This window comes from Phocoena phocoena, chromosome 1 (assembly GCF_963924675.1).
Source record: "Phocoena phocoena chromosome 1, mPhoPho1.1, whole genome shotgun sequence".
NCBI classification, from domain to species: Eukaryota; Metazoa; Chordata; class Mammalia; order Artiodactyla; family Phocoenidae; genus Phocoena; species Phocoena phocoena.
In genome coordinates this window covers 180525306-180669484 of record NC_089219.1, presented here as the reverse complement: position 1 = coordinate 180669484, position 144179 = coordinate 180525306, and the positions used below count along the sequence as shown (strand labels likewise).

Here is a 144179-nt window from a genome sequence, read left to right as displayed (position 1 = left end):
GTCAAGTATCAGGCACCATTCTAGCCACCTGTGGACACAGCAGCAAACAAACACAAAAATTCGTGCCCACGTGGAGCTTAAGTTCTGGTTAAAAAGACAGACAATGGACAACATAATTAGGGAAAATACATAACATGGTAATAAAGATAGATGGAAAGGCGGAAATAAAGTCAGAGAAAAGGAGTGTGGGAGGTGGTACAGTTTTAGGTAGGTGGTCAGAAAAGGGTTCAGTGACAAATTGACATTGAATAAAGCAAGGCAGGATAGATCTCTTATCTCTCTATATCTATCATCTATCATTTATTATCTATTATCTATCATCTATATCACCTATCATTTATTATCTATCATCTATCTATATCATCTATCATTTATTATCTATCTAATATCTATCTATATCTATCATTTATCATCTATGTATTATCTATCTCTATCATTTATCATCTATCACTTATCTATTTATCTATTATCTATCATCTATCATTTATTATCTATGTATTTATTATCTATCATCTATCATTTATCTATTATCTAACTCTCATCTATCATTTACCATCTATCTATGTATGTATTATCTGTCTGTCACCTATCTCTATCATCTAAAATTTATTATCTATCTATTTATCTCCCTATGTATCTATCTACATATAGTGCAGGGAGAAGAGCTCTGTGAGCAGACACAACCGCAAGGCAAGGTCTGAGCAGAAATGAGCCTGCCCTCCTGAGGAGATACTAACAGCACAGTTAGCAGATTGAGGGAGGGGCAGATGTAGGAAATGAGGCCAAACAATTAAGAGTGTATGGACAGACTACTTGCTGCAGGACTGTTCAAAAAATAATCCATGAATTAGTGCCAAGATAAATACAGACATTGAGAGAAAGTGTTTACACACTTTTATAGCTATTTGACATTACTGTGACATCCATGTATGTCATCACTGTTTGAATCCACATGCCTTTTTAAAAAAAGTTTCTATTAATTTTTATTTATTTTTACAACAGCGTTGCTTCATGCAAACATGGGGGATGGCTCTACAGATAGTTGAAGAAGAACTAATTTGGAGACTGTGTCTCTTTCTCTGAATAAGATGAAGAGGAATTGGTGTTTAAGGAGAGGAGAGACAGGATATGGCCTACTTATTAGAAGATCACTCTGGCTTCTGTGTTAGGAAATGAGAGAAAAAGGACAGGGGCCTAAAGTTGGACATGAGTTAGGTGGCTCTTGAAAGGACAGGTGATGGAAGAGGGTGACCCAGGCCAGAGTGAACGCAGGGGATATAGTAAGATGTGCACAGGTCCTGGATCTATTTTTGAAGAAAGAGAAAAGAAAAGAAAATTAGAAGATTACATATGAAATGTGAGATAAAGAAGAATCAAGGGTGACTCAAAGTTCTGGTCTGAGCAATTAGAAGAAATTGCCATTTACTCAGGTAATGTAGCTTGGGAAAAGAGCAGTCTTGGCTGGTGGAGGAGAAATAGAATGCCAGTCAGGAGGTCTGCTTGGGGCATATTCATTTTGAGAGACCTATTATACAGCCAAGAAAAGAATGTCATAAAGGAATTAACTTTTTTTTTTTTTTTTTTTACAATAGGTCCTTGTTAGTTATCTATTTAAAATATAGCAGTATGTACATGTCAATCCCAATCTCCCAATCTATCCCTCCTACCACCCTTCCCTCACTGGTAACCATAAGTTGATTCTCTAAGTCTGTGAGTCTGTTTCTGTTTTATAAATAAGTTCATTGGAATCGTTTTTGTTTTTTAGATTCCACATATAAACTATATCATATGGTATTTGTCTTTCTCTGTCTGACTTCACTTAGTATGATCATGTCTAGGTCCATCCATGTTGCTGCAAATGGCATTATTTCATTCTTTTTTAATGGCTGAGTAATATTCCATTGTATATATGTACCACATCTTCTTTATCCATTCATCTGTCAATGGGAATTTAGGTTGCTTCCATGTCCTGGCTATTGTAAATAGTGCTGCAGTGAATATTGGGGAGCATGTATCCTTTCACACCATGTTTTTCTCCAGATATATGCCCAGGAGTGGGATTGCTGGATCATGTGGTAGCTCTATTTTTAGTTTTTTAAGGAACCTCCATACTGTTTTCCATAGTGGCTGTACCAATTTACATTCCCACCACAGTGTAGGAGGGTTCCCTTTTCTCCACACCCTCTGCAGCATTTATTGTTTGTAGATTTTTTGATGATGGCCATTCTGTCTGGTGTGAGGTGATATCTCTTTGTAGATTTGACGTGCATTTCTCTAATAATTAGTGATGTTGAACATCTTTTCATGGGCTTTTTAGTCATCTGTGTGTCTTTTTTGGAGAATTGTCTGTTTAGGTCTTCTGCCCTCTTTCGATTGGGTTGGTTTTTTGGATATTGAGCCGCATGAGCTGTTTGTAAATTTTGGAGACTAATCCCTTGTCAGGAATTGAGTTTAAGAAAGAAGGAAAGTGAAGAAAGTGCTGACATTTATGTTTAGTGATGAAAGCATTCAAAAGATGAAAACAAGTTAAAAGACTGGAATTTCAAACAAATAAAGTCACCCTGGATTGTTTATGTTCCAGACCCTGGACCAGTGTTAAGTGCTGTAACATGCATTTTCAGATTTGATTTGTACAGTAGTTCTTCCAAAGTGAGCATTACTTTCCTTTTTTTTTTTTTTTTTGGATAGGGGAGACTGGTACTCAGAAGACTAAGCATTTTGCCAAAGAGAGAATATAAGATTAATAAATGAAATGCAAAATACAACAGATAACTATATTAACTCCTTATTAAATAACCATTAAAAGCTACTATTATTATTTTATTTCAGAGGATAAAAATTAGAACCAATATGTTAAGTATCTTGCTTGAGCTCTCACAGTCTGTAATTGGTGGAAACACAATTTCAATACTGTTGGATAGACACACAGAGACCAAGATATTAAATAATTATAGTCAACTGCTTCCTCTAGGAGAGCAAGTATTCACAATTTGGTACTTCCATTCTAGAACTCAGGTATTTCCCGCTATCCCAGCTGTTTTCTTTTAAATTTAGTTCTCAAAACTTGAGCGTGAATCAGAATCACCTGGAGAATTTATTACATACAGATTCTTGGGTCCTCTCTCCCAAAGTTCTGATTCAGTTTGTCTGGGGTGTGGTTTAATGATTTATGTTTCTAACAAGCTCCCTGGAGATACTGAGGATGACAGCTCTGATTTGGAAAATGTATTTCGAGAACCATTGCTCTATTGTATTACAATATTGTGAACTCCCAATATAGTATACTAATATGTATAGTTTTTTAAAAGGAACTATGTTTTAATATAATTATGCCAGGTCTCCCGTATTCAAAGAGAGGCCACAAATCTTTGTGTTATCAAAATGATTTTCTGGCTTGGCTCTCTTTAAGATAGGGCATCTTTCCTGAAAGAGACAGGCAAAACCACAATGACAATTTTATAAGGAGAGGACTCATGCTGACAGCAGGCAGTTTCTTCCAAGCAGAAAAGGGGTGTCCCACTCAATTACCTCTGTGGAACTATGGTGAAAAGGAGCCAGGTGAATAGCTGCATTATGAACAGAGTTTTTTTTTTTTTCCTTGTAGTTCAAAAGATATAGGATTGGAGAGACTACACCAATGATACCAATAAGAAAGCGGAATGCAAAGAATATGCAGGACTAGAGTGATAATGACAAAGGTGGGGAAAATTTAGATTCACCATACAAATATTTCTCAATGCAATTTGCCCTTATAGGTCATAATTTGACCATCTGACATACTAATTTTACAGTTATATGGTTCTCTGTAAATGGTACTTATTATTCACCTTTTATTGTTTTCTTTTTCAACTTTACTGATAAAAAGTTATAGTCAAATTTATAAGTCACTTCACAACACCTGTAGTTAGTAATTCATGGAAAGCTCTTAATGCACTTTCAGGTTCCATCATTTGACATTCGGCTAAATAGCCCACGTAATGATTACAGCGGAATATTTTTGCAAACAAAAACATTCTTGAAGATGCTCATTTAAAGGAATATCTTTGAATTTCTTTTAATAGCTATAAGCCCTACATTTTTTATTCTTTCTTCCTTTTTTAGACTTCTAGGAAGTAAGTGTATAGAATGAATTTTCCAAATACCTTAGTATACTATATGCTCTAGTGCCCATTAGAAAGCAAAATGTAAGTGACATGTCTGAAATCAAAGACACCAAAATGTGTTTTTAAAACCTCGGTTTAAAAGGCTAGTGTAAAATGTTCAAATAATTAACAGCTCTGCAGATTATAATACACTGTGATGGCATTAAATGATCCAGGCTGCCAGCCATGTTTAAGGAATAAATTCTCATTTCCACCCCTTCTTTCCCTCATTTCATTTCTTTTTGACACTTTTTCTCACTGAAGTATTAGGTGATAATAACACATAAATTCTCAAAATTTAATTAGGATCAAAGACTTTTTTCTCTCATTAATAAGTAATCTAAATAGTTACTATTCTTTTTCCCTTTAAAAATGAAAAATTATACTAATTTTTACAATTTTTAATGTGAAAAATTGTTCTTTATGAGCCACATCCTTAATCTCTTTTGCACTGAACAGAATTATTTATGACATGGACCTGTACTTTAATGGACCTATAAATACATATTTTATGTTAAAAACCTTAAGAAAGGTGGTTTTAAAAATATGAAAATCATGCTTATTTAATAGTTGAGCATTATATACATTGGGTACTTTATATGCAAACCCTGCATATTGTATTTTGTAGTTTAAAATATTTATGCAGTTTTTCATTTATAATGCTCATGTACAAAATTCACAAGTACTAAAATATATTGTTCTTGAATTTGGTCCCTAAATCCTCAGTTTCCTCCCCAGAGACAGCCGCTAACATCACTTTCTTTTTATCCTTTGAACTCTATTCCATGCATCACACAATGCCTATTCATAATTATATCTTTGTTCTTATCTTGAGCAAGTTATATCAAATTATACATATTATTCTACATTTGCTATTTATACTTAATACTCTCCCTTGCAGATTTTTTTACACTAGGACATATGTAGTTTCCTTATCTTCTTAAAGATTATGGAAATATTTTATGGATGTGTTTGATTCATGGAGCTCTAATCATTATAATGCTTACAATATTTTAGAAGAAAAAATTGCCTATGAACCATATTATATATACATTATTTTGTAAACTTTCAATTATATCTTTAGGAAATTAGCTAAATATGGAATTTCTAGATCAAAAGATAATCTTTAGTTTTGATAGGAATTCTTTTTTTATTTTTATTGAAGTATAGTTGATGTACAATATTATATAAGCTACAAGTGTACTCAATTTTAAAGGTTATACTCTATTTATAATTATAAAATATTGCCTGTATTCCCTGTGTTGTACAATATATCCTTGTAGCTTATTTTATACATAATAGTTTGTACCTCTTAATCCCCTACCCCTATACTGCCCCTCCTGCCTTCCCTCTCCCCACTGGTAACCACTGCTTTGTTCTCTATATCTTTGAGACTGCTTCTTTTTTGTTATATTCACTAGTTTGTTATACTTTTTTGGATTCCACATATAAGTGATATCATACAGTATTTGTCTTTCTCTGTCTGACTTATTTCACTCAGCATAATACCCTCCAAATCCATCCATGTTGCTGCAAATGGCAAAATTTCATTCTTTTTTATGATTGAATAGTATTCCAGTGTGTGTGTGTGTGTGTGTGTGTGTGTGTGTGTGTGTGTGTATGTATGTATACCACATCCTCTTTATCTATTGATCTGTTGATGGACACTTAGGTTGCTTCCATATCTTGGCAACTGTAAATAATGCCACTATGAACATTAGGGTACATTTGTCTTTTTGAATTAGTGTTTTTGCTTTTTTCAGATATATACCTAGGAGTGGAATCGCTGGGTCATATGGTAATTCTATTTTTAGTTTTTTGAGAAACTTCCATATTGTTTTCCACTGTGGCTGCACAAATTTACATTCCCATCACCAGTGTGCAAGGTTCCCTTTTCTCTACATCCTTGCCAACTTCTGTTATTTGTGTTCTTTTTGATGATAGCCATTCTGACAAGTGCAAGATGATATCTCATTGTGGTTTTGATTTGCATTTCCCTGACAGTTAGTGATGTTGAGCATCTTTTCACATGCCTGTAAGTCATCTGCATTTCCTCTTTGGAAAGAAAATGTCTATTCAATTATTCTGCCCATTTATTAATTCACTTGTTTGTCTTTTTGATGTTGAGTTGTATGAGCTGTTTATATATGTTGGATATTAAACCCTTATCTGTCATATCATCAGCAAATATTTTCTCCCATTCAGAAGGTTGTCTTTTTGTTTTGTCAATGGTTTCCTTTGCTCTGCCAAAGCTTTTAAGTTTAATTAGGTCCCATTTGCTTATTTTTGCTTTCAGTTTTGATAGAAATTCTTAATGACTGCCCAATTAGTTTGAAATTTCATTCCAACTAAAATATGAAAAAATACTCAACAAAAGATTGAGTTATCAAAATTGTTCAGTACAATAAAATAAAAATTGTATCTTTAATTTAGCATTTCTGTCATTGTGATTGACGTTGAACATCTTTTTTGTATTAAGAATGATTTATGCTTGATTTTTCTGTAAAAGCATGTTAAGAATCCTTTCCTTTTATTTCCCTAATTGCATTGCTGATCTTGATAATAAGAACTTTCAGGATTATATATTCTTTATACATAAATATTATAATATTATGTTTATTATATACATGTATAATAAAAATTATCAATATCTGATTCCTTGGCAATAAGAGAGATTTCATATGGATCACCCTAATAGTATTAAAATGGACACTTTGCTTGTGGACTGAGTTGAATTTTCTTTTTTTTTTTGAGTCTAGTTTGTTGTTTTGTCTTTTGAAAACCACGATTATAGTTTATTTGTGATTTTGCTTTGACATGTAAACAGGTCAAAATCTTGTAATCAATTTTTTAATTTTTAACTCTTTTTGGCTCTTCAGTTTTAAGTATTTCCCAAGACTATAATTAAGTATTTCCCAAGTTAATAATTATTAAATTATTAACTTAATTAAACTATCAAATTATTAAAACAACCACAGAAAACAACAGGACCTCTCACAGTATTTTTTAAAGTTATTAAAATTTAATTTTCTACTAGTGAATCTTTGACACATCTATAAATGAATTTAATAAAATACTTGGTAAGAGTCAAATTTTGTTATTTCCCCAAGTTACTAGCTAGAGGTATCAATAAAATATGTTGAAAAATTCATATTCCTTCTTCTCATATGAAATGTCAAATTTCCTGTGTTTTTGAACTTGCCTTTCTCCTGCCACTGATTTTTCTCTTCATGCACCAGGATCACTATGATCTAAATATTGTGACTTTTATATGTTTAAATATTTAGAAAAACTGGCAGCCTATCCTTATACTACCTTTCTGACCTATTCTTATCCTTTTATACATGCTTACTTTTACATAACTTTAGACTGAACTTGGTTAGTTTGTGTTAGTATGTATATGTGTTTGTGTATACACACATATATTTTTTAAAGTTTTTAGTTATATATTACCACATAGAAAAATTATGTGAACCTTGGCAGTGTAAAACAACAAAACATTTTTTAACCCACTTGTCATTTTTGAGTGCCTGGGATTCTTGAATGGATTAACTGGGCTCTCACTAGGTTGCAGTTATGCTGAAGGGCAGGGTCGCAGATGTCTGAAGGCTCAACTGAGGCTCAAGAGTTTGATTCTGAGCTCACTCATGTGGCTGTTGGAGGAGCTCATGTTCCTTGCTGGCTGTTGGCCTGAGGTTTCAGTTCCCTGGCAGTTGGGCCTCCCCATAGGTTGCTCAAAACATAGCAACTTGTTTCCCCAGAGTGACCTAAGGAAGAGAGAGAGAGAAAAAAGAAAAATAAGACAGAAGTCACAGATTTAATAACAATTTTGGAAGTGATACAACATCAATTTTGCCATATGTTGTTTAGATAGAGCAACTCCAGTACAATGTAAGCAAGGCCTACACAAGTGTGTGAAAACCAAGAAGAAGAGATCACAGGGGTCCGTGTGGAGGTTGGTTACCACTGTCTGTCCTCTGGCCCACAATGCTTCATGTCCTTCCCACATGCAAAATGCACTCAACTATTCCTAAGTTACACAAATACCTTGTTCCATAACTGTATCATCTCCAAGTCCAGAATCTTGTGTCTAAATCAAGTCCAGGTATGGTTGAGTGTTTCATTCCCTCAGTTAGTCAATCAACCAGCTGGAGGACTAATCTTAATCTATGTCAGATCCTGGGACCTAGCCATGGACCAGAAAGAAAGAACTCAGTGCTTTTATTTTAAGGCACCACCAAATATTTTTGTTTGCGAAATAGAAAATGTGTTTGGACTTGAGAACTAGAGGAACATCATTTAAACTCTCTAAACCATAGATTTCTCTTCTGAGAATTTCATTTATTAAGGCCTAACCAGCTATATAATTCTGATACAGTGAAGATTAGGTTAAAATAATGGATCCCAAACTTTTTTCCTGTTTTCTGCCTCCATAATCTCTACCTGTAACTCCCTCACATTAGTAACAATTCTTATTCATATAGTAATTGTTCAGATAGGAAGGCAAAAGGCTAGACATTGAGTAGATTAGAAAATCTCTTGATGGGGTAACTAATTTAACTGAATGATATTTGTAAATCTCAAAGGGTAAATGCTATCATTTTTTTTCTTCTTTGTTACAAATGTATCTCTATTTTATTCATATTTTCAAAACCATATTTCAGGTCCTATTCAATTCACTGTATTTACTACAAAGTATTCTATCTTTTCTTTTTATTTTCCCCAGTGTCACTTCCCTATAATTAGTACTATACTTGGTCACCAGATTAAAATGTTACTTTTCTTAAGTTACTGATTGTATTAAACTAACACATGCCTCCTCCTGCAAAGATACATATATATACACATATATGTATATATATATCCCTGTCCTCATACACTGGAACATGTGAACGTACTGAATTTGGCAAAGCATTGCAGATATGATTAAGTTAAGGATCTCAAAATGGGGAGATTATCCTGGATTATCCATGTGAGCCCTAACGTCTGTCACTTGCACGTATCCTTATAAGAGACAGGCAGAGAGAGATTTCACATGCACACACATGCACATGCACATGAAAATGTGATGTAAAGATGTAGCAGAGAGATATTTGAAGATGCTGGCCTTGAAGACTGGAGTGATGTGGCCTAGCTCAAGGAATGCTGACAGCCACCAGAAGCTGAAAGGGCAAGAAATAACATCTTTTTTATAGCCTCTGGAGGGAGTGCAGCCTTGCTAAAACCTTCATTTTGGGCCATTGATACATTGATTTTGGACTCCTGACCTACACAACTATGAGAAAATAAATTTCTGTTGCTTTAAGCCACCAGGTTTGTGGTAATTTATTATAGTAGCTACAGGGAACCAATGTACTGATCAAAAGCTTTCAGTGATCTACTTATCCAATGACTGAAATGAATATTCCTTGGACTGCCCTAAAGCACTCATAATTTTGGCCTGCTATAAACTGTTTATATTTTATTCCAAGGGTGAGCAAACTGTCTGGAATAGAGCAGACCAAAAATATTCTGGGCTTTGTCAGCCATATGGCCTTTGTCAAAATTACTCAACGCTGCCGTGGTAGCAAGCAAGCAGCCATAGACAGCATGTAAATGAATGAGTGTAGCCATGTGCCAATAAAACTTTATGTATAAAAACAGGCAGTGGCTGGATCTGACCCACTGGGAATATTTTTTGACCCCATTCTATATCATATACTTCCTTTTTTCCAATAATTCCCCTTCCCTTGTTTCATACTATACAGTGACTAGGTAGTATTCATTCTGATACCACCCACAGATTATATACTGTGAATTTACTGTATTAACCATAAATATTTGTTGAATGAATAAGTGAATAAAATTCGAATCTCCGATCTTACTAGTGTGCACATTTCCTTCAATACATGGTGAATGCATTTAATTTGTATCCCTTTGCTTTAACCATGGCAGAATATTTCCCTTTTTCCTTCACCTATGGGAATACTCATCACTCATTAGGGTTAATTGTAATAAGATCCTCTTCTTGAAAACTACCTCAAATACTGTAACTGTTACTAATCTGCTACCATGTATCATGTATATTATCAGCATCTCTTGTTTGACATAAGCATGCTAACTTGTATTGCAAACATTGTAAATATCAGTACTTAACCTGGGTGTTTCCATAATTTCCTTCAGAGCCAATATTTTGGCACCGTACAACCGTTACAGATTTCTGATAACATGACTTAATCTTAAGGATATATTTAGTGGGTTTTTTTGCCTTTCAAATGCAATTTCTTTACATATTGAGAAGCACGGATTCTATCTCTGCATAGAAAAACAGAAGCCTCTATTTTCAGCTCATAAGTGTAGAACTTCTGTTTCTCTTTTCCAAATAAGTATTCATATTGATTTTCAGAACAATTTTTAAGAAATTTTAATACTTAATATTGATACTCATCTTGATCATAGCTGATGTTAAATTCTGCTGTTACAAACTTGCAGCAAAATATGTAAAAAAAACCCAACAGACAACTGCTCACATCGTTGTTTGTACCATATACTACCCACAAAGTATTGTGTGCCAAGCACTATTGCATGTAAAGCATAGTAAGATGTGGTCCATTTTGTTAAAGATCCTGTGGCAGACAAATGAATTCACATATTCATAATGAACAGAACAGAATCCAGTTTCCTATATTAAATCAGAGAAGCACCATTTGAACTCGAGTGCTGAAAAGACATGAGAGTGTATACAGAATATTGAATCTTTGCCCATATGTTCTCCTCAAATTAAAATGAATTCTATTGTAATCCCGGTATATAAATTACCTTGATTAAAATTATGATTTTAACCTTACTGAAGCCACCAGCAGCATAACATTGCTGACCTCTGAAAAGCCATGATATATTTCAGTTGAATTTAGGAAAGCTCAGCTTATGTAGGAAAAATCTTTGCCAAGAAAGCACTGCTTTTTATGTTGTTATTTTTTCTTACATCTTTAACAATTCATTGCTCTTTTGTGCTCTGAACTCCCCCAAAAGATCACTTAAGAATTTTAAAAACATATTTCCCCCATTCCTATCTGTTCCCACAAAGTCCCCTAGAGAAAGTTTTGGAAAATATGGTAATCAGATATGCAGACAAAAAGAGGAGAGTATTAAATTATAGTATTTTGAATTTTTTCTCTAAAAATAATGTATATACCGAATCCTCACTAAATAATATAGTATAACTCATTTTTCTACAGAGCTTGTTTTCTCATTCAAGTTAAATTAAAAATGACTCCATACTTGGGATAGTATAAATTAATCAAAATCATCATTGGCTCATTCGTTTATTCAGGAAGCATTTGTTGCAGGCCTACTATGGAATAATATTTTGATACACTTCAGTTTATTTTATTACATTCTTTATAGAAGAACAAACAAAAATTCTACTTTTAATTTGTATAATTAGCCTAACTGAATGCCTTTGATATTATAAGAGAAAGCAGAATTTTCTCCTCAGCTAATTCTTCACTCTAATAATGCCTTTTACATGGGAGCTAGGTATCTGTCTTTTCTTTATGTTGAGACAAATTTTAACTTTAAAGTTCACTTAAACAGTATTTGGCTTAAACTTCTAAAAAAAGTTATTCATTAAAATCTTCAGACTGACTTCTTATTTATGTTTTGTTTTACTCTTTTACTTATACTCTTTGTTAACTTACAGATACAGTGTAAATGGCAAAATTAATGGTGTAATCACACTGTGTTGCATTTCTGAATCAAATATATATTAGTGTAATTTTAAAATTTTATTATGAAACATACAAAATTAAAAGCACCATAATTAGCAAATACAAATTTAGATAAAGTCTGAATTTGTTATAAAATTGTTTTATAAAATACAACTTCCTTGAATTTCAGTAATATTTATTTTTTCTTCCTTCAGTTGAATTATGTTGGTTTATACTTCATTAGAAAGAAAACACAAATCAAGGCATAGAGTATAGTCTATATTTTCTCTACCCAGGGTTTATTCAACTTCTTTCCCTTTTCTAGTGCCTAGGATCTCTTTACAAAACATGTTCCCTTTACTTTATTTTTTAAATTTTAAAAATTTTTATTTTATATTGGAGTATAGTTGATTTACAATGTTGTGTTAGTTTGTGTACAACAAAGTGATTTAGTTATGCGTATATGTATATCTATTCTTTTTCAGATTCATTTCCCATATAGGTTATTACAGAGTATTGAGTAGAGTTCCTTGTGCTATACAGTAGGTCCTTGTTGATAATCTATTTTATATAATAGTGTGTATATGTTAATCCCAACCTCCTAATTTATCTCTCCCTCCCACCTTTCCCCTTTGGTAACCATAAGTTTGTTTTCTAAGTCTGTGAGCCTGTTTCTGCTTTATAAATAAGTTCATTTGTATCATTCATTTGTATCATTCCACATATAAGTGATATCATATGATATTTGTCTTTCTCTGTCTGACTTACTTCACTTAGTATGATCATCTCCAGGTACATCCATGATGCTGCAAATAACATTATTTCATTCATTTTATGGCTAATATCCCATTGTGTATATATATATATATATATATAATATATATTGTATATATACAATGTGTATATATAGTATATACACATTGTATATATACATATATATACATTGTGTGTATATCTATATCTATACCAATATGTATATATATATATATATATATATATATATATATATATATATATATACCATATCTTCTTTATCCATTTCTCTGTCGATGGACACTTAGGTTGCTTCCATGTCTTGGCTATTGTAAATAGTGCTGCTATGAACATTGGGGTGCATGTATCTTTTCAAAATATGGTTTTGTTTGGATATATGCCCAGGAGTGGGATTACTGGATCATATGGTAGCTCTACTTTTAGTTTTTTAATGAACTTCCATACTGTTCTCCATAGTGGCTGCACCAATTTACATTCCCACCTCTAGTTTATATTGCCATTGCAGTTGATTGGTTAAAAGAACAAAAAAAATAAGAAGTCTAATGTGTACTGGATATTTCTTAAAGCCACGGGTAATAATTGGAGAAAGAGATCAACTGAAGTAATTGGTTTGAAAGTAGAAAGGAAAGAAATTGTACATTGTCGAAGAAAGCCCTTTTCTCTTTGCAGACTGAAGTCCAAAATGGGCCAGTCCTAATCCGGAGATTGAGAAATTTAGAAAAATTAAATGATCTGCCCCATGCCAAGTTTTACAATACAGAGACAGGTCCTGTCTCAAAATTTTACAATATTGAGACAGGACTGAGTCAGACAAAAGATTTCTCAAACTGAATAAACCGATATTCCCAGACCTTTCTCAGATACAACTAGTTAGGCACTTAATGGGAGTAATGTGTGGGCAGCAGTGAGGGAGTGCCAGTTAGAGAAAGAAGAGATGAGAAAAAGGTTATTTTGAAATTGAAGCTGATTTAGAGCTAGATATAGAACACAAATTTGGGGTGACTGCCCTAAGGTGTTGGTTTTGCATTGCTTGTCCGGAAACGAAGGTGGGGAATATGGAGATGGGATTAGGATTTGTGCAGAGAGAAGGACAGTTTACAGGTAGGACACAGAAGTACCAAAATGCAAGTAAAATACTTAGACACGATTTCTAAATCTCTAGAACTCTAGCTAACAAAGTCAACCAAAAGCAAATAAGCCCTGAATCCTCCCACAGGTTTGAGGGACATGTGAAATGCCAGGGAAAATTCAGGCCTGGATAACAGCTTGGGATTGCCCATCAGTTTAGGAAATCCACAGGCATCCAACAGGAGTGAATAACAAAGGCACCCTCAAAATGCCTACCGCAAGGTACAGGAGTGGGAAGTAGCAGCCAGGAGAGCTCTTCTAGATATTAGAGCCTAAAGAATGGTTGGGATTTCTTATTCTTTTGTACAGCAGAATATGATAGGTACTATCAATGGGTGACCACTTTTTTGTTATTTTCCAACTTTTCCTTTTCCAAATGGAAAATGCACTTACCTCTAAGCAGGGAGCCAGGTATGGAGTAGACTGCAATTCTTTTGGAAAAAATTATAAGGGACTCAATGGAAATAACAATGGGAAAAGAAAGCAGGAAAAGGCTTTGAGAGATTCAGGGGTACAATCTGGATTTTGTAAACTAAGATGCAGGCAGAAAGGAAAGAGAAAATTTGACTTGTAGATATTGGACTTAGTTGAGCATATATGAATTTTATCATGCAGGGATAATAAATGAGAAAAAACATGTTTTGGGGGAAGATGCTGAATTTGTATTTTGATTTATTGATCACCCTATGCCATCTGTGTGAGGCTTCCCAATAAACTGATGGAAGTCAAGGAAAGAAAGCCTGAGAAACAAAGATGTATTCAACTGTGTTAGAGGCTACAGAGAAAGATCACTAAGATGAGAAGTATATCAGTTCAAAGAGGTATTACCCCCAGGTAATACTCTGTGACTCTGTATCTCAATACGAGGCTGCCCCCATGATATTTGCAAAAGGGATCCGAGACTGGAGAATTCTGGAGACTTCTTCACTGCCTCAGCTCCAAAATGTTACACATCTCTTACACTAAGATTATATTGGGGGCCAGTCACCACCTTACACAGAGACCCAGGAAGTAAAGAAGAACTGGATATTGGTGAGAAGTGGATAGTGACCTACCTCAAAGAGTGAGGGGGAAACTCTGATATGTCAGCTGTTGAGATATAAGCCTAGGAAGAATACTTTTCAAATAAATGCAAAAACAACCTAATGGATTGAGTCCCGGGAAAACTACAGATTCTTTTTTGTAAATATTTTTTGTTGTCACATTTCAAAATCCCCTATATTTTATTGTAAACCACATATTGTAAATACATAGCTTATATTGTGAGGCATATAGTAAATATTACTGAAAGATAGTTTGTGCATACATTACCTCTAGGAAAAATTGCAGTGAAGGGAAAGAGACAGCTAAAGAGAAACACAAACTGGATGGGGAAGTGAAGTAAGAGGCCTGGTAATTTCCAGAGAGAGGGAGAAAAAGATTGTGAGCGAACGACAGAAAGATAAAAGTGTGGTCAAGATTAACGTTGGTACCAGTATTTTTTTTTTTTCAATGAAACACCATAGAAGATATGAGATGAAATTGACCAAGGCATTTGAAAGGGTTCCAAAGGAAGAGAACAATCCCTAGACTGAAGACCATAAATTTGAACAGTAGTTATTGTGGTTATGCAGTATTTTCAAAAATAACCAGCAGTCCCCAAAAGGACTAGAAAAAAAGAATCATAAGGTTAACAAAAGTTTAAGTACCATATAATATTACAGAATATAGCCAAAGTTTAAAGGAATAAGGTAGTTGAAAGTGCAAGTAAAATTATGGTTGGAAGGAAAAATCATTTTGGTATGAAAGTGACAGGGGCTGAGAGTATAAAGGTGGCATATGAAAAAGTGCAGGTGTTTGAAAGCTTAAGAAAGAGGAAGAGGAAGAGAGATAGGAATAATGGAGTGAAGGAACTAGAAGGGTAGAAACGGTGATGAAGGTTTGATAAGTTGTCATTTGTTTAATTTGTTTGAAGAGTTCCAGGTTGTAATAAGATCAAAAGTGCTGTTTAAAGAGTAATGTGCTGAGAAGGTGTGGAAAGCAAGCCAGAGAAATTAAAATGGTATTGATATTAAAATCTAATGTGTTCTCTTGGACATCTTTGTAGACACAGAAGCCATCTAGGATTACGGCAGGAAAGGAAATTGTGATCCAGGGTGCAAATTCTCAATTGATTTGCACTAGAGTCTATAGGCTTAGGAAATTACTCTGGTGAAGATGAACTGAAGATGTAAATGGTAGCAAACAGGTATCAGTGACAGCACCAGATCACCCTGAACATTAGGGTCATGGGCTACAAGAAAATTAGCAGCCTTTCATACATGGCATAAGAGAAACAGTGCCCTCAGAGAAGATCCATATTTTAGCTCAGGCAAGGAGGAGACAGAGTCTTAGTAAAGATGCTGTATATGACGAGGGTGGGGGAATTTCTTTAAAACGGAACTAAATTAAGGCAGAACGATGGGAATTGTTGGTTAGAAAGTTAGCATTGGAAGATACGGTTTGGAGAGAGAACGCACAGATCACTTGGAGTGTGGGGTTCTATGACAAACGGTTGATGAATGAGAATTGAATTTGGGAACACAGCAAAGAGTAGCAGAAGTGAGAGGTTCCAGACAGACTCAAACTGAAGAAACACACATGAAACTGTTAAAAATGCATGGTTTGGTCTTTGAAGTGTTGAAACTTGCTGACAGTTCAGATATGCTCAGCGCTTTTAATCAGCATGGTCCACTAGCTAGCTATGTGGTCCTAGAGACATCTTTTAAGATCTGGGGATGGATTTTTTTACACAGTACTTCAAATAACGTCAACCTCCTGCACTCAGACAGCAGAGCTGCTAATGCCTGATGGTCCACCCTACCTGGCTGTGTAGAACTTCTAACCATGGATCTGGGGAGCCACGGAGGAAGCAGTTTCTGGTTAAGATGCCATACACCTACTGCTCTTCCTGAGATTCAACAGAGATTCATGAATATCTGTTTCTCAATTGTTACATGCTTTTTCACCACTTTCCTGGGTCTTTAAATGATTGGTTTTGACAACTTTGCCCAGGTTGCTGTTGTTGTGGCTTGTTTGGAAGAGCTCTTTGCTCTGTTGTGCCAGAGGTGCCCCACCCCGACCCTGTAACATGTCCCTCTGTTGCATCTTTATCAGGCAACTCCTCTGGTTAGGAATTCATCCTGGAGCACTTTCAAGATGGGGGTGTTTCTTTACACTAGAACCAAATATAAAGGGGGAAAATGGAAATGACATGCTGTTATATGTTTAACAATTCGCTCTTTGGCTGTGGGAATTGTACAAAAGCCCAGATTTATAGCATATGCTAGTCTTTTTTTTCCCCATTTATTTATTTATTTTTGGCTGCATTGTGCCTTCACTGCTATGCGCGGGGTTTCCCTAGTTGCAGTGTGCGGGCTTCTGTTTGCGGTGGCTTCTCTTCTGGAGCACATGCTCTAGGCGCGCGGGCTTCAGTAGTTGTGGCGCACTGGCTTAGTTACTCCGCAGTGTGTGGGATCTTCCCAGACCAGGGATTGAACCTGTGTCCCCTTCATTGGCAGGCAGATTCTTCTTTTTTTTTTTTTGGCGGTACGCGGGCCTCTCACTGTTGTGGCCTCTCCTGCTGCGGAGCACAGGCTCTGGACGTGCAGGCTCAGCAGCCATGGCTCACGGGCCCAGCTGCTCCGCGGCATGTGGGATCTTCCCGGACCGGGGCACAAACCCACGTCCCCTGCATCAGCAAGTGGACTCTCAACCACTGTGCCAGCAGGGAAGCCCTTTTTTGTTTGTTTGTTTTTATTTTTTTAACATCTTTATTGGAGTATAATTGCTTTACAATGGTGTGTTAGCTTCTGCTTTATAACAAAAGTGAATCAGTTATACATATGTTCCCATATCTCTTCCCTCTTGCATCTCCCTCCCTCCCACCCTCCCTATCCCACCCCTCTAGGTGGTCACAAAGCACCGAGCTGATCTCCCTGTGCCATGCGGCTGCTTCTCACTAGCTATCTATTTTACGTTTAGTAGTGTATATATGTCCATGCCACTCTCTTTGTCACAGCTTACCCTTCCCCCTCCCCATATCCTCAAGTCCATTCTCTAGTAGGTCTGTGTATTTATTCCCATCTTACCCCTAGGTTTTTCACGACTTTTATTTTTCCTTAGATTCCATATATATGTGTTAGCATATGGTATTTGTTTTTCTCTTTCTGACTTACTTCACTCTGTATGACAGACTCTAGGTCCATCCACCTCACTACAAATAACTCAATTATGTTTCTTTTTATGGCTGAGTAATATTCCATTGTATATATGTGCCACATCTTCTTTATCCATTCATCCGAAAGAATATACAGTGGAGAAAAGAGAGCCTCTTGAATAAGCGGTGCTGGGAAAACTGGGCAGGTACATGTAAAAGTATGAGATTAGATCACTCCATAACACCATACACAAAAATAAGCTCAAAATGGGTTAAAGATCTAAATGTAAGGCCAGAAACTATCAAACTCTTAGAGGAAAACATAGGCAGAACAATCTATGGCATAAATCACAGCGAGATCCTTTTTGACCCGCCTCCTAGAGAAATGGAAATAAAAACAAAAATAAACAAATGGGACCTAATGAAACCTCAAAGCTTTTGCACAGCAAAGGAGACCATAAGCAAGACCAAAAGACAACCCTCAGAATGGGAGAAAATATTTGCAAATGAAGCAACTGACAAACGATTAATCTCCAAAATTTACAAGCAGCTCATGCAGCTCAATAACAAAAACCAAACAACCCAATCCAAAAATGGGCAGAAGACCTAAATAGACATTTCTCCAAAGAAGATATACAGATTGCCAATAAACACATGAAAGAATGCTCAACATCATTAATCATTAGAGAAATGCAAATCAAAACTACAATGAGATATCATCTCACACCGGTCAGAACGGCCATCATCAAAAAATCTAGAAACTATAAATGCTGGAGAGGGTGTGGAAAAAATGGAACCCTCTTGCACTGCTGCTGGGAATGTAAATTGATACAGCCACTATGGAGAACAGTATGGAGGGTCCTTAAAAAACTACAAATAGAATTACCATATGGCCCACTACTGGGCGTATGCCCTGAGAAAACCATAATTCAAAAAGAGTCATGTACCACAATGTTCATTGCAGCTCTATTTACAATAGCCAGGAGATTGAGGCAGGCAGATTCTTATCTGCTGTGCCACCAGGGAAGCCCGCATATGCTAGTCTTTGTGATGTAAATACATTGTGGGTGATTTTAAGCCTACAATGTGGTGTCACTGGATTTAGAGTAGGAAAGGGATGTATACAATTGGTGCTCAAAAACCTGTTTGAGCCAACTCTAGCAGACTACTGGCCATGCCACATAAATACAAAAATTCCAGGTTTGTTTATCATAAGAAGCCCAGGCAGACCAGGAGCATCATGCTAAAAGCATTCCATAGATTAAGACTCTCCTTATCTTTCTCTATTAGAACCTATTCAGCACGGTTGATTAGCATGTTTGCAAATAATTTTGACAAAACAATTTTTTCATTTTCCTTTCTCCTTGGCATTATCAAGGTAAGGAGGATGAGATATGCTCTAGCTGACAGCACCTCTTCCTCCCACTTGTAAATTTGCCTTTTCCTTTTAATTTTAGAGCTAGATAAATGTACATATACACATTTTATACAGAATTTACGTATATATTTTTAATCCTCAGTAAAGACATGCTTAAAGGGAGTGTTCTCTTTAAAATGGAGATGCCTATATTTCTGTGTATATTGTTTGTATTGTTACATTATATTTTATTTTATTTTAATCCCACAATTTTCTTATGAAGTTCAATAGCTACTAGGAAACCAGAACTGTCAGTTTTTGACACTCTCTTTTTAGTTGTGTTTCTTTAAATTGAATATAGTATCTTGATATATTCAAGTGTATTTGACAGAAAAGGAAATACAAATTTAGTTTAAAAGGTAAAGCATACAATTTATGTTCCAAAGGGAAGTGCTAATGGACATGTGGGAATTATGTCTGCAATATAGTTTTGTGATTTTTCAAAAAGGAGACACAAAGAGGAAGCTGTTGTCAATTACTTTCAGAGCAGAAAAAAGTAGTAATAGGCATGCCTTCAACTTCCCAAAAATGTCATTCAAATACTGACGATATGTGTGAAATGTATGAAGTGATAATAAAAACATAATTTGTTATAATTTGTATGTTTCAAGTCATGTCATTAAGATCATGAGCTTTTTTGAGAGCCATATTCTATAATTATTTTTATTGAAATTATTTCAAAGAAAATAAGTGAGCATTCCACTGGCATATCAAAAATAATTGTATTACAATAAAAAGAGAAAACATACTTTTCTCTTGCTGTTAATATATTAGGTATTAATCTCTTTGCTCTTGTGAAAGAAAAGTGCCATTTCTATATTCTATATCTCAGCTGATTACTGTTCTAAAAAACCTTTTTTATCAGAGTGGCTGAAGATAGGTTTTATCCCATTTATAATTCTCTCAATTTCCTCAGGTTTTCCTAAGTTTCCAGGTACTTATAAACCATAAATTTTCTTGTTAGTCTTGGTTTGGATGGAGCATATTGTAATTTTAACACAGGAATTTTCACCAATGTCCAAAATATTGTGGATACATTGGTTTAAAAACAATGTACAATTAAAATGAATTTTAGCTGTTTCTTCATAGTGTGTGTATGTGTGTCTATTACACTGTTTTTTTAAGTATGGTTGTATTATATTTCTATTGGGTAACACTTGGCTAGAGTCTGACCATGAGCGTGGGAAGCTAAAAAAGATGGAGGAGAAGATTATTTGATCTGTGGAGTTTAGAAATGCCTGGAAAATTACTGTGTGGAAAACGTGTTTCTTCAATAAAATCACAATATCTATGGTGGGCAAAAAGATAGTAAATCAGATACTCAAGTTATGACAGTTGTTACTAGGCTAAGCTAAAAAGTGAGCAAATAGAGTGGAAAAAAATGAGAAAATGTTCTTCAAAGGATTTGAGGATTTGTAAAAATGGAATAAAAATACTGTGGAAATGGGGATGGTAACTTCATGTATACTCATATCACTAATATAATGTTCCTATTTTTGTGTGTTTCACAGCTAAGGAAGGGCTGGTTTTTCTAAACAATAGGTCTCCATAAAAGAATCATATAACAAGTTAGCTTCAAATAAAGAATACTCCACACGTATTTTACATAATAAAAGAATCAAGCACTGACCAATGCTGTACCTATCTAGTATCTTAGATTAAATATTACTGCCACCGGTATGGACACCATTTTAAAAGTTCCATCTCATGTGTAAGTATCCATCATATCAATATGAAAAGTTTTAGTGATTATAATGAAAAATAAGTAATTGGAAAAATATCAAGGCTGTGGAATGTGGCCATGTAAGTTAAATTCTACATGATTGGTGCCTACTGGATTTGGAGAGTGTACAAAACTAGTATGTTTCATTTTGCAAACTAAGAAGGGAGTTATGCTAAATGGATTGTAAGTATAATGTAGCAGATGGTATAAAGGCAAAAGTGCTTTTCATTCTTTTTCATCTCGTTTCATTTTGAGAGGATTTTTAAATTGCGTATGTGTGTGTGTCTGTGTATGTAAGAGAGTATCGTTTAGAATCAGCCAAATGCAGTCTTTATATGCAGGGTTTATTGGTACTGAGCCCATCATTTAAAACCATTCCCATGATGAGTTTATGGAAAAAGAAACTTTAATATTTTTATTAAATGACAAGTGTGCACAAATATTGCTCCCATTCACTTATGACAGAGTTGTATGAGTTTTAGGGTAATGTGTGGATATTTTAAGCAGTTTAATAAAAGAAAATATGAACTTAGAAATCTATTAATCTTCTTGTTACACAGGGTATATCATAGAAGGGATATTTTCCATTCTTTATAACTTTTCACTGGTTGCCTACATGTATTCTATCAAGCAGTTCAGATGGGCATTACTACACTTTTCTGTCTTTCCTGCTTTATGAAGCTAAAGTTCTGAATGAGAAGGGTATGTGTTTTAATGGAATTCTCCTCTGGGGCACATCAAGTCATTTTATACAATGACACACTAAGAAAGGCAATTTATGATGTGTGACTGACTCTAATGTGACTTTTTCAACATTTCATTTGTTTTCCATTAGTCAGAAAGAAAGACATATGAACTACATAGAAATCTTTTTATTGTAGTCCACAGGGGGTTTGTAGTATATTAGAATTCTGGTGGAGCACAGTATTTTATAAAGCTTATGAAAAAATGGATGTTTAAAAACATTTTTATCTTCAAATCTCTAGCAAGAATTTCTAAAACTTTCTCAAAGGGCATTTATGGTTTTTAAAAATGGCAAATGCCTTACAAAATAGATTTTAAAAGATAACTGTTTGCTTAGAACTTTAATCAGTACTTTTAAATTATTTACAATTATTATAATTCAGGTTTCTGAAACTTTTGTTACTCAAGTGTAAATTAAATAAAATCATAGCTGATGGCTCTGGTTGTATAACTTAAATCAATAAAACCCTAATTTTTAGTTAACTGTTTTCAACCATAATTTTTGGTTCCTCTGTTTGGGTTTCTAATAAATTATCAGCTAAAAGCATAACAATATATCTGTGAATAAAATATTATTTATCATTATATATAAAATATTTAGACCATTTACATAACATTATCAGGCTAGCTAAGTTTTTTTTGCTTAAGGTATATCCATCATTATTTTCTGTTTCTACCCTCTGATTTCATACCATGTGTTTAAATGTTATTTTCATTAGATTTTTACTTTTATTTCCACTAGTTCTACCACCTTCTCTTGTCCTCCATTTGTCCTCTTTGTATGTCTACCTTCTTTGCATCATTTCAGATAAGCTGTAAATCTCAGCTCTTTCACTGAATGTAGTGGCTCATTCAGAGTCTCAGAATTCAGCCTGAATGTGCAGGAAGGAATGAATAACCCTCCCATATAATGTAGTATATGGGCAAAACTAAAATATAAAATACTGATCTATTAAAAATAAAAATGTGCTTCGGAGTTTATACTATTGATATATCTGGCACTGAAAGTCAGATAACAGCAAAATAATGTAGGAGAAGGGGTAAATGGCTTTAAGCTATTGTAAATTCCCTGCTATGTTGGGAAGTGGTAAAGCACCTTTACATGGTATATTTTAAAAGCCAATTATGCATGTTGTTATCTCTAGTATAACTATTGAAAGATGATATAATGAAGTAGAGAGGGGAAAGTGACTCTAAAATATTTAATTTATCCTATAGAAGGCATGGAAGTGCAGTGGAAAGAACAAGAAAAAATTGAATGAATAGAATAAATACTATTATGGTAACATTATTTTCAGATATGTTAGAAAACTAAATATAGGACTAAATATTTTCATAATAAATAAGAATTATCAAACAGGATATTTATAAAGAAGTAACAAGAGTAGAAAAGACATGACATGAATAAAGTGTAATCACTGAATAAATGAAAAGTGGTGCAAATCAGACATCCTGCATTACCAGACTGAATCCTAAGAATCTGAAACTGGGATTATTTTAGTTGTTTCTGAAGATCTCTCTCTAATATACATTTTCCTGCAGGTTTTTGGTAATAATTTTCTGTATTTTTTTCTGAAAAGTTTTATATCTGACCATTATTTTTTCCCACAGTACAGGTTAAATTTTGTCCCTAATCATCTTTAATTAAATTTTTATTTGAGGTCATTGTACACTTAAATGTAGTTGTAAGAAATAACATAGATTCCCATGTACCTTGTACTAGTTTTCTCCAATGGAAATGTCTTGCAAAACTATCATACAATATCACAGCCCGATGTTGACATTGATACATTGATGATATAGAACATTGTCACCATGAAAAAGATCATTATATTTCCCTTTTATAGCCACACCATTTCCTTTTCAACTGTTCTTCGTTCCTATAGTTTTATCATTTCAAGAATGCTTTTTGGATAAGTATTTTTCTTTTGCAATCAGTGTAAATCTCTGGAGATCATCAGAGTTGTTATGTGTACATATATTTCATTTTGCTTTATTCCCAAGTACTATTCCATAGTATGGATGTACCACAGATGGTTTTACCTATCGCCTGTTGAAGGGCATCAGGGTTATTTCCAGTTTAGGGATATTATTTTTTAAAAAGCTGTTATAAACAGTCATGTATAAATTTTGTGTGAAAATAGGTGATAATAAGTTTTTATTTCTTTAGTATAGATGCCTAGGAGTCCGACTGCTGAGTCCTATGGTAATTGAATGTTTAGTTTTTTGAAGAAACTGAAAAACTGTTTGTTTTCTTTTAACAATCCACTAGCAATGTATAAGTAATGCAGTTCCTCTGCATTCTCTTTAGCATTTGGTGTCACTATATATTTTTTTCAAAATTATAGACATTCTGGTAAGTGTAGTGATAACTCATTGTTTTGTTCTGTTTTATTGTCATTATAGTGTTAATTCATATTTCCCAAGTGGTTATTTTTATGTTCTTATTGTTTGTATATCCTCCTGAGCTAAGTGTTTCTTCCTGTCCCTTGCAATTTTCTCATTGTATTATACGGCAAGAAGTCCCAAGATCTGCGGTCGGCAAACTGGAGATACAGGAGAGCCAATGTCTAGTCTCGGTCTGAGTCCAAAGGCCTGACAAGTTGGAGAGTCAATGCTGTTAACTCCAATCAGGAAGTTTGCAGGCTCAAGTCCCAAGAAAGGCCAGTATTTCAATTTGAGTTCAAAGGAAGGAAAAGATTGATGTTCCAGCTTAACAGTCAAGCAGAAGTTTCCTCTTACTCAGCCTTTTTGCTCTATGAAGATCTTCAGCTGATTGGATAGGCCCACCCAGACTAAGGAGAGCAATCTGCGCTACTCCATCTCCCCATTCAAATCTTGATCTCAGCCAGAAACACCCAGAATAATGTTGTGCCAAACCCATGCCCACTCCAGATGATATAATATTAACCATTCCAGTTATGTGGCATATCTTTTCATTCTTTTAACAGGGTCTTTTATAGAGCATAACTTTTAATTTTGTGAATTTCTTTTTATCATTTTTTTCATGGACCAAGTTTTTGGTGTCAAGTATAACAATGTTTTGTTTAAAGCTGGCTTGTTTTTCTTCTTACTTTATTGCATTGGCTAGAACTTTCAGTACTATGTTGAACAGATTGATGAAAGTAGTGAAAAGTCTCGTCTTATTACTGAACTTAGGTGGAAAATATTCAGTGAGTTTTTAAAAATTATTATTATGAAGACTTTATTTTTTAAAGCAGTTTTAAATTCACAGAAAAATTGAGGTGAAGGTGCCAGGAATTCCCATATAACCCCTTCCCCCTCAAATGTATACCCTCCCAGAGGGTACATTTGTTAACAACTGATGAACCTACAGTGACACATCATAATAACCCAAAGTCCATAATTTATATTATGGTTCACTCTTACTATTGTACATTCTATAGGTCTGAACAAATGTATAATGACATGTATCCATTATTATATTATACAGGGTATTTTACTGCCCTTAAAATCCTGTGTGTTCCACCTATTTATCCACTCCTGCCCCCAGAATCCCCAGGCAACCACTGAACTTTTTACTGTTTCTGTAGTTTTGCCTTTTCCAGAATGTCATATACTTTGAATCTTAACATATATAGCTTTTTCAGATTGACTTCTTACACTTAGTAATATGCATTTAAGTTTCCTCTATGTTTTTTCATGGCTCAGTAGCTCTTTTCATTTTATTATTGAAATTTTCTCCCAAGGCTTGGCAATTATGAGTAAAGTTTCTGTAAATATTCATGTAAAGATTTTTATGTGGACATAAGTCCACTACTCCTTTGGGTAAATACCAAGGAGTGCAGTTACTGGATTGTTTAGTAACAGTATACAAAGCCAAACTGCTTTCCAGAGTGGCTGTGCCATTTACATCCACACAAGCAATGAATAGAATTACCTGTTATTCCAAATCCTTGTCAGCATTTGGTGTTGTCAGTGCTTTGCATTTTGGCCATTTTAATAAGTATGTAGTGGTATTTCATTGCTGTTTTAATTTGCAGTTACCTGATAACATTTGATGAGGAGTATCTTTCCATTTGCTTCTTTGTGATTTATTTATCTTCTTTGGTGAGGTGTCTGTTAAGGACTTTGGCTCATTTCTTAATGGTGTTTCTTTTTTTTTAAATTAAAGTACAGTTGATTTACAATAACATGTTAGTTTCAGGTGTACAGCAAAGTGATTCAGTCATATATATATATATATATATATATATATATATATATATATATATATGACTCAGATTCTCTTCCCTAATAGTTTATTATAAAGTATTGAGTATATTTCCCTGAGCTATACAGTAGGCTCTTGTTGGTTATCTATTTTATATACAGCAGTGTGTATATGTTAATCCCAATCTCCTAGTTTATCCCTCCCCCCAACCGCCTTTCCCATTTGGTAACCATAGGTGTGTTTTCTGTGTCTGTGAGTCTCTTTCTATTGTGTAAATAAGTTCATTTGTATCATTTTTTAGATTCCACATATAAGTGATATCATACGATATTTATCTTTCTCTGGCTTACTTCACTTAGTATGATAATCTCTAGGTCCATCCATATCGCTGCAAATGGCATTATTTCATTCTTTTCTGTGGCTACTATCCCATTGTGTATATATACCACATCTTCTTCATCTGTTCATCTGTTGATGGACATTTAGGTTGCTTTCATGTCTTGGCTATTGTAAATAGTGCTGCAATGAACATTACATGTATCTTTTCAAATTATGTTTTTTTCTGGATATATGCCCAAGAGTAGGATTGTAGGCTCATATGGTAATTCTATTTCTACTTTTGTAAGGAAATTCCATACTCTTCACCATAGTGGCTGCACCAATTTACATTCCCACCAAGAGTGTAAAAGGGTTCCTTTTTCTCCACACCCTCTTCAGCATTTATTATTTGTAGACTTTTTGATGACAGCCATTCTGACTGGTGGGAAGTAATACCTCATTGTAGTTTTGATTTGCATTTCTCTAATAATTAGTGATGCTGAGCATCTTTTCATGTGCCTTTTCATGTGCCTTTTATCCATCTGTATGTCTTCTTTGGAGAAATGTCTATTTAGGTCTTCTGCCCATTTTTTGATTGGGTTGTTTGTTTGTTTTTTGATATTGAGCTGTATGAGCTGTTCCTTTATCTTGGGGATTAATCCCTATCGGTCACATCATTTCCAACTATTTTCTCCCATTCTATGGGTTGTCTTTTCGCCTATTTTATGGTTTCCTTTGCTGTGAAAATGGTTTTAAGTTTAATTTGGTCACATGTCTTTATTTTTGTTTTTATTTCCATTACTCTAGGAGAGTGATCCAAAAAGATATTGCTGCAATTTATGTCACAGAGTGTTCTGCCTATGTTTTCCTCTAAGAGTTTTATAGTCTGAGTTACATTTACATTTTTAATCCATTTTAAGCTTATTTTTGTGTGTGGTGTTAGAGAATGTTCTAATTTCATTCTTTTCCATGTATCTGTCTAGTTTCCCCAGCACCACTTGTTGAAGGGACTGTTTTTTCTCCATTGTATATTCTTGCTTCCACTGTGGTAGATTAATTGACCATAGGTGTGTAGGTTGATTTGGGGGCTTTCTATCCTGTTGCATTGATCCATATGTCTGTTGTGCCAATACTGTTTGTGCCAGTACCATACTGTTTTGATTACTGTAGCTTTGTAGTATAGTCTGAAGTCAGGGAGTCTGATTCCTCCAGCTCCATTTTTCTTTCTCAATATTGCTGTGGCTATTCAGGGTCTTTTGTGTTTCCATAGAAATTTTAACATTTTTTGTTCTAGTTCTGTGAAAAATGCTATTGGTAATTTGATACAGATTGCATTGAATCTGTAGATTGCCTTGGGTAGTATAGTCATTTTGACAATATTGATTCTTCCAACCTGAGAGCATGGTATGTCTTTCCATCCGTTTGTGTCATCTTCAGTTTCTTTCAACAGTGCCTTATAGTTTTCTGAGTGCAGGTTTTTGCCTCCTTATGTAGGTTTATTCTTTTTGATGTGATGGTAAGTGGGATTATTTCCCTACGCCATGATAAATGGGATTTATCCAGGGACACACGGATTTTTCAATATCTGCAAATCAATCAGTGTGATACCTCACATAAACAAATTGAAAAATAAAAAAAAGACATATGATCATTTCAGTAGATGAAGAAAAGGATTTTGATAAAATTCAGCATCCTTTATGATAAAAACTCTTCAGAAAGTGGGCACAGAGGGAACATACCTCAACACAATAAAGGCCATATATGACAAACCCATAGCAAACATCATTCTCAATGGTGAAAAACTGAAAGCATTTTCTCTAAGATCAGGAACAAGACAAGAATATCCATTCTTGCCACTGTTATTCAGCATAGTTTTGGAAGTCCTAGCCATGGCAATCAGAAAAGAAAAAGAAATAACAGTAATCCAAACTGGAAAAGAAGTAAAACTGTCACTGCTTGCAGATGACATGATACTATGCATAGAAAATCCTAAAGATGCTACCAGAAAACTACTACAACTTATCAATGAACTCAGTACAGTCGCAGAATACAAAAATAATACACAGAAATCTGTTGCATTTCTATATACTAACAACAAAAAATCAGAAACAGAAATTAAGGAAACAATCCCATTTACCATTGAATCAAAAAGAATAAAATACTGGGAATAAACCTACCTAAAGAGGCAAAAGACCTGTTTGTTTTCTTACTGTTGAGTTTTAAGAATTCTTTATATATTTTTTTATAATAATCCTTTACCAGATGTATCTGTTGCTCATGTTTTCTTCCAGTCTGTGGCTTGCCTTCTCATTCTCTTGATATTGTCTTTTGCAGAGCCGAAGATTTTAATTTTAATGAAGCCCAACTTATTCATCATTTCTTTCATAGATAGTAACCTTAGTGTTGTATCTAAAAGTCATTGCTATACCCAAGGTCATGTAGGTTTTTTCTGTGCTATATTCCAGTATTTTTATAGTTTTTTGTTTCACATTTAGGCCATGATGCACTTTGTGTTAATTTTTGTGAAGGGTTTAGGTCTGTCTAGATTCCGTCTTTTTTTTTTTTTCACATGTATGTCTAATTGTTCCTGCACAATTTGTTGAAATTATTATATTTGCTTCATTATATTGCATTTGCACCTTTGTCAAAAATAAGTTGACTATATTTATGTGGGTCTGTTTCTGGGATCTCTGTTCTGTTCCATTGATCTGTTTATTCTTTTACCAATACCACAGATTTTAATCACTAGCTTTATGGTAAGTCTTAAATTTGGGTAATGTCAGTCCTCCAACTTTGTTTTCCTTTTTCAATATTGTGCTGGTCCAAGGGTCCCCATGTAAACTTTAGAATTATTATGTCAGTGAAATAACTTGCTGGCATTTTGATAGGGTTTAAACTGAATCTATAGATCAAGTAGGGAAAAACTGACATCTTCACAATGTTGAATCTTTCTATCAAACATGGAATATCTTTTCATTTGTTTAGTTATTTTAAATTATTGATCAGAGTTTTATAGTTTTCCTCATATGGAATTGTAAATATTTTATTAGATTTATACTTAAGTATTTCTTTTATCTGGGTGATAATATTAATAGTATTGTGTTTTTAATTTCAAATTCTACTTGTTCATTCCTGGTATATAGGAAAGCAATTGACTTTTATATATTAACCTTGTATTTTGCAACCTTGCTATTATTATTTATTACTTCTAGAATTTTTGTCAATTCTTTCAATTGTTTTATATAGATGATGATGTCATCTGTGAACAAAGACAGTTTTATTTCTTCCTTCCCAATATATATAATTTTAACACCGACCTTTTCATGTCTCTTTGCATTAGCTAAAACTTCTGGTAAGAAGTTGAAAAAGAGTGGTGAAAGGGAATATTTATGTCTTGTACGTGATCTTACTGGGGAAGGTTTGGGTTTCTCACTATTAAGTACGATGTTAGCTGCATTTTTGTTTTTTAAAGATTATTCTTTATCAAGGAATTGAGGGAGTTTCCCTCTATGTCTAGTTTACTGAGAGTTTTTTTTTTTTTTATCATGAATGGGTGTTGAATTTTGTCAAATGCTTTTCCTGCATCTGTTGATATGATTATGTGTTGTATTTTTTTTCTTTTTTAACCTGTTGAAGGTGATGAATTACATTTAGTTGATTTTCAAATTTTGAATCAGCCTTGCATACCTAGGATAAATCCTACCTGGTCACAGAGAATAATTCTTTTGGTACACTCTTGGATTCCATTTGCAGATATTTTGTTGAGGAATTTTTCATGTATGTTCATGAAAGATATTTGTCTGTAGTTTTTTTTTTTTTTTTTTTTGTAATGTTGCTGTTTAGTTTTAGTGTAAGTGTAATGCTGGCTTCATAGAATGAGTTTGAAAATATGCTCTCTGCTTCTATCCTCTGAAAAGATTGTAAAGACTTAGTATAATTTTTTCCATAAATGTTTGGTGGAATACACCAATCAACACAATTAATCCTGCTGCTTTCTGATTTGGAATGTTCTTAATTATTGATTCAATTTCTTTAATACACATAGAACTATTTATATTGTCTATTTCTTCTTGTATGAATTTTGGCAAATTGTATCTTCCAAATAATTGGTCCATTTCATCTAGTTTATCAAATTTGGGGGCATAGAATTATTCATAATATTTTTAATCTTTTTAATGTCTATAGGATCTGTAGTGATTTCCCAAAACATTCAGTTTTTCACCATTAAGTATGATGTTATCATAGATTTTTAAGATACTGTTTATCAAGTTAAAGTTCCTCTGTATTATCTCTTCTTCTGCTTTCTAGAAAAATTGTGTAGAATTAGTGTTAATTCTTTTTAAAAGTTTTGATAGAATTTTCAAGTGAAACAATCTGGGCCTGGGGATTTTATTTTGGGAATTTTAAAATAACAGATGCAATTTTCTTAATAGTTGTAGGACCAAACAGATGATCTCTTTCATATAGGTGAGTTGTGGTGAAATTGTGGTGAAATTTTCTTAATAGTTGTAGGACCAAACAGATGATCTCTTTCATATAGGTGAGTTGTGGTGAAATTGAACCATTTTACCTAAGTTGTTAAATTTATGTGTGTAGAGGTGTTTGTTGTATTTCCTTATCATCCTTTAGATTTCTGCAGTGTCTGTAAAGATATCCCGTTTCCTTCCTAACATTGGTAATTAGTGTCTTCTTTTTTTAACGTCTTTATTGGAGTATAATTGCTTTACAATGGTGTGTTAATTTCTGTTTTATAACAAAGTGAATCAGTTATACATATACATACGTTCCCATATCTCTTCCCTCTTGTATCTCCCGCCCTCCCACCCTCCCTATCCCACCCCTCTAGGTGGTCACAAAGCACTGAGCTGATCTCCCTGTGCTAGGCGGCTGCTTCCCACTAGCTATCTATTTTACGTTTGGTAGTGTATATATGTCCATGCCACTCTTTCACTTCGTCCCAGCTTACCCTTCCCCCTCCCCGTATCCTCAAGTCCATTCTCTAGTAGGTCTGTATCTTTATTCCTGTAATACCCCTCGGTTCTTCATGACCTTTTTTTTTTTTTTTTTTTTACATTCCATATATATGGGTCAGCATATGGTATTTGTTTTTCTCTTTCTGACTTACTTCATTCTGTATGACAGACTTTAGGTCCACTTACAAATATCTCAATTTCATTTATTTTTATGGCTGAGTAATATTCCATTGTATATATGTGCCACATCTTCTTTATCCATTCATCTGTCAATGGACACTTAGGTTGCTTCCATGTCCTGGCTATTGTAAATAGAGCTGCAATGAACATTTTCGTACATGACTCTTTTTGAATTATGGTTTTATCAGGGTATATGACCAGTAGTGGGAATTTTAAGGAACCTCCATACTGTTCTCCATAGTGGCTGTATCAATTTACATTCCCACCAACAGTGCAAGAGGGATCCCTTTCTCCACACCCTTTCCAGCATTTATTGTTTGCAGATTTTCTGATGATGGCCATTCTGACCAGTGTGAGGTGACGCCTCAATGTAGTTTTGACTTGCATTTCTCTAATGATTAATGATGTTGAGCATTCTTTCATGTGTTTGTTGGCAATCTGTATATCTTCTATGGAGAAATGTCTATTTAGGTCTTCTGCCCATTTTTGGTTTGGGTTTGTTTTTTTTTTTTGTTATTGAGCTGATTGAGCTCCTTGTAAATCTTGGATATTAATTTTTTGTCAGTTGTTTCATTTGCAAATATTTTCTCCCATTATGAGGGTTGTCTTTTGGTCTTGTTTATGGTTTCCTTTGCTGTGCAAAAGCTTTGAAATTTCATTAGGTCCCATTTTTTTATTTTTGTTTTTATTTCCATTTCTCTAGGAGGTGGGTCAAAAAGGATCTTGCTGCGATTTATGTCATAGAGTGTTCTGCCTAGGTTTTTCTCTTACAGTTTGATAGTGTCTGGCCTTACATTTAGGTTTCTAATCCATTTTGAGTTTACTTTTGTGTATGGTGTTAGGGAGTGTGCTAATTTCATACTTTTACATATACCTGTTCAGTTTTCCCAGCACCACTTATTGAAGAGGCTGTCTTTCCTCCACGGTATATTCTTGCCTCCTTTGTCAACAATAAGGTGACCATATGTGCGTGGGTTTATCTCTGGGCTTTCTATCCTGTTCCGTTGATCTGTATTTCTGTTTTTGTGCCAGTACTATACTGTCTTGGTTACTGTAGCTTTGTAGTATAGTCTGAAGTCAGGGAGCCTGATTCCTCCAACTCTATTTTTTCTTCTCAAGATTGCTTTGGCTATTCGGGGCCTTTTGTGTTTCCATACAAATTGTGAAATTTTTTGTTCTAGTTCTCTGAAAATTGGCAGTGGTAGTTTGATAGGGATTGCATTGAATCTGTAGATTGCTTTGGGTAGTAGAGTCATTTTCAAAATATTGATTCTTCCAATCCAAAAACATGGTATATCTCTCTATTTATATCATCTTTAGTTTGTTTCATCAGTGTCTTATAATTTTCTGCATACAGGTCTTTTGTCTCCTTAGGTAGGTTTATTCCTAGATATTTTATTCTTTTTGTTGCAATAGTAAATGGGAGTGTTTTCTTAATTTCACTTTCAGATTTTTCATCATTAGTGTATAGGAATGCCAGAGATTTCTGTGCATTAATTTTGTATCTTGCTACTTTACCAAATTCATTGATTAGCTCTAGTAGTTTTCTGGTAGCATCTTTAGAATTCTCTATGTATAGTATCATGTCATCTGCAAACAGTGACAGCTTTACTTCTCCTTTTCCAGTTTGGATTCCCTTTATTTCCTTTTCTTCTCTGATTGCTGTGGCTAAAACTTCCAAAACTATGTTGAATAACAGTGGTGAGAGTGGGCAACCTTGTCTTGTTCCTGGTCTTAGTAGAAATGGTTTCAGTTTTTCACCATTGAGGACGATGTTGTCTGTGGGTTTGTCATATATGGTCTTTATTATGTTGAGGAAAGTTCCCTCTATGCCTACTTTGTGCAGGGTTTTTATCATAAATGGGTGTTGAATTTTGTCGAAAGCTTTTCTGCCTCTATTGAGATGATCATATGGTTTTTCTCCTTCAATTTGTTAATATGGTGTATCACGTTGATTGATTTGTGTATATTGAAGAATCCTTGCATCCATGGAATAAACCCAACTTGATCATGGTTTATGATCCTTTTAATGTGCTGTTGGATTCTGTTTGCTAGTATTTTGTTGAGGATTTTTGCATCTATGTTCATCAGTGATATTGGCCTGTAGTTTTCTTTCTTTGTGACATCCTTGTCTGGTTTTGGTATCAAGGTGATGGTGGCCTCGTAGAAGGAATTTGGGAGTGTTCCTCCCTCTGCTATATTTTGGAAGAGTTCGAGAAGGATAGGTGTCAGCTCTTCTCTAAACGTTTGATAGAATTCACCTGTGAAGCCATCTGGTCCTGGGCTTTTGTTTGTTGGAAGGTTTTAAATCACAGTTTCAATTTCAGTGCTTGTGATTGGTCTGTTCATATTTTCTATTTCTTCCTGATTCAGTCTTGGCAGGTTGTGCATTTCTAAGAATTTGTCCATTTCTTCCATGTTGTCCATTTTTTTGGCATAGAGTTGCTTGTAGTAAACTCTCATGATCCTTTGTATTTCTGCAGTATCAGTTGTTACTTCTCCTTTTTCATCTCTAATTCTATTGAGTTGATTCTTCTCCCTTTTTTTCCTGATGAGTCTGGCTAATGGTTTATCAATTTTTTTTATCTTCTAAAGGAACCAGCTTTTAGTTTTATTGATCTTTGCTATTGTTTTCTTCATTTCTTTTTCATTTACTTCTAATCTGATCTTTATGATTTCTTTCCTTCTGCTAACTTTGGGGGTTTTTTGTTCTTCTTTCTCTAATTGCTTTAGGTGCAAGGTTAGGTTGTTCATTTGAGCTGTTTCCTGTTTCTTAATGTAGGATTGTATTGCTATAGACTTCCCTCTTAGAACTGCTTTTGCTGCATCCCATAGGTTTTGGGTCGTCATGTCTCCATTGTCATTTGTTTCTAGGTATTTTTTGGTTTCCTCTTTGATTTCTTCACTGATATCTTGGTTATTAAGTAGTGTGTTGTATAGCCTCCATGTGTTTGTATTTTTTACAGATCTTTTCCTGTAATTGATATCTAGTCTCATAGCTTTGTGGTCGGAAAAGATAGTTGATACGATTTCCATATTCTTAAATTTCCAAGGCTTGATTTGTGACGCAAGGTATGATCTATCCTGGAAAATGTTCCATGAGCACTTGAGATAAATGTGTATTCTGTTGTTTTTGGATGGAATGTCCTAGGAATATCAGTTAAGTCCATCTTGTTTAATGTATCATTTAAAGCTTGTGTTTCCTTATTTTCATTTTGGATGATCTGTCCATTGGTGAGAGTGGGATGTTAAAGTCCCCTCCTATGATTGTGTTACTGTTGATTTCCCCTTTTATGGCTGTTAGTATTTGCCTTATGTATTGAGGTGCTCCTGTGTTGGATGCATAAATATTTACAATTGTTATATCTTCTTGGCTCTATCCCTTGATCATTAGGTAGTGTCCTTCTCTTGTCTCTTGTAATATTCTTTATTTTAAAGTCTATTTTGTCTGATATGAGAATTGCTCCTCCAGCTTTCTTTTGATTTCCATTTGCATGGAATATCTTTTTCCATCCCCTCACTTTCAGTCTGTATGTGTCCCTAGGTCTGAAGTGGGTCTCTTGTAGACAGCATATATGTGGGTCTTGTTTTTGTGTCCATTCAGCCAGCCTGAGTCTTTTGGTGGGCGCATTTAATCCATTTACACATGTATGTTCCTATTCCCATTTTCTTAATTGTTTTGGGTTTGTTATTGTAAGTCTTTTCCTTCTCTTGTGTTTCTTGCCTAGAGAATTTCCTTTAGCATTTGTTGTAAAGCTGGTTTGGTGGTTCTGAACTCTCTCAGCTTTTGCTTGTCTGTAAATATTTTAATTTCTCCATCAAATCTGAATAAGATCCTTGTTGGGTAATCTTTGTTATAGTTTTTTATCCTTCATCACTTTAAATATGTCCTGCCACTCCCTTCTGGTTTGGAGAGTTTCTGCTGAAAGATCAGCTGTTAACCTTATGGGGATTCCCATGTGTGTTATTTGTTGTTTTTCCCTTGCTGCTTTTAATATGTTTTCTTTGTATTTAATTTTTGATAGTTTGATTAATATGTCTTGGCCTGTTTCTCCTTGGGTTTATCCTGCTGGGACTCTCTGTGCTTCCTGGACTTGATTAATTATTTCCTTTCCCATATTAGGGAAGTTTTCAACTATAATCTCTTCAAATATTTTCTCAGTCCCTTTCTTTTTCTCTTCTTCTTCTGGAACCCCTATCATTCGAATGTTGGTGTGTTTAATGTTGTCCCAAAGGTCTCTGAGAGTGTCCTCAGTTCTTTTCACTCTTTTTTCTTTATTCTGCTCTGCAGTAGTTATTTCCACTATTTTATCTTCCAGGTCACTTATCCGATCTTCTGCCTCAGTTATTCTGCTATTGATCCCTTCTAGAGAATTTTTGTTTTCATTTATTGTGTTGTTCATCGTTGCTTATTTCCTCTTTAGTTCTTCTAGGTCCTTGTTAAATGTTTCTGACATTTTGTCTATTCTATTTCCAAGATTTTGGATCATCTTTATTATCATTATTCTGAATTCTTTTTCAGGTAGATTGCCTATTTCTTCTTCATTTGTTAGGCCTGGTGGATTTTTACCTTGTTCCTTCATCTGCTGTGTGTTTTTCTGTCTTCTCATTTTGCTTATCTTACTGTGTTTGGGGTCTCCTTTTTGCAGGCTGTTGGTGTCTGTCCCCAGTGGCTAAGTTTGGTTCAGTGGGTTATGTAGGCTTCCTGGTGGAGGGGACTAGTGCCTGTGCTCTGGTGGATGAGGCTGGATCTTGTCTTTCTGGTGGGCAGGTCCACATCTGGTGGCATGTTTTGGGGTGTCTGTGGTCTTATTATGATTTTAGGCAGCCTCTCTGCTAATGGGTGGAGTTGTGTTCCTGTCTTGCTAGTTGTTTGGCATAGGGTGTCCTGCACTGTAGCTTGCTGGTCATTGAGTGAAGCTGGGTGTTGGTGTTGAGATGGACATCTCTGGGAGATTTTCGCCGTTTGATAATACGTGGAGCTGGGAGGTCTCTTGTGGACCAGTGTCCTGAACTTCGCTTTCCCACCTCAGAGACACAGCCCTGACTCCTGGCTGCAGCACCAAAAGCCTTTCATCCACATGGCTCAGAATAAAAGGGAGAAAAAATAGAAAGAAAGAAAGAGGATAAAATAAAATTAAGTAAGATAAAATAAAATAAAGTTATTAAAATAAAAAATAATTATTAAGATAAAAATTGTTTTAAAAATTAAAAAAAAACAACAACAACAAAAAGGAAGGGCAGAACCCTAGGACAAATGGTGAAAACAAAGCTATACAAGACAAAATCTCACACAGAAGCATACACATATACAGTCACAAAAAGAGAAAAAGGGAAAAAATAATCTATCTTGCTGCGAAAGTCCACCTACTCAATTTGGGATGATTCGGTGTCTATTCATGTATTCCACAGATGCAGGGTACATCAAGTTGATTGTGGAGCTTTAATCCGCTGCTTCTGAGGCTGCTGGGATAGATTTCCCTTTCTCTTCTTTGTTCTCACAGCTCCTGGAACTCAGCTTTGAATTTGGACCCGCCTCTGCATGTAGGTCGCCTGAGGGCATTTGTTCTTCGCTCAGACAGGACGTGGGTTAAAGGAGCCGCTGATTCGGGGGCTCTGGCTCACTGAGGCCGCAGGGAGGGAGGGGCACAGAGTGCGGGGCGAGCCTGCGGCATCAGAGGCCGGCGTGAGGTTGCACCAGCCTGAGGCGCGCCGTGCATTCTCCCGGGGAAGTTGTCCCTGGATCACGGGGCCTTGGCAGTGGCGGGCTGCACAGGCTCCTGGAAGGGGAGGTGGGGATAGTAACCTGTGCTTGCACACAGGATTCTTGGTGGTGGCAGCTGCAGCCTTAGCATCTCATGCCCGTCTCTGGGGTCCGCACTGTTAGCTACAGCTCGCGCCCGTCTCTGGAGCTCCTTTAAGCAGCCATCTTAATCCCCTCTCCTCGTGCACCAGGAAACAAAGAGGGAAGAAAATGTCTCTTGCCTCTTCAGCAGGTCCAGACTTTTTCCCCGGACTCCCTCCCGGCTAGCCTTGGCGCACTAGCCCCTTCAGGTTGTGTTCACGCCACCAACCCCGGTCTTCTCCCTGGGATCTGACCTCCGAAGCCCGAGCCTCAGCTCCCAGCCCCTGCCCGCCCCGGCAGTGGAGCAGACAAGCCTCTCAGGCTGGTGAGTGCCGGTCGGCCCTGATCCTCTGTGCGGGAATCTCTCTGCTTTGCCCCCCACACCCCGGTGGCTGTGCTCTCCTCCGCGGCTCTGAAGCTTCCGCCCTCCGCCACCCGCAGTCTCCACCCGCGAAGGGGCTTCCTAGTGTGTGGAAACCTTTCCTCCTTCATGGCTCCCTCCCACTGGGGCAGGTCCCATCCTTATTCTTTTTCTCTGTTTATTCTTTTTTCTTTTGCCCTACCCAGGTACGTGGGGATTTGTTTGCCTTTTGGGAGGTCCGAGGTCTTCTGCCAGCGTTCATTAGGTGTTCTGTAGGAGTTGTTCCGCATGTAGATGTATTTCTGGTGTATCTGTGGGGAGGAAGGTGATCTCCACCTCTTACTCTTCCGCCATCTTCCTCAACTCCCCCTCTTTTTCTTTTGTTTACCAGTTTTGCTAGAGATTTGTCAATTTTCTTGATCTTTTTAAGGAACCAGAACATTGTTTTTTCCTATTGCTTTTCTCTTTACAATAATTTATTCCTGTTCTTATCTTTTCAGTCATCACTTATGCTCCTTTAGGTTTATTTTGCTCTTCTTTTTCTAGTCTCTTGAAGAAGGGAGACAATATTGATTTTAGTCCTTATTTTTGATGTAACTATATAGTGCTATAAATTTCCCTCTCTGCCTTGCTTTAAGTCTATACCACTAATTTTGATATGTTGTAATTTCATTCTCCATCAGCTCAATGTATTATCAGATTCCTCTGACTCTTGTGATTATATTGGTCCAATCCAAATTATCCAAGGTCATCTTCCCATTGCAATATTCTTAACATAATTATATCTGCAAAGTTTAATTTTCTATGTAAGGTAACATATTCACAGATTCCAGAGATTAACACTTGGAAACATTTGGGGAGAGGACATTGTCCAATATACCACAATGGATTATAAGACCCTAAGAGCAGGGATCACCGAATAGAATCTAACATCATGGGCTGTTGAACAGGAACTAGAATCATGGTGGAGACAGAACCACTGCCAAAAACAGCATCTACATAGACAAGGAAAGGAACAAATACTATGGCTTCTCTCTCTCTCTCTCTGCAGACTCCAGTCTTCTGTCAACACCTCCCAAAGGTGGATCGAGGTGGAAGGCAGATAACTAGCTGAGGGAATGCATTGGATGTGTTAGCCCCCATTGGTATAGAGCCAAACAGTAAGGTAGAAAATACAGTATCTCAGTGGAATTCTTTGACTTTGGCAGAGGAATGAAAATATTTTTAAATCACAAAAAACCACTTTATAATGCCAGAATAGTTCATGCTATTCTAGAAAGTAAAATAACACAAAACAATAATGTTTCTAGTTCTTAATGTTTTTTACTACAAAATAACTCTGATGCAAAAAGCACTTTGTAAAGGTAATATTTGCTTTAAAAAGCCATGGACCATTTAATCAAATATGCTTTCATTAATAATTCAATGCACTGGCTAGTCTTTTGAAGGGAATGGTTTTACAAATTTTTGCTGTTTTATGACAGACTCTTTCAGTATCCCCTCTGTAATCAATGTCCAGAGGTTTAGATGGCCTAAGAGTTTGAAAGCCTGTCATTTAGTTCCTGCTTTTGCTTTCTGGAAGTACTAACCCAATACAAATCAAACTAGACCTTTATTAAATGTGGTATATCATTGCACTCTGTGTTCTGTGGTAGCCCATTTTAAAATATATGCACAGCTGCAACAGGAACTGGCACCTGCAGCCCATGTAAACTCTAGAATGGAATACACTTAAATAGCTGTGTTCAGAGGGTGAAACAAAGAATGGAGGAGTACTACTTCAGAATGCAAATGAACCTGCAGTCAATCACAATGGCAAGTGACTTACTTTAGACAGGCAAATCCAAGGCCTAGTATTAAAATAATTAGCTTTTCTGAAGAATGGCTCTAATTCTATGTAATAGTCACAGCTTTAATCTGTTAATTTTGTTAACAGTTAAATACCATTATATATATGGGAAAAGATAGTTACTTTATTTATGTAAAATAACTGAGCCTTAAGATGCCACTGTATTGATTATATTGATTGGCCCATATTTGGAACAATACATTAGAAAACCAATACATCTAATTTGAAGAGATATATTTTGAAACTGATGGTTCTTTGGACATATGTCCAGGTACTTGTTTGGCTTACTTCATTTACTCAAAAATGTGCACATTAAAATTATGTCTCTGTGTGTATGTGTTTGAATTTGCAGGGAAACAGCATTATTTTGATTCTGTTATTAAGTACCCCCTCTTTTAGGCACTGTATATACCTTATGAATAATTCTTACAATACAAAATGAATAGTGTGTGAGTATTATATTACAAATGTGGAAATCAAGGTTCTGAAATTAGGTAACAGTAGATAGTATATATAGTAGGGTGGAGAACTCATGTCTGTTTGCATGGAGGTCTTTTCTTTTTTTAAATAAAACACTGTTTTGTTTCTGTTTTTGTTTACTGCGGTACGCAGGCCTCTCACTGTTGTGGCCTCTCCCATTGCAGAGCACAGGCTCCAGACACGCAGGCTCAGCGGCCATGGCTCACGGGCCTAGCCATTCCGCGACACATGGGATCTTCCCGGACCGGGGCACGAACCCGTGTCCCCTGCATCGGCAGGCGGACTCTCAACCACTGCGCCACCAGGGAAGCCCAAAACACACATTTTAATGTTTCATTGGTGCAAGCTTTTTGTGAGTTTAAACAAGAGTATAGTTTGCCAGATCCAAAGTTAAATTTCTTTCTGCAAAATAAATTGCCATTTGAAATGCTTACTTGCATTTCATTTTAAATAAGAAATTACTAAAAGTTTATTCAGCACTTTTTTGAACTCACCAAAACCTAATGTATAAATTTTAAAAGTAACAGTTGGGCAAGGGTAGGTTTTCCACGATGAGTTTGTGTAGTATATGTTCTCATCAGAACAGTATACAATAAGTTGGATTAAAAAGTGTTCTCCAAGTAGGCATCTCAAATTATTTCTTTAAGTAGAGACCCACATTTGAGAACAAATATCTTAATAAATCTCCTACTTACCAAGTTTCTAGATTCTAGAAGGACTTGCATCAAGTTTCAAGGGCAACTAATTTGTAAGATGGGGGAAACAAATCTAGAGAGGGAGGGGGAAAGGAGAAGCAAAGTAGCAGAATGCTGTTACATACGTGAAATGAAATTTTCTAACATTTTCTAGTAGGGGTAGAGTAATGAAAAGTATACACCACAGAATCATGTTACCCAAACTAGAAATGATTCATTACTTTTTAACCCAATATCAAGCCCTCACGAAATATAATTAGTTCTGTTCCTCACAGTTCTGTACTAAATTATTAAGATGTAAAACACCAATTTTTAGGTGGTACCCTATCATTTAAAGGGTTTCTCTCTGGCCCTGCCACGTATGAAGGAGGAATCTACGGAGTTAAAGAGATATGTCCACTCTGTTTGGTTCTCTTTGTGTCTTCAATTCTGCTATAAAACTCAGAGTGTCCAAGAATTCGAAACCCTATCCTTGCCTTCCAGGATGTTATGGAAGTATAATTTTCAAAGTAGGATGATAGAACATATTTCATATAATGCTTTGATGTCTTGATTTGTTTTTGTTTTTTGATTTTTGTATTTTAAATATGGGATTGGCCAAAAGGTTCGGTCGGTTTTTTCCATAAGATGTCTCTAGTAGCACTTAGTTATCTTTAACTTCATTCAAAACAATTTTGTTAGATTGTATGTGACAGCTGTCATATCAGCGTGCATTTAGAAAAAGACTTATCAAAATTGATGAAGTTTTGTGTAGCCATTTTAATATTGAAGATGGAAGAAAACAACTTTTTTGGCATATTATGCTTTATTATTTCAAGAAAGGTAAAAATGCAACTGAAACACAAAAAAAGATTTATGCAGTGTATGGAGAAGGTGCTGTGACTGATTGAACATGTCAAAAGTGGTTTGTGAAGTTTCATGCCGGAGATTTCTCGCTGGATGATGTTCCATGGTCGAGTAGGCCAGTTGAAGTTGATAGCGATCAAATCAACACATTCATTGAGAACAGTCAACGATATACCATGTGAGAGATAGCCGACATACTCAAAATATACAAATCAAGCACTGAAAATCATTTGCACCAGCTTGGTTATGTGAGTCACTTTGATGTTCCGGTTCCACATAAGTTGAGCGAAAAAAACCCTCTAGACTGTATTTCCACATGAGATTCTCTACTTAAACGTAATGAAAACATTACTTTTTAAAAAAAAAATTGTGATGGATGATGAAAAGTGTATACTGTACAATAATGTGGAATAGAATAGATCATGGGGCAAGTGAAATGAACCACCACCAACCACACCAAAGGCCAGTCTTCATCCAAAGAAGGTGATGTGTATATGGTGGGAGTGGCAGGGAGTCCTCGATTATGAGCTCCTTCCAGAAAACCAAATGATTAATTTCAAGTACTGCTCCCAATGAGACCAGTTGAAAGCAGCACTTGATGAAAAGCATCTGGAATTAGTCAACAGAAAACCCATAATCTTCCATCAGGATAATGCAAGACTGCTTGTGTTTTTTTTGTTTTGTTTTGTTTTGTTTTTTTATTATGAGCCATTTGCATATATTCCTTGGCACCATGGCTGTCCATCTTTTGCTTGTTTATTATTAATTTTTTTTTTGCGGTACGCGGGCCTCTCAGTGTTGTGGCCTCTCCCGTTACAGAGCACCGGCTCCAGACGCGCAGGCCCAGTGGCCATGGCTCACGGGCCCAGCTGCTCCGCGGCACGTGGGATCTTCCCAGACAGGGGCACGAACCCGTGTCTCCTGCATCAGCAGGCGGATTCTCAACCACTGAGTCACCAGGGAAGCCCATTTGTTTTTTGTTTTTTTTTTAACATCTTTATTGGAGTATAATTGCTTTACAAAGTTGTGTTAGTTTCTGCTGTATGACAAAATGAATCAGCTATATGTATACATATATGCCCGTATCTCCTCCTTCTTGCATCTCCCTCCCACCCTCCCTATCCCACCCCTCTAGGTGGTCACAAACCACCGAGCTGATCTCCCTGTGCTATGTGGCTGCTTCCCACTAGCTATTTTACATTTGGTAGTGTATATATGTCCATGCCACTCTCTCACTTCGTCCCAGCCTACCCTTCTACCCCCACCCCATGCCCTCAAGTCCATTCTCTACATTTGCATCTTTATTCCTGTCCTGCCCCTAGGTTCTTCAGAACCATTTTATTTATTTATTTATTTATTTATTTATTTATTTTAGATTCCATATATATGTGTTAGCATACGGTATTTGTTTTTCTCTTTCTGACTTACTTCACTCTGTATGACAGACTTTAGGTCCATCCACCTCCCTACAAATAACTCAATTTCATTTCTTTTAATGGCTGAGTAATATTCCATTGTATATATGTGCCACATCTTCTTTATCCATTCATCTGTCGATGGACACTTAGGTTGCTTCCATGTCCTGGATATTGTAAATAGAGCTGCAGTGAACATTGTGGTACTTGACTCTTTTTGAATTATGGTTTTCTCAGGGTATATGTCCAGTAGTGGGATTGCTGGGTCGTATGATAGTTCTATATTTAGATTTTTAAGGAACCTCCATACTGTTCTCCATAGTGGCTGTATCAATTTACATTCCCACCAACAGTGCACGAGGGATCCCTTTTCTCACACCCTCTCCAGCATTTACGTTTGTAGATTTTCTGATTATGCCCATTCTGACTAGTATGAGGTGATACCTCGTTGCAGTTTTGATTTGCATTTCTCCAATAGTCATATTGAGCATACGTTCATGTGTTTGTTGGCAATCTGTATATCTTCTTTGGAGAAATGTCTATTTAGGTCTTCTGCCCGCTTTTGGATTGGGTTGTTTGTTTTTTGATATTGAGCTGCATGAGCTGTTTGTAAATTTTGGAGATTAATCCTTTGTCAGTTGCTTCATTTGCAAATATTTTCTCCCATTCTAAGGGTTGTCTTTTGGTCTTGTTTATGGTTTCCTTTGCTGTGCAAAAGCTTTTAAGTTTCATTAGGTCCCATTTGTTTATTTTTGTTTTTATTTCCATTTCTCTAGGAGGTGGGTCAAAAAGGATCTTGTTCTGATTTATGTCATAGAGTGTTCTGCCTAGACCGCATGTTTGTTTTGATGACCAGGCAAAAACTGTTACAGCTTGGCTGGGAAGTTCTGATTCATCTGCCATATTCACTAGACATTGCCCCTTCAGATTTCCATTTATTTCGGTCTTTACAAAATTCTCTTAGAGGAAAACATTTCAATTCACTGGAAGACTGTAAAGGGCAGCTGGAACAGTTCTTTGCTCAAAAAATTAAAAAGTTTTGGGAGGATGGAATTATGATATTGCCTGAAAAATGGCAGAAGGTAGTGGAACAAAAGGGTGAATATGTTGTTCAGTAAAGTTCTTAGTTAAAATGAAAAAGGTGTCTTTTATTTTTACTTAAAAATCGAAGGCACTTTTTGGCCAGCCCAATATTTAGACACATGGTATATGGGCCTTCATATTTATACTTGAGTCAACCCTGCAGATGTTAGAGGCTGGTCTTATTTCAGGGTTCAATAAATGCAAATACCCAACATACTCATAATTTTTCCTTTATGTAGATATGATACAAATAAAATGGATTATGTGTTTCTGTATTTATAGATTATTTGAATAATATTTTCTCTTCCTTCTAATCCTGTAATTGCTCATACCTTTTTTGGTTGAGAAATAATTTGTAACAAAACTGGATCAATTATACATAAAATGTTTTTTAAACTTTTCTCCTTCAACTCATTCCTTTCTCTTGGTTGTAAAATGTAGCATGCCAATGTGTAAAAATGCAATTAACACTATTTATTTATTCAGATTGTCACAGTTTTCACCTCCTAAAATTAATGAGAATTTTGGGCTACTTCTTTCCAGGTTTCTCCCAGGAGTCTATGTGTTAATAACATCTGTAATACCTCATGCTGAGGCACGGAAATAATGAGGTCTCAAGCTCAGATACCCTCTTTTCTCTTAAGCCATTATTTCTAAACAAAATGCCTGGAATTTTCTTTAGTAAATTTGAGTTTGGGAACGTTATAAAAGGAAATTATTCACTGATTATTTCTTGCATTTTCTTTTAGCTAACAAACTAATAATGTAATCTGTGGGTATAACAGTATACCATCTATAGTGTTATTAATTTCTAAATAAATGTCTCTTCAAAAATAAATTTGAAATATAATAAAATATAATAAAGATTATTACTGAATATTATTTTAGAATTGAACATTTTTGGTAAATTTCAGAACTTAAATCCCTCAATATTTTGGTGGTCATTTTAAATGAGTATATAGCTTATCATTTCTCTATATATAATTGAAATTTTTAGTTGAATTGATTAGCATTGAAGAGGAGTAATGAAATTGAAATGATCATTTTAATCTAGAAGTTCTTATATTTGAGTTATCACTGTTCATCCAAAATTTGCCTTATGCATTTTCTTAAACCATAGGGAATAAAATCACACAACTTGTAGCAAAATAATTAAAAACTGTAAGGAAGAAGAACATATGTAATAAATAATTTAAAGTGATTTCACTAAGCTTCATGGTACACTGGCCTTATAACTTTTTTCAGTAGGCCTATGGAAGGAAAAAATAATCCTCTCTGTTTCTCAATTTGGGGGGCCCTCCTGAATGTTGTCTCATATTTTCTTGTCTTCTAAGATAGATACCTTTGTTAGTTTTTTAAAGATCGTGTTTTGAAAATATGTTTAGTGTAAAGCAATGCAAGGTAGAAGACTATATTTGGAACTTCTGATTTAACAGCACATACAGTCTATAAAATTAAAATTTTGACAGTTTATGTTAAAAATTTGTCAATGCAAATATGATGAATGATGGATATATTGTTTAAACAATTTTCTCCTAAGGTTTTTGGGGTTTTTTTTTAACGTTTTTATTGGAGTATAATTGCTTTACAATGTGTGTTAGTTTCTGCTTTATAACAAAGTGAATCAGTTATACATATACATATATCTCCATATCTCTTCCCTCTTGCATCTCCCTCCCTCCCACCCTCCCTATCCCACCCCTCTAGCTGGTCACAAAGCACCAAGCTGATCTCCCTGTGCTATGCGACTGCTTCCCAATAGCTATCTGTTTTACTTTTGGTAGTGTATATATGTCCATGCTACTCTCTCACTTCGTCCCAGCTTCCCCTTCCCCCTCCCCATGTCCTCAAGTCTGTTCTCTACGTCTGCATGTTTATTCCTGCCCTGCCACTAGGTTCATCAGTACCATTTATTTTAGATTCCATATATGTATGTTAGCATACATTTTCCTGTTGTTTTTCTCTTTCTGACTTACTTCATTTTGTATGACAGTCTCTGGGTCCATCCACCTCTCTACAAATGACTCAATTTCGTTCCTTTTTATGACTGAGTAATATTCCATTGTATATATGTGCCACATCTTCTTTATCCATTCATCTGTCAATGGACATTTTTTTTTCTTTTTTTTTAAGTTTCCCAGAGTGGCATTTATTTATTTTTTTAACATCTTTATTGGACTATAATTACTTTACAATGTTGTGTTAGTTTCTGCTGTATAACAGGGTGAATCAGCTGTATGTATACATATATCCCCATATCTCCTCCCTCTTGCATCTCCCTCCCACCTTCCCTATCCCACCCCTCTAGGTGGTAACAAAGCACCTAGCTGATCTCCCTGTGCTATGCGACTGCTTCCCAATAGCTATCTATTTTACATTTGGTAGTATATATATGTCCATATATACACTACCACTCTCTCACTTTGTCCCAGTTTACCCTTCCCCCTCCCCGTGTCCTCAAGTCCATTCTCTAGTAGGTCTGTGTCTTTATTACCGTCTTGCCCCTAGGTTCTTCATGACCATTTTTTTTTATTCCATATATATGTGTTAGGTTTTAATTAGATTACTTTAAAATGCACAACAGTGAGAATTTCTGAATGTTTTATTAAAATGATAAAATTTTATTTCCCAAGAGCAAACTCTAGTCACTAAATAGCATTTGTGAGTTGAAATTATTTTTCTTATTAGGCTTAAAACTTTAAGCGACTTTTCTTTTTCTCAGTTTGCAAATCATTTGTTCAATTTTGAAAAAAAAAGATCAATAGCACAAATACACTCATATTTACTTTACTGTATTTTGTAGATTTAAGTTTGACAGCTTGAGGGTGTTTTATATTTTTATATCTTCTGAATGTGTAAAACAGTGACCTAAAGTTTTGAACTCCTGATATACCACAAGATAATCTTTTCCCTCGATCTTTAACTTTGAGGTAAATACAGATATTTTTCTTAATCTTAATTGATATATCTCCTACTCTACCATGATGAAGAACTTAATTCTCCTTCATTTTAATTTACAATACAGTCAGAACAATCAATATTTGCTGAAAAACTTGTAATTAATTTTCTTCTTCACTTTAAATTTTCAATGGACAAAAAGTAATTCGAGAGTTCTTGTAATAGAATTTTGCATGAAAAAACTTTTTTTTTTTATAACATGTCATTACAATGTGCAAAGCAGTCTCTTTTACAATCCTATGGGTCAATTATGCTTTTTTTTTTCTTTTTTTACAGATGCAGAAAATGAGATTCAGAGAGAATAGATATTGGGACTATAATTCAAATTTTAGATATTTGTCTGTAGATTATAAAAGTATTTCTTTTGTGCAGTATCTTCCTTTGCAGAGTCTTGAAACAATAGTCAGGTACTTCAGGTGGCTGTTCAAAAGTTATGGAACGTATCACTCAGGGTTGTTACTAGAGCAGAATAGATGTTTATGAAAAGGATACTAGGTAACTTTTTTATTACTTTTTTTTTTAATTGGAATATAGTTGAGTTACAATGTTGTGTTAGTTTCAGGCTTACAGCAAAGTGAATCTGTTATACATTTACATATATCCACTCTTTTTTTTAGATTCTTTTCCGTATAGGCCATTACAGAGTATTGATTTGAGTTCCCTGTGCTATACAGTAGGTCCTTATTAATTATCTGTTTTATATATAGTAGTGTGTATATGTCAATCCCAATCTTCCAATTTATCCCTCCCCCTCTTACCCTCTGGTAACTATAAGTTTATTTTCCACATCTGTAACATTATTTCTGTTTTGTAGGTAAGTTCATTTGTGCCCCCCTTTCTTTTAAGATTCCACATATAAGCGATATCATATGATATTTGTCTTTCTCTGACTTACCTTACTCAGTATGACAGTCTCCAAGTCCATCCACGTTGCTGCATATGGCATTATTTCGTTATTTTTTATGAAGATCGAGAACCAGGCTCAATGCCTTCCATTTGGGAACTAAGCCTAAGAACAAAAACAACAACAGTAATATTGTAGGACTGGTTTGATGAGGAAACCACTTCCCTTCTCACTGACTACTGAATGCCACAAGTTGCTCCCTGCTGGAAACACACCCTATAGACTTTCCTGGTACAATGGAAGAAGCAAGAACTCTACTACACAGATTTCTTTCATCAAGAACTCCAGGGTGAGGGAAATCTATGTGAATTATATCTCCTGGAGTGTTCAGAATTGAGGTCCTTTTTAGCCCCCAAATCAAGCTAAGTCTGATTGGCAAAGCCTTGATACATAACTTGAACCCCTTAGCTGTAAGGGTTGCGGAGGGAGTATATGGCGTTTTCACATCCTATGGTGAGTCAGATCTATAACTGAGATCATAAGGTGTAGACAGAGGTGGGTCCAGTTATTATTTCTGGGGTTTCTTGAGTAGTAGTGATGGTAATAATAATAAGATATAAAATTAGGTGTAGGAACTTTAAATAGGTCTGAATAGAAATGGTTAAAGATGAAGTCTTTACCTAGATATGGATTATAGGAGAAAGACATTGTCTTCTGAAATTAAGTTTGACATTAGCTGTAGATATTTGTGGTTTTTCTTTGTCAGATTAAAAAAGGTCCCTTCTTTTCCAAGTTTGCTGAGAATTTTGTTTTAAATCATGAATGGATGCTGAATGTTGGCAAATACTTTTTCCTCACCTATTGCTATGATCCTTTGTTTTTGTCTTTGTTAACTGTCTTAAGATAATGAATTACACTGATTAGTTTTCAAATGTTGAACTAGCCTTGCATTCCTAACATAACTCTCCTGATTGTGCTTTTTTGTTTGTTTTTATATATTATTTAAATGTGCTAGTATTTCATTAAGAAATTTTACATCTATTTTTATGTCATATTGTTCTTTTTATTATTATTTCTGTCTTGTGTGTCAAAAGATGCTGGCTTCCTCAAGTGAGTTGAGAAGAGCTGCTGTCTCTTAAATTTTCTGGGAGACATTTTTAAGAACGGGCATTAATTCTTCCTTAAATGTTTGTTGTAATTCACCAGTGAAGCCATCTATGCCTGACATTTTCTTTTTCAGAAAGGTTTTAGCTGCAAATTTAGTAATGAACTATGGAAATGATCTCTGAAAGTATAGTCTTGTAGCTACAAATTTAGTACTACTCATGTTATCTATTTCTTCTAGGGTGAGTTTAGATAATTTGAGTCTTTCAAGGAATTGATCCATTTCATCTAAGTCGCCAAGTAATAATACTATACATTTCCCTCCCATCTTGATGTAAGTGTATTCTTCAGATTTGATAGGTTGTCTTTTCATTTTCATTTAGTTCAAAATGTTTTCTATTTTTCTTTGAGACTTCTGCTTTGGTCAATGTAGTATTTTGTAGAGTTTTGCTTGCTTTTTAAAATATTTGTAGGTGTATCTGATATCCTGCTTTTTTTAATGTTTAATTCTCTTTTTGTCAGAGAATATTGTCTGAATAATTTTAATTCTTTGAAATTAAATAAGATTTGTTTAGTGACCTAGAATATGATCTAGCTTGCTAGACAAGGGCATTGCTAAATCATGTGGGTCAAATCTTCCTGTGTGTTACAGTTTTACGATGTGGAGGATATTTAGAATCCGGGTATTCTGCCTCTAAATTCCAGTAGTTTATAACAATTATTTTGCAACCAAGTTTTCCTCAGAAATTTTTAGATGCCTGATGGGGGCAGCAATGCTTCCTATTGAAAATAACTAATTTAAAGAATCATGGGTTGGATTCTTCTCTCCCCTCTGTGTCAGCTTGGATTTTTCTCCCTCTTTCTTAGCTCTGTAGTTCTTCCAGGCTACTTTGTAGCAATTTTATTCTAAAGCATCACCTTCCACTGGAACCCAAAGGTCTGGGGGAGCTTCAAGCTCCCAATGGATTCATCTGAGGTTAACCCAACCTGGAGCCTGGAGTCTCCTCAGATGTCCATCGATGAAAATTCCTAGGAAATTCCAGTTGCCTCTCAAACTATGTCTGAAGTGTTAATAAAGGACCTCAGTAACTTGACTCTCAACCCTAGTATCAAATTGCCCTTCATTCTACCACAATGTCTACCTCAACCGACTGGGCGGTTACTTGGTGAAAACATACCCTGTAGGAGAGGGGTGAGGACCATGTTAACTGATCAGAGAGATAAGATGGAGCAGCTGATTCAATCTATTAAAAAGCACTACTGCAAAGGAGTTTCTCCATCCGACTCTCAAAGAGAACCACTGCAGAACGACGTTGAGACTCCCTCAAGAGTGCAAAGATTTAGATGTAGCTGTCGTTTTTGCCAGTCTCATAGAGATCCTTCTGAGGATAATTATGAGAATTATTACACCAATAAGTATTACAGTAATTATGACATGGAGTCGGATGAGCCATAAACCTCATTCTTGTACCATTTTTTCTTGCTGGTAATTTTAGGATAATTATGAAGCAGCTTGGGAAAGATTGTGTACCAATATTTTGATAACCTATATTATAAGTTCTGGGATGTCATTTTTCTTGCATCTCTTTTCTACCTTAATACAGTAACTTATAAGGAATATATGTAGCTTGCATTTGAATGACTTGAATATACTTTAGTTCCACTTTGTGAAACAAATTAACTTGTGTGGAAGGAATGTGAAGAAAACATTGGGTGGCTTGGCCACAGCATTGTTAGAAAAGCATGTTGAATTGTAATAAAAAATTTTGATGTCCCATTCCAGAAAAAAAGAAAGAAACATGAATATTACAATTATTTCATAAATTAGGTATTTTAGATTTACTTGTTCTCAATCCTATTTAAACCATCATAAAATGTGATAATTATTAATTCATTTTACTTTAGTCAAATGTTAAAAATGTAAAATTCAGGATAAAATTACTTAGTAAATTGGTGTTTTAACGTAGTGTTCTGTCTGTGAATATGTGTGTGTATGTGTGTGTACGTATGTGTGTATGTATGTGTGTGCATGTGTGTATGTGTGTGCATGTATGTGCGTGTTCATGTGTGTATGTGTGTATGCATGTGTGTTTGTGTATGTGTGTGTGTATACACTAGTATATGTTAATCACTGTTCATATTGGATATTTTATTTTTTCTTTCATTGTATTCATCTATATTTGCAGAATTAATAACATCTGCACAAGAATTGCAAAGAAATTCCTTCTTCATATTTATAACTTTGTGATGAAATTGATGTGGATCCCTTAAAGGAAGTAATTACTTCTTAGTTTTTATCCAAGGGAATGTGGCCTGAGCAAGTGTCTCTTGATTGGTGGTGGTGGATGAACTGTGAGCCCTTTGAAAATCACTTAATAATGGTAGCTTTTGAGTTAGCAATTTCGACCACCTGCACGGGACCATCTGGACCCATCATTATTTCTGCTCTGTGAAGTAGGTTGTCATTATGGTTCACACAAACACATTTCTGTTTTTTCATAGCTAGAACAGTTCACCTGGGACAAAGAATAGGAGAAATCTACTGTACAGAAATCCTTCATGCAGAGAGGATAGCTTGATTAAATATTATTAATGGAATTTAAAATTTTTTCTCTTATTTTTCTGTCCAATAAATTCTGTTCCTATTTCCTTTACTGATGTAGAGGACTGTGATTTGAAAAGTCACAAACAGTTCATCCCTTGGTTGAGATAAGTACACCTTCATAGCTTGTTGTATCAACTTTGTACTCATAGAGTTGGTAATAGCTATTTGCAACTGATTGATAATAAGTGATAGACTTTTTTTTGGTAACTTTCTCAAATTTAAACTACATAAAGTAGTGTAAGAACAAGGTCCCTGGTGAATATATAAATTATTTTTTAAAATATAGGTTCAATTGAACCACTTTTTCTCAACTTCTCTAATAAATCAAACAACCCAAATCAACATTATTATGTCAAATTCTTTGCACTCCAATAAATATCAGCACATTCCACAAAACCAGTTAGTAGGAAGAGTATTACTCCTACTAAAACGTACTTTCTTGAGGGCTTGCTTTGTGCTAGATACAATGCTTTATTATCTAATTTAATTTAACCTTCCCAATAAAACATGGGTTGATGCTATTTCTAGCAAATGGAAGATGTAGAAACTATCTCAAAAGTTTCCATTCTTCAATAATTCTATTTTCTTCTCAAAGAGTAGAAATGAGTCTAGTTTAGGAGGTTGTGAGTATGAAAAGTATATCCAAGGAAGTGATAACAGAATGTGCAAAGTATGAATGCAGCCTGGCTTCTTTACTGGTCCGTAAGGAGATCTATAAATGGTTAGAGGATAAAATTCAAAGAACACAGTTACAAAGAGTGAAGCTGTGTTGATACTTAGGGGCGAAATCAGGGAGGGCTTTGCAAATGACACTGAGAAGTCTGGACTTACCCATGAGAGCATGAGGGAATCACTGAAGCATTTAAGGCAGACAAATAATATCCTTATAATGCTTAAGAAAATTTTATTCTGCTTCTATGCTTAACGTATTATAAGACTGTAAGACTGGAAACAGAATGACCATTTATGAAACTGACCCTATATTAAAGTTGCTTGATGGCCATGTCCTGCATTTGAATCATAGAATCACAGCATCTTTTGTGGTTTATTAGAAAGTAAGATTTAACAATGACACCCCAGTTTCTGGATAGGAGATTTGACAATTTCTGTTTGTTGCTTTGTCAAGGGCTTAAGTAACCTAGGAAAAATTTGGAGGGCACTGCAGTTTGAAGACTTTCGATAAATTTATCTACATTATACTTCTTCCTCTTGTGTAGAACTCTAGGCTGTGACCAGTTTCTGCAATACAGCTTTCTTTCAAAACATCTTTCCCTATGAGAATTTAACTATGTGAAAGTCCAGTTTTCCTCTGGGTCCATGCCCCCATTCCTTTAAGGAAGAAAATCTTTCCCACTCTCCTTTATCTGCTTCCTGCTTGGGGAAGGCAGCAGGCAAACCCTACTTCATCCAGTACTGTTGATTGTGTAAGTGTGTCTGTTCTACAGCATAAAGGAATTCAAGTCTTGTCCCCATTTGCCTGTGCTTTGTCTGTTCTTACCACCTGACCACACCTATCAAGCCTCTGTGTTAGTGGAATTCTTGTAAAGTCTTTCCAGTTATTTTTCTGGGGCATTGCTCTCCATCAGGAGGGCAAATTGTGACTCAGTCTTGGCATGATTTTTGTAGCTTTGTCTGATGTATACCACGCAAAATGTATCTAGTTTCAAGCAGCTGTGCAGATTTGTCCATTTTTTGTACATAATGTGAGTCATTTAATGGAGATAAGAATTTGAGAGGTATAATTAGCACTTAAAACCAAGGCATTACACTATTCAGAACTTTTCCCCCCTACACTTTCAATGTCTTCTTTTCCACGGTTTTCTTCTGTTCAGCTTACAGACATATAAAATTTCTCTATCTGAAAATCTTAGTTCTATATTGGCCTTGTGATCCTACTTTTCCATCTTTCTTCATTATTTCATCACCAAGATTCTTCAAAACATAGTGTCGGGCTTCCCTGGTGGTGCAGTGGTTGAGAGTGCGCCTGCCGATGCAGGGGACATGGGTTCGTGCCCCGGTCCGGGAAGATCCCACATGCCGCGGAGCGGCTGAGCCCGTGAGCCATGGCCGCTGAGCCTGCGCGTCTGGAGCCTGTGCTCTGCAACGGGAGAGGCCACAACAGTGAGAGGCCCGTGTACTGCAAAAAAAAAAAATCTCAAGTATCCTCTTCACACAGAATTTCACTTTCAGATGTCTTAATCACAGGCATCATTATTGCCTATGGTTTGCTCAGCAGAAGCCTTGAGAGGTTTTAAAGGTTGTATTTCTAAAGCACTGCCTCTGTTTGGCTTCTGGTACAACGTATTCTGCCTTATCTCCTACTATCTCTCTTATCATTAATTTATAATCCCTGGATTGAAAACTTAACAATATGCTTTCTTTATTTGCTTCTTACATATTGCTACATGCCATGTTCCTCCCTAAAACCTTTTTCTTATCCTGTTCTAACGCACCCTTCACTTTTGAACTTGTTCTCTCCCATGTTGTCAAATACCATCTCTTTGTAGGTGATTTTAGATCACTTATTTAGTCCATAGCATCTTCAAAATTTTGTCCTCTATATCAGAGTGCTTACTTGACAACTCCACTACAAAATCCACAGATATCTCTTTACTATTCCTGTCTTTCTTTTCTCAATTACAGATGCTTTTCTTCATCCAGTCATTCAGGAAATAAACTTGTGAGCTATATTTAATCTTTACTTTGCTTTACCCCTATTGCCACAAGTTCTAAGGTTTGTATTTTGTACCTTTTGTTCATTTGTTTGGTTCCAACTCCACAGCTAATGCCTTAGTTCAGACTCTCATTTTCTCTTCTCTCAACTATTGTCATCTTTTCCAAAATTGTTCCTCTGCCTCTTAAATTTCTTTGTTTGTCCTCTCCATGGCTGCCAGGGTAATCTTTCTAAAATGCAAGATTTCCCATATTACTCCATTGCTCAAATATCTTCACAATTTCTTACAGTATAAAACTCAAAACTGTTAGTGCATTGTACCTTCTGTGATCCGGGTGTTCCAAATGCCCAGGACTTTAATTGCTTTACCCCAAACCTCTCTAATTCAACCTTATCCAAATTTTTATAGTTCTACAGGGCACCATATTTTGTGGCTCAGGTGATTTTGGGGGTTATCCTTCATTTCAAAAATGACTTTGTTTACTGACCAGCAACCTCTCATCCACCAGCATTCAACTAATTTGCTACCTTTCCTGAACTCGTCAAATGAAATGATTAATTTTTCCTTTGGGACCTCACTATTTCCTGTACATTATACCCCTAAAACATCTAGCAAATTAATTTATTTTCATATCTGTCTCACTCTGTAATCAGTCAAATGAGTTCAGGCAGTCAGTCAGCAAATATTTAATGAGACTTTTCTTTGATGGAATTAGGGTCTATGAAGACAAGTAAGACAAACTTTTGGAAATCATAATCTTAAAAGTTTTTTTTTTCTGCACTACTCAAAGGATCAATCACATGATTGTAGTAGACTTTAGAAACATTATATCTATATCTATCTATCTATCTACCTATCTGGAAGATTCAGTAAAATTGATTAAATTGGTAAATAATTAAATGATTTATTGGCAAATAATTATATTTGTAAATAAAATAACATGCTCCCAATTTCTCTATATATACCTTAATCTTCTCTACTGTTTAAGGTTAATTCCCACCATGGAACTTTCCTCAGTTATTTCACCAGGTCTGGAATCACAATCTAGCTGTGCTGTTGTCTGTGTTGTCTAGGCTTCTATTAATGTTTCTAAGTTTTTGGGTAATGATCCCCATTTCATAGGCTTATTGTGCAGACTTGGGGAGATAACTGTATGTAAATCCCAGTTCATATTAGGTTCATAATGCATTTTTTGTTGCTTTAGTTCCCAAATTATAAATTATAAGGTGTTTGTTCCACCCATTGTGGCCGTTAGCAATTTTTTCTTCTATTTTATTTCTATGAGTATTTCTTAGTTCTATGAATAGCAAATTTACTCCTAGGATGACTAAACTTTTATTTCTTTACTCCTACCATTGTCTCACACAGTGTCTTATATTTCAAGGTTGCTTAAGTTATTTATTTGTGGAATGAATATATTTAGTCTACATATGCTAGCCCCTTCACTTTATAAACTACAAACACTCCTATCATGGATACACACAGACACAACTCACACATGTGAGGCTTCTGAATAAAGGATTCTTCTACTGGATTATGAATTCTTCCACTGGCTTGGGAAATCATTTAAATTTTTTTAATGCTTATTCTTTTTGTTAATAGGAGGGAGAAAATTGTGTTCACATAACAAGAAAAAAAAAACCCTAAAATATCCAGAAAAATTTAATCAGGAAGAACAGGAATTATACAAGGAATATATAAAATTTTATTTAAAAATTATAGAATAGAAATGGAACAAACAGAAAGATATACCATGTTCCTATATGAGTATGTAGATTATCATAAATATGCAGTTGTTTATATCCAGATGGGGTGATGGAAGTTGGAGAAATAGAGCATTCTGGTCAATTATTAACATTGTTATACAGTGTTTTACTTCTTAACTTTATTTTCTATAAAGAATAATTATGGAATGTGCTGGGTTGTAAAGCAATGCATTATGAAAATCCTCAAATAGAAGCTAAGCTAAAAACCCCTGAAGATGTAATAGAAGAAAAGATAGCACAGGGGTAAATAGGACCACATGACGCTCAAAACCTTTCTCAAAGAAAGTAATACTATGATTTTATCAAGACTCAAAGATTGTTCTATGAGCCAATAGCATTGTTATCTAAACTCATATTCTTTTCTTAAAAGTTTATACCAGTGAAAACTAAGTTTAAATTTCTCAAACCTGAAGGATGAAAGTAATTTCTTTGCAAAGAAATGTCCCTCATACCTTTAAGTTTTTATAGAACTAATAAAAATCGAGTTTTGAGGAGCAAGTTGGTCCCAGGAATAATATTATGTAATTGGGTATCCTTTTAGCCATGCCACACATTTTCTAAACTTATATATATATAGACTAAAGAGTATTTCCTTTTGATTCAGTCTCTCACTTCAAATTTTTGACCCAATGAAACTTGTTTAAGAAGAGCGAAACTAAAATATATTTCCTACATAAGACAAGTTTAGAATGCTAAGATATTGTTCCAAGGACAGTTTTGTTTCCAGTTTAGAATTAATATGATCAATCTCTAATAAAATTAACACAGTATCTTTTTCTTCTTAGATGAAGTGTTTCCCTTCTTCAGCTCCTAATAAGCAGAGCCTGCCCTCTGAACAGTTCTGTTTCACTTCACTAGGAAGCTGAGTGGTCCCTTCACACCCCAACTTAAAGTCAGCCACCATGGTCCCCAGGTCCTAATGCAGCCCTGGAACAGCTCCTTGAAAACGAATGAACATCAAGTATATTCATAACAGTTCCAACAAAGTCCCGTGAATCCACTTACATTGCTTAGGCAACACACTTTAAAAAGGAGGACTTTTTTTTAGTACATGGAACTCCCTCTTTTTCAAAGGATCCATACTGAGTGGGATCGAAGTAGGTGAAAAAGAGCTTTCTTCTCCCCCAACTGCACACTTCATGCAGATGCAACACCACAAAGATTATGTTTAAAATGTTTTCTAAGTGCATTTTATGAGTATTGAATATAAAATGTTCTTTCTTCCTCGTTGCAAAATCACACCACTAGTGCTGCTCCTATTCCATGACTATTACAATTAGTATGACTACTCGTGCATTTAGTATGCGTCTGCTGCCACCGGACACCACTATCACAGTCATCCTTTTAAAAACTGGTAAGCTGTGACAAAGAGGTTAAGTACGACAGAAAAGATTACACAAAACTGGTACACAGCATCTCTTTAAATCAAGAGAGATTCAGAAAACATGATACAGAGATTGGCCTTTTACTTTGGTTCTTCACAAGTTGGCCACTCATTTGCTATCCATAAATATCAATGGAGAACCAGCTTGCTTTTTGGCTTCCAAATGCATTCAGCTTCTCTGATGTGTAGTTTGGGGGTATTGCCACCCTACTAGTGCCACCACTGTAACTGTGCTGTGTACAATCTCCCACTTAAGTCAAGATGAGCTTTTTATTTGAGAGAGAGAGAGAGAGAGAAAGGATCTCTAAAATAGTCTGAATCAGTAAACCCTATTAATAGTATTGTTTCAAAAATAATTATGTCCTTTAATACTTATGAATACTATGTTCCAGTTTAAAAAGCAAAAAAGAAAGAAATGCAGCTTCCTAGCATTTAGAAATCACTAGATGTTACCATGCATTTCACTTTGGTACAGTAGGTATGAAAACCTAAGTGTCACAAAAACTAAGGCCAATAAATATCTACAAACTAAAAGGGATGTTTGTTTTCATATTAAAAATAATAATGCAGTATTAGCAAAGATTTTTTTTACAACCAGTGATGATTGTATACAGATTCAAAATATATTGGTAGAGAAATTAATTCATTTTTAGAAACATTTTAAGAAATCTGGTCGTAAAGTGTCTAAGGTTGAGCAGTTTCAATGTAGATTACATGTAAATCACAGTTCTAAATTACTACCTGTATAAACTTTGATAAACTACTATACCTCTCTAAAATGCGGATAATATAAACTGAATCGCAGTGTTGTCTTAAATATCCTGTGCACCAATTTATGTAAAGCAATACATATTTTACTGTACACCATAAGAACTAAATGTGAACTTATAATTATTAACAATATTTGATTGTATAATAATTTTCAATGAAAACTTTTAAGTAATTTATTTAATTTATTCAAAGACAATAGGCAAAATACAATGAAAAGTTATCTTTCTGTAATATATTCAAGGAAGCCTAAAAGAATAATTTTGGATGTACAGAAACATAGTTTCTTTACAGATTCTCTCAAAAATAGTAGTCTAGGTATGCTAGTTTTATTCATACATCCAATAGTTATTTTACAGCTACTATGTTCCAGGCACTGTGCTAGGCTACTGATAAAGATTGGTGAACAGAAAAAAATAGTCTCTGCCCCACGGTATCAATAGCCTATCATTTGGGTTCAATTATATGGTAAAAATAAAGACCATTTTGTGAGTTATGTTGGTAATAGGAGTCTAGTTACAAAAACAGCAAGAAAACAGATAATAACAATGCCATAAAGTAAAACAATAAAAGCTCTGATGATTTTCAATAAGTTCCTACAAGTTACAGCTAGGAATAAAATAAGCTTCTATAATCACAAGTATTTCATTTACAGTTGAGCATATGACAATATATACATAAAGAAGCTATTCAACTAAGACTGGTAAAATAAATTGTAGGGGCAAAAGAACAGATAATGAAATAGGCAAGAAAAGAAATATATGGCCTTAGAATTGAACCTCTTTCTAGAAACCACAGAAGAGCCTAAAGAATTATTTTAATAAAATAATAGTTAATATTTTGTAGCTGCTTACTGCATGCTATAAAATGTGCAAAGCTATATGTATGTTTTATGTCATTTAATTATTTCAATATTACTGCCACCTTATACATGAGAACATTAGAATTTAGATGGTGTTGATAATTTGTCCAAAGTCACAGAACAAGTCATTGCCAGGACACGGGACTCAAATCCAGACCTTCATGTCTCCAAATTTCGACCACTCATCTGCTATATTCTATGGACTGTGATTGAAAAATTCTGGATCCTAAACAATATCTCATTTTAATTAAACTTATTCTCTGGTGCTTTTCTTTCTTTTCTCTGGATAGTATCTAGCTCAGACTCAGGAGACTGAATTAATTTATGAACACAATAAAATTGAAAAAACGAGGTGATTAAATGACAGGAAAAACAGCAATCATGTGATGATGCAAGTCACTATGTATTTTATTTCTGAGTAATTGTATTACCTTTATTTAAAAAAAAAAAAGCAACCCAGGGAGCTCTACTAGAAAATTACCAAAAGGTCAGGTGACAATTGACTATTTATCATTTAATTACTCTACATATTTTATGAATATCTATTATTGATATTAACCAGTGTTTAAAATTAAAGTAAAATATGTAGAATTAAAATACCTTTTAAAATCGATTTTCATAGAATATTATAGGAAATACAGAAAAAAATTATGAAAACCACAAAAAATAGCATATTTAATAATTTCTTCTATCCAATCAGAAATCTATTATCAATTGTAACTTAATTGTCTTTTTAAAATTTATTTATTTATTTTTGACTGCGTTGGGTCTTTGTTGCTGCGCACAGGCTTTCTCTAGTTGTGGCGAGCAGGGACTACTCTTCATTGTGGTGTGTGGGCTTCTCACTGCGGTGGCTTCTCTTGTTGCAGAGCATGGACTCTAGGCATACGGGCTTCAGTAGTTGTGACTCATGGGCTCTAGGGCACAGGCTCAGTAGTTGTGGCTCACAGGCTTAGTTGCTCCACAGCATGTGGGATCTTCCCAGACCAGGGATCGAACCCGTGTTCCCTGCATTGGTAGGCAGATTCTTAACCACTGTGCCACCAGGGAAGTCCCATAACTTAATTTTCAATTTCCTTTCAACCTTAATTAGAATTGGGCTGTTGGAGAAATAATTATCCATCAAACGCAAAATTGTAGCAACATACTATGCCATGTACAATAATTATGCTTTTTTTGAATTATTTTAAGGATTCATAAGACTCTACAAACATAAACATGAAGGATGCTTACTATTCAGTAGAAGGAGAAAAGAACAGGCAATCATCTAGCAAGCCTGAAACATTCAAGAACAGCTTTCAAATTGTTACCCCAGTGTCACAGAACACCCTTTATCTCTGGACCAAAATCACCAAGATAGATTTCAGTTACTTTGGTCTCAGAAGCCACAGCCTTATCTGAGAATGGGTATGATATATGCTATGAAGTTATACAGTCAACATTTGGCTGCATGATCTGACTCAACAACTAAAACAAGATAAAATAGCAGAAACCAGAGGCAAACCATCTATCTGAAACTCATATGATACTATATATGTACGTATATATGTGCATATGTGTGTATATATTTACAAGATAGATACAGGCTGCCCCTTGACATGTTTCAAACTCTAGTACAGAACTGTTTAAATCACTAATCAGCACATTTAATCTTTGATTGGCCAAGGATTAGCAGTATGGCTTCAGGCATGTCTAGAGATAAACTCAGGTTTGCAAAGAACAGTTGAGAAAAACCCTGTGTGTATATATGCTGTTAAAAAATCCTGGCACTGGATTTTAATCTAGTACAACACAAAACACTCGTACATTGTTGGTGGGAATGCAGCCACTGTGGAAGACAGTATGGAGGTTCCACATGATCCAGCAATTCCACTCCTGGGTATTTACCCCAAGAAAATGAAAACACTAATTAGAAAAGATGTACACACCCCTATGTTCATTGCAGCATTATTAACAATAGCCAAGATATGGAAGCAACTTAACTGCCCATCAATAAATAAATGGATAAAGAAGATGTGGTATACACACACACACACACACACACACACACACACACACAGGAATATTTGCCATAAAAAAGACTGAGATCTTGCCATTTGAGACAACATGGTTGGATGTGGAGGATATTATGCTAAGTGAAATAAGTTAGAGAATGACAAATACTGTATGATTTCCCTTATATGTGGAATCTAAAAAACAAATGAACAAACATATCAAAGCAGAAATAGAGCCATAGATACAGAGAGCAAGCAGGTGGTTGCTGAAGTGGAAATGGGTTGGGGGGGTGAGTGAGATAGGTGAGGCAGATTAAGAGGTACAGAACTTTCAATTACAAATACATGTGTCACAGGTATAAAATGTACAGTGTGGGGAATATAGTCAATAATTACATAATATCTTTGGTAAAAGATGACAACTAGACTTATCATGGTGATGAGTTTGAAATGTATAGAAATATCAAATCACTATGTCGTATACCAAGAACTAACATAGGGTTGTAGGTCAAGTATACTTCAAAAACAAAAAAACCAACAAACATAGCAAAAAAGGTCAGATTTGTGGTTACCAGAGGTAGGAGGTGGGGGGAAGGGGGATTGGATGAAGGTGGTCAAAAGTCAAAAGGAAAAAAATAGAAAATCCTGCCACCATGGATTTTAATACAACACAAAAGCAGTTCAATTATTTAAATGACCATTTTGTCATATTTACACACAAGCGTTAATTGACCTAAAATTTAGGTGGATTAAACCATTTTAAATAATGTCTATAAAAGCACATAATAGCATTAAAACAGAATTCCCCAAAATGGAAGGCCTTACAATAGCACATTCCTACAATGAGGAGAAAATATTTGGAAGGGATGGGTAAGCCTTGTACTATATTGCATACCACCACTCTGAAGTAGGTTTATCTGGACATGCAAATGCTTTCACATGTGAATCTTAGCTTTGTGTATCTTATATACAAAAGTATATAAGCAAAATCATTGCAGCACCTTCCCAAATAATGCAGTATTGCTCTTGTAGGCTTCCTCCTTGGAAATATGCAAAAGTTGCTTTGATAAAATCCTAAGAAGTGTCAGGATAGTTTCACTGTGTAACAGGGTCACATAAAGTGATGTATTTATCACACATAAACCTGTTTTTTATTCTCTTGTCTCACTCAGGCTACAACCTCCTCTTCTAAAACCTGCCTTTAATTTAGCTGGTTTCTCTAAAAATTGTCTTGGTTTTGTTAATATTTATTTCCTTGACTAAGAATTCCAGGGGAGAGGCAAAGATTTCAAGCTGCTTCCGAGAATCTGAAAATTAACAGACATTATTACATTTATTATAGAAACTGAGATCACTATACTTAGAATTTCAAGTCTTTCTCAGAAGAAGATGATTTGATTTTGGCATGAATACTGCTGAAAAAAGAGAAGATTAGTGTATGTGATTATAAACCTTAGAGTCAATGTATTTAAATAAACTCAAATGGATAGAAAAAGATGGTTATTTTGTGAATATCAATAATATATATATACCTTTAAATTATACTTTAAAATATGATAGTCTGTGGAGACACTAGGTTTAACAAAGAGAGCATTTGCAAAGTAAAATAAAAATTCCATTTGATTACAAATATAAATCTGCTATTCCTTGTCCAATATACTTTGAATATCCTTTTAATGTTCTCTCACATTTCCACTTTAGCAATTATGACTTTCTCAGGTAAAAATAAAACAAAAATACCACTTTTCATGGTGTAATCTGCATTTTGTAATATCTATTGATGTTGAAGGTAGGTAGACTCTATAACCTAGCAACTCTATGCAGTAATGAAAATGGTTAATCTCCAGCCACACCGACAAACTGGGTGAAACTTATAAATATGTTTAGTTAAAAAAAAAGCTAGAAAAAAACCTACATATTGCATATTTCCTTTTATATATATTTTTAAAAATGAAAAATAAACTATAGAGTTAGAAGCCAAAGCAGCAGTTAAATTAGCGAAAAAGAAGTGGAAGAGTAGTGAGGAGAGGGTAGAATGAGGCTTGTGGGGTGATGGAGGTTTTATAATTGATGATGGAGCTGTTAAACTTGATGTTGTCATGGTATTTACCTAGTTGTATTCACGTTGTAATATTTCTTCAAGCTGGAAAATTGTAAATTATGTACTTTTCTTTATTCATATTATACTTCAATATACATTTTATGATATTTTAAGGAAAACAATCTATAATCCTTGGGGAAGGAAAAAAAGAAAAGCCTTTTCATACTTGGTAAAGCAATGTGCATACGACGTGGATAAGGCAGGATTGACGCCAAGGCCTTCCAACGATGCAGGAGTGAAAGCGCCTGGGCCTTTCAGGGCAGCTCTGGTGGAGCCCGACATGCCTGGACTACTATGCCTGTGATGTTTTGCTCGCTTTCTTCCTGATTATTTAATAGTAAGCTTGATTTGGAGGTCTTTCCAGGGATTTTGTGACTCTCCTAACATCCTTTCTGAATCCCTTTCTGCTGAAACTTGCTAGAGTGGATTCTGACACCTGTAGCTAAGCAACTTGTTTATTTAAAAAATTACTTTGATAATCAAACTGATGATCCTGTAAAGGTTTCTAGCTTTCAAACTGTCAAATAAGCATTCCCGCGTGTTCTTTCTCCCAAGTCAACCAGTAAAACCTGTGACCATTTGATGACATTTGGAAGTGAATACTGATGTATCGCATAGCTGCAGTTCTTATGAAGAAGAAACTATTTCGAGTTGCTGAATGTCTAGTGCAGGGGGCCGGGGAGGGGGTGCGGATCTGGAACTGCTTGACTAAGAAAAGGGCCTTTCTTTCCCACAGAGGCTGAAACAAGGCTGCAGATTAATTGTTGGGTCTGAGGAACAAAGATGCAGAACAGGGTGACGCAAAGTAACTAAAATAAGTATAAGTACCTTTGCTAACACAAGCATTAAAAATAGGAACAGAACACATTAATATTGAGTTTGGGACAGAGAGTGCTCGGGATTTAAAGAAAAAAAAAGGTATTTGGGATAACTCAAACTGATCTGCTACAATTTAGACATTACAAAAATAACCAGATCCAAATGGATATAAAATTAGCTATGAACCAATCATAACTTCATTTTAAACAAAGGAGTTTTTGAAATGCAAGATTAACGTTTACCATATATTTTAATTTACTGCTGCTCACTTGAGCAATTGTATTGTTTACCCCTTGACCAAATTATGGTTATTGCATAATTAGAGAATCATGTTCAGGTCAATGGCAAAATTTCATTATTCACCAAATGCAATTCTGTTTGAGTTTTATGTCTTCCAGGATGTTTAGTTAATATGGAATTCCTGAGGGTGTTTTTAAATATACTTAAGTATATCTCTTTCTATTTCATGATGTAGCATTACTTTATAACTTGTATCCATAGAATATAACTTTAGAAATTCATTCAAGCCATAAAATTGGAAAGTAGAGGTAATGAATACAAATGACTTTAAGTGCTTTGGTCACATGGCACAAACTGCAATCTGCATATATTACATTAAATTACTATTATGGTAAAAATTTTATGTAGCTATTGATTTTAAATCCTGTCTTTATAAAATATTCTGATTCAACCCAGTGAGGTAGAAACTTAACACACATTTGTCTCCCAACACTGAACTAAACATGTAGTAGTTTAAGAAAAAGAGAATGAGGGCTTAGGGTGTCACTAGTGAAATATAGACTTAAACAAATTTTGTGATGAGAAGAAGAAAATCAGAAGGGAAATGGATCAAATAAGCAGAGGACTGACAATGTAGAATCTGGGTATAGCTGGGGAGGTGGCTGATTTTAACAATAGCAAATGTTCGTTTCTTTAACTCAGATTACTAAATATCCTATGTTGTGCAGGATATTTCTATGTAATAGCACATTTTCTTACCCCAAATTCTTTTATTACTTTCATTGATAAAACTGCAAGAGTGTTTTGAGATAGCATATTTATTGTGTGTACCACTGCTGACATTTGTTCACTGGGATAAGCATGTTAGTAAATTGTTTCTCTATTGATATTTGTTCTCAATGAAAGTTTTTGATTTTTTTCTAATGTATAATGCCCTCAGAGTGTCCACTGGATATTAAAATTTCATCTTTTGAAATTGGCAAAGTGGTTATTTACACATAAAAAGTAAAGTTTGTCTCTGAGGGCTTTTTAACAACGTTTTTGGTCTTCTAACAATATGTATAGGTTTCTACTCAGCTGGATATTAGCTAGCTTATGATTATTATAATATTATTTAAATTCAATGAGCAATTTATTGAAGTAACTCACAGGCCTCCTGGAAACATTAATTAATTTCACTTCACTGTGATCTCTTTTCTCAGCAGGCCATGCATTGAAACTTGTCTTCAAAAACAGAAAATATGTAAGAAGTATTTACGTACATAAGAATATCGCATGATTATTTTTAACCAAAAGGTTTTTTTAAAAATTAAAGTATGTACATTGTGTTTTTAGACATAATGCTATTGCACACTTAATAGACTACAGTGTAGTGTAAACATAATGTTTATATCCACTGGGGAACCAAAAAATTCATGTGACTCCCTTTATTGCAGTATTCTCTTTATTGTGGTGGTCTGGAACGGAAACTGAGTGATTCCTGAAGTATGCTGCATGTATACATAATGAATTGATTACTAGAGTCAAGTTAATTCACATATAATGCCCTCACATAGTTACGATTTTTTGTGTGTGATGAGAGAACCTGAAATCTACACTCTTAGCAAATTTCCAGTATTAAAAACAGTATTATTAACTATAGCCAACATGTTGTATTCAATAGTTTAGATCTTTAGATGTATTCATATTACATAACTGCAAGTTTTTAACCTTTTACCAGTATCTCCCCATTTTCCCCACCTCCCTGCCTCTAGTAGCAATGGGTCTACTCTCCAATTCTATGTGTATTTGTAGGTTCTGCATATAGTGTGAGATCTCACAGGGTTTGGTTTTGTTTCTGTATCTGGCTTATTACATTTAGCATAATTTCCTACAGGTTTAGCCACTTTGTTGCAAATGACTGACAATTTCCATATCTTAAAAATTATAAATAATGCTGCAGTGAACCTAAGTGTGAAGATATCTCACCAAGGTAGTGATTTCATTTCCTTTGGGTATATACTACCAGTGGAATTGCTGAATCATATGGTAGTCCTATTTTTAATTTTTAGAGGAACCTCCATACTGTTTTCCATAACAGTTAAACTAATTTAAATTTCCACTAATAGTTATCAGGGTTTCCTTTTCTCCACATTTTCTCTACCACTTGCTGTATCTTGTCTTTTTGATAAGAGCCCTTCTAACAAGAATGAGGTGATATTACATTGTAGTTCTGATTTGCATTTCCCTGATTATTAGTGATGTTGAGCACCTTTTCATGTACCTGTTGGCCTTTGTATGTCTTCTTTGGAAAAATGTATATTGAGGGCCTTTGTCCAGTTTTTAATCCAATTATTTGTTTTGTTTGTTTGTTTTTGCTATTTAGCTGTATGAATTCCTTATATATTTTGGATATTATCTTCTTATCCGATGTGTGGTTTAAGAATATGTTCTCCTGTTCTGTAGCTTGCTTTTCATTTTGTTGATTGTTTCCTTTACTGTACAAAAACTTTTTAGTTTGATATTGTCCCACTTGCTTATTTTTGCTTTTGTTGCGTGAACTTTTAGTGTCAAATCCAAAAAGTAATTGCAAAGATCATGCCAAAGCATTTTTTCCTATGTTTTCTAGGAATCTTATAGTTTCATGTTTGCTGACTTATTTTTTCAGATGCAAAAGAGTATCTAGTTTTCCCAATACCATTGCCCAGAGACACTATCCTTTCCCTATTGTGTATTCTTGGTGCCTTTGTCAAAAATTAGTTGACAGTATTATGTGGGTTTATTTTTGGACTCTATTCTGTTCCATTGTTCTGTATGTGTATGTGTGTCATATGTGTGTCTATATGTATTTTTATACCAGTACCACACTATTTTGATTAATACAGCTTTGTAATATAGTTTTAAATCAGGAAGTATACCTCCAGCTTTATTCTTTCTCAGTGTTGCTTTGGTTATTCAGGGTCTTTTATGGTTCCATACAAATTCTAGAATTGGCTTTTCTATTTCTGTGAAAAATGCCACTGGGATTTTGATAGGGATTGAGTTGATTTTGTGTATCACATTGGGTAGTAGAGAAATTTTAACAACACTAATTATTCCAGTTCATGAACACAGGATGCCTTTCCATTGATTTGTGTCTTCTTCAGTTTCTTTCATCAGTGTCTTATAGTTTTCACTTATCAGATCTTTCACCTTCTTAATTAAATTGATGTCTAACCACTTTATTCCTTTTATACCATCATAAATGGGATTTTCCTTTTTTTTTTTTCGTTCAAAGGCAAGTCAAGTGAAACAGTGAGAGTGGAGAAAGAAACAAAGAAATCTGTAATTGGCTGTGATCAATAAATTGTAAAAACCACTGCACTTGGACAAGCTGGGATCATTTTCTTGATTTCCTTTTTAAATATATTGTTTTTGATGTAAATAAATACAACTAATTATCCTTTGTTGATATTATAACTGTAGTAAATTCATTTATTCTAACAGGTTTTTGTATTTTTTTTCTAAATGACGTCTCTAGGATTTTTTACATATAGGATTGTGTCACCTGCAAACAAAGATATTTTTACTTCTTTCTTTCCAATTTAAATACCTTGTATTTCATTTCCTTGTCTGATTGCTCTGGCTAGTACCTCCAGTACTTTGTTAAATAGAGGTAGTAAGAGTGAATATCTTGGCTTTGAACAAACTTTAGAGGAAAAGCTTTCAGTTTCTGTCCATTGCTTTTCATGTTAGTTGTGGCCTTTTTATAAATGCTCTTATTGTGTTGAGGAAATTTCCTTTTATAGATATTTTGTTGAGAATGCTTTTTTTTTATCATGCTTGGATATTGAACTTTTCAAGAGATTTTTATGCATCAATTGAGATGATATTTTTATTTTTCATTCTATTAATGTGGTGTATTCTGTTGATTCATTAGCACATGTCAAGCCAATCTTTTCCTGGGGATAAATCCCACTTGGATGCAGCACATAATCTTTTTGATGTGTTGTTGAATTCAGTGTGTTAGTATTTTATTGAGAATTTTTGCACTTATGGTCATCAGGGATATTCACGTGTAGGTTTATTTTTTGTGGTGTTTTTGTCTGAGTTTGGTATGAGGGTAGTGCTGGCCTCTGAAAATAAGTTTGGAAGTATTTTCTCCACTTCTACTTTTTGGAAAAGTTTAAGAATTGGTAGTCATTCTTCTCGGACTATTTGGTAGAATTCAGCCATAAAGATATCTGGTCCTGAGATTTTCTTTGTTGGGTGATTTTTGATTACTACTTTAATCTCGTTATTTGTCATTGGTCTGTTCAGACTTCCTATTTCCTCTTAAGTCAGTCTTGGTAAAATGTATGTTTCTAGGAATTTATCCTCTTTTCCTAGATTATCCAGTTTTTCCACATATAATTCTTCATAATCATCCCTTATGATCCTTTTTTATTTATGAGCAATCCGTTGTAATATTCCCTCTTTCATTTCTTATCTTTTGTCTTCTCTTTTACCTTTTTTTTACTTAATTTACCTAAAAATTAGTTGATTTTATTTTTTGTTTGTTTGTTTTTTGTTTTCAAAAAACCAGTGCGTAAGAGTCTCTCAACTAGTTTCCAGACTTCTCTCAAGGGAATTAATCCATATATAACTGTGTATTTGGTGTGTCCATGGGAGGAGGGAAAGTCAGGAACATTCTATTCTGCCACCTTGTGTAGAACTCTGATATTGTTTATTTTTAATACATATTGTATACATGATGTAAGTTACTTCTTTATCCTAAAGATATAACCTGTATCAAAAGAAGTTTTAAAATAAAAAGAAAGAAAACACTTTTTTTTGAATTTTATTTTTTTTATACAGCAAGTTCTTATTAGTTATCCATTTTATACATATTAATGTATATATGTCAATACCAATCTCCCAATTCATCCCACCCCCACCCCCACTTTCCCCGCTTGGTGTCCATACATTTGTTCTCTATATCTGTGTCTCTATTTCTGCCCTGAAAACCAGTTCATCTGTACCACTTTTCTAGGTTCCACAGATATGCATTAATATAAGATATTTGTTTTTCTCTTTCTGACTTACTTCACTTTGTATGACAGTATCGACATCCATCCACGTCTCTACAAATGACCCAATTCCGTTCCTTTTTATGGCTGAGTAATATTCCATTGTATATATGTACCACAACTTGTTTATCCATTTGTCTGTCAATGGGCATTTAGGTTGCTTCCATGACATGGCTATTGTAAATAGTGCTGCAATGAATATTGAGGTGCATGTGTCTTTTTGAATTATGGTTTTCTCTGGGCATATGCCCAGTAGTGGGATTGCTGGGTCAAATAGTAATTCTATTTTTAGTTTTTTAAGGAACCTCCATACTGTTCTCCATAGTGGCTGCATCAATTTACATTCCCACCAACAGGGCAAGAGGGTTCCCTTTTCTCCACACCCTCTCCAGCATTTGTTGTTTATAGATTTTCTGATGATGCCCATTCTAACTGGTGTGAGGTGATACCTCATTGTAGTTTTGAGTTACGTTTCTCTAATTAGTGATGTTGAGCAGCTTTTAGTGTGCCTCTTGGCCATCTGTATGTCTTCTTTGGAGAAATGTCTATTTAGGTCTTCTGCCGATTTTTTGATTGGGTTGTTTTTTTTTTTTTAATATTGAGCTGCATGAGCTGTTTATATATTTGGGGATTAATCCTTTGTCCATTGATTCATTTGCAAGTATTTTCTCCCATTCTGAGGGTTGTCTTTTTGTCTTGTTTATGTTTTCCTTTGCTGTGCAAAAGCTTTTACGTTTCATTAGGTCCTATTTAGTTACTTATTTTTTTATTTCCATTACTCTAGGAGGTGGATCAAAAAAGATCTTGCTCTGATTTATGTCAAAGAGTGTTCTTCCTATCTTTTCCTCTAAGAGTTTTATAGTGTCCGGTCTTACATTTAGGTCTCTAATCCATTTTGAATTTATTTTTGTGTATGGTGTTAGGGAGTGTTATAATTTCATTCTTTTAAATGTAGCTGTCCAGTTTTCCCAGCACCACTTATTGAAGAGATTAACTTTTCTCCATTATATATCCTTGCCTCCTCTGTCATAGATTAGTTGACCATAGGCATGTGGGTTTATCTCTGGGCTTGCTAACCTGTTCCATTGATCTATTTTTCTGTTTTTGTGCCAGTACCATACTGTCTTGATTACTGTAGCTTTGTAGTATAGTCTGAAGTCAGGGAGTCTGATTCCTCCAGCTCCATTCTTTTCCCTCAAGAATGCTTTGGCTATTCAGGGTCTTTTGTGTCTCCATGCAAATTTTAAGATTTTTTGTCCTAGTTCTGTAGAAAATGCCATTGGTAATTTGATAGGGATTGCATTGAATCTGTAGATTCCTTTGGGTAGTATAGTTATTCTCACAATATTGATTCTTCCAATCCAAGAACATTGTATATCTCTCCATCTGTTGGTATCATCTTTAATTTCTTTCAACAGTGTCTTATAGTTTTCTGCATACTGGTCTTTTGTCTCCCTAGGTAGGTTTATTCCTAGGTATTTTATTCTTTTTGTTGCAATGGTAAATGGGAATGTTTCCTTAATTTCTCTTTTAGATTTTTCATCATTAGTATATAGGAATACAAGGGATTTCTGTGCATTAATTTTGTATCCTGCAACTTTACCAAATTCATTGATTAGCTCTACTAGTTTTCTGGTGGTATCTTTAGGATTCTCTATGTATAGTATCATGTCATCTGCAAACAGTGACTGTTTTACTTCTTCTTTTCCAATTTGTATTCCTTTTATTTCTTTTTCTTCTCTGATTGCCGTGGCTAGGACTTTCAAAACTATGTTGACTAATAGTGGTGAGAGTGGACATCGTTGTCTTGTTCCTGATCTTAGAGGAAATGCTTTCAGTTTTTCACCATTAAGAATGATGTTTGCTGTGGGTTTCTCGTATATGGCCTTTATTATGTTGAGGTAGTTTCCCTCTATGCCCACTTTCTGGAGAGTTTTTATCATAAATGGGTGTTGAATTTTGTCAAAAGCTTTTTCTGCATCTATTGAGATGCTCATATGCTTTTTATTCTTCAGTTTGTTAATATAATTGATTTGCATATATTGAAGAGTCCTTGCATCCCTGAGATAAATCCCACTTGACCATGTTGTATGATCCGTTTAATGTGTTGTTGGATTCTGTTTGCTAGTATTTTTTTTGAGGGTTTTGCATCTATATTCATCAGTGATATTGGTCAGTAATTTTCTTTTTTTGTAGTATCTTTGTGTGGTTTTGGTATCAGGGTGATGTTGGCCTCATAGAATGAGTTTGGGAGTGTTCTTTCCTCTGCAAATTTTTGGAAGAGTTTGAGAAGGATGGGTGTTAGCTCTTCTCTAAATGTTTGATAGAACTTGCCTGTGAAGCCATCTGGCCCTGGGCTTTTGTTTGTTGGAAGATGTTTAATCACTGTTTCAATTTCATTACTAGTGATTGGTCTGTTCATATTTTCTATTTCTTCCTGGTTCCGTCTTGGAAGGTTGTACCTTTCCAAGAATTTGTCCATTTCTTCCAGTTGTCCATTTTATTGGCATAGAGTTGCTTGTAGTAGTCTCTTAGGATGATTTGTATTTCTGTGCTGTCTGTGGTAACTTCTCCTTTTTCATTTCTAGCTTTATTGATTTGAGTCCTCTCCCTCTTTTCCTTGATGCGTCTAGCTAATGGTTTATCAATTTTCTTTATCTTCTCAAAGAACCAGCTTTTAGTTTTATTGATCTTTGCTATTTTTTTATTTGTTTCTATTTCATTTTTTCTGCTCTGATCTTTATTATTTCTTTCCTTCTACTAACTTTGGGTTCTGTTTGTTCTTCTTTCTCTAGTTCTTCTAGGTGTAAGGTTAGATTGTTTATTTGAGATTTTTCTTGTTTCTTGAGGTAGGCTTGTATTGCTATAAACTTCCCTCTTAGAACTGCTTTTGCTGCATCCCATAGGTTTTGGATCATCGTGTTTTTGTTGTAATTTTCTCTAAGTATTTTTTGGTTTCCTCTTTCATTGCTTCAGTGATCTCTTGGTTATTTAGTAGCATATTGTTTAGCCTCCATGTGTTTGTGTTTTTTATTTTTTTCCCTGTAATTGATTCCTTATCTCATAGTGTTGTGGTCAGAAAAGATGCTTAATATGATTTATATTTTCTTAAATTTACTGAGGCTTGATTTGTGACCCAAGATGTGATGTATCCTGGAGAATGTTCCATGTGCACTTGAGAAGGAAGTGAATCTGCTGTTTTGGCATGGAGTGTCCTATAAATATCTGTTAAATCTATCTGGTGTGTTGTGTCATTTAAAACTTGTGTTTCCTTATTAATTTTCTCTTTGGATGATCTGTCCATTAGTATAAGTGAGGTGTTAAAATCCCCCACTATCATTGTGTTATTGTCAATTTATTCTTTTATAGCTGTTAGTAGTTGCCTTATGTATTGAGGTGCACCTATGTTGGGTGCATATATATTTACAATTGTTATATCTTCTTCTTGGATTGATCTCCTGATCATTATGTAGTGTACTTCCTTGTCTCTTGTAACACTCTTTATTTTAAAGTCTATTTTATCTGATATGAGTATTGCTACTCCAGCTTTCTTTTGATTTCCAATTGTACGGAATATCTTTTTCCATCCCCTCACTTTCAGTCTGTATGTGTCCCTAGGTCTGAAGTGAGTCTCTTGTAGACAGCATATATATGGGCCTTGTTTTTGTATCCATTCAGCTAGCCTGTGTCTTTTGGTTGGAGTATTTAATCCATTGATGATTAAGGTAATTATTGATATGTTTTTTCCTATTACCATTTTCTTAATTGTTATGCGTTTGTTTTGGTAGGTCCTTTTCTTCCTTGTGTTTCTCACTTAGAGAAGTTCCTTTAACATTTGTTGTAGAGCTGGCTTGGTGGTGCTCAATTTTCTTAGCTTTTGTTTGTCTGTAAAGCTTTTGATTTCTCCATCAAATCTGAAAGAGATCCTTGCCAGGTAGAATAATCTTGGTTGTAGGTTCTTCCCTTTCATAACTTTAAATATATCATTCCACTGCCTTCTGGCTTGTAGAGTTTCTGCTGAGAAATCAACTGTTACCCTTATGGGAGTTCCCTTATATGTTATTTGTTGTTTTCAATAATTTTTCTTTGTCTTTAATTGTTGTCAGTTTGATTACTATATGTCTCAGCCTGTTTCTCCTTGCATTTATCCTGACTGGTACTCTCTGTGCTTCCTGGACTTGGGTGGCTGTTTCCTTTCCCATGTTAGGGAAGTTTTCTACTATAATCTCTTCAAATATTTTCTCAGGTCCTTTCTGTCTCTCTTCTCCTTCTAGGACCCCTATAATGCGAATGTTGTTGCATTTAATGTTGTCGCAGTGGACAACATTTTTTCTTTATTCTGTTCTGTGGCAGTGAATTCCATCAGGTCACTTATGTGTTCTTCTGCCTCAGTTATTCTGCTATTGATTCCTTCTAGTGTATTTTTCATTTCAGTTATTGTATTCTTCATCTCTGACTCCCAGAGTAATGGAAATAAAAAATAAATAAATGGGGCCTAATTAAGCTTAAAAGCTTTTGCACAGCAGAGGAAGCCATCAACAAAACAAAAAGACAACCAACAGAATAGGAGGAAATATTTTCAAACGAAGCCACTGACAAGGGCTTAATCTCCAAAACATAGAAAGATCTCATAAAGCTCAATATCAAACAAACAAACAAAAAAACCTCAATCAGAAAATGGGCAGAAGATCTAAAAACACATTTCTCCAAAGAGGATATACAAATGGCCAAAAGGCACATGAAAAGATGCTCAGCATCACTAATTATTAGAGAATTGCAAGCCAAAACTACAGTGAGGTGTCACCTCACACTTGTCAGAATGGCTATCATCAAGAAGTCTACAAATAATAAACGCTGGAGAGTGTGTGGAGAAAAAGGAACCTTCCTACACTGCTTGTGGGTATGTAAATTGGTACAACCACTATGTAGGACAGTATGAAGTTTCCTTAAAATTCTAAAAATAGAGCTACCATATGATCCAGCAATCCCATTCCTGGACATATATCCAGAGAAAAACATAATTTGAAAAGATACATGCACCCCAATGTTCATAACAATACTATTTACGGTAGGCAGGATGTGGAAGCAACCTAAATGTTCATTGACAGATGAATGGATAAAGATATGGTAACTATATACAATGGAATATTGCTCAGCCAAAAAAAAAAGAATGAAATAATTCCACTTGCAGCAACATGGATGATTCTAGAGATTATCATACTAAGTGAATAAGCCAGACAAAGACAAGTACCATATGATATCACTTATATGTGGAATCTTAAAAAAAAGGTTCAAATGAACTTAGTTACAAAACAGAAATAGACTTACAGACTTAGAAAACAAACCTATGGTTACCAAAGGCAGAGGGTGTAGAGGGATAAATTAGGAGTTTGGGATTAAAATATACACAATACTAGATATAAAATAGATAATCAACAAGGACCTACTTGTATAGCACAGGGAACTATATACTCAGTATCTTGTAATAACCTATAATGGAAAAGAATGTAAAAAAAAAGAATGCATGTATATATATATATATATATATATATATATATATATGTATTATAACTGAATCATTTTACACCTTAAACTAACACAACATTGTAAATCAACTATATTTAAGTAAAAGTTTTAAAAAGTGTACCTTTCAAAGAAATAAGTCAATAGGCAAGAATAGATTGTACTTAACCAGCTTTGTTCATTAAGGTATTTAATTCTGAGACTAAATGTGAACCATTTAAAAAGTCCTTCTCTTCAGTATAAAAAATAAAACAAAATAGAATCAAACCATAAATATATAAACATTGTTAACAGGACTAACAAATGATAAAATTGGAATTTCATAGAGGTGAAGAGATTGGCTGTATCTCAAGATGCAATCTGTAATTAAAACCCAGTTTCTTTTCCAAAGACCAATACCTTCAATGTCACTACATAAGAAACCAGCTAATACCTTAGGAAGGGGTGGCCAAAGTTCTGAGAGTGTGTGAAGAGGAGAGGGATTTATCTTCCTTGAGTATTTACAAGAGCCATTTAGTAAGAGATGCTATAAAGCAACAGAAACTGAAATTAATAAAGGCAAATATTTCACAGAAAAATCATCCCATATTTAAGAAGAAAAGAGTAGTACTATTTTTTTATCATTTACTGTGTACTGATTTCTAATAAATAAAATCTCATTTATTTCTGTATGTTAGTTATCATCACTTCATTTTATAGAAGAGACTTGGAGAAATCCAAGCTATTATGCTAATGAATGTTGGACCTGAGATAAGAATGCAATTTCTATGATATTGCCACAGTATTATTTAATAGGATATCATACGTTGGGAATCTGGAAGATGTAGGCTAAAAAAAAAAAAAAAAGAAAGAAAAAGAAATGTCAGGGTGATTACAATGTTTATATAAAGTTTGTTTCAAGTTATATAATGATATATCATGGAAATTTTGAAATATGAAATTATGGAAGGCTCCAAGAACTTCTCTCTTCATAATATGTCATTTGATGAAAAGATATTTAGAGGTTTATCTTATTTTAATAGATGCCACATGACCTAATACTGTACAATAGTCCTTCCAAATGTTAATAATACCCAGGTATTAAATGATGAACAAGTTGCAGAGGGATGACTGATAATTTATATATAAGGTATGTTAGGATTTAAGTTTTAATTTCTAGAAAAATAGTACCAAATAACCCCAAACCAAAAGAGCAAACCCAAAATCTTAATCTTGATTTAAAACCAAAAAAATCTGGAAATCTTCATCAAAAGATTACCTAGAGGGCTTCCCTGGTGGAGCAGTGGTTGAGAGTCCGCCTGCCGATGCAGGGGACGCGGGTTCGTGCCCTGGTCCAGGAGGATCCCACATGCTGCGGAGCGGCTGGGCCCGTGAGCCATGGCTGCTGAGCCTGTGCGTCCGGAGCTTGTGCTCCGCAACGGGAGAGGCCACAGCAGTGAGAGGCCCATGTACTGCAAAAAAAAAAAAAAAAAAGGTGACTCTTTGCTTAATAAAGTCCTAGAAGTTCTGCTGAAATCTTTTAATCACAGGGAATTTAGTTAATTCCTCATTTGTCAAAGAAGCAATTACTTCAGTACGGGTTGTGCAGAATATGACAAAGCCACGAGAGAAAGGATTCCACATTTTCATGAGTTATTTTAATTTATATGCTACCCATGAAGGCATTCAAATCACTCTAATAATTCAATAAAGTGAGAGTAAGATTGCCCTTAAAAGAAAGTGAGCACTTGCACATTTGCTTGGATGACACAAAACTGCATTCATACACACACACATATATATATGTAAAGATGATATTTTACTTAAAAATATTTTAGTGTTTAATTTACTCTGCTTTGGAAGCATTTCCTACGAAGGGAATGAAACCAGTAGGCTACGAAGGTCCCAAGTTGTAAATGTTGCCAGTGTACTTGTGGTGTTTGCATATATCCATGGCAGTATTTTGCAGTTCTAGCTTTGAATGTTATTCAGAAGTTTAATGACTAGATAAGCTTATTTTGCACAGCAAGCCTCGAGTCTGAACTCTGCGTGGGAGCCTGAGCCTGGGGGCCTCTTCAGTTCCAACTTGCTTTACTCACCAAGTGTGATGACTAAGCAGGTGAGGTTCCTTCCTCACATCATGTTATCAGGCCCTGACCCCTTAACATTTTCCAAATCTGCACACTCCCACTTTACCAGCAATGTGCTCCTATAAATATATCATTTTTACAATATAAATCTTTTCCAAGTGGTACACCAGATACATCTTTATCTGGTTATATTTTACATTCAATTTGCTAATGTTTACCCTTTCATCTAGAACATTGTAGCATATTTGTATTTTCTGTTATTTCAGTCATCATACTCTTTTCCCAATTATCTTTCTTTTATCTTAGCCCTACGATCTATAGTCACTTATGAAAAATTTGGTCTCATCACGTGATATAAACAATTTCTTTCTCTGGTAGTCAATACCCTTACCCTATTTCATTTTGCTTCATTGCACTTGGAACCCATTATTTATATGTTTATTTGTATATTTTACTTCTTCCCTATTAAACTGTAGACTTCAAGAGCTCAATGATTAAGATGTATGGTTTCAGTATACCCACAGTCTATAATGGCGCTTGCCATGTTGGAGTAGTATGCACTCAACAGGTATTTGTTAGACAATGAAATAGTAGTTATCCAACAAATATTTGTCAAATAAAGGAAAGAATGAGTAAATTCTTGGAGGCAACAGGAAAATATCCCTCTTGAACTTCTATGAGAGACTGCCTTTTGTTAGCTACTAACAGCTCATAATTGTATATCTATCAGCAAAATATTTAAACTTAAGTAGAAATATTCTGTCCATTGATTTAATTAATTTCACTTTCTACCGTATTGGCTTCAGAAGAAAAAAAATCTAAAACCTTGCCTTAATATTTTGTAGCAAGTTTCATCCATTTATTGAATAATATAACTGATTATTTCCATATAAATATATACATCTGATAGCAAAGTTCATGACAAGCTGGAAAGATTTATTTTCACCATGTAATTTGACAGCAGATTTATAGAAAACATCTCTTATGAGTCAAAAAAAAATAACAGTTGTAAATTGTTTTATGCAATTAAAAGAAAGTGTCAACTTTTAATATTATATTTTAAACCTCTGTAAAAACTGAATTAAGTTTGTAATTGTTAAGTAAATACAATTTAAACAATTGAAAAGCTATTGCTCCATATGAAGGCAACTTTCTCAAAAGTATGTGTGGTTAGGGCTTCCCTGGTGGCCCAGTGGTTGAGGGTCCACCTGCCGATACAGGGGACACGGGTTCGTGCCCCGGTCCGGGAAGATCCCACATGCCGCGGAGCGGCTGGGCCCGTGAGCCATGGCCGCTGAGCCTGTGCATGCAGAGCCTGTGCTCCGCAATAGGGAGAGGCCACAACAGTGAGAGGCCCACGTACTACAAAAGTATGTGTGGTTACATTCATTTTTATCAGTCGTACATTTTGTGGTAAAATTTTTATAGGGTAGATTAAAAAACAATGGAAAGTAACATTTTTTTTCTTGGAAAAATAACATACCATATACCAATATATTTTACATAGAATATTTTGGTTTATAAGCATTACATATGACACTATGTATAAAGTAAGTTTAAATCTTGTTTTTAATTTTTTTTCTTTTGCTACTAGTATGTCTAATTATGGATGTGTATAGACCATATACAAAATTGTTTCCTGCCATTTATACTGACAGAGTGTGCCACTTAGGAAAGATATATCTTCATGATATGAAATAACTCTATTTCTAAATTAATATAGCCTATTATAGTAACACCATTTATTAAAACATTATACCAATTTTAAAGAACCATTCTATTAATTATATCATTATCCAGAAGTTTGGAATTGTTAAGTTATTGAGTCATATTAGTCAAAGTTTAATGGCAGCTTTGTAACACTTAACCACACCTTAAATATTTAATTAAGTTAAATACATTTCCAGTAGGAGGGCAACATAATATCATACATCCTTTGTACTGTGGATCTCCAGGATTCCACAAAATTGCATGATTACATGCAATCCACACGCGAAGCATTTTTTTAAAACATTAAATGGTTGAGCAGTTAAGTTTTACACTGCCTGAAACTCAGTGTTTGTTGTTTTTATGGAGGATTGTTATTAGACAATTTTTAAATGATTTTGCATAACAAAAATGGCCTGTTAACTAGAGAATGAACGTCTACTTGCTTATCAAATTCTTACTTTGTAATCTTTCTTCCTTTAGAACACTAGATATTTTGTGCTGTGGTCTATTGGATGGAAGTGTTCTGGAGGATAGTCCTAATGAAAACTTAATATGTTTCCTTGGCAAATCTCTGGCTATATTTTTTCTTCAGTTTTAAATTTAAATGTTTTGCCCATTATGTATAAATGTTTGTATTATTTCACTCACTTTGCCTGCTCTTCAGTGAGCTTTTTTGATCTAGAAACACAGGACTTTATTCAGCTTAGTACAGGTTTATTTAAATATTAGATCTTTCATTATTAACACTGTTTTATTTGTCCTGGTTTCTAGCTCAGAAAACCAATCCATAGGTTGAGTTAATTAATTCATGTATTTATTTAACATAGTGGATTGTATTCAATATTTTATCCATTTTGAATTGTTATAGTTCTAATGTCAATTCATATTTTGGGCTTTACTTGTTTGTGTTTTTCAAGTTTGTGGTAATTTGATACTGCAAGGAAACTCAGCATAGGAGCAGAGCTTTGGAGAGGCATGAGAGATAACTGCTTGTATATTAATGAAACTTATCGCTAAGAAAAACAATTAAAGGACACAATGGCCTATTAAATGAGTTAATTTATACTCACTATCAATTACACTCAAAAATATAAATTCTTTAGGGATAGATAATTTTCCCAAAATGCTACATCATTTAGTCAGTGGACTTGGAAGTCTAAATAGTTCCTCCTCTATTTTTTTTTTTTTTTTTTTGCCGTATGCAGGCCTCTCACTGTTGTGGCCTCTCCCGTTGCGGAGCACAGGCTCCGGAGCGCAGGCTCAGCGGCCATGGCTCACGGGCTTAGTTGCTCCGCGGGAAGCCCCTCCTCTATTTTTTGTTATCACTCCCTGTGAGCTTCACGTAGGTAACACAGCTTATGTGCATGGTCCTCGTGACTATGGGGATTTTTTTTTTTCTTTTATCTTAATCTTCCACATTGAAAAAAATTAAGGATGAAGCCACATTTGTATTTATGATTTAAAATTGAGACACAAGCTTTGTTGATACACAAAACTAAATGTCTCTAGGTTCTCATCTTGTCTTTTTATGAGGACATGAATCCCATCATGGGGGCCCCTGTCTCATGACTTCATCTAAACTTAATTACCTCCCAAAGGCCCTACCTCCAAGTACCATCATACTCCAGTTAGGGCTTCAATATATGAATTTGGGGGAACCACAAACATTTAATCTGTAACAAGTCTGCCACTTCTCAATGTCCCTAAGATATCTGCTGTGCTTTCAGGTATTGGATGCAGGTATGACAATGTCAAGCAAAAATAAAAGAAGCTTTTCTACCCTAGCACCTCTTTTTAATCAGAAAAATATCCTGACTTAGATGCTCTTCATCAGACATCCTCTTGTTTGCTAGTATTTTGCCACATCCTTTTCTCCAAAATTTCAACCAGTCAACAAAGGGAAAGTATTTATAAAAGAATCTGTCACCAATTATATATTGTCAAGGAAAAGACAAATCTGACCCTGTAAAGAATATTCAGTCTTGAGAATATCCTTTGTTTTTTTTTTTATGGGGGCTCATTTCTCCTCATACCTCCCCACCTTGCCCCTCAGGATTTCCAAAATAATTGTTCTAATTCCATTTCAAGCAGTCTGAAAACACAAATATTTGCCTTTAGTGAATAAAGTCAGAATTCACTAGAAAATACAGACTTTCATGAACAGAAAAGAGAAAGAGAAAAAAAAAAGCTTACTCATCAACAAGATATATGGTAAGAATAAATTATTTCCTCTTCCTGCTCAGATGAGATTTATAGCACTACTCAATATTTGACAAAGGTTTAGATATTGCCAAAACACTGGAAATCTTTACAGATAAAGTATTCATGGTATAGTGGTATACCATTATATTCCATGGCTCTTTGTCTTTTTTAATATCAAAAGAGTCAGTCAACTGGCTACAGTGTAGGTCCAATGGCTAGAAAGTAGTATGCCTTAAAATCCCGCTGAGTTAGTTTGATTGTCTCTTCATTTTGGTTCATATATAGTCATAATGAAATTAAGAATATAGAAAGATTCAAACAAGTTAAGGTTTTTTTCTCTATAAACAATTTGTATATTAATATACAAATTATATCTCATATACAATTATACTTTTCTGTCTGCACTGCTAATTTCTGAGTTTATGAATTTTTTATAACCTTTTGATTATTCAAGTCATATAAGATAGAAGGGAGGTAACTACAAAACTAATGTGTCAGTTTTGTAAGGTTATCTTATTGGTGAGATTATTACCTGTGTCTCTGTAATGTAATAATTGTATTTAATACAATTTAAGAAAAACTAAAGCTTAGCTTTTACTTTAATAATTATTAACTTTATTTGTCAATGATATTGCTTAAGTAGTTAATTTGCCCCCATTTTCCTAAGGAAAAAAAATAGCCTTATAAATGAAAAACTTTTAAATGCAATTTATTTACAATTGTTTTTTATTTTATTCATTACGGCTATTACAATATTGTACAGAATAGCTATTATTTTATAATAGATTTATCTTACACGGTAGTGATTAAAATTGCAAAATAAAATAATTTTGCTGATAGCGCCCACTAGATGTCTACTTTTAGATAATAATCAATATTAATAGAGTTTCTCTATTTACATAGACATGGTTTAAATTATTTGGAGACTAAGTGAACTCTTAAGTGAACTCTTTGTTCATTCATAATTCAATGTTTTTTAATGCATCACTGTATATCATTTATGCTCTTCTTGGAAAATAGATGTACTCTTGGGGCTTATTAATAAAATATATTCTGTAATATAAATTAGCATATATGTGCTACTTTAGAGTAGTACATTTTTCCAGTTTCTAACCTAGACTTTTATTAAAAAATGGAAATGTTTTGTTAGTTTTGATATATACTAAGACTTTTGGTAACATTTAGATTTGTTATTTTAATTTAATTCTGTTTAGGCTATTTGAAACTAGTTTATATTTCCTGGATAAATAGAGGACAGAGAAAGAAAAGTATTCTGCATTTGTGCTTCTGGCCACCATGTAATGGTAGGGGCTGGAATTGCCCTTCTCCTTTAAATAGAAAATCAGAAACAGGTATGATAAACAGTTTCAAATGCTAGAAAACAGGCAACACAGGAAATTGATTCTGGAGAAAAGGGACATGAAGTTGGTAAACCCTCCATTTGTCCAGGTTATTGCCTAGAGAGAATTTCCATGTTACAAAACAGAGAGGGAGAACTCATACAGAGTTTGGGGGGCTTGCTGAGTTGAGGAGACAGAGTTTAGAGAAGCTTAGATGGGTCGAATTTAGAAGGAAACATAGTGGAGATGAAGATACTGCACAAAGAGAGGAGCTCAGGAGATCTGCATTCAACTGTCTACTTGGGTCCCGAGCAGAGTTCTGAACTATGCATGAATGGAAAGAAATTTCCTCGGCCAGGGGAGGAGGGACAGAGAACAAGTTGGCAGGATAATCCCTGGTGCTCTCATGAGATCGTGACTAGATCATGCTCCAATCAACCAGAGAGAAAAACCTCCTCAATCATGTGGCACCTCATAGAATGTTCAGAATATTTTTGTTTTACTTGATGTATAAAATCGGCACTCGAGTAAAGGCTGCTCTGGACCTCCCCTAACAAAGCTTAACAGGGGCTCTCTAAAGAAGTAAATATCATATGATATCGCTTATATGTGGAATCTAAAACAAAATGTACAAATTAACTTATTTATAAAACAGAAGTAGAGGCACGGATATATGGTTACCAGGAGATAAGGTGGGGAGGATAAACTGGGAGATTGGGGTTGACATGTACACTGCCATATATTAAATAGATAACTAATAAGAACCTGCTGTATAGCACAGGGAACTCCACTCAATACTCTGTAATGGACTGTATGGGAAAAGGATCTAAAAAAAAAAACAAGAGTGGATATATGTATATGTATCACTGAGTCACTTTGCTGTACACCTGAAACTAACACAACACTGTACATCAACTATACTCCAATAAAACTTTGTAAAAAAGAAATATATTAGAAGTAAATTAACTAAACCTGAATAAAGTCCATTATATTTTAAGTATAAGAAAATTTGGCACCAACCAGAGTAAAATCTAAAGTGGCCAGCACCCAATAAAAAACCACCAGTCATCTACAGAAGTAGACAAATAGACCCATAACCAGGATAAAAATCAACAAAAACAGACATATTTAGAAATAACCCAGATGATAGAGAACAGAGAGACATGGATATTAATACCCCTATTGTGAGTATACTCCATATGTTTAAGAAAGTAGACAGAAACATGAACGTGAGGAGGAGAGACATGAAACTACTAGTGGTGAAAAATATAATATCTTAAATGAAAAGTACACTGAACGGGGTAACAGCACACTGAACACTCTAGAAGGAAAAATTACTGTGCTTAAAGGACATCACAAAAGAAACTATCCAAATAGACGCCTGACAAGAAAAGAGACTAAAACAAAGAAAAAGGAACAGTGAAAAGAGCACCAATGAGTTGTGGGTTAATATCAGTTGGACTAACGTCATACAACCGGAATCCCAGAAGAAGAGGAGAGAGTGGGGGGAAGGAAAGTGAAAAATATATTGAATATACTTGAATATGTTATTTGAAGAAAAATGGATGTATTTTTGAAGAAATATAAACCCAGTGTATTAGTTTCACACTGCTGCTGTAATAAATTATCACAACTTGGCGGCTTAAAATAACACCAATTTGTTATCTTAAATTGGTAGTGATCTGAATTCCAAAATTGGCCTCACTGGGCTGATATCAAGGTGTAAGCAGTATCACATTTCTTTTTCTACAATCAGGTAGAGGCTCTACAATCAGGTTATTTTTTGCCTTTTCCAGCTTCTAGAGGCTGCATGCATTCCTTGGCAGGTGCCCCTCTTCCATCTTCAAAGCCACCAATGGCCAGTGAAGGTTTTTCACATTGCATCACTCTGATACTGACTCTTCTTTCCCCAGCTTCCACTTTTAAGGACTCTTATAATTACTGCCCCAAATCCACAAATAGTAAAAAAATAAAGCCACTAAATTAATAAATAGGATTTAGTAAGGGTTTATTTTGCATATAAGAACAGTTCACAAACTGGGAACTTTCGAAGATAAAAACTGTTTTGAAGTTCAGGAGCATGAAGTTGCAGGATGACTATAAAATGAAAATGAAGAAGTTGTTTAATCTGTACAATGATTGGCTATTCCCATGGGGGTTTCCAGGTGGCAGGGGATTGGTTAAACATGACTATCTCATACCATTTTTAGGGAGATGACTAAAATTGCTTTTATGATTATCAGAGACATTTACAAGAAATAACATAAGTTTCATTTATGTTCATGAAATAAACTAGATTTACTTTTGCTTACGTGGCTTAAATAGTTGTGTCTGCTCAGGAAATTCTTAAATCTGTTCTCCATTTTGTTTTTAATATTAACATTACAGTGGCCCCTTCTGGATGATCTTTGATAATCTCCCTACCTTAAAGTCAGATTATTAGCAGCCTTAACTCCATCTGCCACCTTAATCCCCCTTTTCCACGTAACGGAACATATTAACAGTTTCTTTGGATTTGGACTTGGATATCTTTGGGGGCTCATTATTCTGACTATCAAACCTGCATATTCAATAAGTCAATAAATTCAACAAACTCCAAGCAGAAGAAACATGAAGAAAAGCACGTGAAGACACATCATAATCAAGTTGCTAGAATCAGAGAAAAAGAACAAAACTTAAAAGCAACCAGAGAGGGGCTTCCCTGGTGGCGCAGTGGTTGAGAGTCCGCCTGCCTATGCAGGGGACACAGGTTCGTGCCCTGGTCTGGGAAGATCCCACATGCCGCGGAGCGGCTGGGCCCGTGGGTCATGGTCTCTGAGCCTGCGCGTCCAGAGCCTGTGCTCTGCAACGGGAGAGGCCACAACAGTGAGAGGCCCGCATATCGCCAAAAAAAAAAAAAAAAAAAAAAAAAAAGCAACCAGAGATTTAAGGCATACAACATTTTAAATGATGTTGCTTCCAGTAATCTAACCAGATCAAGGTGTCAGCAGGGTTGGTTTCTTCTGAGGCCTCTCTCCTTGTCTGGCAGACAGCCATATTCTTGCAGTGTCCTCATGTGGTCTTTCCTCTTTGTGTGCCTGTTTCTGATTATAACTTATCTTGAGCACATCAGAGAGTTGACTTCAGAGAACAGCAGAATACCCTGACTTCCTAAGAGGCAAAAGTCATTGAAATAGTGTCAGGGTACATTTCAATTTTGCCAGAGCGAAGTGAGAAAGGGAGAAAACTATCTTAGCTATCTTAAACCAAATTAAAAGCTTAGCTATCTTAAATTAAAAGCTTAGCTATTAAAAGGTAGCTATCTTAAAACCAAATTAGAAGAAATCAGCTAAAAATTTAAAAACACGTTAAAGCCAAGGTTGAGCTGTCATGTGAGTTTGCAAAAATTGGGGTGTATCACGTCAAGATGAGGGTTCCAAACCCTCACAAAGCTCTCTTCTGTGGTTTTCCACTGAGTGCTTATGCAAAAGACTGGGCAGTGCAGGAGTCCATAGAGAGCTTCCCTGGGTGGAACAGCTGTTCAGTAGGTGATGGGTGGTCCCTAGAGGATAAGCACAAAGCCCCACTCATATACCTATGACCTTTTCTTCTAAGAAGTAAAATTCTTAAGCTGTGGAGGGAGAAGCTGCAAATTCTCTGTCTTTCAAAACCCAAGAGAGAAAAAAAACAAAAAACCCATAATTGATTCTAAGAGATGAGTAAAAACAAAACTGATCTACTTCTGTAGGACAAATAGGCAACCCTCTGGCTCCCAAGATAAAGTCAAATTTCCTTTGAAGTTCAGAGGAAGAAAGAAAAAAAAAATGCCTCTCCCGGAGAAGGGACAGCAAAGGATCCGGTACCTAAACTAAGCAGTGGTCTTCTCTCTGTGTATGGGGGTTAGGGATCTGATGCCCAAGACCAAGCAGAAGTATTTGGGTTTGACTGCCTTGGGCTGAAGGAAGGGGAAGGCTCAAAATTACATCAGTCCTGAGAACTGTGACTCCACCTAAGAGTGTAGTTGTACCATGACAACAGAGAACACCCCTGTCCTCATCACAGGCTCTGCATCAAGTAGCAGACAACACTGAATCTACCTGCGGAGGAGGGCCAATAGCATGAAAAGAGACCCTGTCTGTGGTCAGATAAAAGCTGAGGGGCAGAAGTCAAATGGAGAGAAACCCTCAGGACCCCAGCCCCTACTCTGAACACAAGGCAAGAATAGCTGACCATCAGAAGACGTTGAAATAAGAGCTACACTAAGGTAATGATAGTGGCAACACAACACAAACACATTGTAGTGACCATCACCCTAACAACCTGATAGACATGCCCGTATGCAGATATAAAGACCACTGAATTCACTGAGGTCCCATGTGAAATACGGTATGATAAATTAAGTGTATTGTAAATACTAGGAAAGCCAATGTAAATGATATAATTATTAAGCATTTAAAAATAAATATTTACAATTCATGCTTACAAATAGGCTAATGGTGTAAGAATAAATCTATTTGTGATGAAGCAAATGTTAAGAATTCATAAATTTAATGAAGTTGCCCTCTATGTGAGCAAGTCCTGACCAAGGATTTTTGAGTTTTTCTCTAAATTTCATTTTATTATTACAGAATACAACTCATCTCCGTTGTTCCTACTGGTAAATATAAAATATACTTACATAACAATAAAAATAACCATAGTTGTACTTGTAAAGTTACTCATCTTGATTATTATTGCAGTGTTCAATTTTACTTGATTAAATCATTTGATTAGAGCTCAGATTTGAAAATCTACTTATATATTTTCCTTAATTTCAATCATTAAAAACAATAAAAAATTAACAAAAAGGGGAGTGGTACATAAAAACACTTATAATTGTTGATCAATCAATCTAGCTATTTGAAAAACCACAGTTACATTCACTTTTTGCCCTTAAAATAATCTAGTTAAACTTTAAAAGCACGTTCTTTTTATTTATGGAAATGAGGCAGACAACCTTTTAACTAGAGAACTTGACAAAGGGCAAAATAGCTAGCCTTTATGGAAATCAAATCTCAACATCAAATTCAAGGGACACACAAAAAGAGGAGTCATTCAGTTTAGCACCTATGATACAATATATAGATAGCAACGTGGCTCATTTAATACATTTAAATTGTCTCATTTAATTTATCATGACCTTAATGATGTAGCTGCTCTTTTTAAGTGGGCAGTGTTGTAAACATTTCAAGATCTGAGAATCCATGGATTTCTGCATATCATTAGATAAAAATTGCACAAATTATCCTGTCTAACTATGTTGATCTAATTGGGCAGATAAGGTGAAAACAGTTCCACTTATACTCTTTAGACATAAACTTGAATTAAGTTTCTCATTGTTAAGTTAAAATATAATTACAAGGTCAGTTTCATGGGTGTATGGAAATAAGGATACAGGGCCAACTATTTTTACTTTTTGGAAAAAGTAAAAGCAGAAAAGGAAAATATTAACTCTCATTACTTGTAAACTGTTCTCATAGATCACATAATCACATATTTCAATTGAAAGTAAATATCTATTCTGATTAGGAAAGCCAGTTTGTTCTTAAGACAATGGCAAGTTCCAGTAATCCTGTAAGTATAAATTCAGTGAAAGCTTAGAAACTTCTTTAGGTTTCTATATAAATGAAAAACTTATTTGTGTTTGTGACTAAGCATGTACATATTTGTGTGTGTTTGTAAGCTGGGTGATACCTAGTTGTTAATAGTCCTGATGAAACATCAGTTACAAAGGTAAAAAGTAATGCTTTCCTGATATACTTACTTGGACCATCAGAAATTTCACTACGATTTTTAAAAAATTTTTATTGAGGTATAGTTGATTTATATTGTTGTGTTAGTTTCTGCTGTATAGCAAAGTGATTCAGTTATACATATATCTGTTCATTTTTAGATTCTTTTCCCATATAGGTTATTACAGAGTATTGAGTAGAGTTCCCTGTGCCATACAGTAGGTCCTTCTTAGTTATCTATTTTCTATATTGTAGTGTGTATATATCAATCCTAATCTCCCAATTTATCCCTCCCCCTCCTTTTCCCCCACTGTAACTATAAGTTTGTTTTCTACATCTGTGACTCTATTTCTGTTTTGTACAATATATAAGTTCCTTTGTACCCTGTTTTTAGATTCCACATATAAACGATATCATGTATTTGTCTTCCTCTGACTCACTTCACTCAGTATGACAGTCTCTAGGTCCATCTATGTTGCCGCAAATGGCATTATTTTGTTTTTTTTTATGGCTGAGTAATACTCCATGGTATACATGTACCACATCTTCTTTATCCATTCCTCTGTTGATGTACATTTAGGTTGTTGCTTCCATGTCCTGGCTATTGTAGATAGTGCTGCAATGAACACTGAGGTGTATGTATCTTTTCAAATTATGGTTTTCTCTGGAAATATGCCCAGGAGTGTGATTTCTGGATCCTATGGTAGCTCTATTTTGAGTTTTTTAAGGAACCTCCATACTGTTCTCCATAGTGACTTTACCAGTTTACATTCCCACCAACAGTGTAGGAGGGTTCCCTTTTCTCCACACCCTCTCCAGTATTTATTGTTTGTAGATTTTTTTGATGACGGCCATTCTGACTGGTGTGAGGTGATACCTCATTGTAGTTTTGATTTGTAGTTCTCTAACATTTAGTTATGTTGAGCATATTTTCATGTGATTTTTGGCCAAATGTATGTCTTCTTTGGAGAAATGTCTATTTAGATCTGCCCATTTTTGATTAGGTTGTTTGGTTTCTTTTGATATTGAGCTGCATGAGCTGTTTATATATTTTGGAGATTAATCCCTTGTCAGTTGCTTTGTTTGCAAATATTTTCTCCCATTCTGAGGGTTGTCTTTTTGTTTTGTTTATGGTTTCCTCTTATGTGCAAAAGCTTTTAAGTTTAACTAGGATTTTATTTTTAAAAAGTATTTACCCTTAATTAACGGGGAAATATTTTTAAAATAGTAAGAAGAATGGCTTATTAAGAATGGATGAATATACATTTTTGTGACAATTATATAGTTTGTTAAAATGGACTTGTGTAAAAGAACATACGCAACAAACCATAGATACTATGTAACATGGTTACTGCATTTGATAAATAACTGTGGTTTCTGAATTAGGCCCTAAAAGTCAGTAACCAAAGTTAACAAAAATTCATTTTTCTTTTCTCATGTAAAGTCTATTTTTTTTTTCTTGATTTGCTTGTGGCATTTTGCAGTCATTCAGGGACCCATGTTCCCTTGAGGTTGGGCTTGGCCATTACCTGGAACTTCAGAGCCCTCTGCTAGAACTACATACTCTACATGTAGGTACTAGATACTCTGCCTCTGGCAAAAGTTGGGGCAATAAAACATGGCAGAATTTACAAAAGGTTTGTATGGGCCAGGGCCCAGCACAGAGCACATCACTAATGTTCACATTGTGTTACCCCAAACTCAGTCATGCAGTCAGAACTTACCTGGCAAGGCAGGCTGGCAAAAGTGATGTAGCTATATGTCTGGGAGAAGAATGAGGAACAGAGGTCTTGGGAACGCCAGGTATTCTGGGTCACACATGTTACACTAATCTCTGGTCTTAAATAGGGTTTGTTGGATCGACTTCTGATCATATTACTTCAGTTTCCAGAGATGATTATTTCATTAACTTCGTAGTAAGTTATTCAACAAATGTTTATTAAGTGCCTTCTATGTACCTGGAATGTTTATTAACGGAGCTGTGTATATAGGATAACCAACCACCTGGTTTGCTGGAAGATGATGAGGCTTCTTGGGACTTTCAGTGCTAAAATTGGAATAATCTTAGGCAAACCAGGAAAGTGAAGCTCTAAAAATATTTTTTAGTTAAATTACCATTAGGAAAATATCCTATCAGTTTCTACTAGTATTCCATGCTTATTGTAAAACATTAGAAAACACAGGGAAAATGGAAATCTGTGTACAGACAAGTGTTAATATCTGGGTATATAACTCTCTGTAATTATATAAATGGACTCATAAAACACAAACTAGTTTTCTAATAGTTTGTAGAATCTGATTCTACTTAGAATCCAATAAGTATGTGTCTAACATTATTTTAATGACTTTATAGCATTTTAATGAATGAATGCATGGTTATTTACCATTAGCTTTTCATTGTCAGACATTCATTTCAGGTTTTGACAGCTAGAAGCACTGATTGAATTAACATGTTGGTATATACATTTGGGATATTTGTATCAAGCAAACAGTAGCAGATGATGATACAGCATATAATCCAGGTGTAGCTTTTATTGGGAGAATCTTACAGGGACAAGAGCAGTGGTAGCACCACTTCATCTGGGAAATACCCAGCATTCTAACTCTGGGTGACAGGTTTTTAATCTACTTGATGGAGGCAGCTTCGATTGCTTCTCTAATATATCAAGGACTGGGGTTCTGGCCCAGAAGTTGCCACTATTTGGCCTGTGAGAACCTCAGTCTCCCATCCTGCTTTACCGCCCCACCTTCTATCAAAATGGTTGTCAATCAGTGGAGCCTAAGTCTCCATACCTTGCGGGTTTCAGGTCCTGACTGGTCTCACCTGTGCTCTGAAAGGCTCGGCTTAGCAGTTCAGCCTCAGACAAGTTCATCTTTTCCTTTCATCTGTATAAATGGGTCTGAGTGTGCACCAGTAGCACTGCACAATGCACATACAGAATGGGTTTATTTGCAAAAAAATGTTACTAGTAATAAGTCGGTAGAGCACACACAAACTCCCAAATTTTCATTACTCGCAGATGGTCTGCAGGGACCACGACCAGTATCCTGACTGAGAAACACTATGCTCCATAACCATCTATTTATGTATACCGATCGGGGTAGGAAGCATTAGGAATCATGTAACAGTGTAAGTCCCTGATCCAGGAAGTAACCTCATGAATATTAAGGATTCTCTTGAATCCTTAATCTCTCAGCGGATGGAGTCAGCCTAATTTCCTCTTGATTCAATTCAAACCTGCTGAACCATTTCTCCACTAAACTACTAAAAAGGGAAAGAAAAACAAACCAGCGAAATTGGCTAGATTTGTCTCTCCTCCCTCGCAAGAAGTCTAATAATTTAAATAACATCAGTTATATCTTTGATTGAATGTTTGATAGAACATGACTTTAAAATATTTTGCATGTAAGACCTTTTTGGAGATACTTTGCCAACTTTTATAATCTTCACTGTGCTTATTGAAGAGAATGGAGTTTGACAATGATGCTGTATTTGTAATGATTAGGCTGAAATATCTGAGAAAAATCACTTTATTAATAAACAGATGTTCCAATTGCAAGAAGAAATACAGTGGGGATGAACAGTGAATGTCTACAGTCATAGTGACTTTTTTACGTATATTATTGTCCTGCAAAACCACTAAGAAAAAGCCAAAGAGCTGTGTGCTGAGAAAACCTAAGGGAAGAAAGACTTTCTAATTCACCGTATCATCTGTCTTCTTTGCCACCACTGCTGTGGTGTTCTTTCTTGCCACCCTTTATTAAAAACAAAAACCAAAATACTAAACAAGGACCAAAAATCAATCTGTACACATAAAAGGAAAACATAAAAGATGGCAAAGTATTTTTTAAATTATAAATGGAGAATAAAATGTTGAAAAATTATAGAAAAAAGAAAAATAGGATGAAAAAAATCTTTAAAGACTAAAATGCCATAACTTATAAAAGCATTAGTCTTTTTTATTGAAGTATATTTGTTTTACAATGTTGTGTTAGTTTCAGGTGTACAGCACAGTGTACAGTTATATATATATATATATTCTTTTTCAGATTCTTTTCCCTTATAGGTTATTACAATATATTGAGAATAATTCCCTGTGCTATGTGGTGGGTCCTTGTTGGTTGTCTATTTTATGTATAGTAGTGTGTGTATGTTAATCCCAAACTCCTAATTTATCCCTCCCCCCACCCTTTCCCCTTAGTTAACCATAGGTTTCTTTTCTATGTCTGTGGGTCTATTTCTGCTTTGTAAATAAATTCATTTGTTCTTTTTGTTTGTTTGTTTTAGATTCTATATATAACAATACTATGTGATATTTGCCTTTCTCTGTCTGGCTTACCTCACTTAGCATGATAATCTCTAGGTCCATCCATGTAGCTGCAAATGGCATTATTTCATTCATTTTTATGGCCGAGTAATATTTCATTGTATATATGTACCACATCTTCTTTATCCATTCATCTGTCGTTGGATGTTTAGATTGCTTCCATGCCTTGGCTATTGTAAAGAATGTTGCAGTGGACATTGGGGTGCATGGCTCTTTTTGAATTATAGATCTCTCTGCATTAATCTTTTAATAGGAATTAAAGTTTAATTTTTTAAAATAAGAATATAAACATGAGATTTAAAATTAATTCAAGAGGGCTTCCCTGGTGGCACAGTTGTTGGGGGTCCGCCTGCTGATGCAGGGGACACGGGTTTGTGTCCCGGTCCGGGAAGATCCCACATGCCGCAGAGCGGCTGGGCCCGTGAGCCATGGCCGCTGAGCCTGCGCGTCTGGAGCCTGTGCTCCACAATGGGAGAGGCCACAACAGTGAGAGGCCCGCGTACCGCAAAAAAAAAAAATTAATTCAAAGACCTAAAGTTAAAGGATGTAACATTCAGATAAGATATAATGCATCCACGCTGATAAATTTATGTTGAGTGATAAGTTTAAGAGTTTATGACAACTTCTGATAAGATATTTTTAAAAGGAAATTTGATGAGTATATGTACAAGTAACATACTAGGAATAGAGAGGTAAGGTATGAAACACTATATATGCTTTTGTAACTTCCACCATCAAATAAGCCTTCTTTGTGTGAGGCTTGTCATGCCCCTAGGATCAGAGAGGTTTCCCCCAGCTACAGTCAAGTTACATCCTATTTTCAGTGTGTTTCATAATAAATGCGTAATAGCAGGTAGAGGGGAGGGAATAAAGAAGAGGAAATACTAACACAGGGGCACACACAGCACATGAGCAGCAAAGTGTGACCCAATCTGTCTTCTCCTGGCAGCTATTACAGTGCTTAAGTGGTGCTGGTCCGAAGAGAATGAAATGACGAGAAGAAACAACAACAAAAGATGATCCTGCATTTTAATATGATTATTCTTTAACTTCAGTCGACCTCATGATAACCCTGAGAGCTTGTGCAAATGCAGATTTCAGGTCCATGGAATAAAAATTTCAGTCAGTCAGTATGGTTGTTGCCAGAGAATCTTCATTTTTTATGCTCCTCAACTTAACCTAAAGTTTAAGAAATGCTACTATATTCTTTCAAGGAGAGCCTGCAGTTCCAGGGAATCCCATGTCTCCATTTATTAAGCAAAAATGGAAGGTCTGTATGGTCTTTTAAAAATATATTTTCTATTGTCAAAATTTTTAAATTTTCACTACAACTGACACTTGATAGAAGAGCAGTAAGCATTTCTTCCAATACCAAGAAAATATAAACAGTATTTTATTGGATGATTTAGTTAGTATGAGATCTGAGATTTAATTATTAGATTGACAATTATAAGGCTAATGAGTAAATTCAAAATAAATTTCTTATTTAAAAAATTAATAAATACAAATTCCTACAGGGACATGCATATAAGCATCAAAGCACTTGTATTAAAAACATTGATTCCAGTTCTCAAGGAATCTGCTACTGAAAATTGTCTGACTTTTGGTTTCAATTTTAATATTAAGTGTATCTGAATTTAAATGTATGGTTTCATAATTTTGACTTCTATATGCCATAACTATAACACTTATAAACTACATCAAATAGAATCTCAGAAAAATCACAAATCACATCCATTGTTGGCTACCAAAAATTCCAGGGGAAGAATCTTATTTGTAAACTAGGTATATGCATCCAATCAGTATACACAGATATAAATGAAATAAGAACAGACTATGGTATACCTATATTTTTCTTCTCCCATTCTTCATCATATAATTATTATTTTGAAGCCTCTGAGTTGTGAAAAGACTTACTTGAACTTTCAAAAACAATTTCATTTGAGAGCCAGAAGAACTTTTAAAACCAGCAGTATGAATTTTCTGGGCAAGCAAAACAGTGATATTTATAGTGATTTTGTTCACAAGGCTGCTTATTAAACTGCTCTGCCCTATCCAATTTGAAGTTGAGCCATCTAAGTCATAAGTGGAGAAGCATTTGAGTTTTTTATGAAATTTTATATTGTGTTTTTAAATATAATACCTACTATTGTCAGTTCCATTTTGACTATTCGTAGAGCCATAAGAGTCATTATCACTCTGAAGCTAGAGTAAGAATCTGAGACTAGAAAAATAATAATAATAATAAAATAAACAGGCAGGCCAAAAAGAAGAAAAGTGGTCGAGTAGAATAATACGGTGGAGAGGGTATAAGGATTGTTCTATGCTTTAAGCATTTATTTACCCCTGGAAAGTAGATAAATATTTTAATAAAAATACCATCACTTTGTTACATATTTGTATTCTGTTTTTTGAACTCATCATACAAAATTAATAGTCAGGACAATGTACATTTTACTAAATGAGGAAAATATAAAAGCACACACAAATCCTCTTCAGCCCAATACTTTTCTTCCACTTTGGATGACACAGTATCTCAGCGATAGAGTTTTTTGTGGTTTAGCACAATATAATGAAAATCAGAACTTTTCAAAACTGCTTACTAGTAATAGCCACAGGGTTTCTGTCACTCCTCATTTATATATCCTGAATAAATGCTCCAAGCAAATGGTAGCTGAAGTTTATAAATACGAACTGATGTCAAATTGGGTTTTTTTTAACATCTTTATTGGAGTATAATTGCTTTACTATGTTGTGTTAGTTTCTGCTGTCTAACAAAGTGAATCAGCTATATGTATACATACATTCCCACATCCCCTCCCTCTTGCATCTCCCTCCCATCCTCCCTATCCCACACCTCATTTCTCCAGAGAAGATATACAGGTTGCCAACAAACACATGAAAGGATGCTCAACATCACTAATCATTAGAGAAATGAAAATCAAAACTACAATGAGGTATCATCTCACACCAGTCAGAGTGGCCATCATCAAAAAATCTACAAACAATAAATGCTGAGGGTGTGGAGAAAAGGTAACCCTCTTGCACTGTTGGTGGGAATGTAAATTGATACAGCCACTATGGAGAACAGTATGGAGGTTCCTTAAAAAACTGAAAATAGAACTACCACATGTCAAATTGTTTCAAGTAGCTGTCTCCTGCTGGTACTTCTAAAAGAATTTCTTCAGAAACTATCTGAATCATGAGAAACCAAAAGGAATACTGTTTACTATTTGGTTGGAAATTGCAGAAAACCACTTTTTAAAAAAAATCTCTCCTGTCCAGAAATTACTCTTCTGTGGCTGATTATGGCAGTTCACAAGGTTGTCAAAGAACCAAAAGCTTTCTACCCTCCAGTTCTGTCCTAACTAAGCTCTGACAGTTATGCTCATGCTTCAGAATGACTGTGGCAGCTCCAGGCTTCATACCCACCCTTAGCCATCAGGAAGTCAGAAAGGGAAGAGGAGGGCATTGCCCTGGTTTTCAGAATGCTTCATGGGAGTTCAGCTCACATACAATTGGCCAGAACTTTGTCACATGACTACATCCAGCTGCTAAGAAAACTAAGAAATGGACTCTTATTTTGGGCAGCCACATGCCCCCAAAAATATTTGAGGTTTTTTTGATAGAATAAAAGAGAACAGATATTGCGGAACAACTATCAATCTCTGTCATAGCCTCCCTATTTGGATACCCGTAAATGCCTATACTCGCCTCCCTAAAAAAGACGTGCAATCCAGTTACTGCTTTCAGCTCAAAGTTCATGATCTCAGGATTATATTTAGCCTTCTCGTCAAAAGCTGTAACTCTTCATGGTCTTGTGACCTATAATAAAGGACATATTACTGTCCCTAACACAAAGAAAAAAAAACAACAACTTCACCTGGCAAGACTTACTTGGCGGAAAGGAGTGTGGGAAACAGAGCAGTCACTGATCCATAGCCCTTTTTTAAAAAATTCATTTTTATTGGAGTATGGTTGCTTGACAGTGTTGGGTTAGCTTCCACTACACAACAAAATGAATCAGCTATACACAGATATACAGGATATACAGATATCCCCTCCCTTTTGGACATCCCTCCCATTTAGGTTACCACAGTGCATTAGGTAGAGTCCCCTCAAATTCCACTGAGCTGAAATTGTAAAAGTCCCTTTCTGTGCAGGGGACGAAGTTTCTCATTTAGCCCATTTGGCACTGCCTGCTTCTTTTCTGGGAAGAAATTCCTTTCACCAGCGTCCTCCAGGGACCATGACTCTGCTTTTTGGGAAGGTCTTTATCCTCAGAAACCCACACAGAAGAATAAGAAGTGGGCGTTGAGCACATGATTGTCTTGGTAGCTACAAAGCCTTTATGGCCTCTATCCTGCTGGTGTTTTTTGTTTTTCTTTTTCTTTTAGTGCCTTTATTTTTTATGCTTATTGAAGTATGATTTACATATCATTCACAAATTTTAAGTATATAAATTGATGACTTTTTTTATGCTTTTTTTTTTTTTTACATCTTTATTGGAGTATAATTGCTTTACAATGGTGTGTTGGTTTCTGCTTTATAACAAAGTGAATCAGTTATACATACACATATGTTCCCATTTGAGAGCCCAAGAGTTTCTTCAGGGATTAAACAACTATGGAATATTTCAGGTTAGACTTTTTATCTCTGTGGCAATAAATTTCCACAAAATTTCCAGACTTCAGTTGTTTTGCTTCAGGGCAGTTCTGCAAATGGGCAACCATAGGCAAATACTATACAGACATAAAGCCTGAAGACCCTGGTCTTTTACTTACTGGGGTTAGTATCATGGCCACTATCACCACAGCCTGACTGGTAGCTCTTCTGTGGTCATCTGAGGCAAATGACACTCTTAATCAGATCTTTGCCACTATACTGGCCCTGATGCCTGGTATGGGACTATTTCTGTAGGTGTTTAAAAAATATATGGGGCTCGTGATGTTAAGGACACCATTATGCGCAACTGATTATCATCATTTCTCTTTGGGATACAGATGGTTTTAAAACAGCAAAACTTAGATTGTAGAACAGAGATCACCCTGAGCAGACATATTCCTGTCATCTCTGTCTATAAACTGACTATTTCTAGGAGTTTTCAAAAATCTAGTAGAAGCAGTCAACATCCAGACCAGAGCACCATGGTATTGCTGACTGAAGTTTTGATCAAATATTTTTCTACAAATATTTCTACAAAGCAATAAAGATTATCACTTTGTCAGCTTACAAACTTAAGTCCGTGTTACCTACTAAGTTAATACCACAGATTTTTGTTTAAGTGAAGCATTTTTAATGTAGACTATAGTCATTTATAATAAGCTGTGTCCAGGTATGGAATTCTATATTAATTAAGGTTCAATTTGGCAATGAGTGAAAGAATAAAAGTTCAAATAACAGAAACTTAAACTGATAAGGTTTAAGTCTCCGGGTTAAAAATTCAGAAGTCAGCTGTCCAGGCCTGGTAGAGAATAAGTCATCAGAGACTTATGTTCTTGATGGCTTGCCATTCTGTCATCCCTAGGGAGTAGCAGTCATTTTTTTCATATTTCAGTTTTCGTCTTTATAATTTTCCTGCATGTATTCTGATACTACTATGGTGTAAAAGTGAATTTTTTTCATGTTTCAGTCTTCATTTTGATCATTTTCATCCCTCTATTTTCCTTAAGTAATTTTTATTGTCAAAGAAGAAAAATAATGTCATAGTATTTTCTTTTCAGTTTTTAACCTTGCTTTATGGAATACATACAATTTTCTAGAACTATCAGACCAGACATACTGCATCCCAGGAGGTGGAAAATCTAGCTGTTGCCAGAAGGAGTGCTCATCCTGCCATTACCCTGGCAACTCCAAGTCTCAGGATGATATAGAGAGACATGATTTAGCTCAAACAACTTCAGGATGTATTATTGCCTACATTCCAAGCTACCAAACCATGGATGTCAAGCAATGTCCAGTACAAATTAGTCTCAGAGAGGCGAACGTACACATATTTTTTGTTAACTGTAAAATGTCTTCTCCAGTTTTATTCTCACGGCAACCCCAAAATAAAAAGTGTCTGAGGAAAGAAGTCTAACGTTTAGCCTATCCGTAGGTCTTTTCTTGGGTACTGACATTTCACTCTAGCTGGATCACTATTTGCCATATTCTATTCATTAAAAAAGCCTAAATCACCTAGATTTTACTTGGTTACTAGTGCAGTGATCCTCTATGGGGCTGGTAATCGCGGGAGGTCATGTTGGAAAAGGTGGACTTTTCTGGTTACAGTGATTGGGGGTCCTTATTGATATTCAGTTGGCAAGGGCCAGGAGTTCTAGTTCTAGCTTTCCTGAAGTGCTCAGGAGAGTCATTTACATACAGAAAATATATACACAGTTTCTATGCAGGGGAAAAATGGTTTATAATTATTTGATCCTAAATCCTAGCCTAATTTAACCTATAGAAATATTTTTTGCACAGTTTTAACATACACTGAATTTTCCAGGAATGCATTTATATTAAAATAAGTTTGTACTTTGATTTGGATCTTTATCAAAAGTTGATCTTAATTTAGGAAAAAGTATCACACCATGGATGACGCTATCACCCATGATAGAATGTTAAATGTATCAGGCTGCTTTCCATGTTAGGGTAGTGTATATAAATATCACACTGTTCACATTTTTCTGTGACATTTCTTTTGTATAGTATGACAATAGATAAATATACAATAATTTAATTTTCTTTTCTTTTCTAGACAATTCTTTGTTTCCAAAGTTTGCTATTATTAAAAAATACTGCTATAAAAATTTTTGGACATGTCTATGTGCTATAATCTGAATGTTTGTGTCTCCCCAAAATTCGTATGTTGATATCCTAACCCTCAAGATGATGGTATAGGAAGTGAAGTCTTTGGGATTTGATTAGGGTATGAGGGGGGAGTTCTCATGGATAGGATTTGTGCCCTTGTAGGTGAGTCCTGAAAGAGCTCCTTCCTCCCTTCCGCCATGTGAGGTTTCAGCTAGAAGGTGTTATCAATGAACAAGGAAACCGGTTCTCAACAGAAACTGCCCATGCTGGCACCCTGATATTGGACCACCAGCCTCCAGAACTATGAGAAATAAATTCTGTTGTTCATAAGCTACATAGTCTATGGTGTTTTTGTTATAGCATCCAAGATGGGCTATGACACTGCTTTAGACAATGGCAAGACTTTACAGATATTCACCTGGGAACAGCCTTTCTGTTATAAAGTTTGGGCAGGAATGGTATTCAGAATATTTAACCACTGTAATGTCACTGGCAGCACCCTATCAGAATGTAGGCCAGCAATCAACTACTTACTAAGCTGTACAAATGTGGACCAACATACTAATATTCATGGGTATAAATGTTTTTATAATTATTAAATAATTCCAGACTGTATCCAAACAGGTTCTACTTGTCTATATTATCAAAACCAGTAGAAAATGAGGGCTCTCTTTGCTCCACTTAGTGTTACCAGACTTGGATATTTTTTTCTGAAGAAGTAATTAACACGTCATAATGGTTTTTCTTTGCATTTCCTTAATGGTTAATACCACGTTTTTCTAAACTGATGCTTTTTTGCTTCATCTTTTCAAAATTTCTGTTCTTTTCCTTTTGTTTTCTAGTAGATTATTTATATTCTTTTACTAATTCAGACAATATACCTATTCTTTATATTTAACCCTTTATTTATCGTTACTGCTCCAAATGACTTCTCCAAATTTGTTGCTTGTCTTTATCATGTCTTTGCTTATTATGAACTGTTATATAAAATGCACTTTAGAAAGTCAAATATTCCCTTTATTATGTCCATGTCTTATGTGTCACTTATGAAATCTTCCTACCTGAACTCATATTCTTTCCTAAAATTATTTTTTGCTGGATTATGTATGATCAGGGTTCATTTTTTCTTTGTATGGAAAATCAGTTGCCCCAGCAAATTTATTGAAATGCTCATCCTTTCAACATTTGTCTGCAAAGAAATATTTATCATAAAAGGAATTTACATAAAAGTATACATCTGACTCTTTGCTCTATAGTCTGTTATTTTAATCAATTTGTCAAATTCTACACAAAATCAGAACTGACTTAATACCTATAATTTACATTGCATGTTTCAAATCTAATGAGGCAAGTTTCCCTCCCCATCTTTGTTCTTTGAAATTATCACTTTTGGCTATGTTTAGTCTTTGGACTTTCTCTAAGTATTTTAGAATTAGTTTATGATAAAATATCCCAAGATAATACTTGTTTTATTTTTGAATAAAAATATGAGCTTTCTCCCCCAAACATTATGAATCATCTAGAATACTCTTTTGTGGGCACTCAGCCTATTTTGGACACCTCTGAAATACAGTGTACATAACTGTCTTGGTTCTATCACTAAATTAATGAAATGTATTCTCTAGTCACCTGAAAAATTTCAGTTATTTCTTACACATGCAATGCTCCTTCACAACTAATGTCTGTTTCAACAGTTCCGTGGCCTAGACAATTTTCTTCTAGTTTTCAGCTAATAAAATTCTACACATCTTTGATAAACGCTTTGAAATATCCTGTCCTATATTATATTTTATGATACTCACAGAAGTATAATCAGATGCATTTTCTTATTATATTATACTACTATATAATACAGTTACTTTTATAATAGTTACTTTTCACTGTGTCTATTTCCTTTATTAATTTGCCTGTGTAATAATATCAGGAAACAGATAATATTAGATTCCAAATACTTAACACAGTGCTTAGATCTGCTAAGACTTATATTTTGTCTTAAATCGGTTCATTAGATTCTTTTCAAATTTATATTTTTTCTAAATTAAATATTATCCTGTCAGAGAAACACATTTATTTGGTATATAAGGCCAATTGTTAAATTATATCACATTTGCATGTAATATAAATTTAGATGGATATTCATTAGGAGAAAATTAATTACTAATTTTTTATGGATATAATATAGCTTTAAGAATTACAGTTGATTAGTACCTTCTTAGTGTCTCAGAATTTCATTGTTTATACCACTTAGTCAATTCTTAACATGTAAATCTAATTATTTTCTTATATGTATTCCAGGCTTCTGAATAGAAACGTAAAATAGTCATGATAGAAGATAACTTGATCACCTGGTTTTTAATCTTTTTTTCACATTTAGCAGATAACTTGCCTTTATTGAGAAAAGAAAGGTTGTCTCTTAATTTTTATGATGTCTCTTAAAGCACTTTTTGCTTCAAAGCAAAACTGATAAAAAAAATTCAGAGATTTCTCATTCTTTCTTAGGGTTTCCATTTCTGCTTACATCATGCATGTGTTCTCACATGCTGTCTACTTTATCCATCAGAGTGCTTGGATATTAATGATAGTTGTTTTACATTTCAGTCTGGTATTTCCAACATCCCTGCCATGTCTAATTCTGATGCTTGCTCTGTCTCTTCAAATTGTGTTTTCTGCCTTTTTGTGTGCCTTGTAATTTTCTCTTGATAGCTGGCCATAATGCATAAGGAACTGCTATAAATTGCTCTTTGGTAATTCGGTGGTGAGGTGTGAGGTGGAGGGGTAGGGACAGCGTCCTATAGTCCTGTGATTAGGTCTCAGCCTCTCAGTGAGTTTATGCCTCCAGACTGTGAGCTTCCCAGGTGTTTCTCAGTTTTTCCTCCCTCCTTAGGTGGGACAGGATGGCTGGAGCTGACTGAAGCTGGGTAGTCATCCCTCAGTATTTGGGGAGGATTGGTTTCAGGACCCCCAGCCCCACCCCAGGGATACCAAAATCTGCAGGTGTTCAAGTCCCTTACATAAAATGGCGAAGTACAGTAGGTCCTCTGTGTCCATGGGTTTCGCATCCCTGGATACAGAGGACCTGCTGCATTTCTCTTCCCCCAGGTCAATTAGGCTCTTATAATATGCAGCTGGTTAGGCTCTGGTTAACTAGTTTCCCCTGAGGGCAGGGCTTATTAAGAGGAGCAGAGAGCTCTGGCGTCTTTCGAAATGATTCCTTTTCCCCTCCTCTTGCTGGAAGTACACGGGGAATTTTCTCCAATATTTACTGTGAGAACCTGGTGGAGCTCCTGTAGGTAAATCTCACAAATTTGTGGGGCCGCCATGACTGGGTCCCCCTGAAGATTTTAACCCTCAGGGTTGTCTGCACGGAGCTTCCAGCACTTGGTCAATTAGAGTGCAGATTTTCCTGGCCCAGGTTCTGGTTCCCCCCGTGATTTCCATTACGGAGTCTCTGATCTGGTAAGCTGACTTCTATATTCGCCTGTCTCTCCAATCTTAGAGACTGTGGTTTGCCGTGTTCTTACCTCTCATATGGTTGCGAGAAAAGCTATCAATTTTTCAGTCTGTTCAGTTTTTTACTTGTGAGGGTGAAACGGTGATTTCCAAGCTCCTTACATGCAGAACTAAAAATCCAAAGTCCCAAGATTACCTTGTTGTATACTTGTGTAGAGAAGATTGCATTTTCTGTATGCTAGGAAGCAAAGTCGACTTGGTTTTTAAACTGAAGATGTATGTGTTAAGTACGTAGATTAGAAATGTTCATTTGGGTGTATTTTTATATATATATAAATTTATTTATTTATGGCTGCATTGGGTCTTCGTTGCTGCATGCGGACTTTCTCTAGTTGTGGCGAGCGGCGGGGGGCGGGGGCTACTCTTATTTGAGGGTCACGGGCTTCTCATTGCGGTGGCTTCTTTTCCATGTGGTGCTCGGGCTCTAGGTGTGCAGGCTTCAGTAGCTGCTGCACACAGGCTCAGTAGTTGTGGCTCCTGGGCTCTAGAGCGCAGGCTTAGTAGTTGTGGCACACGGGCTTAGTTGCTCCGTGGCATGTGGGATCTTCCCAGACCAGGGCTCAAACCCGTGTCCCCTGCACTGGCAGGCGGATTCTTAACCACTGCACCACCAGGGAAGTCTGTCTGGGTGTATTTTTAAAGCAAAATCATCCTCGTAAAGTGCAGAGAAACATATCGTAAAAAAATGGTGTATTATGAGAGACTATAGAATTATTTCCGCAACTGAAACAACCCCCCTTGAAACACTGTTCAAAAGATTGGCTTAAGTTTCAGATTAATATCGTGACTTTTATTTTTTAAGATTTGATGTGGATGATTTCTAGACATAAATATTTGAATTGTTTAATAGTAATCAAGGATTTAATTGGAAGTTTGAATCATCAAAATTATTTTCCAAAGATACATGCTTCCAACGTATTCCAACAAATTACAAATTGTTATCTAAAGTAATGAATGTTGTGCTTTTTTCTAGTTATCTGTACTTTGTTAAAATCCCATCTTAAATCATTCTTTTTCTCTCCTTTAGAAGATGCTCTTTATTTGCATTAAACACTGTGCTTCATAATACTTTCGTTAAATTTAGAGACAGCTTGACACCTGCAATTTTATTCTTAATTCTACTGTTGATGTGGCCATCTAGTTCTTTTGTTTTCCATTAGTAAGAGAGGTAGATATATATTTGTAAAACGAGGTAAACAATTATACCTTATGGATGTTCACACTTATTTTGTTTTATGTTCTATTCAAACATTTTGTCCCATCATTTCTAAAGTAATAGAATATATTTAGAAAGAAAGGTAGAAAACTTATCACTGAGGCAAACTCAGTGTTCATATAAATGAGAGCAATCCAGTATTGCTTCAAGCAGGGCATATAATGTCTGATGTGGTATAGAGATAATGCATAGGCTTATGATTGCTTGAAAGTGTTGTGCTTTACACAAATCTAAAATAAGAGTTTAATCCTCTTCAATTTGATTTGCTTGTGTATTTTTAGTTAATTGCTAAAAATGTTAAGATAATTGTAGATTTACAGGCAGTTGTAAGAAATAATACACAGAGATCCTGAGCCGTCTTTACTTAGTCCCCCCAGTGATAACTTGCAATACTATTGGGCAATATCACAACCAGGATATTGACACTGATCTGGTTAAGATAAAGGATATTTCCATCACCACAAGGATTCCTCATGTTGCTTTTTTCTATCTCTCAACTTCCTTACCTCCACCACCTACTTATATCCTGACAACCACTAATATGTTTTATTTCTATAAGTTTGCCATTTCAAAGATGCTGTTTAATGGAATGATACAGAATGTGACGTTTAGGGATTGTCCTTTATCACTCAGCAAAATTCTCTGGAGTTTCATCCAGGTTGTTCCGTATATTCATAGTCTGTACTCTTTTATTGCCTAGTTATACTTCATTGTAAGGCTATAAAACAGTTGGTTTTTAATGCATTCTCTTTTATTCGTTTATATAAATAATATTTTCCAAGACTTGGTTTCCAATTCCTATCCCTAAATAATTCAGCCTTATTAATCTCCTTCACTATAAACACTTCAATACCATATTCCCTAGGCAATTATAGGTATTTGTATAACAGTATATTTGCACCAGTGAATAAATGCATTTGTAATTGTTCCCTTGTTACTTTATATATTTCCATAACTACATGTAAAATTATCAAAGTAAATCATAATAACTAGGTGTCACTGGATACATATTATGATCAGTTTTTATGCTCAGCATCTCATAGGCCACACGTAACAGTTCTCACAGCAACTATATGAAGTATTGAAGTATTATTGATCCATTTTACGGGTAATAAAACTAAAGATTATCAAAGAACACCCAAGCCTTTCATTCCATACCCTCTACACTAGATTGTTTTGTGCTTTAAGTGTACTCTTTTTTTGGAGATATAATTGATACATAACATCGTGTAAGTTTAAGGTGTACAACATGTTGATTTGATACATTTATGTATTACAGTATGATTACCTCTGTAATGTTAGGTAACACCTCTATCATGTCACATAATTATTCATTGCTTTTCTGTGGTGAGGACGTTTAAGATCTAGTCTCTTAGCAACTTTTGACGCATATGATAAAAGTATTGTTGACTGTAATCACTGTGATGTGCATTAGGTCTCCAGAACTTATTCATCTTCACAGAAGTATAATCAGATGCATTTTCTTATTATATTATACTACTATATAATACAGTTACTTTTATAATAGTTACTTTTCACTGTGTCTATTTCCTTTATTAATTTGCCTGTGTAATAATATCAGGAAACAGATAATATTAGATTCCAAATACTTAACACAGTGCTTAGATCTGCTAAGAATTATATTTTGTCCTAAATCGATTCATTAGATTCTTTTCAAATTTATATTTTTTCTAAATTAAATATTATCCTGTCAGAGAAACACATTTATTTGGTATATAAGGCCAATTGTTAAATTATATCACATTTGCATGTAATATAAATTTAGATGGATATTCATTAGGAGAAAATTACTAATTTTTTATGGATATAATATAGCTTTAAGAATTACAGTTGATTAGTACCTTCTTAGTGTCTCAGAATTTCATTGTTTATACCACTTAGTCAATTCTTAACAGGTAAATCTAATTATTTTCTTTAATGTATTCCAGGCTTCTGAATAGAAACGTAAAATAGTCATGATAGAAGATAACTTGATCACCTGGTTTTTAATCTTTTTTTCACATTTAGCAGATAACTTGCCTTTATTGAGAAAAGAAAGGTTGTCTCTTAATTTTTATGATGTCTCTTAAAGCACTTTTTGCTTCAAAGCAAAACTGATAAAAAAAAAATTCAGAGATTTCTCATTCTTTCTTAGGGTTTCCATTTCTGCTTACATCATGCATGTGTTCTCACATGCTGTCTACTTTATCCATCAGAGTGCTTGGATATTAATGATAGTTGTTTTACATTTCAGTCTGGTATTTCCAACATCTCTGCCATGTCTAGTTCTGATGCTTGCTCTGTCTCTTCAAATTGTGTTTTCTGCCTTTTTGTGTGCCTTGTAATTTTCTCTTGATAGCTGGCCATAATGCATAAGGAACTGCTATAAATTGCTCTTTGGTAATTCGGTGGTGAGGTGTGAGGTGGAGGGGTAGGGACAGCGTCCTATAGTCCTGTGATTAGGTCTCAGCCTCTCAGTGAGTTTATGCCTCCAGACTGTGAGCTTCCCAGGTGTTTCTCAGTTTTTCCTCCCTCCTTAGGTGGGACAGGATGGCTGGAGCTGACTGAAGCTGGGTAGTCATCCCTCAGTATTTGGGGAGGATTGGTTTCAGGACCCCCAGCCCCACCCCAGGGATACCAAAATCTGCAGGTGTTCAAGTCCCTTACATAAAATGGCGAAGTACAGTAGGTCCTCTGTGTCCATGGGTTTCGCATCCCTGGATACAGAGGACCTGCTGCATTTCTCTTCCCCCAGGTCAATTAGGCTCTTATAATATGCAGCTGGTTAGGCTCTGGTTAACTAGTTTCCCCTGAGGGCAGGGCTTATTAAGAGGAGCAGAGAGCTCTGGCGTCTTTCGAAATGATTCCTTTTCCCCTCCTCTTGCTGGAAGTACACGGGGAATTTTCTCCAATATTTACTGTGAGAACCTGGTGGAGCTCCTGTAGGTAAATCTCACAAATTTGTGGGGCCGCCATGACTGGGTCCCCCTGAAGATTTTAACCCTCAGGGTTGTCTGCACGGAGCTTCCAGCACTTGGTCAATTAGAGTGCAGATTTTCCTGGCCCAGGTTCTGGTTCCCCCCGTGATTTCCATTACGGAGTCTCTGATCTGGTAAGCTGACTTCTATATTCGCCTGTCTCTCCAATCTTAGAGACTGTGGTTTGCCGTGTTCTTACCTCTCATATGGTTGCGAGAAAAGCTATCAATTTTTCAGTCTGTTCAGTTTTTTACTTGTGAGGGTGAAACGGTGATTTCCAAGCTCCTTACATGCAGAACTAAAAATCCAAAGTCCCAAGATTACCTTGTTGTATACTTGTGTAGAGAAGATTGCATTTTCTGTATGCTAGGAAGCAAAGTCGACTTGGTTTTTAAACTGAAGATGTATGTGTTAAGTATGTAGATTAGAAATGTTCATTTGGGTGTATTTTTATATATATATAAATTTATTTATTTATTTATGGCTGCATTGGGTCTTCGTTGCTGCATGCGGACTTTCTCTAGTTGTGGCGAGCGGCGGGGGGGGGGGGCTACTCTTATTTGAGGGTCACGGGCTTCTCATTGCGGTGGCTTCTTTTCCATGTGGTGCTCGGGCTCTAGGTGTGCAGGCTTCAGTAGTTGCTGCACACAGGCTCAGTAGTTGTGGCTCCTGGGCTCTAGAGCGCAGGCTTAGTAGTTGTGGCACACGGGCTTAGTTGCTCCGTGGCATGTGGGATCTTCCCAGACCAGGGCTCAAACCCGTGTCCCCTGCACTGGCAGGCGGATTCTTAACCACTGCACCACCAGGGAAGTCTGTCTGGGTGTATTTTTAAAGCAAAATCATCCTCGTAAAGTGCAGAGAAACATATCGTAAAAAAATGGTGTATTATGAGAGACTATAGAATTATTTCCGCAACTGAAACAACCCCCCTTGAAACACTGTTCAAAAGATTGGCTTAAGTTTCAGATTAATATCGTGACTTTTATTTTTTAAGATTTGATGTGGATGATTTCTAGACATAAATATTTGAATTGTTTAATAGTAATCAAGGATTTAATTGGAAGTTTGAATCATCAAAATTATTTTCCAAAGATACATGCTTCCAACGTATTCCAACAAATTACAAATTGTTATCTAAAGTAATGAATGTTGTGCTTTTTTCTAGTTATCTGTACTTTGTTAAAATCCCATCTTAAATCATTCTTTTTCTCTCCTTTAGAAGATGCTCTTACTTTATTTGCATTAAACACTGTGCTTCATAATACTTTCGTTAAATTTAGAGACAGCTTGACACCTGCAATTTTATTCTTAATTCTACTGTTGATGTGGCCATCTAGTTCTTTTGTTTTCCATTAGTAAGAGAGGTAGATATATATTTGTAAAACGAGGTAAACAATTATACCTTATGGATGTTCACACTTATTTTGTTTTATGTTCTATTCAAACATTTTGTCCCATCATTTCTAAAGTAATAGAATATATTTAGAAAGAAAGGTAGAAAACTTATCACTGAGGCAAACTCAGTGTTCATATAAATGAGAGCAATCCAGTATTGCTTCAAGCAGGGCATATAATGTCTGATGTGGTATAGAGATAATGCATAGGCTTATGATTGCTTGAAAGTGTTGTGCTTTACACAAATCTAAAATAAGAGTTTAATCCTCTTCAATTTGATTTGCTTGTGTATTTTTAGTTAATTGCTAAAAATGTTAAGATAATTGTAGATTTACAGGCAGTTGTAAGAAATAATACACAGAGATCCTGAGCCGTCTTTACTTAGTCCCCCCAGTGATAACTTGCAATACTATTGGGCAATATCACAACCAGGATATTGACACTGATCTGGTTAAGATAAAGGACATTTCCATCACCACAAGGATTCCTCATGTTGCTTTTTTCTATCTCTCAACTTCCTTACCTCCACCACCTACTTATATCCTGACAACCACTAATATGTTTTATTTCTATAAGTTTGCCATTTCAAAGATGCTGTTTAATGGAATGATACAGAATGTGACGTTTAGGGATTGTCCTTTATCACTCAGCAAAATTCTCTGGAGTTTCATCCAGGTTGTTCCGTATATTCATAGTCTGTACTCTTTTATTGCCTAGTTATACTTCATTGTAAGGCTATAAAACAGTTGGTTTTTAATGCATTCTCTTTTATTCGTTTATATAAATAATATTTTCCAAGACTTGGTTTCCAATTCCTATCCCTAAATAATTCAGCCTTACTAATCTCCTCCACTATAAACACTTCAATACCATATTCCCTAGGCAATTATAGGTATTTGTATAACAGTATATTTGCACCAGTGAATAAATGCATTTGTAATTGTTCCCTTGTTACTTTATATATTTCCATAACTACATGTAAAATTATCAAAGTAAATCATAATAACTAGGTGTCACTGGATACATATTATGATCAGTTTTTATGCTCAGCATCTCATAGGCACACGTAACAGTTCTCACAGCAACTATATGAAGTATTGAAGTATTATTGATCCATTTTACGGGTAATAAAACTAAAGATTATCAAAGAACACCCAAGCCTTTCATTCCATACCCTCTACACTAGATTGTTTTGTGCTTTAAGTGTACTCTTTTTTTGGAGATATAATTGATACATAACATCGTGTAAGTTTAAGGTGTACAACATGTTGATTTGATACATTTATGTATTACAGTATGATTACCTCTGTAATGTTAGGTAACACCTCTATCATGTCACATAATTATTCATTGCTTTTCTGTGGTGAGAACATTTAAGATCTAGTCTCTTAGCAACTTTTGACGCATATGATAAAAGTATTGTTGACTGTAATCACTGTGATGTGCATTAGGTCTCCAGAACTTATTCATCTTCACAGAAGTATAATCAGATGCATTTTCTTATTATATTATACTACTATATAATACAGTTACTTTTATAATAGTTACTTTTCACTGTGTCTATTTCCTTTATTAATTTGCCTGTGTAATAATATCAGGAAACAGATAATATTAGATTCCAAATACTTAACACAGTGCTTAGATCTGCTAAGAATTATATTTTGTCTTAAATCGGTTCATTAGATTCTTTTCAAATTTATATTTTTTCTAAATTAAATATTATCCTGTCAGAGAAACACATTTATTTGGTATATAAGGCCAATTGTTAAATTATATCACATTTGCATGTAATATAAATTTAGATGGATATTCATTAGGAGAAAATTACTAATTTTTTATGGATATAATATAGCTTTAAGAATTACAGTTGATTAGTACCTTCTTAGTGTCTCAGAATTTCATTGTTTATACCACTTAGTCAATTCTTAACAGGTAAATCTAATTATTTTCTTTAATGTATTCCAGGCTTCTGAATAGAAACGTAAAATAGTCATGATAGAAGATAACTTGATCACCTGGTTTTTAATCTTTTTTTCACATTTAGCAGATAACTTGCCTTTATTGAGAAAAGAAAGGTTGTCTCTTAATTTTTATGATGTCTCTTAAAGCACTTTTTGCTTCAAAGCAAAACTGATAAAAAAAAATTCAGAGATTTCTCATTCTTTCTTAGGGTTTCCATTTCTGCTTACATCATGCATGTGTTCTCACATGCTGTCTACTTTATCCATCAGAGTGCTTGGATATTAATGATAGTTGTTTTACATTTCAGTCTGGTATTTCCAACATCTCTGCCATGTCTAGTTCTGATGCTTGCTCTGTCTCTTCAAATTGTGTTTTCTGCCTTTTTGTGTGCCTTGTAATTTTCTCTTGATAGCTGGCCATAATGCATAAGGAACTGCTATAAATAGCTCTTTGGTAATTCGGTGATGAGGTGTGAGGTGGAGGGGTAGGGACAGCGTCCTATAGTCCTGTGATTAGGTCTCAGCCTCTCAGTGAGTTTATGCCTCCAGACTGTGAGCTTCCCAGGTGTTTCTCAGTTTTTCCTCCCTCCTTAGGTGGGACAGGATGGCTGGAGCTGACTGAAGCTGGGTAGTCATCCCTCAGTATTTGGGGAGGATTGGTTTCAGGACCCCCAGCCCCACCCCAGGGATACCAAAATCTGCAGGTGTTCAAGTCCCTTACATAAAATGGCGAAGTACAGTAGGTCCTCTGTGTCCATGGGTTTCGCATCCCTGGATACAGAGGACCTGCTGCATTTCTCTTCCCCCAGGTCAATTAGGCTCTTATAATATGCAGCTGGTTAGGCTCTGGTTAACTAGTTTCCCCTGAGGGCAGGGCTTATTAAGAGGAGCAGAGAGCTCTGGCGTCTTTCGAAATGATTCCTTTTCCCCTCCTCTTGCTGGAAGTACACGGGGAATTTTCTCCAATATTTACTGTGAGAACCTGGTGGAGCTCCTGTAGGTAAATCTCACAAATTTGTGGGGCCGCCATGACTGGGTCCCCCTGAAGATTTTAACCCTCAGGGTTGTCTGCACGGAGCTTCCAGCACTTGGTCAATTAGAGTGCAGATTTTCCTGGCCCAGGTTCTGGTTCCCCCCGTGATTTCCATTACGGAGTCTCTGATCTGGTAAGCTGACTTCTATATTCGCCTGTCTCTCCAATCTTAGAGACTGTGGTTTGCCGTGTTCTTACCTCTCATATGGTTGCGAGAAAAGCTATCAATTTTTCAGTCTGTTCAGTTTTTTACTTGTGAGGGTGAAACGGTGATTTCCAAGCTCCTTACATGCAGAACTAAAAATCCAAAGTCCCAAGATTACCTTGTTGTATACTTGTGTAGAGAAGATTGCATTTTCTGTATGCTAGGAAGCAAAGTCGACTTGGTTTTTAAACTGAAGATGTATGTGTTAAGTATGTAGATTAGAAATGTTCATTTGGGTGTATTTTTATATATATATAAATTTATTTATTTATTTATGGCTGCATTGGGTCTTCGTTGCTGCATGCGGACTTTCTCTAGTTGTGGCGAGCGGCGGGGCGGGGGGGGCTACTCTTATTTGAGGGTCACGGGCTTCTCATTGCGGTGGCTTCTTTTCCATGTGGTGCTCGGGCTCTAGGTGTGCAGGCTTCAGTAGTTGCTGCACACAGGCTCAGTAGTTGTGGCTCCTGGGCTCTAGAGCGCAGGCTTAGTAGTTGTGGCACACGGGCTTAGTTGCTCCGTGGCATGTGGGATCTTCCCAGACCAGGGCTCAAACCCGTGTCCCCTGCACTGGCAGGCGGATTCTTAACCACTGCACCACCAGGGAAGTCTGTCTGGGTGTATTTTTAAAGCAAAATCATCCTCGTAAAGTGCAGAGAAACATATCGTAAAAAAATGGTGTATTATGAGAGACTATAGAATTATTTCCGCAACTGAAACAACCCCCCTTGAAACACTGTTCAAAAGATTGGCTTAAGTTTCAGATTAATATCGTGACTTTTATTTTTTAAGATTTGATGTGGATGATTTCTAGACATAAATATTTGAATTGTTTAATAGTAATCAAGGATTTAATTGGAAGTTTGAATCATCAAAATTATTTTCCAAAGATACATGCTTCCAACGTATTCCAACAAATTACAAATTGTTATCTAAAGTAATGAATGTTGTGCTTTTTTCTAGTTATCTGTACTTTGTTAAAATCCCATCTTAAATCATTCTTTTTCTCTCCTTTAGAAGATGCTCTTACTTTATTTGCATTAAACACTGTGCTTCATAATACTTTCGTTAAATTTAGAGACAGCTTGACACCTGCAATTTTATTCTTAATTCTACTGTTGATGTGGCCATCTAGTTCTTTTGTTTTCCATTAGTAAGAGAGGTAGATATATATTTGTAAAACGAGGTAAACAATTATACCTTATGGATGTTCACACTTATTTTGTTTTATGTTCTATTCAAACATTTTGTCCCATCATTTCTAAAGTAATAGAATATATTTAGAAAGAAAGGTAGAAAACTTATCACTGAGGCAAACTCAGTGTTCATATAAATGAGAGCAATCCAGTATTGCTTCAAGCAGGGCATATAATGTCTGATGTGGTATAGAGATAATGCATAGGCTTATGATTGCTTGAAAGTGTTGTGCTTTACACAAATCTAAAATAAGAGTTTAATCCTCTTCAATTTGATTTGCTTGTGTATTTTTAGTTAATTGCTAAAAATGTTAAGATAATTGTAGATTTACAGGCAGTTGTAAGAAATAATACACAGAGATCCTGAGCCGTCTTTACTTAGTCCCCCCAGTGATAACTTGCAATACTATTGGGCAATATCACAACCAGGATATTGACACTGATCTGGTTAAGATAAAGGACATTTCCATCACCACAAGGATTCCTCATGTTGCTTTTTTCTATCTCTCAACTTCCTTACCTCCACCACCTACTTATATCCTGACAACCACTAATATGTTTTATTTCTATAAGTTTGCCATTTCAAAGATGCTGTTTAATGGAATGATACAGAATGTGACGTTTAGGGATTGTCCTTTATCACTCAGCAAAATTCTCTGGAGTTTCATCCAGGTTGTTCCGTATATTCATAGTCTGTACTCTTTTATTGCCTAGTTATACTTCATTGTAAGGCTATAAAACAGTTGGTTTTTAATGCATTCTCTTTTATTCGTTTATATAAATAATATTTTCCAAGACTTGGTTTCCAATTCCTATCCCTAAATAATTCAGCCTTACTAATCTCCTCCACTATAAACACTTCAATACCATATTCCCTAGGCAATTATAGGTATTTGTATAACAGTATATTTGCACCAGTGAATAAATGCATTTGTAATTGTTCCCTTGTTACTTTATATATTTCCATAACTACATGTAAAATTATCAAAGTAAATCATAATAACTAGGTGTCACTGGATACATATTATGATCAGTTTTTATGCTCAGCATCTCATAGGCACACGTAACAGTTCTCACAGCAACTATATGAAGTATTGAAGTATTATTGATCCATTTTACGGGTAATAAAACTAAAGATTATCAAAGAACACCCAAGCCTTTCATTCCATACCCTCTACACTAGATTGTTTTGTGCTTTAAGTGTACTCTTTTTTTGGAGATATAATTGATACATAACATCGTGTAAGTTTAAGGTGTACAACATGTTGATTTGATACATTTATGTATTACAGTATGATTACCTCTGTAATGTTAGGTAACACCTCTATCATGTCACATAATTATTCATTGCTTTTCTGTGGTGAGAACATTTAAGATCTAGTCTCTTAGCAACTTTTGACGCATATGATAAAAGTATTGTTGACTGTAATCACTGTGATGTGCATTAGGTCTCCAGAACTTATTCATCTTCACAGAAGTATAATCAGATGCATTTTCTTATTATATTATACTACTATATAATACAGTTACTTTTATAATAGTTACTTTTCACTGTGTCTATTTCCTTTATTAATTTGCCTGTGTAATAATATCAGGAAACAGATAATATTAGATTCCAAATACTTAACACAGTGCTTAGATCTGCTAAGAATTATATTTTGTCTTAAATCGGTTCATTAGATTCTTTTCAAATTTATATTTTTTCTAAATTAAATATTATCCTGTCAGAGAAACACATTTATTTGGTATATAAGGCCAATTGTTAAATTATATCACATTTGCATGTAATATAAATTTAGATGGATATTCATTAGGAGAAAATTACTAATTTTTTATGGATATAATATAGCTTTAAGAATTACAGTTGATTAGTACCTTCTTAGTGTCTCAGAATTTCATTGTTTATACCACTTAGTCAATTCTTAACAGGTAAATCTAATTATTTTCTTTAATGTATTCCAGGCTTCTGAATAGAAACGTAAAATAGTCATGATAGAAGATAACTTGATCACCTGGTTTTTAATCTTTTTTTCACATTTAGCAGATAACTTGCCTTTATTGAGAAAAGAAAGGTTGTCTCTTAATTTTTATGATGTCTCTTAAAGCACTTTTTGCTTCAAAGCAAAACTGATAAAAAAAAATTCAGAGATTTCTCATTCTTTCTTAGGGTTTCCATTTCTGCTTACATCATGCATGTGTTCTCACATGCTGTCTACTTTATCCATCAGAGTGCTTGGATATTAATGATAGTTGTTTTACATTTCAGTCTGGTATTTCCAACATCTCTGCCATGTCTAGTTCTGATGCTTGCTCTGTCTCTTCAAATTGTGTTTTCTGCCTTTTTGTGTGCCTTGTAATTTTCTCTTGATAGCTGGCCATAATGCATAAGGAACTGCTATAAATAGCTCTTTGGTAATTCGGTGATGAGGTGTGAGGTGGAGGGGTAGGGACAGCGTCCTATAGTCCTGTGATTAGGTCTCAGCCTCTCAGTGAGTTTATGCCTCCAGACTGTGAGCTTCCCAGGTGTTTCTCAGTTTTTCCTCCCTCCTTAGGTGGGACAGGATGGCTGGAGCTGACTGAAGCTGGGTAGTCATCCCTCAGTATTTGGGGAGGATTGGTTTCAGGACCCCCAGCCCCACCCCAGGGATACCAAAATCTGCAGGTGTTCAAGTCCCTTACATAAAATGGCGAAGTACAGTAGGTCCTCTGTGTCCATGGGTTTCGCATCCCTGGATACAGAGGACCTGCTGCATTTCTCTTCCCCCAGGTCAATTAGGCTCTTATAATATGCAGCTGGTTAGGCTCTGGTTAACTAGTTTCCCCTGAGGGCAGGGCTTATTAAGAGGAGCAGAGAGCTCTGGCGTCTTTCGAAATGATTCCTTTTCCCCTCCTCTTGCTGGAAGTACACGGGGAATTTTCTCCAATATTTACTGTGAGAACCTGGTGGAGCTCCTGTAGGTAAATCTCACAAATTTGTGGGGCCGCCATGACTGGGTCCCCCTGAAGATTTTAACCCTCAGGGTTGTCTGCACGGAGCTTCCAGCACTTGGTCAATTAGAGTGCAGATTTTCCTGGCCCAGGTTCTGGTTCCCCCCGTGATTTCCATTACGGAGTCTCTGATCTGGTAAGCTGACTTCTATATTCGCCTGTCTCTCCAATCTTAGAGACTGTGGTTTGCCGTGTTCTTACCTCTCATATGGTTGCGAGAAAAGCTATCAATTTTTCAGTCTGTTCAGTTTTTTACTTGTGAGGGTGAAACGGTGATTTCCAAGCTCCTTACATGCAGAACTAAAAATCCAAAGTCCCAAGATTACCTTGTTGTATACTTGTGTAGAGAAGATTGCATTTTCTGTATGCTAGGAAGCAAAGTCGACTTGGTTTTTAAACTGAAGATGTATGTGTTAAGTATGTAGATTAGAAATGTTCATTTGGGTGTATTTTTATATATATATAAATTTATTTATTTATTTATGGCTGCATTGGGTCTTCGTTGCTGCATGCGGACTTTCTCTAGTTGTGGCGAGCGGCGGGGGGGGGGCTACTCTTCTTTGAGGTGCACGGGCTTGCAGTATGATTACCTCTTCAATGTTAGGTAACACCTCTATCATGTCACATAATTATTCATTGCTTTTCTGTGGTTAGAACATTTAAGATATAGTCTCTTAGCAACTTTTGATGCATATGATAAAAATATTGTTGACTGTAATCACTGTGATGTGCATTAGGCCTCCAGAACTTATTCATCTTCTAGTTGCAAGCTTGTACCTGTTAACAACATCTCCCCAATTCACCCCTCTCCCCTGACCTACCACTTATAACTACATTCTATTCTGTTTCTACTAGTATTTTTTTTATCTTCCACATATTAGTGAGATCATACAATATTTATCCTTCTCTGGGTAATCTCAGTAAAATGCACTCATTTCCATCTATCTTCTTGCAACTGGTAGGATTTCCTTCTTTCTCGTGGTTGAATAATATTCCATTGTATGTGTACACCAAAACATCTTTATCCATTCATTCATTGACAGACACTTAGGTTGTTTCTATTTATTGGCTATTGTGCATAATTCTACAGTGAACATGGGAATGCAGCTATCTTTTTGATATTTTCTTTTCATTTCCTTTGGATATATCCCCAGAAGTGAGATTGCTGGATCTTATGGTAGTTCTATTTTTAATTTTTGGAGGAAGCACCATACTGTTTTCAATAGAGGCTGCATCAATTTTCATTGTACATATCTTTCACTTAGTTAAATTTATTCTTAAGTATTTTATTATTTTGATGCTATTGTGAATGGAATAGTTTTCTTTGTATCTTTTTCAGAAGTTTCATTGTTAGTGTTTAGAACCACAACTGATTTCTGTATGTTACTTTTATATCCTGCAATTTTACAGAGTTGGTTAATTAGTTCCAACAGGCTTTTGTTGAGTTTTAATGATTGCATGTAAGATCATATCATCTGCAAGTTTTACTCTTTTCTTTCCTATTTGGATGCTCTTTATTTTTTTATCTTGCCCAGTTAGTCTAACTAGGATTTCCAGTAAAATGTCCAATAAGAGTGGTGAGAGTGGGCACACTTTTCATATTATTGATCTTAAAGAAAAAGATTTCAACCTTTCACCATTGAGTGTGCTGCTAGCTGTGGGTTTGTCATAAATTCCTTTTATTATATCGAGGTCTGATCCTTCTTACCCAGTTAAGTGTTTTTATCATGAAAGGGTATAACATTTTGTCAAAGGCTTTTTCTGCATCTGTGAAGATGAGAATATGATGTTTATCTTTCATTCTATTAATGTGGTGTAGCACATTTATTGATTTGTGTATTTTGAACCAGCCTTGCATCCACAGGATAAACCCCACTTAGTCATGGTGAATAATCCTTTTAATGTGTTGTTGAATTCAGTTTACTAACATTTGGTTGAGAATTTTTGCATCCTATATTTATCAAGGATATTGGCTTATAATTTTCTTTTCTTGTAGTGTCTTTATCTGGCTTTGGTATCAGGATGATGCTGGCTTCATAAAATGAGTTTGGAAGTGTTTCCTCATCTTCAGTTTTGTGGAAGCATTTGAAAAGGACTGGTAATAATTCTTCTTTCAATGTTTTGTAGAATTCAGCAATAAAACCATCTGGTCCTGGGCTCTTCTGCATTGGGGAGTTTTTTGTTTTGTTTTGTTTTTTAATTAATTTATTTTACTTTTGCTGTGTTGAGTCCTCGTTTCTGTGCAAGGGCTTTCTCTAGTTGTGGCAAGCGGGGGCCACTCTCCATCGCGGTGCGAGGGCCTCTCTTGTTGCGGAGCACAGGCTCCAGATGCGCAGGCTCAGTAGTTGTGGCTCATGGGCCTAGTGGCTCCGCGGCATGTGGGATCCTCCCAGACCAGGGCTCGAACCCGTGTCCCCTGCATTAGCAGGCAGATTCTCAACCACTGCGCCACCAGGGAAGCCCCAGCATTGGGGAGTTTATGGTTACTAATTCAGTTCCTTACTCATTACAAGTCTGTTCAGATTTTCTGTTTCATCATACTTTTCATCTTGGTAGGTTGAATGTTTCTAGAAATTTATTGATTTCTTGTAGGCTATCCAATTTTTTGGCATATAATTACCTATAGTAGTCTTTTGTAATCCTATGTATTTCTGTGGTCATAGTACAGTATCAGTCATAATGTCTCCTCTGACATTTCTGATTTTATTTGAGTCTTCTTTTTTATTAGTCTAGCTGAAGATTGTCAATTTTGTTTATCTTTTAAAATAAATCAGCACTTTGTTTCATTGATCTTTTAAAATGTTTTTTTGGTCTATATTATAGTTGTTTCTGCTCTGATATTTTTTTCTTTCCTTCTTTCTACTAACTTTGGGCTTAATTTGTTCTTCATTTTTTAGTTTCTTAAGAAGTAAGGTTAGGTTGTTTATTTGAGTTATTTCTGTTTTCTTAATATATGTATTTATTGCTATAAACATCTTGCTAAGAGCTTTTGCATCACACACCATAGGTTTTGGTGTGTGATGTGTCCATTTTCATCTCTTTCTTAATATTTTTTGATTTCCCTTTTGATTTCTTCTTTAATCTATTGGTTATTCAGGAGTATGTTGTTAGTTTCAACATGTTTGTAAATTTTCCAGCTTTCCTCTTACTCTTGATTTCTCATTTTATTCCATTGTGGTTGGAGAAGATACTTGGTATGATTTCAATCTTTCTAAATTTACTACAACTTGTTTTTTGGCCTATCTTATGATCTATCATGGAGAATGTTCCATGTGCACTTAAGAAGAAAGTGTATTCTGCTGCTACTGGATGAGTGTGTGTGTGTGTGTGTGTGTGTATAAAATACATTTGGTTCAACATTTCCTTGTTGATTTTCTGTCTGGATGATCTATCCATTGTTAAAAGGGAGGTACTGAAATCCCCTACTATTAATGTATCATTACCTATCCTTTCAGTTCTGTTAGTAGTTACTTAATATAAATAGGTGCTCTGATGTTGGGTGTGTATATTTTTACACCTGTTATATTTTTGATGAGTTGAACTTTTGCACAGAATAACTTTTTCCATCCCTTCACTTTGATTCTCTGTTGTCCTTAAAGCTGAAGTATGTCTCTTGTAGACATCTATAGTCGAGTCTTCTCTGTCACCTCTTCTAATCCTCACTAGTTGACTACAGGTGGGAGATACTTGCCATTTGTCCAATTTATATCTGGGGCTTTCTCCTATCTTGTTTGGATACACTTGCTCTGTGCTTCTTGCTCCCTCTTGTGGCAGAATTCTTCAGTTTGTATATTTTCTCTGGATCTTACTACTCACCAGACCAGCTGCTGGAAGCCTGTGACTTGTTTTTCTGAAGGTGGCACCTCAGTTCATTTGTGGTTTCTCCCTTGGCCACAGACCCTGGCCTTTTTTCCATATGCACTCCCTTTCTACCACTCATTGTCAATGCAGCCCTCAGGAGCACACGCAAGGAGTCAGTCTCATGGTGGGAAGTGTGTGGGTTTGGCAACTAGTGCATCGTGGTTGCCATGAGGGCCTGGTAAGTGTATCCTTGAGTGAGGATTTCCCAGTGACTATGCAAGGGTTACCTGCCAGAGTTCACAACACAACAGGAACCACATCCATTTAATACCCTATAGTATTCTTCTTTTCCTCTTACAGGATCCCTTTCCTCCTCCTAGTCATGGGGGTCCCACCAATGCTTGGTGCTGCAGGAGAGAAATGAGTTTCTCTAGGAGTGTCCTGCAAACTAGAGAAGCCAGGAGCTCACTCAGGCTCTCCCTTTCCCCCAGGGGAAAAGTCACCACTGCCTAGTTCAGCCTCACACTGTGCCCCCTTAGGGGGAGGGACAGTGCTGGCAAAGCTCCTCTTACCCTCTCCGCTGTGTCCAAACTTGTATAATTTTTTGTTCTAATGAAGTACTGGAAGCTGTCCTCAGTAATCCTGGACTTCTACAGAAGTTCTCTCATCAGTGGATATCTGGCCAAGTCAGCACTCTCTAGCTGTCCCTGACTGTGGCCAAGAGAGTTTGAGCTGGTTCATAGATTCCTACTGGTTCTGCAGCCTATATGAGGTCTGTCTGCCCATTACCTGATGCAGAGGTGGGTGAGACTCCTCCCAGGTCCCTTGGCATATGGTGCTGGATTCAGCATCTCCCACAGAGGTACATTTGTTCAGGGATGGATGATGAATTTTAGCTGTTAAGTGGGGGAGCAAATAGGAGGGACTCCTCATACTGCCATGATGCTGACATCGTTCCCTGTAGGACACTTTGCTTAACTGCTTATCCACTGAGAGACATCTGGGTCGTCTCCAGTTTTCGACTATTATGAATAAAACTGCTATAAACATTTATGTTCGAGTTTTTATGTTGATGTATGTTTTTATTTCTCTAGGAGTAATATCCAAGAGAGCATTTATTGGATTGTGTGGTAGTTGCATGCTGAGTTCTTTTAAGAAGCTACTAAACTGTTTTCCGGAAAGTCCATGTTTCACATTCCTATCAGTAATGTATGAGTAATCCAGTTTCTGTCCATTCTAACCAACATTTGGTATTGTCACTATTTTCTAAAGCCATTCTGGTAGATGTGGTATCCATTGTGGTTTTAATTTGTATTTCTCTAATGGCTAATGACGTTGAACATGTTTTCATGTACTCATTTGCCATCTGTATATCATCTGTGGGAAAATGTCCCTTCTTATCCTTTACCCATTTTCTAATTGGATTGTTTTTAACTCTTGAGTTTTGATAACTCTTTACATAATCTAGATACTGTCCCTTGTTAGATATGTAGTTTGTATGTATTTTCTCCCAGTGTGTAATTTTCCTTTTCATTCCCTTAATTTGTCCTTTAACAGAGAAAATGCTTTTAATTTGGAAGTACAATATATGAGTACTTCTATAAATTATACTTTTGGTATCAAGTTTAATAGGATTAAAAGGATCTATGCCTTCCCCTAGATCCCAAAGATACTCCTGTGTATTTTTTCTAACATGAGATAAAACAAAATAAACTGATACCACATTTGGAAGGGGTATATAAGAAAGGAAATCAGGGTGTGAAAAATTTTAAAGGTAAACTTAGGCAACCTGCACCAGACAAGGCTGCACGAGAAACATGCCACAATTCACTTTTCAATAGCTGAATAGGGTCATAATCTTGGGTCTGAGCTTCCTCTCCTACAAAACAAGGAACAAAACCATCAATATGGATTTACTGTCTGTAATATTTACTCTATTTACTAATATTTACTTTAATATGATCAGCAATTCATAAATCTTAAAGTGAAAAATAATTATTTTTACTATAGGTACAATATAATCTACAAATATGTGTGTATATCTGTATATAGATAGATCCAAAAGTTCAGTCATTCCATCATTATATCATGATACGTGATAAAATATTTCATTCTGGAAGTAATTTGTTTAACGTAACAATGATATGGATCCTATAGTCAGACTTACTGAGATTTAAAACCTGAATTTGGCAATTAGTAACTGGTCAACCTTGCTTCTGTTCTGTTTTTCTCAAACTAGAAAATGAGAAAAAGTGAGAAAAATGTATTCAAAATTCCTAGCAGGGGCCTAGCAAAATATATGATATCAATACTTCATTACCTAAGAGTAAAAATGTTTATCCTTTATATTATTTTTTTTTTATCATTTTCTGATTATTTTTCTCAAATTGTGAGCGACAGGGTTGGTTAGGAGATATGGAGAAAAAAGAAGGTCTGGGGTAAAAGTAAGGAAAGAATACAGCATTATTCACCAGTGCCTGTGGGTATGCAGAAACTGTGGGTAAACTTGTTTGCAGCTTTCCATATAAAATAAATGAATTATAAAAAGAAGATCATAATAGCCTGATCATGAAAAACTGCTACTGAAGTTTATTTGCACCCATGATATCGTATACCTGAGGGGAAAATGTATTAGAAAATGATCACTTTGGGTTGATTCTCTGTTTTTTTTTGTTTGTTATTTTTTGTTTTTCCTGTAATAAATAGCTTCTGATACTCTAATTGTCTTCTGTTTTCCTTAGGGTATCACACTTAGTAGAGTCCTTGGACTCTGCCCCAATTATAAACTTCCTAGAAGTCCCCCTTCTGAACTTCATTGAACTGCTTCTAAAGGCAGTTAACCAGTGATCAGAGGAGGGCCACCTACTGTTAAGCCGTACATCAAAAGACAGCACAGTGAAGGCAGTTTGTTTTCTTGCTATTGTATTTGCCACCCCACGGAGGGAGGTGCAATACTTGTTGGTGCTTGCTTTCTTTTAATTTGTGGAGATGATACAGTGCAAGTAAAATGACCTCAGACAGTTCCTCAAAGAATGAAACTCTCTCCAAAATGCCTGAGTACTCACTGCTTAGAGAATTTGAAATTAAATCTTCTGTGGAACTGCATAAAAATAGATCATAAGATTTCTTTTCTCTATTAGTGTAGAAAGCATCCATGGAGTATCAAGTGAGAGAGGTTCATTTTTTAAAATTATACAAATGCCAAAAATATATACTCTTTTTATACTTTTTATAATATGTAGTGACCATTTCTTCCCAGTGATTCAAATTTTCTTGTGAATTTTAATATCACAATTTAAATTTTTATATATTTATAATTTTAAAATTGTATATTTTATATAATATGTAGTAATGACTTTTTACAATGATTCAGATTTTGTTGTGAATTTTAATTGTGCAATTTAAATATAATTGTATAATTAACAATTACAGAATCAAGTTGAACAGTACATGCAATTTTCTTGTAGTGATTGTTTACATTTTACTGTGAACTTGTCAGTGACAGAGACACGATTAGAAATTATATCCCCTGAAGTTTTTCTGAGAATCTATTCCTTCATACTGTGCAGTTTTTCATCTGTCCTTAAATAATGGATCTATCTGTGGTTGTCACAGCACTTCTTAATATCATAAACAAAGGAATTACAACAAAAAAAGCTGAGCTAATACTGTTCTAGTAATGTTTAGTTTGAAGTAGGCTAAGTGAATATTTCAGTTTAGATATGCAATTTTTTCCTGCTTCCTATGTTTAATTTGTTTTATTTCACTGCCACGGATACACCTTGCGTATAAATTATTGCTCCTAAAGCAAGGGACTGATAATTATCAGAGCTTTATTAGACTTATACAAATTCTCAGTGAAACTATATAAATAGGCTATATCATTAGCTGCAGTAAAAATGAAATAGAAATCTATGTAATACTGTTATGATTTCCTTAAATTATGTAAGGGGATTATAAGTCAATAGTAGTATTAATCTTTAATAATTTTACCTCAATTTTAGTGATGATTTATCTGCACTCAAATATGCCATTACTCCAAATTCTCATTTATACATTTAATTTCATAATATTCTTATTATTTACCTTGTAAGGTAGGAAGCAGATTGCACTCTCTTTATTTTAAATATTCAAGGAAATATAGGAGACTGCTATTTTAGGTCACCTTTTGCTCTAGTAACAGAAATCACCAATAGCTCAGTGGCTTACAAATGCAGTTTTTTCTTTGCTCACATTACATAAAGGATATGGGTCAACTACAAGTCTTCTTCTGGTCTCTCCTGGTTTTTCTGGGCTTGGCTGGACTCAGCTCTATGTGAGTTCTCACCCTGGAACAAAATTTGGAGGAACAGTGACTATCTAGGTCATTTTGTTTTTACGGTGAAAGGCAGAAGTTCCATAAGCTATAAAATACATTAAGGCATTTCACTCAGATACAACAAATGTCACATCTTTCATACCTCATTAGTCAAAGCATGTCAAATGTTCAAGAGTTGCAACTCAATGGTTTGGGAAGGTCTGTTATACCTACAGAGAAGCATGACAAAGAATAAGAGGGAATGAATGATTGTAAACAAATAATACAAATTACTATGATTATCCTCCAGTCCCAACTTTGCCTACCTATTTTTGTGCCTTCAAACTATAGTCCTGATGTATTCAGGTTCTGTAACTGTTAGCACTTTATCCCTGATGACTTCAAGGAAAACCCCCTTTCAGATGAAAACATTTTGATCAACTAATATTTGATTGTTTCACTTCATGTTAAAGGATCTCAGTATTTCAGAATCCTAGCTTCCAGGTTGATAAGTATAAGCAGGAAGATAAAAAGGGTTATCTCTTCAAAAATAAGAAATTATGTGAGGTATTATACATAAAATCATAATCACCCTGTATTTTGTTTAATAAAGTTTAAGGATTTTTTCCAACACTAACTAAGCTTTCCTCCATAAATACAAATGACAATATATTTAAACTAGAATTAGGTTCACTTACTATAATACTAAGTTTGGTAAAATTGATATTTGCTAAAATGCATATTTGAAATCAGTACAGTTAAAAGAAGAGAAGGAGGAAAAAAAAACAAAACCCTGCAACTCAGACAAATACATCTACCAGTTGGTGGCATGAATTCCCATACTATTCCCATAAGTATAAAACTGGACAAGAATACTATTACATGACACTAGAAAATGACCAAAGTTAGATGATATTTTGAGAAGTGTTTCCTCATGAAGGAGAAGCACTGCCTCAAGTAACAGTGATTGCATTCGTGGGCTCCTTGTCTCAGGCCATTTCCACACCCCTAGAAATGGATGTCTTGATCCAGAGTATGTGGCATAGAAGAGAGCATATTAATGGAGAGATTCTGGAAGTGAGAAAGCTATAGAAAGTCAAAGATTAACAGCAAGACTGCAGTAGCAGCAACAGCAACTCTTCTCATATTCTTCAGTGAGTGCTGAACAGGAAAAGTAGGTAAGGGGCCCCAGCGGATGCTGGGGAAAACAGAAGATCTGGGGAGTTTGCAAATTTAATGCACCTTTGAATGCATTTTCCAAGGAACACAGATTGAGCAGCATAAGGTGGAACCTTTTGAGACTTGAGGTGAATAATCCCCTTTACGAATATTGGTGACTTCTAAACTGTGCAGGTATAGAGAAGACCACTAGGGAGCCAGGAAAATAATGAGAATAGATATCTGTGGCCGCACACTGCAGTGAAGACAAAATAATTGCCTACTGAGATAAATACCAACAGTTCTCATAGCACAAATTACAATCTGAGTTAAACAATAATTTATCTACAATGTCCAGTTTCCAACCAAAAAAATAGTAGAAAGGGCGGGAATAAATTAGGAGTTTGGGATTAAAATATACACACTACTATATATAAAATAGATAATCAACAAAGACTTTATAGCACAGGAAACTATACTCAATATTTTGTAATAACCTATAAGGGAAAAGAATCTGAAAAAAATATGTATATTCATATATATATATCTGAATCACTGTGCTGTACACCTGAAACTAATACAACATTGTAAATCAGCTATATTTCAATAAAAAATTTAAAAAACAAAAATATTAGACATGTACAGAAACTGAAATGTGAAACTCAGGAAGAAAAGCGTGACCAGAAACTGATTCTGAATGGGGCCAGACAATAATTTATTAAAGAAAAGTCTTGAAAGAAAACATTATAAATGTGTCCAAAAAAGGGAAGAAAATTATTCCATTATCTAGTTACCAAATACAGAAAATTAACAGAAAAATGGAAACTTTAAGAAAGAACCACATGGAAATTCTAGAGACAAAATCTATAATGATAGCAATGAAAATTTCACAAGATAGAATCAACAGCAAATTTGAGTCTATGGAAGAGAGAAATGGTGAACTTGACTATAGACAGTTATCCAGTTATCCCTTCTGGAGAACAAAGAAATAAAGATTGAAAAAAAAGGAACAAAATCTTATAAATCTGTTAGAACATATCAATTGTTCCAACGTTTGTGAAATTATAGTTTCAAAAGAGAGGAGAAAAAGAAGTAGAAACAATGCTCAAATTAATAATGGCCAAAAAGAATCCCAGATTTGTTTAAAACATTGATTTACAGCTGCATGAAACTCAAGAAATTCAAAATAAAATAAAAGCAGCATACCACACTGTGGTACTCTAGACATAATACTCCCTAAAGATGTTCATGTCTTAACCTCCGGAATCCATAAATATGTTACTTTACATGGCAAAAGAGATTGCAGAAGTGCTTGAATTAAGAATTTTGAGATGTAAAGCTTACCCTGCATTATCCCTGATGACCCCATGCAATCCCAAGGGCTCTGATAAGAGGGAGGTTGAAGGGACAGAGTAAGAAAAAAGATGTATGGTAATAGAAGCAGAGCTGGAGTGACCTACTTTGTGGACGGAAGAAAGAACCGCAAGCTAAGGACTGTGGATAAATTCCATAAACTGGAAAAAAAGGAAACAGATTGTCCCCTGGAGCCTCGAGAAGGAATAAAACACCGCCAGCACCTTGATTTCAGCCTGGTAAGACTCATTTCAGGCTTATGACCTCAGGAACTATAAGATAATTAATTTGTGTTGTTCTTAGCCGTAAAATTTGTGGTAATTTTTTACAGCAGCAGTAGAAAATTAATATGCATATATACACACATCATAGTAAGACTGGCAAAAGTCAAAAATAAGGAAAAAATAGGTAAAATAGTAAGAGGAAAACAGCATCTTACATATTTGGGAGCAATACTCTAAACAGCTGACTTCAAATCAGGAAAAGTAGAGGCCAGAAGACAATAGGATGACATACTCAGTGAGCTAGGTAAAGCATCCTAACAACAGAGTTAGACAGCAAGACCTTAGATTTTAAAGGTCCAGTCATGTTGAAGGCTGTTTCCACTGCCTTTAACGTTCAGACCTTGGCCCCCTGTTTATAGACTGGTGCCTTGATATTCTTCCTTGGACCAGTGATCGCTTGATTTATTTATTACTACTAAAATGTTGTCTCACACACGAAAAGATAAATACGTGAGGTAATGAATGTATTAATTGACTAGATGGGAGGAATCCTTTCATAATGTAGATCAAGTCACCATGAGGTGCGTTTTAAATAGCTCACAATTTTATATGTCAATTATACTTCAATAAAGCTGAACAAAAAAGAAAGCAGGTGTTCCCTAACCTTTTCTGAGGCTCATCTATAAACAGGCAACAATTTCTGTAGTTTGAACAGGTCATAAATTATGTCACTCCTAACCCCTTATACAAGGGTAAACATGTAATCACAATGTTTCTTGGAACTAATTTGTAGGCTTTGTGAAAAGTCATTTTGATTTTAGGTTAGGAATTCTATACAGAGAGTAATGTGAAGCTCATGACAGCTGTCTTTCACTCTATTTAAAGAGAAGCTATCATCAAATTCAGTGCAAGGAATGCAAAGGACACCCACAAAATAGAGACATAAAACTCTAATGTAGGGCTTCCCTGGTGGCGTAGTGGTTGAGAGTCCGCCTGCCGATGCAGGGGACACGGGTTCGTGCTCCGGTTCGGGAAGATCCCACATGCTGCGGAGCGTCTGGGCCCGTGAGCCATGGCCGCTGAGCCTGCGCGTCTGGAGCCTGTGCTCCACAATGGGAGAGGCCACAACAGTGAGAGGCCCGCGTACCGCAAAAAAAAAAAAACAAAAAACTCTAATGTAATTACTTGAGCTCCTAAATCTAGGCATACTTGATGAAGCATTAGCATAACATTCTGTTACATAAACATGCATTCCATTTTTGATATTAATAAAAAATCATTTTTATATCACATTTGATGCACAAGTCCTTCATAATATTGAAATTGGATCTCAGAGCAGGTCATTGTAAATGGCAAACCATAAAGTCTGGAACAGACTGGATTAAAATAGGGTAGAAGATAGTGAAGATTTTGTTACTCTCTTACTTTAAATTGTTACTCTGCTTATTCTACTATAATATAGCCCTCAGTTTTAAGTATTATAAGTTTTATTCTCAGATTGGGCTAAGGGCAAAAAATCCTAATTTACTCTCTAACCGTTGTAGAAGGAGCACATCTGTTAATAGCAGGGATAATTTTTTTTAAAAAATGAGGTCCATATTAAAAATATGAATGGATAACTATTGTCATTGCAGTTACTAGTTCTGAATTATTTGAAAAGATACACAGCTAATGAAATCTTGAGAAATTATTGACAAGAAGATTAACAAATAAGAATCTATGATTTCTCAACCTCTGAATACAGCTCAGTTCTTATACCTGTGAAAAAGAAAGCCTCACTGTTAACACCATCCAGCTCTGGAAAGTGAAGTCCTCCTCTACACTCCTTTTAGATATAAACATGGATGGAAGAGCAAAAAATATTCACTCAGAGAAAATTACAAGAGTGGATAGATTTCTGGTGAAAGCGCTCACTTCACAGCTCGAAGACCTTGGCATTTCACTCTAGCACAATGTAGTATATGCTATGGAGTTGGGCCCACTCTCTGTTCCTCTTTTTGTATCTGTGTGCCCTTTTTTATGATGAAAAAATTTATATTTAGAATTAGCCAGCTGGATTCTGTTTATTTTTTTCTTTTTTTAATTTAATTTTTATTTTATATTGGAGTATAATTGATTTACAATGTTGTGTTAGTTTCAGGTGACAGCAGAGTGATACATATGTCTATTATTTTTCAGATTCTTTTCCCTTATAAGTTATTATAGAATATTGAATAGAATGCCCTGTGTTATACAGCAGGTTCTTGTTGTTTATCTGTTTTAAATATAGTAGTGTATATACATGAATTCCAAACTCCTAATTTATCCCTCGCCCCACCTTTCCCCTTTGGGAACCATAAGTTTGTTTTCTATGTCTGTGAGTCTGTTTCTGTTTTGTAAATAAGTTTAGAAGAACCTAATTTTGTTGACAACATCCAAAGCATCAGTCAGGACCTAGTGGAACATATGCCTTCTTCTCTCCATCGGGCTTGATTAGGGTATTGACCTTGGCCACTTCCATGTCATAGAGCTTCTCCACAGCCTGCTGGATTTGGTGCTCTTGGGGTTGATGTCATGATGAACGCAAGTCTGTGGTTTACTGTTGTCTTCTACCTTCTACATGACTGACTTAGTAGTCAGGGGGAACTTGATGATGGCATAGTGGGGGTGGTCTTCCAAGGATATTTGGGCCGCCTTCAGAGCTGCTGTGTCTTGGGTCTCTAGAAGGTGGGTGACCTATGGGTCTTCGATTTTTGTGTGGCTGTGGACACCTTTTAGTGCTGCCTTCTTGGCCTTCAAAACCTTTGCTTTGGCTTCAGCTTTGGGAGGGTCAGGAGTTTCCTTCTTTCCTTTCAGCCACATCTTTGTGAAAAGCTTGTCCTTTTCTTAAATGAGAATGTTTATTATGATTATTCAGTAATCCTTCTTTTTGTGCTGTGTGTTTTGGAGTTTATTAAACATAACACTTAGTCTAAAGACCGTAGAAAGTCTAAATTGGGATTACGATGACACTAAAGGAGAAATAAGTGTCATCTGGAGAATATGAACTCTGAGAAAAACTGACTTCTATAATCATCTCTAGATGTAATAACTGGACTTGACTTTACATTGTTTCCTAAAGTCAGAAGATATATACTCCTTAAGATGTTTTCTCCAAAACTCCTCCTTGCTATACTTCCGTAGTTTGGCCAGAAGTGTGTCACAAGATTGTCTCTAGTTGCAAGTAGAAACTGGAAAGATACTGCTAACTACAAAAATTACAACCCATAATTACAGGTTTTTTTTTAATAAGAGGGAAGTAGAGAATTACAATTTAGTAGAAGACTATTCATAATTGCCTATTCAGAAAATGAAATCATTGAGTTCCAGTTAATGACAAGAGACTTCTATAAATGATCATTTGTTACCATAATGAGAAGACTTCTAAATTACTGATAAACATTGCAAAATTATTCTTTCATGGATTTACAGAATGGTGGATTACTTACTTAAGGATCTGTCTTCGCCTCACCTGGGAATTGGAACTTCATCACTATTTACAGGACTGCTGTGAGGGCTGCAGTGTTTTTATGTGGACCCCGCTCTCTGGGCACAGTGGGTTGTTCTCTGTGTGTGCATTCTGTTAATTGAAAAGCCAAATAGTTAATGGTTTTGAGCTGCATCAGTTGAGATAACTAGGTTATGTTGCAGTAATCAACAGTAAAAATTCTTAGAGGCTTATAGCCATGAGTGTTTTCATCCTGTGGGTTCATCTCAGACTGGCACAAATTCTGCTTTTCACTGTCTTCATGTTGGGATCCAGGCTGACTGAACGACCTTGATCTGTAATTTCACTGGTCTTATGTAAAGGGGAAAGATGCACGGCTGTCCCTGGGCTAGCTCTTAAAGCTTTTGATTGCAAGTGTCACATGACATTTTTACTCAAATTCTTTAACCAAGGCAAGTTATAAGACCCCTCCTAAATTCAAAAGGGCAGGGGATCAGTGAATATTTTGAGCAATAATAGAATATTCTTCAAAAGACACTGGGCACTGCATAGGTTAAATTCTGACTCTGTCATTTAACAACAATGCTACTTTTTGTTTGTTTTTTGTTGTTGTTTTTTTTGTGGTACGCGGACCTCTCACTGTTACGGCCTCTCCCGTTGCGGAGCACAGGCTCCGGACGCGCAGGCTAAGCGGCCACGGCTCACGGGCCCAGCCGCTCTGCAGCATGTGGGATCTTCCCAGACCGGAGCACGAACCCGTGTCCCCTGCAACGGGCAGGCGGACTCTCAACCACTGCGCCACCAGGGAAGCCCAACAATGCTACTTTTTAGACAAGTTAGAACATGTTTCTTGTGCATCACACTCTTCATTGAAAAGTAAACATAATTCTGGTTACAACTTACACAGAATTGACCTGAGGATTCAATAAAATTGTTAGGTAGTCAGACATTAGCAGCAAGGAGGTGACAGTGGTGAGAAAAATAAGAAGAATAAATCAAGTCACACACCCAGCCGTCTGGGGACTCTCCCTTGACCCCATTCAGATCGGGCTGAAAGTATGGTCGTGTGGTGGGCAGCTTATCCTGATAAAGAGGGACCACAGGAATATGAGGGGACTTCCCTGGGCCGCGCATGACCAGACCAGACAGGTGTATAACCTATAGTAAACCCAAACTCCTTATACCATAATTATAATAAAATCTACCTGTGGTTTTGCCCCCCTGAGTGGGCGTTTCTTAGCGATTCAAGGATGAGAGCATGCGCAGCAGTAAACTTGTTACACAGCTCGGGACGTCAATCAAATAATGATCCCCTGTCACTCACCCCTGCCTCCCTGCAAAGTGCTCCTTAGAAGCGCCCTTAAGCTTGTATAGAAATGCTGCTTTCAATTCGCAGAAACAGCTCTCTCTCTCCCTCTCTCCCTCTCTCCCTCTCTCCCTCTCCCCCTCTCCCCCTCTCCCCCTCCCCCCTCTCCCCCTCTCCCCCTCTCCCCCTCTCCCCCTCTCCCCCTCTCCCCCTCTCCCCCTCTCCCCCTCTCCCCCTCTCTCCCTCTCTCCCTCTCCCCCTCTCCCCCTCTCCCCCTCTCCCCCTCTCCCCCTCTCCCCCTCTCTCCCTCTCTCCCTCTCCCCCTCTCCCCCTCTCCCACCTCCCCCCTCCCCCCCTCTCCCCCCTCCCCCTCTCCCCCTCTCCCCCTCTCCCCCTCTCCCCCTCTCCCCCTCTCCCCCTCTCCACCTTTGTTTCGATAAACTTTGCTTTGGGTTTGCTTCACTTTGCTGAAACAGCCCGCGCGCTCTCTCTCTTTCTCTCTCCCTCTCTGAGAGTGTACCTATGCTTCAATAAACTTTGCCCTGTGCTTAACCGTAATGTGGTAGCTTGCAATTCTTTGTTTACTACCGTGGAACAGAGAGTGCTTGTCCGGGGCGGTACGCGGGCCTCTCACTGTTGTGGCCTCTCCCGCTAAGAAGCACAGGCTCTGGACGCGCAGGCTCAGCGGCCATGTCTCACGGGCCCAGCCGCTCCGCGGCATGTGGGATCTTCCCGGACCGGGGCACGAACCCATGTCCCCTGTATCGGCAGGCGGACCCTCAACCACTGCACCACCAGGGAAGCCCCGGGGCCTTCCTTTGACCTCGGTTGAAGCTATTTTGTTACAGCACACAGATGCCCCGTGACAAAATAACGGCTAGAAAATGCATAGCACAGTATTTGGCCTCAAAGCATCAACTTTAAACAAGGTTATATTATACTGGATTCAACTTTTGATTCAAAGCATTAAAGTTGACTTAGATAAAAATAACCCATGTGCTCTAGTTCTAACCTATCTTCTTTTAATGAATTGCTACCCGGAGATCATAAAAGGCTGAATGCCTCTGTCAATAGTAAATTGTTTGCCTGGGGCTTTCATTGTCCGTTCTTTGTTCTCTCAGTAGCCTTCAATCTTTTTACTTATTTTCATAAGAGACACTTTGATTAAAATTAAGACTCATCAGCTGCTCTTAAGATTTAACAGAAAACTGAATGTAATACCCTCTTTTACAGAATGTAAATAATGCAAACACACACTGTTACCATGGAAGCAGTCTAATCAAATATCAAACAATTGCCGTGATTCATTTTAGTTATTGTCACTCTGTGATACAGAAGTGCATGGCAATGGTGTTGCTATTTAGGAGTTCACCTGTGTTTTACCCTCTGAAACCTTAGATTAGTTTTGTATTCTCATTCCCAGAGTCAAACATTGTCCTATTTACTGGATTTATCTGTTCTCAGAACATAGTTCAGCTTTCGCAACCAGAAAACTAAAGCAAGCTCTGCCTAAGAGGGGCAAGTTTTCTCTCAAGCCAAACAGAAACTGCTTTTGCCAGTTTCTGGCCTTTTAGGATCTCACCAGCTGAGTTGATCGCACTGTCTGTTATGGCCTTCTTTACTTACCATTGCTGCTCCTGTCGCCTCTAAGGCAGGAGACAATATTTTCTCCTGCTTTGTAAAAAGAGATAGACTTAGCCTCATACTTTGCCATTGATCACTCCTTCAGAGCGACTTGGACAAAGACAGTTGCCTTTTTCAATTGCACTTTCCTGACCCCAGTGCAACATACAACAGCGTTGCCAATCGTTTATATTTTATGCCCAATGACCTTCCAAATATATCATTTTCTCAAAATCATAAAAAATAAAATATGCTTAGGTATCACATTTTATTTGAATTTAAAGCAGGATTTCACACTGGACAATTTACTACAATCCTATATTTATACATTTATGAATATTTATGTATTTATGGATTTATATTATGTCTATAAGTAAATATGAGAGGTAATATTGATACCTTAAATTTTGTTTTAAAAAATTTAAAGGAAACTATTTCTTATGGTCATAGCGGAATAAGAGATCTCATTTAAGATCAAATAACAGTAAGTTCATATTTATAGTATCTTTGAGAGATACAAAATGTATGCCTTTATTTTATGTCATGGTTAATTTAGGCCCTTCTAGTATATCTCTGCAAAATACCCATGTAGTAAAACTAGCTAGAAAATCAAATAAAATGAACTGTAATGGAACAAAAAGACATGCTAGGCATTCATTTACATTAGGACAAATATAAATCATGAAGTTTCTCTTTCATACTTCATGAGAATTAGAATTGAGTTTTACAGTTGACATACTTAATTTTATTTTCCATTATTGCTATACATTTATTATACATTTTTATTCATGTACATAAAATGGACTAGAATTATACAGAGAATCTCATTCACTTATTTTTATTATTGAGGGAGAGTATCTACAACTTTCTTGCTTCTTAATTCTGTTTCATGGATGTCTTAAATAACAGGATTTAACTTGTGTGGGGCTGGAAACTAGGGCAAGAAGGCATTAGAGTTTAAGAGAAGACTGGCTAGGAGAACTGATTGAAAGATAGATTAAAAAATAGAAAAGGAAAAGGAGCAAAGATAAATAGCAGCCATACAATAAAAAAAAAGTAAAGATAACATTTGACCCATCAATCAAGTCTATATGAATAATAATTTTTTGGAAGGAAATAACAATCAAGAAACAGCTTAGAACAGCCAACATTATCTCATTTCCCAGTGAAAGTATGAAAGAGACAATGACCACTGCAGATTGCCTTTCACAAATTTCACCAACTCAAATCAGGATACACTGCACTTCCAGTTCAGGATAAAGCATTTTAAAGTTCATGCTGGCATTTTAGATAAAGTTCTTAGTGGTAGATAAGATAAAGTATAACTGAAGCCAAATAAAGTATTTGCTTTATTTTTCATAGATATGGTGTGCTGGACCCCTACAGAGAGTTTGGTTACCTGTGATGAAATGGGAAAAAATAATAAATTCACAAAGAATACTCTTTTTACTTGAATGTAAAGTTAAGTATACATGAAACAATTTTGGATAAAATATGTGAAATTTATTTTAATGGATGTAATATTGAGCTTTTTAATTTACTATCATTAAATCACTGATTATCCATACTGTCTATATTTAACAAATATTATTTAAAAGATTTGAAGATTATGTCTTCAGATCCATACAGTTAGTTACTATCCAGATGTAGCAGGAGACTGATGTTGCTACAGCCAGAGGCATAGTGGGACTACACAGCTGCTTCTCACTCATGTTGCCAAGACCCCAGCTCAACATCTAAAATAAAAAGACAATGCTGAATGCACTGCTTCCTCTGCTTAGGAAGAGCAATGCTGCTCTAAGCAGAACAGGTGACATTTTTACATAGGAATTATGGCGCATATGGAGTTCAGAGGTTGGTTGACTTTTAGAGGGGTGAGTTGGCCTCATCTATAGATGTGTGGTTACTGTGGTGAGACTGTTTTTGTTCACCGGTTGGCACTCGGAGACGTTCTCTGGTGTGACTCTATTGCTTACTGACTGACATTCAGAAGTGAGGGACTGACATTGCAAAGTATATTCACTGAGGCAAGTTGTCATTATTCATTGAACTACATGGGGGCTACATGTTACCATGGATACAGAACAATCAGTCTTTTCCTAAGTTTATAAGAACTTCTTCAATCTCACTGGTGATGAGACAGTAGAACACATCAGTGGGAGCCTGCTTTGTCTGCATGTGAACCAGAAAAGATGATCTCATTCAGATAACCTAAACTGTATCCAGGGCACAGAACCAGATTACTATACTGCCTTAGCAACAAAGCTTTTGGCCTTTTAGGTCCTATGATGTGGTAGATTAATTACATTAATCACTAAAATTCATTACCACTTACAATATGACTGCAGACTAGCACACCGGAGAATGGAACACATGGAGGAGAGGTGAGTCACTTCAGTTGCTCCATTTGAGGCAGGCCAGTGTCAGGAAGACTAGCCAACCACCAGATATGTGGGTGAACCCATCCAGATCTGTACCTGCCTGTTGACACATGAGCAAGAGGTTAACAAAGCCAAGCCCAGATGAGAACACATTTGTGAGCAAAATCAATACTTATTATTATATGCAACTGAGGTTTTGTGATTGTGTGCTTCACAACACTATTTAGGCAATAAAATGATAGAGGGGGAACAGAAAGGACAGGCGAAGATAAGGATTTACCACTTTTATTATTAGGATTTACTGTTATTAGGATTAAGGATTATTATTAGGATTTACCACAAATGTGAACTTAAATATTGGATTCTTCCCATCTGGTCGCACCACTGGGAATGGCTTTACAATAGGAATAGAATTTCAAATAGAGTCCAAATAATAGGAGAAATTTGATGGATGCATGGATTAGAATATGAAGTGAAATGAGCAGTGGCATATATTAATGTAAATAAAATATCTAAAGGACAAGGACTAGGGGCATTTGAATTGAGCTTAGAGTAAATGCATAGTATTGATATTCAAACTGATGAATTTTTGTCTTGGGCTCCAGATAGGGACAGCAAGTAACAGTGTTGTGATGATAGAAACTACGGATCTTGGCAATTCACTGGTTGTGAGTGAGGGCTACAGAGACAAGAATGATTTCAAAAGCATATGTGACTTAGAAAGCAATGTTAACAAAAATAAACAAGAGTAGGAAAACAGATTGATAAAATATGACTTTATAGCATTTTAATATGATATACAGTTGACCCTTGAACAAGGCAGGGGTTTGGGGCACAGACACATCCATATCCAAAAATTCAACACACCACAGATGGTGTAGCACTGTAGTATTTACTACTGAAAAAATCCTCATATAAGTGGATCCACACAGCTCAGACCCACGTTGTTCAAGGGTCAACTGTATATGTTTATCAGTTAGATTATGGTATAAAATTTATCTCAAAAATAACCTTACATCCCCTTCCGTATAAAATTTTTTGAGGGAAAATATGTACATAAATAACAGTAAGCCCTTCACCAGTCAGCCTGGCCAGAGATTCTGAGACAGCTGGTTGCTGGGGACCACAGGCTGGCTGTCTGGCCTGGGTCAATGGGCAGAAACTTTTGGAGGTGATGGATATGTTTATGGCATGACGATAGTGATGGTTTCCCAGATGTATACTTATCTCTAAACTCATCTAGTTGTAGATGTTAATGACGTACAGCTTTTTGTGTGGCAATATATCACAAAGTATTCTAAAGGAAAAAAAAAGCATACAGTTAATAAGATTAATTTTATTGGCATCATTAAACAATAATTCAGCAAGTTATTTGTTGGTTAGATACCAAATAAATTATATTCTGTAACAGTGAAAATAAAATAAATGGAATGCAATCCATTCATTTAATCTGATAGGGTAGGTAAGGCTTCAGTTAGCCATTTAATATTACAAAGTAATACATAATTATGGCAAAATACTTGGTACACATGATAAATGTAATATGAGGTCAAAGGTAGAATAGTATAGTTTTATATTATAAAAATTGGGGGTAATTAAAGTAATACTCAAATAAGCACTTGAAGGTTGTACTTGATTAAGCAAAGGACCACAGATAGATATTCAAGACAGATATTCAAGACATTCAGAAAAGGCTTAGATTCAGATATGCCATTTTTATAGGGTAAATTGAGTTGGAAAGGTGGCTTTATTTTAGGGACTCGTGAGAGACTGGTTAAAAAGAATGGATTTGATTTAGAGAGCATTAATTGATGTAAGTATTTTGACGTTGGTCTTCTTTGTAACAGAGAGACATTGATATTGTTTAAGCAGGTAAATGACAGGATACAATGAACATATTAGAATGGATTTGTTGAGGAAGAGGCTAAATTATTTAGAAAACAGCTGCTTTAATATACATATTAAGATGCTACAATGAACATGGAAAGGAAATAACAGTTTGATATACTGTGTAGTTCAGAGAGATGTTGGACATGAAAGAAAAGTGGAGTCAAGATCTATTGCAAAGTGTAATTCATATGAGTATTGGGGTTATGAGAGTGATTTGTTTGCAGTGAAAATTGAGAAATTCCTAAATTAAGCTAGGGAAACTTGGAAGAAGATGAGATACTTAGGAAGAAGATGGTAAGCAAAGGTTGATTGTATCAACCGAGAAGTGATGAAAATTATTCAGACAAAAAAGTCTTATAAGAGAAATAAAGTAGGAGAATACTATTTCTCTGAAAGATTGAGGCTTAAAAATTATACTTTATTTTTCATTTTCTTTTTAAAAATAAAACAAAACCTCAAAATCCTCATAAACAATGATATTATATTAATGAATCAGTATTGGTTACCTTGTAAGATTTTATTATTAATCAATGTGTGTTTCTGAGACAAGGAAATGTTTAGGTAATAATACACATGGAAATGAGAACATATTTTAAATATCAACTAATCCTTGATATATTTTGCATAAACCCATTTTAAAGCATTCAGACAGAAACATTACTCTTTTTTGAAAGTGACCATTGCATTTTCAGTCAATAAGGCTAGCATATTTTATATTGTAAAAAATATAACTTTCTTTTATATACTTTCTTCAATAAGCAACATATTTTCTTTATAAATTTATCTTCTTAATCACCTTCGCTTCAACTGGAAAGAAGACTAATTCTCTTACTAATATCTTTAAGCTGTTCAGCTTTGTTGACTGATTAATTTTAAAAAGCAGTCAATGCAGCGATTTTTTTTTTTTTTTTGGCTGCACCGGGTCTTTGTTGCTGCGCGTGGACTTTCTCTAGTGGCAGCGAGCGTGGGCTACTCTTCGTTGCGGTGCGCGGGCTTCCCATCGCGGTGGCTTTTCTTGTTGCAGAGCACGGGCTCTAGGCACGTGGGCTTCAGTAGTTGTAGCACACAGGCACAGTAGTTGCAGCTCGTGGGTTCTAGAGTGCAGGCTTAGTAGTTGTGGTGCACGGGCCTAGTTGCTCCACGGCACACGGGATCCTCCCAGGCCAGGGCTTCAACCCGTGTCCCCCACAATGGCAGGCCGACTCCCAACAACTGCGCCGCCAGGGAAGCCCAACGCAGTATTTTTGCATTTGTGATACGTGGATAATAATAGCTATCTTTAATAAATAACTTATTTTCAAAAGCATGTAGCACAATGACTAGCATTCAGTATTTGCCAAACTATTAAATCCTATAATCCTGATATTTTAACATTTTTTAGGCTCTATTTCTCAGAATCGTATGGAATATGCCTGATCTCTTTTCCATACACTAAACATTCTCCCCTGCCAGCCTAAACATTGTTCATTCTTTCAATTGTTCCTCATTTATCACGGATCAGTAGTAGATTGAAACATGAAATTTATTTACTCATTAACAGAAAACAATGACAAGTAGCAGCAGAGAGCTTACATTTTGATTAGAAGTGAGCTAATAGTGTAGAAGGGAAGGCAAGATGAAGCTGTTGCAGATGAATTAGCAAAGAGTTTGAGAAGTTTTCACTACAAAGCAGAGTGGATGGCAATTTGAAGAAAAAAGAAACTTAGAACATTGGTTTCTATGTTGCAAGTAAGGGACCTAGATCTAGTATGTCCGATTACACAGTAAATCATTAGTTGTCTCTTAAATTCAGTATCTCCTCTAATTTCGGAATAGGAAACACATTAGGATACTTGACAGATAACTCATCTGTAAACCAGTCTCCATCTTCCCCCTTTCCATTTTGTGTAAGTACCTTGGGGCCTGTCTGTCCGGTCCACTGCAGAATGAACATTTGAGGAAAGAGGACTGAGGTTTTGCTGTCTTACATTCCCCAGCCTCTCATAATGACACAACAAAAATGTTGAATGAGTTAATATACAAATAAAAAAATAGTTAAAGATATAGAGGACATTTCTAACACAGATGCCTTAAAATTATTAAAGGTAGTTTTCCTCTCAGAGGAGTTCTCCCTACTTTTTCAATAAAAACTATTAACATATTCTATATTACTGCTTAATTAAATCATCCCCAGGTATTTTGTTTTATTTCATGTCTCTATTAAAAAACAGTCAGCCCTTTCTTTCTCTGAATTCAAAAACAAATCATTCAGCCTTTTTTTAATATTAGTGTAACAGTCTCAAACAATTTCATTATTTTTCTTCTTAATCTCTTCTGAACAATTTTAGTCTAATTATTCTTTCATTGATAGTGTCTAGCTGAGTGGCTTATACATTCCCACACCTTCCCTCACCACCAATACACAAGAGTTAGCAAAAAGGAAAATCAATAGTCTAGGTGAGTACTAACCATGTATATGTTTTATCAATATATAAATATTGCTTTGCTCTATTATCCCTCATTGAAGACTTTCACAAGTTTATTGAGTGGGAAAGCTAGGTCTGGAAAGAAATAGAAAGTATAAATCAGGAAAATAAATGAGATAGATAGCTTTAAAGGAGATTAAGAGGAATAATGGCAAGTCACTCTATAGGATTTTATGAGAGGATACAGGAGAAGAAGAGTTAAATAAAAAGCTATAAAAAATACAAAAAAGATATATAAGTAATTAAAATCAACTGCTTACATTACATCATTTTAGACTCTTAAAAATTCAAATTCCCGTACACCTCCCAAACTGACCAAGGTGTAAACCATGTCTCTGTTTCTTCATCACTTTCTGAATAGTGTAAACTATTCTTGACATCATGAAACTTGCAAGAAAAGTCAAGAATAGTATGAATACATTTACTGAGAGAAGAGTAGTTTTAAAGACTGAAGTGTATCTTTCATAAAACATTCCAACAAGGTACTGAACTAGGAGTTACATAGTTTTGCTTTAATCCAAGCTTTGGGGAGCTATCTGATTTGAGGTAAGCGATCTAACACCTCTGATTTGATATCCTCATCATATTATAAAGTTGGCTGAATAATTAAAGGTACTCCATTGTTTCCTTGTCCTCAACTTTTTATTTGGAGGAAATCATATGTGAGGATAGGAGAAAAATATCTAAAATAGATTTTTTTTTAAATGAAAGCATCATTTTCTGTGTCTACCTAAAGAGTAAGTGAGGGCCTACCTATCCAGCTCTCTGTCCCTGGAGAGAATTCACAGAACGCACTCCATAATGCTAGTGGGGACACTAGGTAATCTCCAACTCTAAACCTGAGTGATCTAAAATTGCTTTTCTGTAATTATGTGAATCATTCTAACTCACTGTGAATGCATTTTTTAAAAAAATTATAGTAAGATGGGTGAAATTATTTGAAAACAAGTATTAATTTTTGCCTACCTAATCTCAGTGTGTTCGACTAGTCATCTTTTAACAAATGAATGGCTTAATATAAATCTCATATATTTATATAATATAATGATTATTCTCATCAGGCAAATTTGGAATATTTGTCAGAATTCATACTAACAAGGCATTTTTACTGCCTTTCATTACATAATATTAATTTTGTTTATAAAATTAGAGATTCTCTACAATGTGATGTTGAACCCTTATGAGATATTTCTTGTACTCATCATTTGGTTTTTAATTATTTTACAGATTTGCTAGACACACACATCCATTTCTAAATTTCCGTATCTCCCATTTTGCTAGCTATCTAATCATTAATTTACAGAAGAAAAAAAAATAAGTTCTTCGGCATCTTAAAAACAATAAAACTCTTTGGTATAAAATTCAACCTTGAAATGCACTTATTTTTTTCCAGGAACAAGTTGCTCACAATCCCCAAATATTATGCTCTTCTTATCCATTAGTCTCAAAAATATCTCAACCAAGGACATACTTCAACGGAGTTCTCACCTTTCAGTAATGCAGAGTTCAGGTTATTAGTTCAATGGTATCGTAAATACACCAGATTACAAAGAAAGTAATTTTTTAAAAAAGTTGTGGCATTCATGTGGCCGTCTCATGAATTTACAATGTGTCAGAATATATGCTAATTATTAAACTACTATTCCAGTGCATTGAGAACACTTATCTGAACAGAAGAAAAAAAAAATGTGTCCTTGCTAGAGAACTCTATGAGAATGAATAAACTTAGCATATAATGTATGTATCCCAGGAAACACTGCATGGTCAGATTTAACCAAACAACAACAGAAAGCTATATACATTAAAAAGTTAACATTTATTATAAAAATAGTACAAAATATTTTATAAATGTATAAAAGTATTTTCATGAAATTAAATGTAAACTATAATAATTTTATTTTAATAAAATAATTTTATAATTTTATAATATATTTTTTAATAATACTTTTATTTTATCTAAGATCTATTCAGTTCTTTGTTCAAAAACTTATTACTGAGGCTCCTATGTCTTCCAGATACTTTACTAGGATGTAGAAAAGAGAAGAAAAATATGGTTCTTACATTCAAGATGTAATAGTGTCATCATAAGACAGACATATAAGAAAAAAAAAGCACTGCACTGTAAAAGGCTTTAATTGATATATGCACAGGAAATTACATATATCCAGTGATTGCATAGGTAAAGCTGTTCCTAAATCTGTGGGCAAGATCAGAGGAGTTTTTCACAGATAGAGCTCTTCACGGTGGATGGCCAGGTTGACAAAGCAGAAGGAAAAGCATTTGTAATGGTATGAAGTAACTGAATTAGCTCAGGACTGTTTACCCAAAATGTGTGTGTGTGTGTGGGGGGGGGGCAAATGTGTAAGATGTGGAAGGAAGAGAAAATAAAATCTCAGGCTGAAATGGTAGGCAAGTAAGGATAACAAAGTGTTTCATGTACGATGATAATGATTTTAGAAACCATCCTATAAATATCTAGAAAGCTATCAGATACTTGAAATCACAAGATCAGCATGTTCAGATTTGTATTCCAAATACATATCTTCAGCAGCAACCTGAGGTTGTATTTTAGGATAACAGGCTTTGAATAAGGAGTGTGAAATGATATGGAGATGATTGATGTAGACAGAAAGAAAAGTGCGTAGACAATATCAACAGTGGTCTTGATTAAGAACACCAACGAAATAAGGCACGAATAACAAAAAATAGTGATTGGTCTGGGGAATGAGAGAGAGAACATCTTCAATATGTCACCAGCTCCTGACTAAGGTCAAGAATAGTTACTGGGTTCATTCGCTAAGTTTGGGTATACAAAAAAAATAAATAATTTATTTTCAGAACAGCTGACTTTGTGAGGCAAGTAGGTCATACCACTAAAAATATCCAGGAATAGTTGCATTTGTATACATGCCCAGGAGTTGAAGAGCATTCTGGAATAGAAATTAGATTTTTTTTGATATAGATGAATATAGATTTAGAAAATAGTTGGGAATTAAACTCATTTACACAGATGAAATTTTCCAGGGAAAGTGTTTAGAAAATAGAATATGGTCTACCAAGGAAAGCCAACATTTAGGGGCTGAGAGAAGAAAGAGAAAACCACAAGACATCCTGAGAATAACCAGTCTTAAAATTAGAAATAATCCAGGGAAGAGTGGGGCTGTGGAAGAAAATATAGGAAGGAGATATTTTTTAAATGCAGCAATCAGTAAAATTTGAGAGAAAGAAATTTTTTTTTCTCTTCCGGTTTTATTGAGACTTCATTGACATACAGCACTATATAAGTTTAAGGTGTACAGCATCATGATTTGACTTACATACATCATGAAACAATACCACAAGTTTAGTCCATGCATCACTTACATAGATACAAAATTTTAAAAATAAAATAATTTTCCTTGTGATGAGAACTCTTGGGATTTATTCTCTTAACAACTTTCATTTGTAACATACAGCAGTGTTAATTATATTAGTATTGTTGTACATTACATCCGTATTACTTATTTATCTTATAATTGGAAATATCTACCTTTTGACTACCTTTGTCTCCGTGCAAAGATATTACATTGTCGGTGACTATATCCCCCACAGCATACATTTCATCCCAGTGACACTTATTTTGTAATTGGAAGTTTGTACCTCTTAACCTCCCTCACCTATTTCACTCATTTCCCCACTTGTTTCCCCTTTGGCAACCACCTGCTTGTTCTCTGTACCTATGATTGTTTTCTATTTTGTTTGTTCATTTGTTTTTTAGATTCCACATATAAGCGAAATCATATAGTATTTGTTTTTATCTTATTTCACTTAGTATAATATATTCTAGGTCCATCCATATTTTCACAAATGCAAGATTCCATTCTTTTTTATGGTTGAGTAATATTCCATTATATATATCATATATAACAATATCTATATCTATATATCTGTATCTATATCTATCTATATATATCTATATATATCACACCTTCTTTATCCATTCATCTATCAGTGAGCACTTAGGTTGCTTCCATATCTTGGCTATTGTGAATAAGGCTGCCATGAACATAGGGGTGAATATATATCTTTTCAAATTAGTGCTTTTGTTTTCTTTGGGAAAATACCCAGAAGTGGAATTGCTGGATCATATGGTAGTTCTATCTTAATTTTTTGAGGCACCTCCATACTGTTTTCTATAGTGGCTGCACCAATTTACATTCCCACCAACAGTGCAAGAGGGTTCCCTTTTCTCCACATACTTACCAACACTTGTTTTCTGTTGTCTTTTTGATAATTGCCATTCTGAGTGGATGTGAGATGATATCTCATTCTGGTTTTTATTTGCATTTCACTGATAATTAGTGTTATTGAGCGTCTTTTCATGTGTCTGTTGGCCATCTGTATTTCTTTTTTGGAAAAATGTCTTTTTAGGTCCTCTGCCTGTTTTTTGCTTGGGTTGTTTTTATAAATAGATTGTGAAATATAGAGTAAATTTAAGTTAAACCTACAAGGCAGAAACAGACTAAAGCTCTAAATCTTAGAATTTGTGTGTAAAGTGAACCAATCTTTTTTTTTTGCGGTACGCGGGCCTCTCACTGTTGTGGCCTCTCCCGTTGTGGAGCACAGGCTCCGGACCCGCAGGCTCAGTGGCCATGGCTCACGGGCCCAGCCGCTCCGCGGCATGTGGGATCTTCCCGGACTGGGGCACGAACCCGTGTCCCCTGCATCGGCAGGCGGACTCTCAACCACTGCGCCACCAGGGAAGCCCGTGAACCAATCTTAATTTGAAAATTCTGTATACTGAAAGGCCAAGTTCAACTGGAACTTTGAACTTGATGTACATGAATATAGATTTAGAAAATAGATGGGAATTAAACTCATTCT

At 35.4% G+C, this 144179-nt stretch overlaps 1 pseudogene; it reads left to right on the top strand.

Moving 5' to 3' along the window:
- Positions 1 to 49879: 49879 nt before the first annotated feature.
- LOC136118680 (developmental pluripotency-associated protein 3-like) lies at positions 49880 to 50374 on the top strand (annotated as a pseudogene).
- The last annotated feature ends 93805 nt before the right edge of the window (positions 50375 to 144179 follow it).